The sequence below is a fragment of the Manis pentadactyla genome, chromosome 3 (assembly GCF_030020395.1).
Source record: "Manis pentadactyla isolate mManPen7 chromosome 3, mManPen7.hap1, whole genome shotgun sequence".
Classification (NCBI taxonomy): Eukaryota; Metazoa; Chordata; class Mammalia; order Pholidota; family Manidae; genus Manis; species Manis pentadactyla.
This window is the reverse complement of record NC_080021.1, coordinates 202877673-203016079: the sequence shown is the minus strand read 5'-3', so window position 1 is coordinate 203016079 and position 138407 is coordinate 202877673. Positions and strand designations below refer to the sequence as shown.

At 42.7% G+C, this 138407-nt stretch overlaps 1 protein-coding gene across 1 annotated transcript; it reads left to right on the top strand.

The window, feature by feature from the left end:
* The first annotated feature begins 47434 nt into the window (after window positions 1-47434).
* On the top strand, window positions 47435-75737 carry TNFSF8 (TNF superfamily member 8). The gene is made up of 4 exons (XM_036915522.2): window positions 47435-47924; window positions 57502-57544; window positions 69948-70019; window positions 71471-75737. Exons 1-4 carry the CDS (start codon window positions 47733-47735, stop codon window positions 71863-71865), a joined length of 702 nt encoding a protein of 233 aa, XP_036771417.1. The 5' UTR covers window positions 47435-47732; the 3' UTR covers window positions 71866-75737.
* The last annotated feature ends 62670 nt before the right edge of the window (window positions 75738-138407 follow it).

Genomic DNA, 138407 nt, shown 5'->3' with positions numbered 1-138407 from the left:
CCTGCAGTGAACAAAGTCCTATAGATGGAGAATGATTTGAAATCTCATCATCCAACCTGTACATAACACCCAGAATCCTAGATTGCAGGGTTTGGAAAGAGTCCTTGGCAGAAACTTCTGATTGTTCTGCAATATCCATTCTCTTAGAGTGAAGGAACCCCAGTTTTTAGCTGGCATCATAACAGCTGGGAATAAAAACTATTCCCCGGTCTATCTACTTTGCAGCTAGGTGAGGCCATATGACAGAGTTCTAGCCAAGGGGGTGTGAGCTGAAATGCTACGTGCAGCTTTCAGGTTGTGTATTTAATCCTTAGAGGTGGTATGTTCTCGGCTCTTTAATACTTTCCTGCTTTCTAGAAAAACAAATGGATTCCGGGTTCTCAAGGATTTCACAGAGTAGAGACATGTATAGCCTATCGTGAGACCTCTACACAAGGAAGGATATTCTATCCTATTTAAATTACTGTTTAATACAACTAATTTAGTCTTAGCACAGATGCTGAAGACCATTCATGCTTCACAATCCTTTATCAAAGGATGATTATATATCAGAGAGAGCTAGGAAGTATCCAAATTCACACAGCAACTTAACATGAGAGTGGGTCTTGAACCCAGGGCTTCTGTTTACCTTCCCATACCATGCACTGCACTCAGTGAGCTCATCCAATTACAGCCTATAAAAAATACATTCTAGACAATAGGGTATGTAAATGAACTATTCTCCATTGGATCTTGGAGATAACAATCTCCATTACTCATATAATTGGTGTTTAAACTGCTCCCTTAAAACCTCAATGATTTGTGTAAATTACCAGTGATGCAATAGCAAGCATACTTGAGCAAGAGACAGACAGCCATAAAATAAACTTAAAAAAATAAAATAAAATAAACCAATGACATCTTACTGGAGGCACCAAAACAGTGAAATGTAATCCTGATGTCACTTGCTTCCTGCCTGCCCTTTAAAATTCAGTTAAAGTTGGCTCAAATCATTAACCTCATGCTCCATGGAAAAGCAAAACCTGTAAGATTTCTGCAAATTTCAGGAGCAGGGTGGGGAGGAGACTGCCTCTGATGTGTCCAGATCTGGGCTCCTGATTCTCGAAGTGCTGTTTATACTACATCACTACAACCAGACAAGAGACCCTGCCTTACCTCAAATTCTACACACACACACACACACACACACACACACACAAGCATGGTGACTTGCCCAAAGAACTGATACATTTACGTGAAGATTTACGTAGGAGATAAGCAGGGGCTACATTCCAACAGCTTCAAATTGAACATTAGACATCTCCCTTGTGAAACCTTCCTTTGTCCACCCTGCCACAAGGGAATTCCCATGAGGTGCATTTCCCAGGGTCACCACCAAGCCCTAGAGGCACCCCCTGCATGTGCTCATTGACCAAGAAAGGATGGGTTAGAGAGCAGAACACTGGTTTCATCAAGGCCCCAGTCTGCCCCACAGCCAGCCGGCCTGAGCAGCAGCAACCTGCAGAACCACTGCCTATGGTGGTTCTGGCTTTACGCCCAGGGGTTCTCGGCCACACACCATCCCAGCCCCTCCTTCCCCACTCCCTTGTACGCCCCTGATCTTTCCTCTTCTCCATTGATATATAGATAGAGATATGTCTTTTCTCCCCTACTGATTTGCTTATCATGCCTCTCACCTTTGTATATATTGCTCTTTCTGTCTGGAATTCTCTATCACCTTTCTAAGACTGGAAAAATGCTATCAGTCCTTAAAATCCACTGCACTTTCCCCAGGCAGTGTCGTTCCTTTGCTCATTGTTTGCCTGGAGATCCCCTGCATATCTTTATTCTATAGCACATACCAGACCATGCTGGAATGCTCCATTAAACTTTCCATCTTCCCCTGTTATATACGAGAAACTTCATCACCTATCTGAGCTTTTAGTACCGGCCTAGAGCATACCGCATGACATGTGCTAGAGTTGAATTATTACACAACTGTGTCCCCTCCTCTCCATGACAGACCCTTCAAATGCATGAAGACAATGACCTTACCCACCTCTAGTCACCTCTCCTCCCAGCTAGACTCCTAGAATCTTCCATTAATCCTTTACCATGGACCCCGGTCCCCTCTCCATCCTTGTCCCTCTCTCTTGGATATGCTCCCACTTCCCAAGGTCATTCTGGCAACTGAGAGTCAATGTCATACTCCAAGGAGAGCTCTGCAGGGTCCCAGGAATCTGTACATAGATGAAGTGATTGCACATATGTAACCGTTCAGGACCTCACTCCTCTGCCAGAGCAGGGCGGGGCCCCTGGGGTCAAGTGGGCGAGGCCCCTAGATCTACCTCAGCAGAAGATGGGAACTTTGGGTATACCTTCCACACAACTGACCTCCTCTGGAGTCCTCACAGCTCTGAGCCCTGGCCTGTGCTCCTTCCTTGCACAACTGCTAACTTTTAGATTCTTTTTGGCCTAAGTAGAAAGATACATTTTTTTCTCATAAAATGTTATCATCTCATGCATGCCGTTTTATAAAAACTGATTTTTCATGCAAAAATTATGCCGTTTTCCAAGCTTAACTATCAGCAGAACCATCAGGATGTGTACAAACATCTTTTCAGGTTATTAGAAAACATTAGGATTCTTAACAAGTGTCTGGTGGACTGGCTTCAGGAAAACTGATGAGCCTACTGAAATTGCAAGTTGGAATTTGTGCTTATGTCTATCTATGGCTTTTTCTGGGGCGAGATGTATGGTGCTTGGAGTCTTGTAAGAGACCACAGCCCAAAAGCTAAATGCAACCCATCCTTATTTTTATTGGATACACAATATTCCATTAAATAATTGTGCCATGCTTTATTTCTCCAATCTCCTATTGTTGGGCATTTAGGTTGCTTTCACTCATTAATATTACATTCTATTATGACCAGTCTAATGGATATATGTGTGCATAACTGCTAAACTCTCCTTCAGATTAACATCAAGAAGAGGAATTGCTTGCCTAAAGGACATGAACCTTTTTAAGGCACCTCTCTACTTTTTAGTTAGAGGTTCTAGCCCTCAGTTTTCCAAGCCTAGCTCAGGACCATCTCACACTCTGCTCTGAAGCTCCTCTTACTCTCAAGTCTGCCTTTATCCTATCACCCTTCACTCTAGGTATGTGACTTCAAAGCAGGCTCCTCTGGCTTCTTTCAGCCATAAGCAGCCTCCTTGAAGGGTCTGAGAGCACTGGAGTTTGTCCCAAAAGACTTGGGTTCAAGCTATACTCGTCACATACTATCTACATGACCTTTGTCAATTCACTCCACTCTTCCGGGTGACTGGGGAAGATAATTCTTGCCCTGCCTAAGCATAAGTGCCCCATTTTGCAAGGGAAGAATTTGACTCTGGCTTGCTATGACTTAATCAAACAATGATATCTCCACCCAAGGCCCCATGGGGACAGGTGAGGACTTCAAACAGAGGCACCCCTGTCATGAACATTTCCATACTTTCCACCAGAGGGATAATGAAAAGCTCCAAGTTTCCAAAGAGAAATTAAATGACGTGAAATGATTTGAGTGAGTCACACACCCACAAAGTTGTTCAATTCTGGATTTATGGGTTGAGAGATCACTTCAAACTTTCTTTAAAAAGTAAAAAAAAGACCAATCATTTTTAAACTGAAACCTTCAAGGTAAAACCTCCACATGCTTGCTCTTTTTCATCCTCTTCTCCATGATGAATTGTATCTGCCAAGCCTCCAGGCAAAATCCGCGAGCTGAGCTCTGAGCCACAGGAGTGCATCTGCAGAGACATGTAAACGCAGAGGAGACAGAGAAGCTACGACTGTCTGGGCAGAGCTTCACTCACAAAGGCAAGGCTCTGGCCTCAGCCCGGTCTCCTCCAAGCAATCCTCGGCGTCCTGAGGTGACAACAACGTTACCTGACTTGGGACTGCCCTAAAAGGACTCTAGTTCTGGCTGATGTAACACAGATCTAAACTAGCAACAGTTCAAACAAGTGAATGTGTTAGTTCTCTTTCCAGGGCTAGGATGGTGCCTCCATAATCATCAGGGACCCAGATTCTACCTTGTTGCTCTTTTGTTCTTAAGACATAGTTTCCATCTTGTGGCCAAAGATGGCTGCTCCAAGTCCCACTAATACTTCTGCATTTCAGTTTAGCAGGGAGTGCAAATAGAGAGGGCATGCCTTCTCCTATAAAGGGCTCAATTTGGGGAGGCGGAGCCAAGATGGTGGCATGAGTAGAGCAGCGGAAATCTCCTCCCAAAACCACATATATCTATGAAAATATAACAAAGACAACTCTTCCTAGAATAAAGACCAGAGGACACAGGACAATATCCAGACCACATCCACACCTGAGAGAACCCAGCGCCTCGCGAAGGGGGTAAGATACAAGCCCCGGCCCCGCGGGACCCAAGCGCCCCTCCCCCCAGCTCCCTGAGGGAGGAGAGGAGTCCCAGCAGGAGGGAGAGGGAGCCCAGGACTGCTGAACACCCAGCCCCAGCCATCCGGACCAGAGTGCAGACACAGTGCATGCATGGGGTCCTGGATACTAGGGAAACAGGGCAGCAAGACCGGTGAGCGGGGACCGGAGGCTGGCGCCGGAAGATAAAAGAAAAGTGAGTGGCCATTTTTGTTGTTGTTGTTGTTTTGTTTTGGTGAGTGCTTTTTGGAAGTCTTAAAGGGACAGGGACCCCAATACTAGGGAAACAGTGCAACAAGAGCGGTGAGCGGGTGCCTGAGGCTGGTGCTGGAGAATAAAGAAAAACAAGCGGCCATTTTTTTTATTGTTGTTGTTGTTGTCGTTTTGTTTTGGCGGGTGCTTTTTGGAAGTCTTAAAGGGGCAGGGTGGGACACTTAGTCCAAAGGTAGGGAATCCGGGGATCTCTGGACATCTCACTTCCTGGGCAGCAGGGAGCAGGGAGGCCCCTTACTGAGATAAATAGCCTTCCGGCCACTCCCCCTCCAACGTGACTCCACCATTTTGGAGTAGCTGCCCGAGCCAGGCCACGCCCACAGCAACAGCGGAGATAAACTCCATAGCAGCCGGGAAGGAAGCAGAAGCCCTGTCTGCGCGCAGCTGCGCAGCACAAGCCACTAGAGGTCGCTGTTCTCCCAGGAGAGGAGGGCCACAAACCAACAAGAAAGGAAGTCCTTCCAGCCGTCACTCGTCCCAGTTCTGCAGACTATTCCTATCACCATGAAAAGGCAAAGCTACAGGCAGACAAAGATCACAGAGACAACACCAAAGAAGGAGACAGACCTAACCAGTCTTCCTGAAAAAGAATTCAAAATAAGAATCATAAACATGCTGACAGAGATGCAGAGAAATACGCAAGAGAAATGGGATGAAGTCCGGAGGGAGATCACAGATGCCAGGAAGGAGATCGCAGAAATGAAACAAACTCTGGAAGGGTTTATAAGCAGAATGGATAAGATGCAAGAGGCCATTGATGGAATAGAAACAAGAGAACAGGAACTCATAGAAGCTGACATACAGAGAGATAAAAGGATCTCCAGGAATGAAACAATATTAAGAGAACTGTGTGACCAATCCAAAAGGAACAATATCCGTATTATAGGGCTACCAGAAGAAGAAGAGAGAGGAAAAGGGATGGAAAGTATCTTGGAAGAAATAATTGCTGAAAACTTCCCCAAACTGGGGGAGGAAATAATCGAACAGACCACGGAAATACACAGAACCCCCAACAGAAAGGATCCAAGGAGGACAACACCAAGACACATAAAATTAAAATGGAAAAGATCAAGGATAAGGAAAGAGTTTTAAAGGCAGCTAGAGAGAAAAAGGTCACCTATAAAGGAAAACCCATCAGGCTAACATCAGACTTCTCAACAGAAACCCTACAGGCCAGAAGAGAATGGCATGATATATAAAATGCAATGAAACAGAAGGGCCTTGAACCAAGGATACTGTATCCAGCATGACTATCATTAAAATATGATGGCAGGATTAAACAATTCCCAGACAAGCAAAAGCTGAGGGAATTTGCTTCCCACAAACCACCTCTACAGGACATCTTACAGGGACTGCTCTAGATGGGAGCACTCCTAGAAAGAGCACAGAACAAAACACCCAACATATGAAGAATGGAGGAGGAGGAATAAGAAGGGAGAGAAGAAAAGAATCTCCAGACAGTGTATATAACAGCTCAATAAGCGAGCTAAGTTAGGCAGTAAGATACTAAAGAGGCTAACCTTGAACCTTTGGTAACCACGAATTTAAAGCCTGCAATGGCAATAAGTACACATCTTTCAATACTCACCCTAAATGTAAATGGACTTAATGCACCAATCAAAGGACACAGAGTAATAGAATGGATAAAAAAGCAAGACCCATCTACATGCTGCTTACAAGAAATTCACCTCAAACCCAAAGACATGTACAGACTAAAAGTCAAGGGATGGAAAAACAAATTTCAAGCAAACAACAGTGAGAAGAAAGCAGGGGTTGCAGTACTAATATCAGACAAAATAGACTTCAAAACAAAGAAAGTAACAAGAGATAAAGAAGGACACTACATGATGATAAAGGGCTCAGTCCAACAAGAGGATATAACCATTCTAAATATATATGTACCCAACACAGGAGCACCAGCATATGTGAAACAAATACTAACAGAACAAAAGGGGGAAATAGACTGCAATGCATTCATTTTAGGAGACTTCAACACACCACTTACCACAAAGGATAGATCCACCTGGCAGAAAATAAGTAAGGACACGGAAGCACTGAACAACACAGTAGAGCAGATGGATCTAATAGACATCTATAGAACTCTACATCCAAAAGCAACAGGATATACATTCTTCTCAAGTGCACATGGAACATTCTCCAGAATAGACCACATACTAGCCCACAAAAAGAGCCTCAGTAAAATCCAAAATATTGAAATTCTACCAACCAATTTTTCAGACCACAAAGGTATAAAACTAGAAATAAATTCTACAAAGAAAACAAAAAGGCTCACAAACACATGGAGGCTTAACAACATGCTCCTAAATAATCAATGGATCAATGAACAAATTAAAATAGAGATCAAGGAATATATAGAAACAAATGAAAACAACAACACAAAGCCCCAACTTCTGTGGGATGCAGCAAAAGCAGTCTTAAAAGGAAAGTATATAGTGATCCAGGCACACTTGAAGAAAGAAGAACAATCCCAAATGAATAGTCTAACATCACAATTATTGAAATTGGAAAAAGAAGAACAAATGAGGCCTAAAGTCAGCAGACGGAGGGACATAATAAAGATCAGAGAAGAAATAAACAAAATTGAGAAGAATAAAACAATAGAAAAAATCAATGAAACCAAGAGCTGGTTCTTTGAGAAAATAAATAAAATAGATAAGCCTCTAGCCAAACTTATTAAGAGAAAAAAGAGAATCAACACAAATCAACAGAATCAGAAATGAGAACGGAAAAATCACGACAGACTCCACAGAAATACAAAGAATTATTAAAGACTACTATGAAAATCTAAATGCCAACAAGCTGTTAAACCTAGGAGAAATGGACAACTTCCTAGAAAAATACAACCTTCCAAGACTGACCAAGAAAGAAACAGAAAATCTAAAAAGACCAATTATTGGCAACGAAATTGAAGCGGTAATCAAAGAACTACCAAAGTACAAAACCCCTAGGCCAGAAGTATTTACCTCGGAATTTTATCAGACATACAGGGAAGACGTAATATCCATTCTCCTTAGAGTTTTCCAAAAAATAGAGGAAGAGGGGATACTCCCAAACTCATTCTATGAAGCTAACATCACCCTAATACCAAAACCAGGCAAAGACCCCACCAAAAAGGAAAACTACAGACCAATATCCCTGATGAACGTAGATGCAAAAATACTCAACAAAATATTAGCAAACCGAATTCAAAAATACATCAAAAGGATCATACACCATGACCAAGTGGGATTCATCCCAGGGATGTAAGGATGGTACAACATTCGAAAGTCCATCAACATCATCCACCACATCAACAAAAAGAAAGACAAAAACCACATGATCATCTCCATAGATGCTGAAAAAGCATTTGACAAAGTGCAACATCCATTCATGATAAAAACTCTCAGCAAAATAGGAATAAAGGGCAAGTACCTCAACATAATAAAGGCCATCTATGATAAACCCACAGCCAACATTATATTGAACAGCGAGAAGCTGAAAGCATTTCCTCTGAGATCGGGAACTAGACAGGGATGCCCACTCTCCCCACTGTTATTTAACATAGTACTGGAGGTCCTAGCCACGGCAATCAGACAAAATAAAGAAATACAAGGAATCCAGATTGGTAAAGAAGAAGTTAAACTGTCACTATTTGCAGATGACATGATACTGTACATAAAAAACCCTAAAGACTCCACCCCAAAACTACTAGAACTGATATCGGAATACAGCAAAGTTGCAGGATACAAAATTAACACACAGAAATCTGTAGCTCTCCTATACACTAACAATGAACCAATAGAAAGAGAAATCAGGAAAACAATTCCATTCACAATTGCATCAAAAAGAATAAAATACCTAGGAATAAATCTAATCAAAGAAGTGAAAGACCTATACTCTGAAAACTACAAGTCACTCTTAAGAGAAATTAAAGGGGATACTAACAAATGGAAACTCATCCCATGCTCATGGCTAGGAAGAATTAATATCATCAAAATGGCCATCCTGCCCAAAGCAATATACAGATTTGATGCAATCCCTGTCAAATTACCAGCAACATTCTTCAATGAACTGGAACAAATAATTCAAAAATTCATATGGAAACACCAAAGACCCCGAATAGCTAAAGCAATCCTGAGAAAGAAGAATAAAGTAGGGGGGATCTCACTCCCCAACTTCAAGCTCTACTATAAAGCCATAGTAATCAAGACAATTTGGTACTGGCACAAGAACAGAGCCACAGACCAATGGAACAGACTAGAGAATCCAGACATTAACGCAGACATATATGATCAATTAATATTTTATAAAGGAGCCATGGACATACAATGGCTAAATGACAGTTTCTTCAACAGAAGGTGCTGGCAAAACTGGACAGCTACATGTAGGAGAATGAAACTGGACCATTGTCTAACCCCATATACAAAAGTAAACTCAAAATGGATGAAAGACCTGAATGTAAGCCATGAAACCATTAAACTCTTGGAAAAAAACATAGGCAAAAACCTCTTAGACATAAACATGAGTGACCTCTTCTTGAACATATCTCCCGGGGCAAGGAAAACAACAGCAAAAATGAACAAGTGGGACTATATTAAGCTGAAAAGCTTCTGTACAGCAAAAGGCACCATCAATAGAACAAAAAGGAACCCTACAGTATGGGAGAATATATTTGTAAATGACAGATCCGATAAAGGCTTGACGTCCAAAATATATAAAGAGCTCACATGCCTCAACAAACAAAAAACAAATAATCCAATTAAAAAATGGGCAGAGGAACTGAACAGACAGTTCTCCAAAAAAGAAACACAGATGGCCAACAGACACATGAAAAGATGCTCCACATCACTAATTATCAGAGAAATGCAAATTAAAACTACAATGAGGTATCACCTCACACCAGTAACGATGGCTGCCATCCAAAAGACAAACAACAACAAATGTTGGCGAGGCTGTGGAAAAAGGGGAACCCTCCTACACTGCTGGTGGGAATGTAAACTAGTTCAACCATTGTGGAAAGCAGTATGGAGGTTCATCAAAATGCTCAAAACATACTTACCATTTGACCCAGGAATTCCACTCCTAGGAATTTACCCTAAGAATGCAGCAATCAAGTTTGAGAAAGACAGATGCACCCCTATGTTTATCGCAGCACTGTTTACAATAGCCAAGAATTGGAAGCAACCTAAATGTCCATCGATAGATGAATGGATAAAGAAGATGTGGTACATATACACAATGGAATACTACTCAGCCATAAGAAGAGGGCAAATCCTACCATTTGCAGCAACATGGATGGAGCTGGAGGGTATTATGCTCAGTGAAATAAGCCAAGCAGAGAAAGAGAAATACCAAATGATTTCACTCATCTGTGGAGTATAAGAACAAAGGAAAAACTGAAGGAACAAAACAGCAGCGGAATCACAGAACCCATGAATGGACTAACAGGTACCAAAGGGAAAGGGACTGGGGACGATGGGTGGGTAGGGATGGATAAGGGGGGGGAAGAAGAAGGCAGGTATTAAGATTAGCATGCATGGGGGGGTGGGAGAAAGGGGAGGGCTGTACAACACAGAGAAGACAAGTAGTGATTCTACAACATTTTGCTATGCTGATGGACAGTGACTGTAAAGTGGTTTATAGGGGGGACCTGGTATAGGGGAGAGCCTAGTAAACATAATATTCTTCATGTAAGTGTAGATTAATGATAACAAAAAAAAACAAGAAAGAAAGAAAAGGGGGATTACTCCCTGATAGGATCAAACTAACTAAATCAACGATTAATGCATGCTTTAAATATCCTTAATTTTGATCACTTAAAGGGTGTTAGATGATTGGCTATGGAGGTACATTTTTCTGATAATATTACTTTCTCTTAAAAAAAAAAGCAGTTCCTGTGTGGTGACCTCCAATAAGTTCTACACAATGGTATAAAGGGCATATCAAAGTGTGGGCAAAGGGTCTGTTGTGTTTATACAGAGAATCAAAGCCTAATTTGGCTACCCAGAAAATGAACTAAGATATGATATGAAGAATGACTTCCAACATCAGTACTCTCTGGAAGAGTCATACCAGAAGATGATCATCAAAAAACCTCAACAAAGATCCAGGCGATGCTGCAGTTGTAGCTGCATTCATCCCACGGTTCCTGGACTTGCCATGGGAATAAAGAAGGAGATATCTAAGCTGGCCTGTGCATACAGTAAAACAACAAATTTGGCTGGATCTATACTGTTGGAACTCAACCAAGAATTAGGAGAAGTGCAAGTTTTAGCTCTCCAAAATCTTACAACTACAGACTATCTACTGTTAAAAGAACATATGGGATGTGAACAGTTCCCAGGAATGGATTGTTTTAACTTGTCTGATTTCTCTCAGACTGTTCAAGTTCACTTGGACAATATCCACCATATCATAGATAAATTTTCACAAATGCCTAGGGTGCCTAACTGGTTTTCTTGGTTTCACTGGAGATGGCTGGTAATTATAGGTCTGCTTTGGTTATGTAACTGTACTCCTATTTTGTTAATGTGTGTGCGCAATTTAATTTGTAGTTTAAAACCTATACATGCTTAAGTTACTCTGCAAGAAGATATGTCAAAGAAATAATCAATCTTCCCATGTTTTCTTCTGTCTGATACTCCTATAGCTTTTCTTCTTCCTTCCTAATTACAACCCTTAAATAGAATTCGTTCCTCAAATCGAATATACCGAGTATCATAATTCTTCCAAGTGGTAAAAATACCTCAAGACAAATGCTGGGCATAAAAGCCACAGGGCATAAATATGCAAAGAAGTAAAAAGCTAACCTTTTCAAACAATATTGCCCCTCTCTCACTTACCAACTTCACATTTCCCTGTATGGCCCCGGAAGATGACTGGTTAGCCAGAGACGGGTAAGATTCCTCAAGGGAGGAACAACCTAAGACAGGCACAGTTGCAGGGGGGCCATCAGGTGAGAAATTGGGGATCAACAGAGGTAAGGCTTAGAACCTCTCCCCCGCTGTTTTGAGAGAAATCTTCTGCATCCGTGGATGTTTTGTTGCCCTTGTCTAGCTTGGATTAACACTTAGTCTACAGGCACATACCCGATCATCTACATTTGCCCTCTTACAACACTAAACTATGTTTTCTACCTTTATCTTGCATCTACCTACCACTTCAGCATTTTATTTAAATAATAATAATAATAATAATAATAAGGGAGAAATGTGGGATTCACATATAAATCAAGTATAAAAATCAAACGAATATTCATATTTGACCTGATTGTTTATAGTTCATAATGCGTGATCAAAACCGAAAGTTTCTGTGATGACTGCCCTTGCACTGTTCACCATGTAAGAATTTATTCACCATGTAAGAACTTATTCACTATGTAAGAACTTGTTCGTTATGCTTCAGAAGATTGGAGACTGATGAGAGTTGGGCTTGGGGTGGATTAATGATTGTGCATTGAGCATTGAGTCCCCTGTACAGAATTTTATTGTTGTTAACAACCATTTGATCAATAAATGTGAGAGATGCCCTCTCAAAAAAATTAATTAATTAAGGGCTCAATTTGGAAGTTAACACACAGCTCTTTCGCTCAACGTCATTAGCCAGTCCTCAGATATATGACTACATCTACCTGCAAGAAGGCTGAGTAATGTGGTTTTATTCTGGGCAACCATATGCGTAGCTAGCATTCCTACCTACATTTATTTGTATCTAATAATATATGAAATTAAGCTTTGCAAGTATTTAATGTATGAGCATTCTCACTGAGCCCTTATGCCAGAGAGTTGTGTGTTACTTATATCTATACATCGTAAGTTTTGACGTACATATGGATCAGCTGGGGTTCTTGCTAAAATGCAAATATTCAGTCAGTAGTATTGGGATAGGGCCTGAGATTCTACATTCGATAAAAATTTCTAGGAAATGCCACTGTTGCTGGTGTTCATATACCATTTTGAATAGCAAGAGGTCTTAGAAAAATGTGAGGGGTCTAGAGTGAGGTGGGGGCTCCCCAGAGCAGAGGGAACGCAGCCATATCCTCCCAGCTCTACTCACTTTCAGTGTAGTAACAGAAGGAAACTGTCAGAATCGATGTTTTCCGCAACTCCAAGTGCAAGTTCTTTGTTAGCTACAAGATAAAAAATTGTGACCTAATCAGGCTGGAAAATAAGTTAAGGAAAACACTGAAATTATCAAGATGATTTGCAATAAAGCTTCCTCAATCTTTACCAAAGAAACTAAGAGAAAGTACATTTTGTTCCTTAAATTTAGTATTGAAAATATGTCAAGTAAATTATTCATATAAAATGATCCTTTATAATGGGATACATTAAAAAATGTTCTTTTTTATGTTTCTAAGATTCTTCTCTTTTACATTCAGCAGTTTTAATCTGATATTTATATTTTTATGTATGTTTAATATATATAGTTTTCTTATATTTAGTTTGCTGGAATTCATAGCACTTCTTGAATCTGTTAATTTATCTCACCAGTTTTGGAAAATTCTCAGCCATTATCTCTAATTGTTGATTCTGACCCATTCTCTCTTTTCCCCTTTGAAGATGCTGACTGTAAATATATATATCAGACCTTCTCACTATGTCTATATACCTCTTTATGCTCCTTTTGATATTTTTCATCCTTGTTGACCTCCATATTTGAGACTGAATATTTTCTACAAAACTAGTTTACTGATTTTCTCTTCTGCCATGTCCAATCTTCTGTCACATTTTTTAGTTCTAAAATTTTGATTTCTCTCTTTTATATGAAGTCTAATTCTCAGGTGAGAACCCTCATCTTGCAATTATTGTCTTAAAGCTCTTAATCACAATTATTTCAGTCTGTGACCAACCAATCAAACAGCTGGGTGATTTGTTATTCCTATTGATTGTTTTCCTTTAGATCAGGTTTCTTGATATGTTTGATAATTTTTTTTTAAAGTCACTGGGCAAAAAACTGTAGTCCCTGGATGATGTAATTTTCTTCCAGAGAGGGTTTTCTTGGTCATAAGCAGCTAAATGGGTTCACATCCCATCAGTCTGTGATTGAGGGGACTGAGCTAACAAAGTTGCTGTTGAAGGTCTCATTTCCCACAAAGAAGACTTTGAGACACAAATTATCATGAAGGAAGCTCATTAGAAAGTGGTCTTGGGTGAATATCTATGGAAGGCAGGGACTCAGGACTGAACAGAGAATGACCCTTCAGAGGCATCTGGCATTGCAGCAAATGCCTGGCATTTAGGCTCCCACCTTGACCAGCCCTTGAGTGCAGTCTGCCCCTGGGAAGGATATACGGTTTGGGGTGAGGCAGCTTTCTTCCTACTGAGCCCATCTCTGGAGAGGGCTGACAGCTGAGTTCTGTCTTCCAGCAGGATTCCTAGCTTCTGAGGAAATAACTCTTCCTGTCCTAAAAGGACATCTGGGCAGCCTGTCACAGCACCCACTAAGGATGCAGAGACTGTTTCTGCTGCTTGGGCGCACTTCTTCAAAGGAGTTCTGAGAAATTCCTTCAGGAATCTAAAGGTTTGTGGAACAACTACTGCCCTGATCACACTGCAGTTTATTTTAGGGCTCAAGTGAGATTCATTTCCTGCTCCACTCTTTATTCTAGATTCCCCTCACTCTCAGCTAGAACCCCTGCTAGTCTTGATGGCTTACCTGATGGCATGACCCATTCATTCCAGAAGGGTCTGAGGCCATGGACACTATGCCCTTCTTAGATTGCAGCTGCTGCATTTGTCCATTTGCTATCAAGACAGAGCGAAAGAGCACCAAGGGAATGCCAAAGTGGATTACCTTGAGACCAAACATTCCCTCTTACCCCCACTGAGCAACTCTTCCTCCGTGTGCTGAGGATAATTACCCCTATCAGATGGTGACTCCCCTTCTTGCCTGATGTTCCCTTGGCACAAGGAGCCCAAAGCACCCTGGGAACAGTTGTAACTTAATGTCAATGGCCTCTCCCTGTGTTCCCTTGGAAGTATTCTCCTTTGGAAACCAAGACCTCTAAACTCAGAATTCTGATATGCCATAAGGGATGCACAAATTCTCCAGGGGAGGATATTCTTGCAGGTACCCACTTGGTTACCAAACCATTTGTTCCACCTTTGGTGAACACAGTAACATAGAAGGGTCATTGATTTAGAGTATGTAGATGGTATGATTTTGCTTTCATTAATTGAATAGCTTTACAGAAATTTAATAAACCTAACACATATTATTTTATATTTACCATTTATAGAGCTTTTCATTCCTTTCTGTAGACCCAGATTCTCATCCATTACTATTTTCCTTCCATCAAAAGAACTTATTTTTTAACATTTCTTATTATCCATTAGTTACAAACTATGTTTTTTTCCCTGAAAAATTGTTTATTTTGTCCTCAATTTTGAAGGACAGTTTTGTCACATAGAGAATTCTAGGCTTTTGATTCATTTTTTCTTTCAGCACTTTAAAGATGTTTTCCATTCTTCTGGCATGTGTAGGTTTTCATGAGAAACTGGATTTCTGTATTTGCTCCCCTATATATATATATACTTTTTCTGGCTGTTAATATTTTTCTCTCATCACTTGTTTTCAGAAATTTAATTAATATGATCCTTTGTGTGGTTTTCTATGTTTTTCTATCTTATTTGTTGAGTATCTTGGATCTATGGATTATATCAAATTTATAAATTCCTAGCCATTATGTTTCAAATGTTTATTCACAGTAATTAAACATATGATAATTACGTTTTTTAAAATCAGTGGCAAAGAATATATTCTGTGAAATAAATGGTTTGGAACAATTGGCCATCCCTTCATTTTTTTTCTCTACTTCACTCCACTCACAAAAGATAAGTTGCTTTTATATTAACAACTTCATTTAAAGAATAAAAATATAAGATTTTTCAGTGAAAATGAAAGAATTAGTTTAGAAACTTAGTGTAAAATATTCAAGTTATTGCCCTAATAAAACTTGTACATATTTATAAAAAAATCATTGTCACTCATAAAAATTAACTATGGGGCAGGCATCCCCTGGCTATCCCCCAAATCAGATCTGCCATATATGATTGTGAAGTTTATGGCAACCACGCTCACAGTATTTTTTATCAATTCTTCTTTGAAAGAAAAATTATGAAGGTCATTTTTTTTTTTTAATGTTCTCTGGTATTTGGTTCAGCTACAACAAATAATAAGCCAAAATCAATCATTTAAAAAAAAAAACTATTTTTTTCTCATGCTTATGTTAACATAGCCCATTCAAGGATTATATAGTGGTTTGAAAATAATCAGATGAACAGACTCCATCCCTCTTACTGCTCAGCTATTCTCAACATGTAGCTCCAAGCTCCAAAAATCTTATCCATTTATTTATTTTATCTTAGTCAGCCAGAAGGAGAAATAGGGAGGAGAAAATCATGTTCCTCCCTTGAAGGGTATTTCCTAAAAAAATGTGAAGAGTAGTTTCATTTATGTCCCATTGGTTGGAATTAGTAACATGGCCACATCCAGCTACAAGGAATGAGGTTTGGTCCTGGGCTACTGTTTCCAGGTAACTTTTGTGTGTTGCATTATGGAGGAACACGAGATGGACAGATATTAGGACAAGTAGCCCTCCTGCTTTGCTCATTCTTTCCTTCAACAAAATAGTTTGGCCACCCATATATAAGGCACTAGCGGCAGAACCAAAGATGTAGGATGGACGAGCGCCCAGTCCCTCTTATGTGAATCGCACAGTCTAGTGGCTATGTAAGAGTTAACAAAGAACATTATCTTCTATATCCTTCCTGCAGCCTATTTTCAACCACTTCCGTGTGTCATGCTATTGATTTGATTCCTACAAATCACCAAAACTATTATTAAGCCCTGCCTGGAACTCAGCACCGCATTAGGCACTCTGAGGGATCCTTGAGTTAGAATTAAAGAAAACTTCAGAGAGCATTTAATCCTTTGTGGTTAAGGAAACGGAGGTCCAGAGAGAAAGGGACTTACCCACAGCCCCTCCTTCAGTTTCTTTGTTGACAAGGACTCAGATCTCTATCTGCAACTGGTACAACATCTATCCAAACTCTGAAACTGAAGAAGTATAAACTGAGCTTCCCTCAGGATTCCCTTGCTGTGTATGAGTCACAGGGAAAATCCCCTAGGGATAGCCAGCAACTAATGCTGCCGCTGTGAGATCGTTGCTTGTAAGCACTTGAACTTCTCACTATTAAATGGAAACAGATCCCATCTAAACTGTTCAAATATGTTTCAAACCAACCTCTGTGCCTGGAAAGAAACCAATTAGTTGAACATGCTGAATTTAACTCCTACACCAGCACTTATGAGCTGTGTGTCCTTGAGCACATTACGTAACCCCACTGAATTGCACATTTTTTATCTGTGACTTGGGGGTGATTACCACTATACTATTAGTATGAAAAAGATCCAGTGAAATACCATAGATATTACATTTAGCACAATACCTGTGTGAGGGAAAATTCTGAAATGTCCTAAACTAAAGTGACAAAAGGGCCAGAGAATGGGGAGAGAAAGGGAAGGTCATCAGTCAACAGCTGTGAGCTGTACTGTAACTAACCAGAAGTCCATGTTCCTGGATGAAATCATTTCAACAATCATCTAGAAGGTCCCCAGAACCACTGCAGCCCTCGTATGTGTGAGCAGTGCCTGACCATCATCAACAACCAATCCACGAGCCTGCTCTGCGGCCTAACCACTTAGCCTGGGACTTCCCCCACTTGGCATTAGCCCACCTTCCTTATCTGTAGCCAGTACAAATTTAAAGAACTGTCTTTTGAGATTCCTTATAAATGTCCCCTGTTTCTTGAGTCTGAAAGACAAATTATTTCTGTTAACTGGCCTTGCTGCTGGTGAAGCAGAAACTTTCTGTCCCAGGACTCAGTCCTCTTTTTGGCTAGCGTCTGTAATGCTCAATAAACCCTTTTATTTCAGAGATCTTTTGGTCTGTAGAATTTTTTATTTGTCACCTGGAATTTGAAAAATGTCATTTTAATTCACTTACATGTATGCATTATTGCATCTAGGGAGAACTTCCTCTGCCAAAATTATTTTGGATGATTCTGCCCCTTCAAAGCCTACAGTGGCTCCCACTCACTTACAGAAGAAACCCTTTGGCATGATTTTCAAGGTTTCCTTTTTTAAAAAAGGGGACGTTTTGTCAAGTCAACATAAGTCAGCTGACCTCAGTTCTAATACTCCCTGAACAAATGACTGTACTATATCATTATTTACAAAGAGTTATTGAAGAAATAACAATAGTAAAATGTAGAAAATCCTACAAGAGAGATTAATACAGCACACTGGGGTGGAAAGGGGGGCCATTTGTCATAACGATGTTGTATCTTCTCGGCCGTCTCTTCCAGGGATTGGAATACATCCTAGAAGATTAACTGCAGTCATTTCTAGGTGGCAGAGCTGTAGGTGATTTTTAATAATTCTGTTATCAGTTTGAGTATTTCCCAATCCTCAAGAACAAAACATTTTTCATCTGTGAAATAAAAGTAAAATGATAATAATGATGATAGTAATAGGCTGTGCCTCTAACTGAAGATCGGGCAGGTGAAGTGATGAAGGAGGGTATTTATGAGAGAAGTCAGGCAGTAGGAGACTTAATGATGAGGTGACCCCAGGGGTCCTCTGGGTCTTAAACAAGTTCATGTCATCCAGAGGATCACTACCAGTTTATTCTGTCTCAAGCCTCAAAGTCACCTTTCTGTTTCTGAGACTCCATGGCTACACCTTGAGGCAGGACTTGCAATTGAAGGGCATTCTCAGCTCTAATAATAAGCACCTTACAAGAGATTAATATCTAAAATACATTAAAAATCATGCAAATCAATCAGAAACAGACAGCTGCCCCAATAGCCATGTAGTAACAGAGTATGAGCAGGCAATGCACAGAAGAGGAAGCCTCAACAACTAACAAGCTTATGAAGAGATGTTTAAAATCATCAGTAATTAGAGAAACGCAATTGTCATTTTGGACTCAGGAAAAATGATAAACATTTCACACTAGCAAAAACAATACAACTGCATTTTTAAAAAACTTTGTTGGCGAGGATGTAGGGAAACTGGAATTCTGTACACTGCTGGTGGTGCGGACGTAAAATGGTACTGCCACTGTGGGAAACAGTATTGAAACTTCCTCAAAAAATTGAAAATAGAATTATCCTATGACCAGCAATTTTACTTCAGGGTATACAACCTAAAGAAATGAAATCAGGATCTCAAAGAAATAGCTGCACTACCCTGTTCATTGCAGCATGTGAATCCCATACTCACAAAATCCAAGGCATGGAAGCTACCTAAACATGCACTGATGAATAGATGGATAAAGAAAATGTGGTTTCTACATATGATGAAATATTATTTAGCCTTTAAAAAGAAGGAAATCCTGCCATATGCAACAACAGGGAGGAACTTAGAGGACAGTATGCCAGTGAAGTAAGCCAGATGCAGAAGGACAAATACGGCATGATTCAACTTATACATGAAGAATGTAAAATAGTCAAACCCACAGATGCAGAGACTGGAATGATGACTGCCAGTGGCAGGGCGGGGGAAAGGCGGGGAATGAAGAGATGTCGTTCAATGGAGATCAAGTTTAAGTTAAGCAAGAGATCATAAATTATAGACATCTACTATCCAGTGTTGTGCTTATAGTTCATAAGGCTGTGTGGTACACTTAAAAATTTGTTAAGAGGGTAGATCCCATGTTAAGTGTTCTTACAATAATAAAAATAATAATAATAAACAATCAAAGAGGCATAAGGAAACTTTGGGAGGTGAAAATAAACAATGACAACAAAAAAACTGGATTCGCATAAATGTGGAAATGTAATGATCATCATGTCCCAGTGGTGAGACGTTCTAGGGGACAAACTATTAATACTTAGGCCCATTACATATACACGTACACAGCCATCTCTCTCCAGGGTATAAAGCACAGGAAATTTTCACATGGGTTCATCAGAGGACATGCCTGGGGATGTTTATTGCTATATTTCTTTTGTGGAGCAAGTGGGAGGAGGGGATGAAAAAAATTTGATGTCCATCCCTGGGAGAATGGGAAAGTGAAAGAAGGTAGATACACACCATAAATACCATGAAATATCAGGCAAGAGTTGAAAGGAATGGCTTAGATCATTGTCATAACAACACAAATGGATCTTAAACATATTGTCTGTGATGGGGAAAAAAACAGAATGGATGCATTTATGTAAATTCAAAATACATGCCTTTAAAAGAATATGCATTTGCACGAACTTGTGCAAAGAGGGCCATAAACCCACAAGCATCTCTGTGGCCTCCCCTCCTCCCACGCTCCCTGGGCATCTCCACTGTCTATGACACCAATCGCAGTTCCACAAACCCAGCGTGCTGTTTCACTGCTGTCTGCCCCTGCACATGCCGTTCCTTCCCCCAACCTTCCTGTCTAGTTCACTGAAGGATGGGCACCCTCACTCTTACTCACTATTGACTCATTGGAGCTTACAGCTTGCCATTTGGGGCAGAGTAGATGCTCAATAAATGTTGGTTTAAACTAGGTCTGGACACACTCTGCAGGCCTCTCCTGCCCCACAAACTCCCTACATCCTCTTCCAGTCTTTTTATGTAATAGCTACAGGTCACTGAAAACATTCTCAATGCTAACACTATACTACCATCTGGAAGGCACACCCTTGAAGGTCAAGATTCTGGGAGTTCAGTATGAGAAGAGGACTAGGGGTATAAAAGATCCATTTGTTGACTTTCATTTAATCTCTCCACCTATCCATTTTCCATAAGTTACCCCTTCTTCCAACTGTACCTGGTACCCACCAGCCCAGAGCTCCTCTGATTCATTCCGAGAGTGAACCTCCAGCTATATGCCAGGGAATAGAAGAAACCACCTGATGTGCTTGCTTGGGGTGATCTAGGGGTCCCTTTCCTTACAGATTTTTAACCAGCCCTCCTCTTTTAAGGCCCAACTTCAGGCTGTTCAGAGGTTCCAAAATCCAGAACCTTTCTGGGATGTGAGGGTGTCAACCTCTTTGCTCTTCTGCTTCTGTCAGCTTACAAATCAGACTTTTCAGGTCTGCTAAAGCCAACTAGGCCAGCAGTCCATCTGCTTTCCAGCTTTCAATATTCTTAACATTCTTTCTTCCTGTCTTTCTCTCCTTGAAAGCATATACCATGTATTGTACTGAAAGCCCAGTCACTGCTGGGTTTTTGGTGTTTCAGGAGAGACCAGAGGTCACTGAGTGTGCACGATCTATCATCTCTGACCCAAAGCTGCCCGTTTTCAAACAATTCAAATGGTTAAAGATGTCTTGCTTAGTTTGAGGCAAAATAGGCAATTTGGTAAAATCCACCTCTCACTCTGGTTTTGACACAACAGACCTTCAGATGTTAGAGAACACCTTGATTTCCTCCTTAACACTTTGATTCCCCTCTTCAGGATAGAGACAAGCCCCCATTCCAGTAATCATTAAAATTATTTTATCTGTGAGCCATAGATATGCCCAACAAGCACACAAAACAGAGGGGAGATGGGTGCATTGGAAGAAAGGAGGCTGAAATGGTTTGGTTACCAGCTCCCAAGTGGGTGGGTGTCAGCGTGTCCTCTCAAACCAGCAGCGTCAGCAGACCTAGGAACTTTCCGAAATGCAAGTTTTGAGCCGCACCCTAGACCTACTGGGTCAGAAACTCTGGGGCTGGGACCCAGCAACCCACATCTTGACTAGGAGATTGTGAGGCACCACTCAGATTTGAGAACAATGGCCCTAGGAACAGCTCTGGCCACCGGAGCAGGGAAATAAGCACGCAGGCTACTGTGTTGCAAGTTACTATGTCGCCTGAGAAGATACGATTTTAAACTGGAGACCCATTCAGTTGATATCAATTACACTTCAATCTCCCAGTAACAAAGAGTACTCTGGTGGAAGAGGCAGCTAGCGAACTTCAAGTGGGTCTGTGTTGAACATGCCTCCCTTCCATTCATGTTTTAGTCGCACGGATTTACGCGCTTCCTCTCATCGTGTACATGAGGCTATTTTAGGAGAGCGCGCCCAGATCTACAGCATCCTCTCCATTGGGTGTTCTTGGTGCTACTTATAATTACACAGGCTTGAAAACAGCTTTGCACTGAAAGTGTGTCCTGTGGCCTTCAGAAGAACTTTGCTCTCCGGAGATGATGCTTCAAAGTACTTTCACCAAGACTCACTCTACAACAAAGACAGTGCACCACTCTTGTGTGAATTCATTCCAGCCTTAGAAAATACAGAGGGAGACATACTCCAAATGAAGGGCTAACACTGATGCCTGAGTTACTGTGATCTGAAGAGTTTCTGAGAAGTTTCAAGAGGACAGTTGAAAAGTCATGAAGAAAACACAATCTATTTTTTTCCAAGAGACATTGTTTCTCGCCCCAGACCCAACTTGCTCAGGGTGTCACTAAGATTCTATTACACAAAAGATCCAACATATTGAAATGAAAACAATGGTTTCAATTTGAGGGTCTCTTGTGGAAACTTTTGTGTATCTGCGTAAAGCCTGTGTAATGTGTAAAGCTTTCACATGTAATATGAAAATTCACTTAAAGTTTACAATGTTCCTGAGTTTCATCTTCTTTTTAAATACGAAGAAGCTAAGGCTCAGAAAGGATGAATAGCTTAACCAGGGCCACGCAGCTAGTAAATCAGGATTAAACCTGTATGTACATGCCTGCAACATCCGTGCGCTTAGCCACCTACCGCACGGACTCCATGACCACACAGAGCTATGTTTCAGATAAACCAGTTCCCAGTCTAGGCAGGACTGGGTCATTGCAAAAGCTTCAGAGTTTCTCTCTGCCCAGAGCACACTCCTCATCTCCCCATGCTGCACCCCACAATCTTGTCTGCCTAACCAAACTGCTGCATTTCCTTCCAGCCCCAATATAGGATCGTCACCTTTGGGAAGTCTTACCCACCACCCCAATCTGAGTCATCACTTAATTGTATTCTGCTGCTGTTTGTTTACCTGTATGTCTCTCTTGCAAAATTGTGAGCTCTTGGAAGCCCTGGTCTCCCCAGCATCTAGAGCCAGGCTAAACACACAGGATAGATTTAGTAGTTGTTTGTTGATTCAGATGGTAAAGAAGGGATGGCTGGATGGGTTTCAAGGGAAATGATAGCCACAAATACGTGACTCTAATATCAGTAACTCAAAGGTTAATTAGGGCAAACCCAAAGCCACTGCTGTTTAAGCCCAGTGAATCATGCCCTTGCTGTGTCTTTTATATTTCTGCCAATTTCCCTGTCTGCTATCTCGCCCTTTTTCCCCGTCTCTGCCTTCTCCTTCCCCCACCCTCCCTCCCTGTTCTTTCTCTCTCTCTCCTTTAAATGTCTAATATAAAACTGAAACCATACAGGTAATATTTTCATTTGTTGTAACATATGATTCAGATATAAATAATGTGCCCCATTCTTAATTTTAAAACCCAGTGGATGGAAAATCTTTGTAATGTCTAAAAATAGTACCCAAAACACAAACACCCACAACTCTCTCCCCTGAATTAACGGCATGCAGTAAATCAATTTTTTTTTTAATTTTTATTTTTGGTAAGTCAGTGACTATTAACAGGAAAAAAATTATTCAACTTGACCCTGTTCAATGGTAAGAATTAACACAGTTTTAGCACCTACTAAAATACCAATAATGCATTACTCATATACATAATATATATTAGTCATTAATTATAGATTAAGCATGATACATATATATAAATTTATGGATACACACAAATATATGTGTCTCTGTGTATATATACATATATATGTACACAATGGCATTCTCCTTAAAAAAGACTTCCTTAATCCTCTGTGTTTGCTTTTAGATGGTTTTATAATATATATAAATTCTCCATCTTATTTGCATTTGTAGGAAGACAACTGAGGTGTTGGGGGAGGTTAAGTGACCATCCCAATATTATCCAGTAAGGAGGAGCAGAAGGTGAGATTCAAACTCAAAACCCATGTTTTCTTACTGGACTAAACGTGCCCTCACATGGAATCAAAGAGGCATACTAGTTGAAGAAAGGAAGAAGAAAATGTCCCATCTAAAAGCAAACACGGAGGATTAAGGAAGTCTATTTTAAGGAGAATGCCAAGGTTAATGGGCTGAGGTTTTGTAACAACGGGTGCAGAGCTTGCATGCTGACACTTCCCATGATTCAGCTCTGCCGTCTTACTCAGCTCTTTACGAAATTAAACCACATTTCAGAAAAGGAAACAATATCAGACTGATAATAATTTCTGTTTAAAATCTGATAATTTCAAACAAAGGAAGCCAATGGAATGACATAGATTTTTATCTCCCCTTCTAGTCACAGAAATATTGAGAAACGTTGAATTCCAAATTCTAAAAACTAAACTGTCTTTGCTGGTTCTGGAGGTTTTTCATATTGTTTCACAACCTACATGCCCCACGCCCCCATGGTCACAGCTGGCGACTGCTTCCCCTTCCTCCCTCAGCCCATGCCCTGAACCTGGAGGCATGCCACGGGAGGGGGCCCAGCAGAGAGAAGCTCGGGAGTCCTTCCTTGCATGTGGCACTTCTGAAAACCTCTTGACACCACCGCCCTATGACTCTCTCAGGCAGCTCCGGGCTGAGCAAGGGCGAGGAGGAAACCAGGCAGGATGTCAGCCCTGCTGAGGTTCTCAGAATCGCTACTTGGCAGTAGTTTTCTCTTGCGTGCACCGCAGCACCAGGCAGGGGGGAAAGTGTAAGTAAAGAAAAGTGCAATTGATGCTCTTGGGGCCATCATCAGAGTGAAAGCTGGTGGGGTCTGCAGAGACCTCAGCTCCGGCCAAGGCCGAGTGAGCCCTCCAAAGCTGCCAGGTGCTGCCCTCCTGTCCAGGAGTCTCATAGCAACAGCGTTCTTCTCTCCCACCTCACTAGCTTTCTACTGCATTTTGCACCTTCACTGTGAAGAAGTCACATGTCCCAGTAAATTGAGTCTCTCCCAAAGGCAGCCCTAAGTCTCTGCTCTCCTAGACTGCATCTTAACAAAGTTTTAGAGTTAGTGCACTAACATCAAATTCTGGGTCTGTCTATTGCCATCTGTGTGTCTTTGAACATGTAACAATCTTCGTGTCCTCTCCTTTGCTTCTCTGTGAGAATACGCCCTAATCTGTTTTCATTCCCTAGTCCATGTTTTCATTCCCTAGTCCATGTTTTCATTCCCTAGTCTATGTTTTCATTCCCCACCTGGCTGCTAAACATTTCTGCTTGGATGTTTTTTTAGTGCCTCAAATACCAACAAACAAGAACCACTATCTACTCTTGCCCATCATCCCAAAACCCTTAGTACTGTTCTTTCTTTCTGCTAAGGGAGCCCCAGTTATTGAGAATCATTTTTAACTCCCTATATCAGATCAGAGCATGAACCCCACTGACCCTTCCTCCATAGGTCTCTCCGTCCAGCTCTTCCTTTCTCACAGGTCATGTCAGCTGCGACATTTTATTCCTCTACATGTGTACCCTTTTAAGACTGGCCTTTATACCACAGCCAGAACTTTTTTTTCTGAAATCACCTTGGCCAAAATACCCTTCTGTCACCACCTCCACGACCACTGAAAACCATCAGCCACCTTCCGACCTGGTGCTCAAAGGCTCTCCGTAATGTGGGCTCAGTCTCTTCCCCCATCATCTCCCAGGGCTCCCTGCCTAAGACCTCTGCTCCCATCAAATCATTTCACTCAACACATACTCATTCCACTAATATTTGCAGACTGCCCACATTGAACCAGGTGTTTAGGGGTATGGTGGGTGAATAAACAAACCCAGCCTCTCTGTAGTGGAACAGACAGGCTTTAGCTGGGTAACACATGTATAGTGACAAATTGTGAACACCTGATTAAACATAACAGACTGACCACAGCACGTATAGCTTTTCCTTCCCCCAGTGAAATGAACCAAAACAAATGTTTAAGGTATAAATAGAAAACGAATGATAGTGAAATTCTGGAAGATAGGACACAGACAGATGAGCAATGATCAACTTAAAGAAAACGTCAACTTAAAGCCTGTTGGGAGAGGTGTGCTTGGAGTATCATCAGTCACGCATCCTGCAGAACACCTGGAAGGCCAGGCTCTTGAACACCCACAGCACCACAGAAACAAGGGGCAACACAGGGGGCTGCACATCTGGACTCAGGAAACTGTAAACCCTTAAGTTCCCCTTGGCCCCCCAGGGCCTGAGGGCCTCCTTGCAGGCAGAAGGCAGGAGGGCGAGTGTCTGGAGAAACTTAAGAAGCTCCAGACTCATGTACATCAGGCATGGAGCAGAACAGAGATGAGGCATGGGGCACCCTGACATTTCAGAAGTCCATGGTTCTAACAGCTCCCAGCTATGGGGGAGAGGGAGGGAGGGAAGAAGATCATATGCAAACAAACAGGAATCAGAACTGCCATCAGGTTTCTACCAGCAAGGCTAGAAGCTGGAAAGTAACTGGAAAAAGTCTTCAGAGTTCTGCAGAGATTTTTAATCTAGAATGCATGACTTAACTACACAACCAACAAAAATAGGGGAAGCATATAGATATTTGCAGACATAGGACAACTCAGAAAATTCACCTCCCATACACACCCTCTTTTTTAAGAAGTTGCTTGAGAACATCCTTCAGCAAAGCAAAGGAATAAAGCAAGAAAGAGGAAGATGCAGAGACCCAAGGAATGAGTCCCAAACAGGAAAGCAGTGATGGGAAATTCCAGGATGCCAGCAGGGCAGGACCCAAAGAGAACAGCCCTACAGACAGCAGCAGGAAAATTAAAAACAACACACATTAGTATTGGATACATCTCATCATTGAGAACAGGGGATGGCAACCTCCAGCCCCTGGACCAAATCCTGCCTGCTGCTTGTTCTTGTAAATACAGGTTTTTGAGGAATGCAGCCATGCCCATTCATTTACTTACTGTCTGTGGCTAGGTTACTATTGTCTTGGTGGAAGTTCCCTCTCTGACAGCTGGGTTGAGCAATTGCAACAGACTGTCTAGATGGAAAAGTGTAACATTTTTACTATATGATCATTTACAGAAAGTTTATAAACTCCTGATTTAAAAGGGAAAAAAGTTACTGATCTGATGGACTGGGTGAAAAAGATAAGAAGAAATACAGAAAAAAAACCCACACCAAGCTGGGGTAAAGAGACAGTTGCTAATTCAAGAAATACAAAGTTGTGCAAGAATAGAAATGATCGTAGCATACTACTTGGATTCTGCAGTGAACGATAATTGCATAATCATAAAAACATAAATATTGATTCTGATTGATCCAAAACCTGTGATAGAAATAGTAAGGGAAGAGGAGGGGAGAAGTGAGATGCAGGAAAGGCCTAAATTTTCATCTACTATAGCAGGAAGTCAATAGAAGTCTGCCACTGATAAATCAATAGATAATACTATAATATTAGCATACTTGCTAAAATATAGAGGCACCTGCCCTAAGAAATCATTGAAAGAGTTTAAAAAAATATCTGTCTGGTGAGATAGGGACTAGTGAGCAGGGCACTGCTGTTATCATTATAACCTTTCAACACTTTTTAAAAATTGTGTATTCATATTATTTGATAAAGTGGCATTAATTTTAAAAAATACACTATCTTGAAATTACAAAAGATAGTAGGAGTTATGAGGCCCCAAAACAAAATGCCAGGAGAAAGAATAATGGGAGTGGATAAACTATAAATTTACTTTAGTCTTTAGAGAAGTTGGTATTAAGGAGATGATACTTAAACTGAGAACTTGAAAGCTAGCCAGCCAGCCAGTTTAGGGGAAGGAGCCTCCCAGCAGAAGGACTAGCATGTGCAAAGGCCCCGGGTTGATATCAAGCACTATGATTTAAAGGATTTAAAGTGGGTGGGATTGGCTGAAGGGAGCATGAATATCAAAAAGTTCAGGAACAAACTAGCAAAGACAGCAAGAAAGAGACAGTGATGCCACCGTGAAGCATCCCAAGGGCATTGCTGACTCACTAACTGAGGATGTCATCAACGGATTCGCAAGAATGTGACGAACATTTGCAATATGTGTTCCTTCCTTTCATAACTTTTGCATTAGAAAAACAGATTCAAATCCACAAGGTCACAAAAGCAGTTACTGTACAATCAGAAATTGAGCCAGACAGTATCTGTTCCCTTCAAGATGACAAAACAAATTTATCCATAAGCAGCAAGGGGACTGCACAATGTCCCTGCTGCCTTGGAAGTGACCTGCCTTTCTCAAGTGAACTGTTGCTCACACACCTGCCTACTCATCCCCTTAATCCTCCCGGGCATTTGGATGCAGGGCTCCCTCAATCTCTTCTCGGGCTCCCTCTTGTCTTTCCTGAACCAACCCCAAATTCTCGGTTTTTGCCATAACTTGAATGACATCCCCCCTACCCTGTTCTCCACTCTCTCATCATTCAGTTCCAGGTGTCTCAAAACAGACTTGGATCTTCCCAGGAAGGACCTAAGAGTTCTCCCTCCCTACCTCCATGAGGAAAATGAGCCCAGGGAAAGAAATGATTTCCCCCAACATCACGCAGCAGGCAGATGACAGAATCAGGGTCACAATGCAGATAAAACCACTTTTGATTCGTGAGGTCCTCCCTTCAAGACTCTTTGTTAAAAAACAAAAACGAAACAAACGAAACAAAAACTACTACATGCCTGTGATCAGGAGTCTGAGACTGAGAAATTCCCAGAGGTGAATTCCCTCTTTTAATAGGGTTTCCTTATATTCATAGAGGATTTTCCTCTATTAAAGAAATAGAGATTACAGAGAAGACAAGTAGTGACCCTATAGCATTTTACTATGCTGATGGACAGTGACTGTAATGGGTTATGTGGGGGGTACTTGATAATAGGGGGAGTCTAGTAACCATAATGTTGTTCATATAATTGTATATTAATGATAGCAAAAAAAAAAAAAGAAAAAGAAATAGTGATTAATATTTGGGAAAATGAGTTCTAGTTACATTTTACAATTCACGCCCTTGGGTTGAAGTGTACCCCGATGTAATTATTTTTGTGAAATAGCACTGAAGTCTCAGCATATTACTTGCTTCCTTTTGAAGTAGCAGGAAACCTCCACATGACCACTGCTGGCATTTTCTGGTAGGAATCGCTAGGATTAATCACAAATAATTTTTATTGTACTGGGTTGAGGCAGCCTTGAATGAATAATGTGTCCTTAACATTAACTTAGTCGATGGCTTTCAATCATTTTGGTCTCAAAACTGTTTGACCTTTTAAAAACCAAGGATCCATTAACACTTGTATTTGTATAAGTTTATCTATAAATAGTATTAGAAATGAAAACTGAAAAACTTTAAGAATGTTTATCTATTAATTCACTTAAAAATACTAATAATAACCCATGACATGTTCACATAAGTGACATTTTTATTTTGTAAAAAAAAAACCCAAAAACCCTGTTTTCAAAAAAATACTAAGAAGAGAACATGGCTTTATATTTTTTGCAAATCTCTTTCATGTCTGGCGTAACAGGAGACAGCTGGATTCTCACATCTGCTTCTTTGTTCAGTTTTTTTCAAGATATCACACATCATGCAGCCTCTGGAAAACCACTTACAGTCATGACAAATGAACTAGAAAAGGCCAAAAAGCCTGTCAGGGTCGAGAAAATTGTGTTTACCTCATGGACACCTTAAAAGGGCTCCAGAATCCTTGGGGGTCCCTGGAACACATTTTGAGAATTGCTGGCTTAATTAAAATAAAAAAGCAAACTGTATTTATTCAAACATTAACATTTGAATACACATAAGGGTTTTCACTTATTCTTTCCAACCAAGCAGGGAGGAGACTAGTTTATATTCCACTGCATATAAGAAAGTGTTTGTAAGGACAATGGTGAATTTGCTTTTAAACATTTGGGTGCATAAGCCATGACTCAGGGTCTGTGGGACACTCTGGCCAAAGTGATGTCACGCAAAGGTGATGGATTTACTTAGTAAATAGTTTACCCTATCCTTGAATATTCACTGTGGGCAATTCATTTGGGTCCATCGTTCATTCAATAGCTTATATCAAGCCTATTTCATCAGTCTAGAGTGTAGACTCTTTTTCAGAAAGCAGGGTGTCTTGTGGTGGTGCATCCTATTTTTTTGTTTATATCACTTTAGCTGGGGAGGCAATGCCCTGAACCTGGCCTCTGCTGAGCAGAACAGCAATCACAGCAATAATCAACTGAGCAAATATTGATTTGCACTTTGCTGGGTGCTGGCGCTGAGGAAGAAGAAGAGCATCACATCACGAAGCCGTGTGTATGGTGTGAGGACTCAGACTGTGTGTGCGGTTAGATGGAACTGGTTTCCAATCACTTTCTGCCACTGACTTTGCCAAGTCAGGGGACTCTGTAAGCCTCAGTATCTTCAGTGGTAAAACAGCGACAACAATGCCAGTCGCCCAGGGTCGTAGGGAAGGTCCCTACAGCATAAAGCACGGAAAGCGCCCACAACTGTGCCTGATATACAGTGAGAGCTCCACAAATGGCAGGTGTGATGATGCAGATCATAGTAATGACGGTGCAGCAGCGTTCCTGGTGCTGCTGATTCGAGGACCCACCAAGGGGCTTCTGTACAGAAGCTACAACCTTCCTCCTCTCTGTATTCCAGCCACAGAGCCATCTTACAGATCCTCAGTTATGCCAGCTTCCTCCCAGCCTCAGGGCTTTCCTAAATGCTGTTCCCTCTGCTGGAGCCCCTCCGTACTCACGGTCACCCAATCTGTCATATGTGTTCCCCAGGGAAACTCCAGGTTTGTCATAAAAAACCTGCATGGTTTTCTCTGACCCTAGCCGGCCTCCCCAAGGATAAGGTCCACACTGAACTATTCACTTGCCGCCAGCTAGTCAGCTTCCCAGAAAATGTGCACATGAGAATCACTCTTTCCAGACTTCCTGTGCTTGTTTTTATTTTTTCCCCTCCCTTCTCCCTCCTTTCTCATCTATAATTCCTATTCAAGACCTTTGCTAATTAAATGATTGATCTCTTTTATCAACAAATAAACAGTGTGCTGATAATTCACCAAGCTTTTCTGAATAATTCTTTGACATTACTTTGCAAGTGACGGGCCCAACTAAAATTCTGAAATCTGCCCAAGTTCACAAAGGTTACAAAATAGATAATTCTCCCCTTTCCCCCAGATCAACAAGCTGAAAATTAACAGACCGCCTTTCACTTCTGTTTTATTTCATTGAAGACTTCTGGCTTTGTTCCAGAATACCAAAGATTAACATGGAAAAGGGAGCAGGTTAATAACAGCACATTTTAGACCACAGGCATCATTTCAAAGATGAAATAGCTCCTGTTAAATCAATGAAACCATGAGAGTAAGAACTGCATCTTCACAGGGGCTCCCACGGTGATTTTCTGATCACTACTCCACACTTCCCTCCTTGGACCTACCCAGCTCTCTCCTACTTGATTATGTTTCTAAATTTGCCATTCTTCTCAAAATTGTCCAGTGTCACACCCTTGCCCACAGCCTGAAATCTGAACTCCTTACCCTGCTATTTGCCTCCTTCTGTATCTGGCTGCATCCTACTTTACCAACTTCTCTTTTTCTCTATTCTACCTCCTACCTACAAGTGCCTGCTGGCCCATTGTAAGTCTCTCGTGATGAAGGGAACAATGAGTTGCTTTACATTCAGACACAAGTTTTTTATCTCAGTGGTATGCAAACCAGCTACTTTGAATAGCACTGCCCAATACAGTTCTCTTTCCCCGGAATGCCTTTCCATTATCAATATCTAAGATCTATCTGTCTTTTAAAGCCCCATTCAAATGCTACCACTGCCAGGAAGTCTTCCCTATTCATCTCCACTGAAAACTATCTGTTATTGGTGGTCCCTTTTATACTACTTTATGGAAGGGCCATGCCTCATATGCCTCTATATCTGGCTTCCCCCCCCAAATCTGTACATGTCCTAGCATACAGTAAGTGTCAACTAATGGCCTTAAGCAAATTAAGAGGTAAATAGATTCAAACTGATCGTGATACTCTCCTGCCTAAACTCCTCTGATAGTCTCCATTGCACTCAAATTAAATCCATACTACCTAAGAGCAGCTATAAAACCAGGTATAATTGTCTCTGTTCTCATCTCCAACAGCTGGCCCCATCTCTCCTTTGTCCCTACATACATGTCCCTTCACACATAAAATTATTTCTGTCATTGGGGCCTTTGCACATGCTCTTCCCTCTGTCTAAAATCCACTTTCTCCCATTACTTTCCTGGTCCACAATTTCTGACATTTCAGGTTTCAACCAAAAGCTACATCTTCAAAAAGACCCTCTTGGATATTTATCAGTCAGAGCCCTGGCAGGGAACAAGTGTCACATACCAAGTGGGATGAAATGTAAATGAAGGAGCCCTACACACAGGTGTGCACAGGGTTTAGGGATGCCAACAAGAAATATTACAGTACTGCGCAGCTAGATACAGCAGGGGAGCGGTTACCTGGCCCAGGTCTGAAGTGGCAGCATGTGTCAGCACCTTGAGAGAGCAGATGTAAGAGGAAGGCTGCCTTAAAGAGCTGAGGTGGCCTTCAGCAGAAGGTCACAGCTAAGCAGGGAGATCTGGTAGAGAAGGAACCAGAGAAGTAAGTACCCCAACCACGTTCTGCTCCCATTGTCCCAGTGGCCAAGCTCCAGCTGGGCATATAGAAGCATCTTCAGGCGGTCCACCCAGGCTAGCCTCATAGAAGGGGTGGAGCAAAGAAAAATGAAAGCTGGACAGAAGCTGACCAGCACGCCATCCATTCTCACACAGACCCTCTCATTATTCTGCCTCCTAGCAACCCGTTCATTTTCTTGTTAGTCTTCATAAAGTTTTCACTTATGTAATTTTGCTGAATGTCTATAAGCGCCTTTGCATCATAAGTTCCATGTCCGTGAGGGCATGAACCTTCTTGGATGTGCTCACTGCAGCATTCCCAGGATCTAGCATATAGTAGATGAAGGAGTGTGAGTGCATGAACACATGGGTCAGTCAGAGCCATAGGAACACATATAATTACACACGTACACAGTTCAATTTCAAAGAGAGAAACCCCTCTACAGAATGGAGAAATTCTAGGAAATTTCACATCAAAGTCAATTCACTGAAAACAAAATGCTGCCTAGTATAGAAAATCAAACTCTAACTTCAAAAAAAAAGAGCTTATCATTTTCTAAGAAGAGAAGAAAAAAATAGTCTTTCTTATTAACCTGCTGCAAAAACACTCTGAACCAGACTAGATAAACTGTCACTGTATTGTGCAAAATGATCTTCCCCAATCCACCCTGAAGATTTAAATAAGGTCAAGTGGAAATATTCTTCCTTGAACTCTTTGTTCTGCACAAAACCTCAGTAGCCCCCATACCCAACTCTGTGGTTTCAAAAGAAGGAAAGTACAAGCAAACCCTAAATTCCCTCCTCCTGCTCTTGGGGTTTTATGAATCTTCCAGAAACATACACTTCTCTGAGCTCTTAGGGTAACATTTATGAGCGATACAGACATAAAACTTTTAAATCAAATTCTATGTAAGTTCATATTATGTGATAAGTGTATTTTATAAACAGCTGAATTTGATACCCAAACACAAACTTCCACATTTGCTTCTCTCTTCTGTGTCCCAAAACATTCACACTTAGATGAGAAGGCAGGGTGCTTTTTCCTTATTGCATTTTATACAATAATTCCAAATACTTAATCTGTCTTTCAGTTCCTCAAATGTGTCCTGTGTCATGCTCTCCCCGGCCACAGGACTTTTGGATTTGCTGCCCCCTTTCCCTGGAAGATGCACCCCATTTCCCCAACTAATTCTGTAAAAATGGGCTAATATTAAGAACCAGATCATAGAGTGCTGATGAGGAATAATGGAGACGATAAGATTAATTGAGAGAGTGCATGTACGACACAGAACACAGCACCAGTCACATGATAAGATCTTAAGAAGTGCTATCATCACCATCAATGATTACTTCCAAATTATCCTTTAGCTCTCCAATCAAATATTACTTGCTCCAGGAAGATTTTACGTCTCCCAAATTAGATTGGGTGTCCCCATTATGCTCATTCATGTGATTAGGTACTTTTCCTTCACAGCACTAATTACAATCCATAATTAGGTATGATTCCAATAATCATAAAAGTAACATACATGTCCTCACCTAGGCAAAAAGAAAACAAAATCTGGGAGGATTTGTGCAGCAAGCAAATTTGTTGTTCGCCATGGTATCTGTCATTTCTAGAAAAATGCTTCATACTCAATGCTCAAAACAGATGTTAAATGAAGAGATGAACAGACAACCTCTCCTCCTCTGACTTTAATGCAATAATTACCACTCCCCTGTATATTTCCTTCACAGTCATTATTTCAAGAGCTCTAAAGATAAGTATTTGAGGAAACAGATGCATCAAGAAACCTCATGATCAGAAAATCCAGTTTTCAGAGCCACAGGTGAGCCAGAATGCAAGTATCCCTATCCAATCACATATGGTATGGATATAATCAGACAATGGCAGGAGGTCTCTGTTATGGATTGAAGGTTTGTGCCTTCCCAAAATTCATATGTTGATTCCCTAACACCCAACTCAATGGCATTTGGAAATGGGGCCTCTGGTGGTAATTAAGTTTAGATGAGGTTACAAGGGTGGAGTCCTCATAAGGGAATTAGTGCTCTTAAAAGAAGAAACCAAAATTTGACTGGATCTATACTGTTGGAACTCAACCAAGAATTAGGAGAAGTGCAAATTGTAGCGCTCCAAAATCTTACAACTACAGACTATTTACTGTTAAAAGAACATATGGGATGTGAACATTCCCCAGGAATGGGTTGTTTTAATTTGTCTGATTTCTCTCAGACTGTTCAAGTTCAGTTGGACAATATCCACCATATCATAAATAAGTTTTCAGAAATGCCTAAGGTGCCTAACTGGTTTTCTTGGTTTCACTGAAGATGGCTGGTAATTACAGGTCTGCTTTGGTTATGTAACTGTACTCCTATTATGTTAATGTGTGTGCGCAATTTAATTAGTAGTTTAAAACCTATACATGCTGAAGTTACTCTACAAGAAGATATGTCAAAGAAATAATCAATCTTTCCATGTTTTCTTCCACCTGCTACTTCTATAGCTTTTCTTCTTCCTTCCTAATTACAACCCTTAAATAGAATTCGTGCCTCAAATCGAATTTATCAAGTATCATAATTCTTCCAAGTGGTAAAGATACCTCAAGACAAATGCTGGGCATAGAAGCCACAGGGCATAAATCTGCAAAGAAGTAAAAAGCTAACCTTTTCAAACAATAAGGCTTCTCTCTCACCTACCAACTTTACATCTCCCTGTATGGCCCCGGAAGATGACTGGTTAGCCAGAGACGGGTAAGATTCCTCAAGGGAGGAACAACCTAAGACAGGCACAGTCGCAGGGGGGCCATCAGGTGAGAAATTGGGGATCAGCAGAGGTGAGGCTTAGAACCTCACCCCCCCTGTTCTGAGAGAAATCTTCTGCATACGTGGATGTTTTATTGCCCTTGTCTAGCTTGGATTAACACATAGTCTACAGGCACACACCTGATCATCTACATTTGCTCTCTTACAACACTAAACTATGTTTTCTACTTTTATCTTGTATCTACCTACCACTTCAGCATTTTATTAAAAATAATAATAATAAAGAGAGAAATGTGGTATCCACATATAAATCAAGTATAAAAATCAAATGAATATTCATATTTGAACTGACTGTTTATAGTTCATAATGCATGAGCAAAACCAAAAGTTTCTGTGATGACTGCCCTTGTACTGTTCACTATGTAACTTATTCATTATGTAAGAATTTGTTCTCCATGTAAGAACTTGTTTGTTATGCCTCAGAAGATTGGAGACTGACGAAAATTAGGCTTGGGGTGGATTAATGATTGTGCATTGAGCATTGACTCCCCTATACAGAATTTTATTGTTGTTAACAACCATTTGATCAATAAATATGAGAGATGCCCTCACAAAAAAAAAAAAAGTACACACTTCCAATGGTAAAATAAATAAGTAACCGGGATGTAATGTATAGCATAAGGAATATAGTCAAAATATTGTAACAACTTGGTATGGTGATAGCTGGTACCTAGAATTATCATGTATATAAATGTTGAATCACTGTGTTGTACACCTGAAACTAATGTAATACTGTGTGTCAACTACCCTCCAATAAAAAATAATTATCTACAAAAAAAAAAAAAAAAAGAAACCAGACAACTTGCTCTCTCTCTGTCTGCCATGTGAGGAACAGCAAGAAGCAGTCTCATGTAACATGGGAAGGGAGCTCTCACCAGAACCCAACCATAGTGGCTGCCTAATCTTGGCCTTCCCAGCCTCCAGAGCTGTGAGAAATCAATGTCTGATGTTTAGGTCACCCAGTCTATGGTACTTTGTTACAGCAGCCTGAACTGACTAATACAATCTCCTATCTTCTATGGAGGACAGGAGTGGAGGTGGGGGATTCTCTGCTGCATTCATGAGGCCTTCAGTCTTATTAATATAGCTTCCTATGCAGTTGTTAAAGCCAATTATTAAAACATAGTTCTGAGACAGTGTGTGAAGAAAATGCTTTATGTTCACCACACCATTTCTTCTTCCTGAGCACAAAGAAACACTACATTTCCCAGCCTCCCCTGTACTTATACTGGGGTCATTTGACTAAGTTCTGGGCAATAGAATGCAGGCAGCAGTGATATAAGCCACTCCCAGTCCTGACCCATAGAGTATTCCATGTGCAATCTTCCCCACCATTGTCCCTCTCCACAGCCATCTTGGAGACTGTAAGGGTTACCTGTCACCCACTAGACTTTGTGTAAGTGAGAAATAAACTTTTATTTTAATAAGTCTCTGATCTTTCAGGGCTAACTAGTTACTGCTGCATATCCTAGTAGTATCCTGACTAATACAAAGAGGCAGAGTATAACACTGGGGGGAAAAAAAGAGGAAATCAAGAGTTTAAGACCCAACTCTGTCATCAGCTTATGATGTGGCACTGAAAGTCAACTCTCTGGCTCTGAACTGTGTCATCCATTTTACTCAAAAATGAATGGATCATTATGGATGATGGTCCTTGATTTTGCATATTACCTGGAAAGCAGATGCAGTACATCATTATATCCATCTCTCCCACTCATATACATGGCTCTAAAAGCAATGGTAAATCACATTGTTTTACTAAAGAATTTGTTAGGTGATAACAAAAATGGATTATATCTAGACTGACCATATGTGCTATGGTTTGGTTAGGACAGTGTCCATTTAGACCTATTGTCCCAGTGTAATTCAGTATAATTTTAATAAAAAATTCCCTTAACCTCTTGGAATCCTGGTTTAAGTAATAACTTACAGGGTTAACTAGTTATATCACACACAACATATAGCAACTCTTACCAGGTCTCTCTCTGCCTGTACTGTTGTTCACCCTCCACCTTTAGACTCCACTATCCCCCACATGTCTTCCCTGGAGCCCAGTACTGGACCCTCTGCACCTAGCTCAGTAGCTGAGAAGGAGCTCAGAGAAAGATACCAACTGATAAATCCTTTTCACATTTCATTTCTTCAAACTAGTCATGTGGCTCCACCCTAACTGCAAAGGAGAGAGATCACTGTAGATTTCAAGGTGATCTAGTATGCCTAGAAACAAAAAACAAGTGAGTGAGTGTAAGTTCAAAAAATTGTCTTTGTCTTCTCAATGGGAAAATGACTATGGGTCAGCCTCAGAGCACTATTCTCTGAGAGTGGAATGACACTATTAAGGGGGGAACTGACCCCTGAGTGATAAACTGCACATGAGTGAACTATGAATACTTAGTAGGAAGCCATAGATTTGGGCTTCTCATGGTATGGGGCCTGGAAGCTGTGAAATTATATATTATTGTCAAAGGAGCTTGGGGCTTTTACACCGGAGTGGCTCCTATACCCAGCTGTGTAGTCTCATACAAGGACAACAACTGTGTTGTGCAGAGGGGAAACTGGCACTTGGACTGCCAGGAAGACTCCTACTAAAGACAGACTCACTCAGTGCCCTCTGGTCTGCTCCACTTATTCTGTTATGCTCTCCTAAGGGAAGTGGACCACTGTTGATTATCGATCCTTGCTATTTATAAAGTATGGCCATTGGAGGGACAACATCAGAATTACCCAGAACTGGTTAGAAATGCACTCAGCCCCATCCTAGACCTACTGAATTAGAATCAACATGTCAACAGATGCCCAGGCAATTCCTATGCATAAATAAAATTTGAGAAGCAGTGGTATAGAGGAACTCAGGACCAGAACCAGTGGACACACAGAATGGGCATAGCAGTGGACTAGCCAATTTCTGCCACTCTTAAGAAGCTCTTACTCATTCTTAGGTCAAATCAATATGCATATATGTTTTCTTCTAGTTGTTTCTAGTTTTTACATACAAAATCTTTTTCTAATTGAAGATTAATTGACATACAATATTGTGTTAGCTTCAAGTGTACAGCAAAATTATTCCATATCTATAGACATTATGAAATATTCACCACAATACATCTAGTTCTCATCTGTCACCATACAAAGCTATTACAATATTATTGACTATATTCCTTATTCTGTACATTACATCCCCGTCTTATTTAGTTTATAACTGGAAGATTGTACTTCTTAATCATCTTCACCTATATATCCTTGTAAATCTTTAATCACAACATTACTGATGCTCTCCAGAGGACTTTGTAAGAAATATTAGGCCCTTTTATTTTAACCTGCAGTTAATCAATTAGCCCTCAATCCCAATGCAACAGGCGCAATAACTGCCACAATGTTTTAAACGTATTAACTTTTGGGCTTGACTTCCTCTCCCCCCAAATTCTCATCAAGCTCCATCACATCAAAGCAAGAGAAAGAGGAAAGAGAAGCAAACTATGTGGCCTCAGGAGTGGGGGTCCTATGGCCCCATGAAGTCCAGGAGAGCTGGGCCAGTTCTGTTCAGCCTGGATCCTCCAAGGGGCATTCACAATGAAACCAAGGGCAGGACCTCACGGGAGGAGCTTGCCACCAGAACACCTTGCCTTGCCATGCCTGGGCTCCAATCCTCTAGGACGGGGGTTCATTTCCTAAGGTTTTGCCAAACTGGCAGGTGAGCCCCTTGGACTTCTACCTTATTCTCTCTCCGTTCCCATGGAGTGTTTTCAGCCTGTCCAAACATCCTTCAGCTGCATTAATGTTCACTAACGTGAGGGCAGAATGGGATGCCCCAGAAAGGAACTTTACAGTGCAAGAAGCAAAGGGCACACTGGACCGGGTCAACCACTCTGTGGAAAGGTTTCAAAGTGAATTTAACTGCATTTCTTATTATGTCACATTCCCTGAAAGAGATAGTGAGAAGTAGTACATGGTGTTCAGACAAGGAAATAACAGATTTTACTGTGACCTCTCGGAAACTACATACATTAAAAAAGAAAACAGTATCATATATATTCAGTATGACCCCAAATAACACTTGTCATCTCCCCTATGGGTTCAGATTATGGGTCATTTCTAGTATCTTCTGTACAAAAAGCAGTACATACTCATTATAAACAATTTGGGACAAACAAAAAATATATGACATGCAAAAAAAGAGATCAATATATTTGGTAAATATGCAGCTGAAAAGTCAGCAGGAGGGAATAGAAGAACCAAAAAAAGGAACAAGTGCTGATGAAGAAAGAAAGAGGGAAAGAGCTTGAGAGGGAAGAAAGGAGGGGATGGACAGATGTCTTTGCTAATTTGCCCAGGGGTGATGGGGGAGGAGTTTGTTGCCTGGATATGTGTCTTGTAGTTTATCTAGCTAGATTAGAGCCTAATACTTTAAGTCAACAAAAGAAAACACTAGATCCTTTCAGAACATAAATGAAGTGCCCACTATGTACCCAGGGATGTCCTAAGGTGTTTTCAATGTAGTATCAATTGTCAGCCATCCTAAAAGTGAAAATGACATATTGCCAATGAAAACAGCTGACTTGGGGGTGATGAAGTAGACCCCCTTCCAAAGGTTTCAAGCATGTCCTTTATTATGAGTGCACAACAGATGTTTGTTTTGAGCACAAGGGAGTTGGAGGGGATTTGAAGTACGTCTGTATTTCCAGGACATTTCTCTGATCCCTTCTCCAAACATCCTCGCTCCGCTCTGGCTTTGCTGAAGAAGCATTTGCAGAGAGATGCTCCACTTCATGTTTTTCCATTTTGTAACCCTGTGAGTTCCCCTCATTGATGATCCCTCTGCGGATGCTCACACTTCGGTCTGCCAATACCCCCTGTGCTGGCGCAGCTCCAAGTGCGATGTTCAGAAGGCAGAGTTGGGTTGGGACTTTTTTGTTCTCCTTCCCAGAAAAAACAACCACAAAAAATGAATCGGTGTATTCTGTTGTGGTTCATGTTTTCTTCTCTGCTTGTCCCCTCACACCTGAAAATACGTGGCACTGTAGAGTGAAAGCACCTCCTCAACTTGAAATAGTTTACTCCAGGGATAAACTGAGTTTTACTTCAAAACCAAGACCCACTGAGTTTCAAAATTCGCAGAAATTGGGGGGAAAAAATGTTAGCCCACTTTATAGAGAAAAGAAAAGGTCATTTCCTGATTTGGCTAACATGGGGAAATAACACTGTAGGACATCTTTCACTGTCAAACTACACCCTCAGTAAAGTCCTTAAATCTAGCATAGCCAGAACACAGAGGCTGTATTCTACTTGAAAAAAGTGACTAACTTAGAAATGAGCCATTTCTCTCTTCAAGCAGAGCAGATCCTGTACTTCTGAAACGTTTCCAAATTTCAGTCTCTCCCTCCTCGCCTGCCGCCTCTCCTTCTTTTTCCTTTCTTCCAGTGAACATTTGTTCAGCTAACTTTTTGCCCACCAGTTATGGCCCAGGCATTGATCCAAGAAGACACCAGCGTCCTCAGACATCTATGTGTCACAGTTTCTGTCTGCTTCTATTTTAAGACACATGTGTGTGCATCTACATAGAGGCAAAGGCTAGTAGGGAGAGAGATGGGGATCTGGAGGATGGAAGGCAGCAAGGGGGGAAGGGCTTGTGGAGGGCCCAGGTCTGTGATTGCTTTCTGGAAACAGGCTTCTGCTTTGACCTCATTTATAAAAATGTAAAAGCAAACAAACAAAGCACTCTTAAAACAAATGGTGTTTTCCCCAATATGTATTTAAAAAGGATTTTTTAGGTAAATGCACAGCTTAAACACCTTATTGGGAGCCTGGTAGGTGTAGACACATGTAAGTTGTTTGCTGCAGGGACATGCTGTGTTCCCAAGGCAATGACAGTGTAGCTGGGGAGACGGGCTGGTAGATACCTACCTAGAATATAGGTATTATAATTATACTGTGTTCATAGCAGCATGCCTCGCAGCCAGGCAGACCAGTGTCACACTGCCAGCTCCATCACTGAATAACAGTGAGACCTTGGAAAAGCCATTTGGCAGCCCCGAACCTTAGTTTTCTTATCTGCCAAAGGGCAATAACAACACTCATGGGATAAGTAAAAAATTAAGAGAAATCATGAATGTAATGTGCTTGGCATACAGTATGAGCTCACTAAAAGTGATCTGTAATGTGGCTGTAATCTTAAAACTCTTATCCTCATCATTACTGACCAGAGGTAGGAGAGGACTATGAAACCCTACAGAGAAAAGAGGGATATATTTCTTGCTGAAAGTTGGGGATGGAAGCTCAGAGCAGAGACAGTGCTGAATAGCAACTTACAAAAATGCGTTGAATTGTTGGAGCAGGAGCTGTAAGGAGGGCCTTCAGTGCTGTGAGGAGGATGGTGTCTGCCCAAAACGGGAGCCAGGCAAGGGATGAGCAGGCTCAGGCATCAGAATGAACGGTGTCCCTGTCGGGGAGGGACGGGCTAGTGCGATCAGAGGCTGTAAATAAAGCTTAGGAGAAGGCCAGGGGGCCCTGCATGCAAACGTGACCAGGATTCCTCAATCAGGGCAGAGGCTCAAAGATTTTTAACTGGAAGCAGAAGGGAGCAAACTGACACAGTAGAGTTCGGGTGGATTTTTACTCATTAAACCAGTGTAGACGGCAAAGGAGTTGCCTTAAAGAGGCTCCTGTGAGAATGACAGATGAGTTTGAGCTTCCCCACTGTGCACCCAGAAAGCCCTGAATCATCTGTTATTAAAATCAATCCCATTGTATTAGAATTACTTATTTAATTGCCCATCTCACTCACCCGATTGTAAATCTCACAAGGTCAGGGGTGATGTGTGTTGTGTTCATGTTGTATTGACAGCGCCTCATGCGTAGTAAGCTCTCAAGCATGTAGTGGTTGATGCACCATAGACCATGTCACCCTGTCTCTCCCCATATGTCTTTCATTGATATGGAAGGACCTTCCTCAGCTTTGTAAAAAGCTCAGACTCACCTCTCTTTTTTGAGCAACAATGGAGCTGTAAGAACCATCTAAAAGAAGAGTTTTCTAGTCCTTCAACTCTACTGGGAGCATCTAGAAGCAGAAAAGTGAAGCTCTTTTTTTTTTTCCTTGAATCTCCCACTTCCCTAGTATTTGTTCATCATGAGCTCTGCATCATTGAAAATCATAAAACTACATTTCTTTTTTAATTATTCCAATGTTTTCACCTGTTAAGATCAGCTCTTATTCTAATTCAGTATGATGCCATGCTGTAAATTCATAGATTACTACCATCTACCATTTCAGAATATGTTCTACATTTCAAAGCGCCTATGCAAGCAGCAAAGGGTCCACGTCTCCTTTTGAGCTCGTCTGCTTTTCATGATCAAAGAGAGTCATACACCCCAATATGTTTTCTTCTTTGCCCTGGTGATTAGGAAGCTCAGAAGAACACAAGGTGTGTTCAACTACCGAAACTCTCAGCAGCCAGAGTGTCTTAATCCATTCACGTCACTTTCTACCTTTTTATCTTGGCTCCTACCTTTGTCTTGTTTAGTGGCTTCTGTTCTTATAAATCTGTGCATTTTTTTAAAGTTGCCTCAAAACTTCCAAGTAGGCAGGAATAACATATAATGTGCATGTGCGTGTGTATTTGTGTATATATTTTTTTCAAGCACATACACACATATACCCAGTACTGAAAGCCTCTCTATCTGTTTTTCCCAGATGCCTTCTGCCACGCCACTCTCACAGCTCCCGTGCCCTCTCTGGTAATGTATTTTTCATGCCCCAAATCAGGGCATCCAGTTCCTCTACCATTCATGAATCCCAGGAAACTTCTCACCTAAAAGCACAAGTTAGCAGTGTAAACATGAGTGGTGTTATAGAAGAGTCTTAGGAAACACATTTCTGTTCTTTTCTCTAAATAACTGCCTTGAGTTTCTTTTAATACTTTAAACCAGGGGTTGGCAAACTTTTCCAGTTAAGGGCTAAACAGTAATATTTTAGACATTGTGGGCTGGGAGGTCTCTGTCACAACTACCAAAGTCTACCACTGTAATGCAAATGAAGCCAGAGAGTAAGTGGAAGTGAATGGGCATGGCCGTGTTTCAATAAAACTTTACTTATAAAAATAGGTGCCAGGCCAGATTGGGCCCATGACGGTACTTGGTTGACCTTGCTTTAAACCCTCCCCACACAGTATCTGTCAGCACTGGATCCTCTCAGTGAAGTGTCCCTATGGACAACTCCAATTCCAATCTATCCGGTTAGCCCCAGCAAAACAGAGGGAGCCCTCCGGGTAATGGGACAGGACCCCCACCCCCCCACCTCTGACAAGGAGGAAGTTTCATCGCTCTTTTTATTGCTTGAAAAAACTCTTTGCTCCTTTTATCACATACGTCAATTGTTTTTAAAGATATTTCTTTCTACCCCATATGGTGATCAACACAAGAGAACTTTACAAATTACAAACATCTCTATCTGCATAAGCAATAGTATTTTTACAACCTACAGCTGTAATTGAGGTTAGAAAGAAGGCACAATCAAGGGACAGAAAAACAAGCCTTCATGCCAACATTTCTATCTACATGACCCTGGACACTAATCTTTCTATGCCTCAATTTTCTCATCTGCACAATGGGGGTAAGTATTTACCTGCCCAAAGGCCAGAGTCTGGACCAGATGTTCTTTCTGGAAGTTAGGTTATTTCCCTAAACCAGTGATTTCCAAATGGTTTCAGGAATCAGAATTCCCTGGGGTGCTTATTAAAACACAGATTGCTGGACCCCAGCCTGAGTTTCTGTTTTCAGTAGGTCTTGCGGGGAGGGGCCGGGGGGGATGCTGAGGATTAACAGTGTCACCAAGTTCTGCTGCTGCTGGTCCAGCAACCGCACTTTGGGAAGCACTTGTCTGCCTGCATGTTTCAGACCTCACAGTCCCTTATGTGGGGAAGCCATGGTGGTGGGGAGGGGGTCCCACAGCTGGTTCCACTTCTGTTTTTCAAAATGGGGTTTCTTCTTAAAGGGATGAGAGATTAGTTCTGTTTGTCCACTGAGTCTCAGACACGGCAGCCACACCCCAGCAACTAATTAGAGGCTGACAGGAGGCTGCTGGTGACACCCATGGGGCCATGCTGGAACGTAAAGGCCAATAGGGGGCCAAGAGGACAGGGAAATGGGGGACCACTGAGAAGCGAGACAAATATGCCATCACCCAATTCCTTTGTTTAAGCCTATCTTCTAGAACTTTCGCTTTCCATAAACACAAAGTCAACACAAGCATTGGCTGAGAGTTGATCCTGTGGAGGCCCAGCCCCCAGTAGTGAAGGGTGGGAGGCAAGGACTCGGCGGGAGGCTGGGAAAGTGTGACTGCCCTCAGGAACTCTCCATCTTATGGGGAGGCGTGTGAGCACAGGGGACTTTTAAGCCTGTTTCCACCCCTCCCCATGTGAGCTCTCTCAAGCTATTTCTATTCTTTTGTGTCTCAGTTTCCTGATTTGAGGAATGAGAGTTTTGAGCTAAGTCACAAGTTTTCAAATTTTGTTTCATCCTGGAGAGGCCCCAGGCCATTAAAAGGTAAGTGTGTAGGCAGGACTCGGCCCTTCTCTTTGTCCCGCCTCTGCTCAGACCGAGAAGCTCTGCTTTCTTACATTTTTACACTCACTGTATAGTTTTGCTTCCAGGAAGGATTTGAAAATCACTCAACAAGAGACCCTGTCAAGGCTTTTTCCATTTGGACATTGGGTGGCTGGATCAGGGGGAGAAAGAGGCCAGTTAGCTCTAGGAGTGGGGCCGCTAGGTTGGATGGTCCAGATTCAGAAGCAGCTCGACAGCAGAGAGTTTAGGCCAACCGGAATGGGAATGGGGAGCCACTGAAAGTTTGAGCGTGGGGGAGTGCCACAGGGAGAGGAGGGGAACAGGGCCCACGAGCTGCGCGAGAGGCAAACTGATCTGAAAATCTCAACTGCTCAGAATGTTCTGAGTAAAAACAAGGGGTGATTTTTCCCCCATGTCAGCCTTCCTTCCCAGGACATTGTACTGTATGCAAAACGTGTAACTGTAAGACAAACATTTTTTTCCACTGCCCTTCTCAGCCCCACAGGCCTTCAGGAAGACCTGCACTTGAAGCAAAGCCTTTTTATTTTTCAACACCCACAGCTTCCATTCCACAATCAGAAGTTTTCCACTTTCATCAAAGAGACCAAAGAAAGAAGCAGAGGGAGCAGCCTGTTCTCAGCAGCTCTGGGCAGATGACAGAGCCCCAAGCTACCCACTCACTGCCCGAGCCACAACAGGACACAGCCTTCTCCCCATATCAGCGAGGCACATGCCCCGAGAACCGCTGGCTTGCTTCATTCCCACCTCAATTACCAGATCAAATGAATGTGTGCACCCGCTTCTCCCAAAACCAAGTCCGACTTGGGGTCAAGGAGGCCTGGCTTCCTTGACTGTGAAACGGGTATACTTGTTACCACTCTATTTAGCCCAAGAAAACAGTTGACCTCTCGATAGCTCTTCCATCTCCAGGATCTATGATTTTATGGACTCACTGGGAAGGAACATCCAGACCACTTCCTAGACTCTGACCCACCTCGGTTGATACTCAGCAGTTTGGGATCTCCGCAAAGGGGGCAGTGGTAATAATCCAACCTTGGCTTTGGACACAGGACATTTCCTTAGGGGCATCCGGGACTTCCACTGGCTCTCAGACATACAATGCAGCCAAAAAGTGAGCATACAGTGGGGTGGGGTGTGCTACAAAGATTTGGGTACTTCCAAATGAAGTTTTCGAAGAGCTACATCCAGAGGCACCAGCTATGCAATGATTCACATTGTAAATGGTATTTTGAAATGGAGACGATTCGTAACCACAGATGTGACCGGCTCTGTCTCCCAGGGAATCGTCTATTATATCTATGTAAATTCCAGGCTCTGCCCAAGGGACCGCTTGGGGTGTTTAACCGGAATGGTCCTGCACTACCGCCAAGTCTATTCCCATTCATGAAGTGCTCTTGCATCACTATCATTTAATCTTCATGGTGGCTGTCAAGGCAGCAAGAGAAAAGGAGGGGCAGAAAGGATTTGTCCCAGGACTCACGGCCATTAAGGGGTAGGCTGAGACGGGACCTCAGGCTTTCAGCGTTCACTGCATCCATGAACAACATGGCTTTGAACTGCATGAGTCCACTTAAAAGCAGACTTTTTCTATAAATACTATGCAGTATTGTGAATATATTTCTCTTCCTTATGATTTCCTTAATAACATTTTCTTTTCTGCAGCTTACTTTATTGTAAGAATACAGTATATAATACCTATAACCTAGAAAATCTGTGCTAATCAATAGCTTATATTGTCAGTAAAGCTTCCAGCCAACTGTAAGCTATTTGTAGTTAAGTTTTTGGGGAGTCAGAGTTGTCTGTGGATTTTCAGCTGCACCAGGGATGCGTGCCTGTAGCTCCTGCATTGTTCAAGGGTCAACTGTATTTCATTGATCAATATTTGTGACTTTGGTTGAGACAGTTTTATTCTCTCTGATCCTCAATTTTCCCAAATGTGAAATATAAATAGTACTGTCTCAGAGGGCTGAGGCGAGGGGGAAGTGAGGCAATGTGTAAAGCTCCTAGCACAGTGCCTGACAAGCAGAGGTTCAACTGCAGAGGTGGATGAATTGTGCATGCACCACAATTCACAAATACACGCTAAGCACATACACATACCACTCACCTGCCAGGCACAGCCAGCACGGGCACATGCCACGCAGAATGCCCCCACTCGGCCCGCCCCACGTTGTGCACCGTACCACTTCCCCACCCCACCCCCACTGCCCATCCCTTCCCCTTTTCGTGAGTTTTATGGCAGGCCCAAGTTTATCTGCAAGTTTAACAGATCCCAATGTACTCTGTGGGAATTTTTTGTTCAAAAGAGCAGTGTTTCTGGGTCCAGCTCACCCACAGTATCTTGGAGCCTGTCCCCAAATTTCATACTGCCGTAAACTTATCCCCCTTTGAACAAATCACCACACGTGTGCTTTTCCTTCCCAGATGTCTGGTAGCATTTCCATTTTTCAATAGACGCCAATATCAAACTGAATCCGTTTGAGTCACCCCACAGCAGTCTAAGGAATCCAGCCTCCCAGAGGCCCCACAAAGACGTTTTCTGATGAGGTCTTCCAAGACACAGGCCTGCTTAGGAGAATGTGCAGCTTCTAGAGCAGGAAGGCGTTTTGTGGCTGAATCTAAACAAAACAGAAGTCGCTCTGTGCACGCCGCGCACACACACACACACACACACACACACACACACACACCCCAGAACAGGGAAACCGTCATTTTCCTACTCGCCCTCTGACATCAACCACCTTCTCTGTAGCTAGTTTCTCTGCACTCAGATTAATCCCTGGCGATGAAAAATGAGCCTCTCCCCCACCCTTGCTGCCGCCTTTCGCCTTACGCCCCCAGAGAAGAGTTTCTTCGTGTGGCAGCCGGTGAAGGTTTTTTTCCAAGTCACATGATCCAGGATGCAGGGGGAGAATCCTTCTTGGAACAGAGATGGGCCCAGAACCGAATCAGATGAGGAGAGATAAGGTGTGATGTGGGGAAGACTATATAAGAATGGACCCAGGGCTGCAGCAAACACTCAACCGAGTGGCCCCTTCTCAGGACGCCATGCATGTGCCAGCTGGCTCCGTGGCCAGCCACTTGGGAACCACCAGCCGCAGTTACTTCTGTTTCACCACGGCCACGTTGGCTCTGTGTCTCGTCTTTGCTGTGGCAACCATCATGGTGTTGGTAGTTCAGAGGACGGTAAGTGGGTGTCTGTTTCTCGCCTTTCCTTTCTGATTTATATTCCGTTCTCCCCAGAGAGATAGCGTTGGGAATCAACTAATAAATTAGTGGAGAGGAGGGGAAAGGGCATATATCATGCAGAGAAAGGGAAAAAACAAATAGGAACTTAACTCTGAAATAATCTGGCTTCTGGAGAGAAAAGCTTGTTGAGCCATCATCTCAAAACTTCCCAGACTCACGTGAGCCATAGGAAAGCAGACAGCTATTAACCATGAGAAACTAACATCTCAATCTCACTGAGCCAGAGATTCGTCTTAAGAAGGGAAGCAATAAGGAAACTTGAGAACAGATTTTCACAACCTGTCTTCAAAACCTTCAGACCAGCTTCCAAGGTTCTGTATTCTCAGTCCAAATGTTCCTGAGATTTCTGAGGCCTCACCCATTGCCAAGAGCCCGTTGCAGAGGCCCAGGTCTTCAGGGGCAAGGGGCAGGAGAGAAAACCAGGGCTCCTCAGACCCTGGGCATTTCAGTGTTAAAACCCACAAGACAAATTGAAAGCTTTGAAAACTACCTCCCCAGCCACTGCTTTGAAGAGCTTAGGGGTGTCAAAAGAAACAGAGCCCAGAGGCAGAACACAGAAACATTTTTAACACCTGTTCCCTTTGAGGCCGCTCAGAACACCAAAACTACGGGCAACTATGGGTTCACACTGTAGACTCAGACCGTCTCGGGAAATCTACTTTGTTTGAAGTAAATGATAAGATTTGTTGCAAAAAAAATGAATTGATGAAGGAGGATGCCTCTTCGTATTTTAGGAAATTGGTGTTTATAGAGAATCGACTCAATATGTATTTTATGGAAAAGATTGTATTAAAAGTATATAATGCTTGTGAATTATTAAATGAAGTAAGTTATTAATTATTAAGTAATTATTAATGTTAAATAAATGAATTATTTAATGAAGTTATTATTCATTTTGATAATTCATACACTGTACCCCCGACCCCTGCCTAAGTGAGAGCATTTCTGTTTATTACTTCCTACCTCCCATTTTTCATGGTATTACAATCCCGCAGAATTTGTTCTGGTTTTCCTTCTGCTGTCTTAGGCTGGATGCTCTGTCACTTACAGGTTGGTTAAAAGAACTAGGCTTTAGAAGACTTTGGTATCTGTTTCTCGAGTGTCATCAAGCTTTGAAATTTACAGGCAGCTTTGAGGCTCACAGGTTCCATAAACTTGAAAGAACACAGCATTGCTAACATTTGATTTATATAGCAGAATTTATGAAACTCGTCATTTAATGGGCTCATCTACGTCTTCTAAGAATAATACTCCTGAAAACATTCTAGGGCACTTTCTTTTCTGTAAAGTCTCTGTAATTTTTGTAATTCTAATTTGAAGGAAACCAAAGCTATGTCATTCTATAGCACAGGCCAAAAAGAAGAAATTGAAGTGGATTTAAGAAGTTCTTAAGTTATAAGGTTGCAGCTAGAACTGCAAAGAAAGAAAGATGGGTGATGGGGTGGGGAGGGTAGATACATAAAGCTAGAGAGAGTAGGGTAATACTACCAGGGTAGTCCCTATGCAAATCTCACTTTCACTGAATGGATCTTTTCCATGAAAGAACTGGAGTGGATCTTTCTGCCTTGTGTTTATAAATGTGGAAAATGAGGAACAGAAAGGGGATAGGACTTGAACTAAATCATCCTGAGAAAGTGGTAGAGTCATGCCTGCTTGGTTCGTTAATGAGCAAAGCATTCCCTTTGCCAGTACAGACAGCCTTAGAAGCACTAAGAAGCTTTGTCTTCTTGTGCATCCATTTCTTTGACTTGCCCATCATGTCTGGGTATGAAGAGATTCACTTCACAATCTGATTGTATGGTTTGGTGTGCTGTGATTCCTTAGCCTGAGAAATACTAGCTACTTGCTTAAAAGCTAAGGCCTGTGACATTAAGTGTTAAGTGTTTTACACATATCATGTCCAACAAATTAGTCAGATAGTAACTGTCGTGAGAGCTAACAAGAACTTGAGTTATCAAGGAAGGCTTCCTGCAGGAAGAAAGAATATGGGCTGACTTCAGGACAGGTAGAACTTAGACAACTGAAGGGACCCCAACAGGACCCCTGGTAAATAAATCAATGGGAGAGACACAAGGAACTTAAATGCACATTCCAAATATTAAAACATGGGATGAACTGATGGCTACATAGCACTCTAGGCATGAGTTTGGATGGGGGCGGTAGTGGAGAGCCGAGAGAATGCTTCCACTGGCCTCAGGAGTCCCAGTTCTAGGTAAGAAGGCACATGTACAGACAAAACTTGAAACATAAATGACAAGACATATAGTAAGTGATGGTGGGTAAGCCCGTGGGGCTACCATGAGACTGTAAGTTAAGCAGACAGAGTATTTTCCCAGGTTTACGAAAAACTCCAAGAGACTGGAGTCTCCTATTTGCTGGACAGATGTGTACCACTCAAAACAGGCGGCGAGGAGGAGTCAGAGGAGAGGGCACCCCTGGCCAGGGGAATATGGAAAAGAGAAGATGCAGGGCTTGAAGGAAAATCAACAAAGATTGCTTGGAGATTTGGCCTGAAGGTCAAACAACTCTAAGGTCAAACTCCTTAGGAGAGACAAAGAAGGACTTCGGGTTTCAATCTCAAATATTTATTGAGCATCTACTGCGTGCAGGACTTTGTTCTAAGTGATGGGGGTATAGCCTTAAACAAAGTCAGCAAAATTCCTGCTCTCGTGCTGCTGATGGAACTTAGTGTCTCGTGATTTCTTTAAAGACTCTGTGGTGCTTATATTTTGTATTATTTACATTGAAACCAGTAGGTTCATTGTAAATTACTCACATGGTTGAAGAAAAGTAAACAGTAAACAAAGGAAAAGAAAGGGTGAAAATGTCTCATACCCTCCCCCCTTAACCACCAATCCCTCTTCCCTGGGATAACCACCATTAACAGATTCTTCTGTATCCTTCCAAAAATCTGTGCAACTCAAATATGTAGTGCACACATGTCATTTGTCTTAGAGATCTTTCCATGCCAATGTGTGGAAGTTCATCCCATTCTTTTGAATTTCTTTGTCTTCTATTATATGCATATTACAATAACATAATATTCTACTGTACTACTATTTCACAATTTATTTTAGCTGTGCCTCATGCAGGACATTTGTGGTTTTCTCTAGAAGTTTTGCCTGCTGTGCACATCTGCAAGTATATCTGTGGGATATATTCCTAGTGGTGGGAATAGAATGCATAATAGCACTTTAGTAAATATTGTCAATCAGCATCCAAAAAGATTGTGGCAATAGACTCTTGAGGAATTGAAAGTCCTATCAACAAAGAGACACTTCTTCACATCCATGCAGAAGGAAAGAAACTTGACTTATTTTTGAATAAGCACAACAGAGGACACACATATACATCAGGACGAAATTTACACAATTTATATAGCAAAGCAATAACATTTCCCTCATCTCCTCCAGAGACAAAAAAAGAAATCATATAAGGAGATAGGCTGCAAGCTTGACACCAGAAGTGTTTTATTTTCATTCCAAAAGATTAGAGCAAAGGCCCAGAGTCATTAGCTTTTCAAGGAGACCCTTTCTAGACAGAAGAGAAAGCAGCTGCCTACTTTCCCTCTATAAGAAAAGAAAATTCCTAAAACATTTTTTTCCTTGCAGTGCCACTCTATCTCCCCACCAAGAGTGTAGCTGAGCACCTGTTTGGAGAACAGTAATTGCAGGTGGTGGTATGGTTTTTCTGGTTTGCTTTTAAGCGCAGATAAAATATAGAGCTGAGTTGAGCTGCCCTGTGATGCTTCCTTCTACCCAAGTTATTCTCTCTAATGCATTTGATTTATCAATCCAAAAAAAAATCCACTGATAATCATCTTAGAGGTAAGCCCTGTGCTGGGCTGGGCTGGGAAGACCCAGTGAGTGGGCTTGTAGGAAAATCAACAAAGATTGCCTGAGCAGGATTTCTGTTTTCTGGTAGTTCTCTAACTTGGGGAGATGGGGCCCCAACTCCCCGAGATTGAGCTTGGGGCAGAATGGCACATACTGCCATAGACCAGGGGAGAGGAAGATAATTTCTGCTTGGAATGGAGTTGGTGGGGGCTGCAGGTTGCAGAAGAGCTAGAATGGAAGCCGAGCCACAAATTAGGAGGATCATGTCTCATGCCCAAAGCTTTATTTTGAAAAATTGCAAACCTACAGAAAAGTAGAATGGTAAATGCCCATATAACCTTTCACCTAACTCCACCAAGTGTTAACGTTTTGCCTATTTGTGCTCTTTCTTTATATATATAAAAGTAAGCTGCCAACAGCGTGACCTTCTTCCACCTGCATGTTTCACCACCATCTCCTACATAACAGCAATGCCACTGTCATAGCCGAAAGTTCATGTGAATTCAGTAATACCGTCTAATGATAAAATAAGGCCCATATTTCAATATTCCCATTTGTCCAAAAATATCCGCTAAGCTGTTGTGCTTTGGTTTGTCATGGAATCCAGAATCCACTCAGGTCACACCCCGATTTGGTTCTGTCTACTTTAATCTAGGCTATTACTACTTTCAACACCCAGGGCGGTCTTGGGAATTAGTTAGGAAGGCAGAATCTCAGGCCCCCTTCTAGACCCACCGAATCAAAATCTGCATTTTAACAGGTTTCCCAGGTGATTGTTAAGCACACTGAAGTTTGAGAAGCAATAATGAGCCATCTCCCCTGCCCTTTGTTGTTTGGGTTCCATGGCACTTCTCCTAAGGGTTCAGGGCAGCTCCGTGGTAGTATGTGACTCATGTGCTGGATTCGTCTTAGTGTTCACTCGTGATCATATTCAGATGAAACTTTTGTGGCAAGCAGAGTACATAGGTAATGTCACGTTGGCCCATTGCTGGGGAGATGTTGAGTCACCTGATTCAGGTGGTGGCCACCGGCTCTCTCTTCTGTAAAAACACTTTTTCTCTCTTATTAGTAAGTCATCTATGGGGTACTACTCCGAAAACACACACATGTCCTTCCCCCCCCCGCCCCGGTCTTGGCATTCATTCCTTGATGGTCCTTGTCTGAGTCAGCTGACACGCTGAGGGTGGAAAAATGATGCTTACCTAATTCTACCATCCCTTCCGCATTCGTTAACTGGCTTTCTTCAGTGGAGAAGAGCTCCCCATTGGAAGGATGGTGATGGGCAGTGGTGGGCAGGGCATGCCAGGCGAGGCAAAAGAGGGAGCAGAGGCACAGTGCAGAGGAAGTTCAGTCCAGGTGTGAGAGAGAACAGGCGAGGCCGGGACAGAAGTCAGTCCAGACTCCACAGGGAGCAGCAGGAAGAAGAGCAAGGAGGCAAGAAGCATCTGTAGAGGAAGGTGAGAGGGTAGAATGCCACCCCAGAGGCTGACTGGGAGGAAGATTTCCTCAGCGCATATATGAGCGCAGCTGCACAGTCAGCCTCCTGTAACCACTCCCCGTTCCCGGGCGTTCTGACTGCTTGTTGACTAATGTTCTTTAAGCCCTTACTATTCAAAGTGTGGTCCATGGTCCAGGAGCCCTGGCATCATTCGAAAGTTTATTAGAAATGCAAAACCTAAGGACCCATCCCAGACCTACTGAGTCAGAACCAGCAGTTTCACAAGGTCCCCAGAGGATGAAGCACTGCTTTGAGCCACTCCTGTCCAGTTCCCACCACCACTAACCACACCAAAAGCAAGGCTGTCCATACAGATAATCTTTCCCCTGAGGATTTTCTATGACCTCCATCCACTTTCTCATGGAGTCTCAGGAGAAAGTTCTGCCCTGCCCTGGAGAGGCAGCACAGATGGCATTGAAGAGCTTTGCCCTCCCAATCAACACACCTGATTTTGAATCCTTTCCCTGCTATTTGCCGCCTGTAGAACCCTCTGTAATCATTAAGCCATTATCCTAAGTCTTAGTCAAATGCTAACTCTTGGAGGAAAGAGCAAATAAAATAATGCTTATAAAGCATTTTTAGCCCTGGGGTATTAAGCACCCCCATTAAGTTAGCTTGAAAATAAGAGAGACATTTCTGACGGAGATCTCTGTAGCCTGCCTTACAAGATAATGTGAGGCCAGCAAGAAAGGAGATATAGAATCTCGCTGGCATGTTCCCAACATTAATTGCCTTTTCAGTCAGAGAGGGCATCTTTTGTTAAAAGCAAATTTGGTCACTGAATGCCCTTGCACAGCATTGCTCTGTGAAAGGAAACAAGCCTTTCAAGGAATGGGATAAATTAAACACAACATTATGATCAGGAGAATAACCAAATAGTTACCATTTTCAAGCACTTGCCGACACATTATATACAATATCTTATTATTTCCACAATAACCCAGTAGAGGGAAGGATTACTAGCCCTCTCATGATGGTGATTAAAGGAAACAAGAAAACAGCTTCCTAGGCACAGGCTGGGATCACAACTGGGTTCAGGTCATTGGGGACAAACAGGTTAAATGTGACAGTTCCCCTCTCCATGCACAGAAACATTGCTGGGGGGATACCCATTGGACACCTAGGGTCTGAAACAAAGGAGGTACACTGCAGGGAATGTAGCTGGTTGGTGACCACGGAGATGAAGTTTCCTGAGCTACGCACTGGAGGCAAGTATGACAGCCTGGGAGGGTCCCTTTGCTCATGACTGGCTAGCCTATGTACTATTTACCGTGAAGCCAAGTCACTGAGCAAGATGGTTCACATTTCCCTGGCCAGGACCCAAGTCCCCAGGCAAGATCTGGGAGAGAACTCTAGGATGGGGAGGCACCTCCCCAAACAGGAGTTAATGGGCACAACCTAGATACTGCCTAGGGCATAAACAGTCCTCAGCAAATTCAAACATCATTGTCTTTTTGTTGTTGTTGTTGTTATCATTAATCTACAATTACATGAAGAACATTATGTTTACTAGGCTCCCCCCTTCACCAAGTCCCCCCCACATACCCCTTCACAGTCACTGTCCATCAGCGTAGTAAGACATCATCATCTTTTTATACCATTTTTCTACCTCCAAATGCAAGAACTGCTAATGGAAGGAGAGAGGAGCAAGAATGAGTGTTTCTCTCCTTGGCTTCTGGAGATCACATCTCTCCTGTGTCACCAGAAAGACACCAGGGACATTCGGTCCAGGATCTGTCACCAACTCAGGAGTGCCTTAGTTTCCTCTTCTGTAAAATTAGCTTGACAGACTGAAAGACATTTAGGGTCCCCTCTGGCTTGTGTTCTCTGATCTTGCCTACTGGGGGTAGCCAGGAGAGCTATGGAGACCTCATCCCTGGAGCTCTTCAAAATAGGGACAGTCACACTTTGTAGGTTTAAGCAACAGGATTCCTTCCTGTACCAAGCTGCTGTGTTTTTGACATCCTCCAGGCTGAAGTCAGGAAACAGAAAACTTCCCAGTCACAGACACAGGCCTCCCCTGACATCTGGATAAATTAGGTCCTCTTCCAAGATGGTGTCTCCTATGACCTTACAACTCACAGAGGGTTCTCTGGGCCTGGAGCCTCTGCATTGCCTGGGAGCTTGTCCGAAGTACAGATTCCCAGGCTCCTCCAAAACTTGCTGAATCACACCTTGCATTTTAACAAGCTCCCCAGGTGATGTGTACATACATCAAAGTTCAAGAAGTACTATCTTGAAACACTGTGACTCCTTTCCTTCATAGATCTCGCAACAACTTGTAATTCTAATGATATATTTGTACTTGTATTTTAAGTGGCTGCTTTAATGACTGAGCCATAAGATCCACAGGATGTCTTCTAATGACTAACACAGTGGCTGGCACATACCTGGTGTCCATTCAACATGTGTTGAATGTAGGATTCTATGGAATTTCCCTGACTTTCAGTGGCCACTGGGATGGCTCCCCTGCTTCTGCTGTTCTAGCATTCTCTCACTGTCCCTGGATACTTTCCCAGGCAGCCAATGAATTCAAGGCTCTTGGCACCACATTTAAACATAGATCTATTTCTTTGCACATTTGTACATCACACTCATCAATGGTGATGCTTGGCAGTAAATTAGGTGTTCACTAAATTTTGAAATGCTGTTTGATATCTCACAGAGGCAATATGGAGGCGAATTCGGTGATGTCAGGTTTTCCTATGAACTGCGTGCATAATTAAGAGACCACAAATGTACGGCATCCTGAGTTAGGCTAAAAGCTTTCAACTAAAACAATAAAACTGTAGAATATTAGAGTGAAGATGCAAGGGCCTTCCAAGCTAAGTTCCCTACTTTTCCCCTGAAAAGCTGCAGCCCAGAAGTTCTTACTTCCACCATCTCCAGAGCAGAGCTACACCAGGGTTCTGCTTCAGGAGACTTTGGCCATTACCACCCACTCAGGTTGGAGAAGAGAGCCATTCATCAGAAAATGAATCTTCAGGGAAGGCAGGGACAGAGCTCCTATGGAAATGGTAGAATAAAAGAAGAACTCCAGATGGTTCTAGGTGTTTGTACAGAGCACTTAAGAAGATAAGATGTGGGCATCTGCTAACTGCTGGCTGTGGTAAAGGAAAGGAAATTGTCCTCATCCATGTAAACGCTCACACTAGGTCTTCACTAATATTTCAGCCCAATGCACTACAGGAGACCCCAACCTGGACAGGTCAAAAGGTGAATGAGACACATCATTCCTTGCTGGCAGGATGTCTGAGGGGTGTTGCCCTGGCTGAGGTGGGGAGAAGGGGAAGGGAGACTAGGTGGGTGGGAGTTAGTCTCTGAGGAATTTGTGAGGCTTGAAGAACTGTGCCATCAGTTTCTGTGGCCTACTTGCTCAGACCATCTCAACAAGACCCCCCAACCCCTCCAAGCCCCCAGCCTTGGTGTCCCCCCTTGAGAACACAGTCTGCTTCTAACAACCTTTTACTTATTTGTGTAAATATTTACATTTATCTATGTTCATTATAGAATAAATAATATAAACTATAATGTGAGTATATAAATATATGTGTGTGTTTATTTAGGTTAAATATTTATAAATGTTTGAATATCATATTCAAATATAAACTTGTAATAAGTCCCGCAGGCAAGGATCCCTGCTAATTACTTACATGCTTGGCATGTAAACATTCATTTAGTTCAGACTTTCCGACCACAAGAGAGAGAGAAATGCACCTTCCCAAGTATGTTTACAACATACTTTCACAGTCTGATGAATCAAACGTGGAAAAAAAAGCCACATGTCTTTATTAACATTACACTTGATTGTTCTTACATGGACCAAAGACGGGGGAGGGATAACACACGAGGAGGCGGAGAAAAAGGCGCTGGGCGGGTAGCTCAGAGCTGCAGATTCTGGTCCCTGAGCTGCCCTGATCTTTCCTTCTTACTCTCAGCTCCTGGTTCCTCACCTGGGAAATGTGGGTGGTGATCCTCCAGTTGCATTTCTGAGAAGCAGGTCATCTGTCAAGCAAATGGATGAGAAAACCTGCCGTAAACTAAGTCAGGGAGTCAACTTTGTAAAGTTTAAGACTCAGATGGAATATGAATTCTGAATTGAACATTAAATTGGAAAAGAAAAAGATTGTTTCCATTGGAAGTCATCCTCACACTGCTTTTTCTCTTTCTTCTCTTCCAGGACTCCATTCCCAACCCGCCGGGCAAATTTCCCCTTAAAGGAGGTAAGACCTTGGAATTCGGAGCAAATTGTCATGAATCATCCATGTCACGTCATAGTTGCTTAACAGCCAGAACCCTCAGTGCCCAACAGAAGAATGGGTTGAGGCAGAGGTGGGGGCTGCTCAGGGCTGAGCTGATGCGTCTTGAGTCATCTGAACAGCCTGTGATCCACTCTCAACTCTCCTGTTAATGAGAATTCTACCCCCACATAAGCTGTCTTATGGACAAAGACAGGCAGAGCAGTGTTGTGTTAAGAGCTTGAAATATGCAGTCAGGCAAATGTGGGTATGAATCTTAGCTCTACATCTCACCTGGGAGCCTCAGTTCCTCATCTATAAAATGGGAATAATGATATTGGCCTCATGAAGGTATTGGAGGAGCCAGGCAGACTGCATCTGTCAATTGCTTGGCATGGTGACCAGCACATAGCCATCATTAAATAATTGGTAGTAGTCAAAATGCATGATGAAGCCAAGGGCTTGTGCAAACAGACCTTCTTACCCCCCCCCCCACATTTCCTACCACTGAAGTCATGAATTAATGCATTGTCTCTCCCAGTCCCAGAGGGTGGGTGTCCAAAGTTAAGTTAACATTGAAGATGAAAGTTTGAGAACATCTGGTGAATGTGTTCATTGCCCAGAGGAGGAAAAGAAAGACACAGGGAAATGTCATGTCCACAGTCACATGGAGCTGAACCTAGAATCCAGTTGCCCTCATCTCTTATCCAATGTTCTTTCCACCTAAGAACATTAACCTTACATACCCTGTAACCTTCAGAACTTAAGATAGCAAGCACAACTAGATAACCAAAGAACTCAGAAAAAAAGTAAAAGAGAAGGGGTGGGTCATCATAGACACCCAGGAAGATACAGCAGGGCATCCCAGGGACCAGAGGACACAAGTATCCGGACACAGCCCTCACCCCAACAGCATCACACTTGGTGCTTCCTTCAGGATGCCCTTGGCCATGCCTTTCCTGCCCTCTGTCACCTACAGACTTAGAAAGTAAGGGCAAAAGGCCCCAAGCAGACAAGGATTCTGGATCTTTCAAGGCAGACTAATAACTACAGCTTTGGCAATAATATCTTAACCTTGGCTGGAATTACTTAGCATGTGACCTCATTTCCAATAATGCCTCTGTAAACAGTCAATGTTAATGTAAAGAGGAGCATGGTATAACTTTCCTATAAAGGGCCAGATAGTAAACAGTCAGGCTTTGCAGGCCATGAGGTCTCTTGTTGCCAGTCAACTTTGCTGTTGTAGTGCAGAAGCAGCCATAGACGGTGCAAATGAGCGGGCATGGCTGTGGGTCTCTCAGACATTATTTGCAGAATGAGGCTGGGGACAGAGTTTGCGTATTCCTGTCATGAAGCAGGACAGGCTTTGAAGTCAGAACATGTAACACATGTTCTCATGGAACCTTGCAAAAAACCAAACACACGGAGCAAATGTCATTTTCCTTTCCCCACTTTTCCCCATTCCACCACTACATCCACCCAGATTTTCCAAGTAAGACCAGAAGTTTTCATTTTTTGAGAGGAGGAGATGACCATCCACAGGAACACTATCTCAATGACCAGGACGGTTGTGATTAGGCAAAGTGATCTCTGACGTTCTGGATTCTAGTTTCTGTGTCTATAGAGCTCCTCCATTGTCAGTCACCAAGCACAGGGGCTCCAACTAGTGGCTGTGTCCCTATAACAGATTTTCACCCATCCAGAGCAGCATAGAAAAATGGACAAGGTGGCCCCTGTTCTCCATAGCTACTTTTTTTTATTGAAGTATCACTGATATACCATCTTATTTTGGTATCAGATGTACAACACAGTGGTTGAACAGTGACCCACATTGTTAAATCCTCACCCCCTCTGGTGCGATTACTATCAACATAGAAAGAAGTTACAGCATCACTGACTATATTCTACAGGCTGTAGTACCTTCCCCATGACCAGCTTATATGATGATTGGGAATTATTGTGCCCCTTTATCCCCTCCCCACCCCCACCCTCTCAATCCCTCCCCCTTGGTAACCACCAGTCCCTTCTCAGTGTCTATGAGTCTACTGCTGTTTTGTTCCTTGTTTCACTTTGTTCTTATACTCCCCAAATAAGTGAACTCATATGATTTATCTACCACCACCTGCATAGCCAGCTATTTTTAATGCACTCCTTTCCTCTAACAATACGCCCTTTCCTAAAAAAAAAAAAGTCCGTTCTTTTATAACGTGAGGTCGGCAGTTAAGTTGGTTTGCGTTCAGTCTGAGTTATTTTGTTTGAGTTGCCCCAATAGGCAAAAAATCAAAAACTGCCCACTCTATATGGGTCACTGAACTTTCATCTTGTGGTAAAGTTATTTGGCCCATGAAATCCAAAATTGTGGGAGCCATGGACCAGATCACTCATCCAACCCCTTCTTATCTTGGCCATCACTGTGAACACCAGAACATAAACTAATCCAAGACAGCCCCAGTTTACAATCCAATGATTCTGCAAACAGATTTTAAAATGCTAATAATAATACCCACTAGGGCTATGAAACTCTTGTTAAAGACCTTCCCAGACCTTCCTGGGGTTGATCTTAGCCTCAATCCTGTGATGAGCAATGTGGGAATTAAAGCATTCCCGTTATTGCAGAGGAGAAGCTAAGGCCTAAGCAATCAAGGTGACTCGCCTAAGGTCATCCAAGGAGATGATGGCAGAGCAAGGATGAGAATCCAGGACTCCTCTCTATCCGCCTGGGTGATGGGCTTCAGACATGAAATGTTAGTGACCTGCCGTATGTGGTCCCTGGCTCTCTCCTACTTTTAATGCGAGTCTACGCTTTTCTTGACTTGGCAAACGGCAGGCACAGTCGTAGGGTGAAGTGGAAAGAATATTACCTTGGAGCAAGACCTGGGGTCCAGAGCTGCCCTTTACCCCAGCAGCAGGCTGTTTCTCTGGGCAAGTCTTACCCCCTCTCTGAGCTTCATCTGTAACAGAACAGCAATTTTTACTAAATGACCTGGAAGTGTCCTTCCACTTTGATACTTTACGATACTCTAATTCTCTTGTTCAAACTATAAATACAGAAGAAAAGAGCCTCTAACAATAATCTTGAGGAAATCTATAGCCACCACTTCCTTCCCCAAGCCCCCCTTCACCTGGCACAAGCAGCAAATTGGCCCTTTTGAGAAGCCATTGCAAGACATTCTGGACACATGGGAACCATCTCCCAGAAACTCCTAGAAGGAAGCTCCAGGGGCCGATGTGGCTTGTCACTGGGGCAGACCAAGGAGGGAGCCAGGCGCTTTCCAGAGAGCCCTCTGCCACCAGCTGATGGAAACCGTCCAGCACCAGCAGGAAGCCAGCCGCAGCCCAGAGCCTGGGAAGCAGGGCCATGTACCCACATTAAAGCAGCTCAACACAGGATGGTCCTTAGCTGCAGGGAACCTGCAGACCATCAAGCCTTTTTTGGGATGAAAGGAGTTCTGAGCCCCCAGTACAAGCTTCCTGTTCCCTCCCAGGGGACAGGTCAAAGCAGACCGCCACCTCACGCTCCCTCCATTGAGCTTGGGACTCGGTGGGCCATTTGGGAGTTCAGCCGGGACTGTGGGCTGGGAGAAGCCTGGGGAGTAGCACCTTTCACCATGCCCTTCTCCTCTCATCTAGAAAATGGAGTTAATAAGAACTCAAGCACAGAGCCACTACAAGGGTGAAATGGGACAGCAAGTACTGCCCCTGCCAGCCACCGGGCTGAGCCCGTGCCCTTCGGACACAGGCTTCACTCTGTTCTTCCACCCCATCCCATCCCACAAGCAGCAAGGAACCAAGGAGGGATCTGGGGAGAGCAAGGCTTGGGTGTCTTCTCCTCACTTCTTGATCCAATTTCCTGTTTCCACCACATTTTGAGTCTCACGTGTGCTTCCATTACGTGGCCTTATTTGCCCAAACCACAGGGTACAGACCCCTTCACCTTGACTTCCCGAGTTCAAACAGCAACCTGCCTTGGTGGACAGCAAAGTTGACAGCAGGATTTTAGGCTACGTCAGGAGGCTGGCAGGGCAGTCACTCCACCATGGAGGATGCTGCAAATTGGGGGTTGACCTCTCTGTTCCTGGAAGGCTTCTGCAGCTCCAGCCACTGGGGATTTCTTGAGGGATAGGTCTCCTCACTGGGGTTCAGCCCTCTGCCACGTGTACTCACGCCCTCTCCCTCCTACCTGTGCTTACATCCATCTTTCCCCGTTTTCACCCCCTGCACACACACTTTCTTTCACAAACTGCAGAGATTCAAATTCTGCTGCTTGCATTTTGCAGACTGATTTTGATCACCTTGGTCTCAGCCCCAGGCCTTCCCAACATCCCAGCACTGGAAGGATTCTGTAGACAAGTTTTAAATCCATTTTCCCTTATTCCCTCACTATATATGTATGAGGATCTGGCAGAAGGGAAATAATGAACATTGACGGGGCATTCACCATGTGCCAAACCCTGGGCTGAGTGCATCCTCACAACAAGCCTCAAGGATAACTATCGTTCCTATTCTACAGGGATGGAAATGGAGCACAGAGAGATTTATTGACTTGCCTAAGATTGCACAGGAGTGGGCAAGACCTCAAAATCTGAACTGACCACTTTGGAGCCCTTTTGCTTAACCAGGATGGTATCACCAGATGCTTAGTAAAACATGGCTGGGCTCCCATTCGGTGCTCCTACCGCCTCTCCAGGCTAGGAACCCTTCCAGAGCTCTCTGGTGCTCCTCAGCACCTGCTCCTGCAGCTGCTCGTTTTGCTGCTGAGGCATGCTCTCTGTTTATCGAGACCTGGGGCAGAGAGAGCCACTAGGGTGAGCACAGCACCCTCCAGGTCTGCATTTAAGGCAGAGCGGTGGGGAGCATGAACAGCCCACGGCAGATCTAAAGGCCAAATTAAGCCGTAGCTTTGCAGCTAAGGAGGCATGATCCTGGCTGACTCCTGGCCTCCCGACAGCCTCCACTTAGAAGATGTATGTCTTCCCTGTGAATGTCATGTGGCCTCTAACATCCAGAGATTCGTGGAAGCCCTGAGGAAGTTGAATTAGTGGAAGGACCACGTGTGGGTTCTGATAATGCTCTCAGCGCATTCCCTGTCCTCGCCTGAATTCAGTCTCCAGCTGAAGGCGAGGCACAAAAGGCAGAGAGCTGGGCTGCATTTGGGAATACCTACATTCCAGCCCTGGGACTTGAAGCAGCTCGCTTTCCCTCCCAGGGAGCAGCGTTTCCTGTTTTCTGAAATAATCAGGAGTTAAGGGGGCAAGACAGATGACCTGACCCTAGCATGAATTCTGCTTTGTGTATAACATTCCAGGAGTCAGACAAATACCTTAGCATTCTCTGACCATTTTATTGCTCTAACAGTTTACAAGTTGACATGGCTTGGCAGACTACCCTCTTCTCCACTCCCCTTGCTAAGAAGAAAATGTAGGCATGAGAAGAGGTCAAGGTTGGCTCTCTAACTGTCCCTAGTGAACCTACCCACAGAGAAACAATAAAAACTGCCCATCGAAAGCAATGAAAGTAAACCACAGAGGCTGGCTCCTAACCAATGCCCAGCAGTCCCTGGTATCACATGGCTGCGCTCCGGATGGCCACAGCCCCGCCAGAACACTTCACTGGCAGCAGCAGGAGCAGGGGCCTCCTCCCCTAGAAAGACCGCAAACAGCAGGCAGAGACCTCGTTTCTGCCAGATGAACCGATCGAGACCTAGATTGCCCAGTTCACCAGCTGTGCTGACTTTTTTTCTCCCCAACAGCAAGAGGGGATACTTCCCACTCAGGGGATCAGTTGCTTTTCAAATAGATAGTCACAGGCCTCAGAGAACCTATTTGCCTCTCCATTTACTTTAATCACACTTAAAACCCACTCTTACACACTTTTTCTTAACGCAGAGCTAACAGGGATCAGGAAACTATAAGAAATAAACTAGAAAATGGGTCCCTCAGAAAAAAAAGTGTAACAGGGTCCTGGGGAGGCCATCCAGAGAACTACAGCAATCCCTGCCTAATCCCCACCTCCCTGCCACTAAGAGGAGAGAGGAGGGAGACCTGCAGGGGAGGAAAGGAGAGGGCAGGGCGGGGGAGGTGGAGGGAGGTGGGACAAGAGAGGAAAGGGCAAAACATTCAGATCGCTGAGCAACATGCTACAATTTATGCTTGAATTCAGCACATACAAATCACTCCCTAAATGCAGAGAATACTTTGGGGAAGGAGAAAGGAAAGGAAAAAAATAGAAATTGGGGAGAGAAGGAGGGACAGAGGGAGAGAGGGAAGCAGGCAGGGACATCAGCCCCATTCCTCGAACCAGCCCATCATGTATTTCATTCAAGGTCTCTGGACACCACTTCAGTGTCTACAAGCCAAGCAGAGCAAGCCCTTGACTAGGGGATGGGAAGCAGCCATGACACACTTCGGGTGGTGGACTCGGGCTCCTTGCCACGCATTACCTTCCTGAATTCTCCCACCAGCTCTTCAAAGGAGGTTATTATTATCCTCACTTTTGGGAGAATTCAAAGGTGCTGAGTGACTTGTGCAAAGTCACACAACTCAGTAAGTAGCAGAGGTAGAATCTGAGCCCAAGCCTGTTTAATCCAAAACCGTATTTTCTAAGTGTGCTGCATCTGGAACAGCCGGGCGGTGCATTAAAAAAAGTCACTTAAAATATCAGCAGATTTTGCCATATGACTCCAGACTCACCTTGCCTTTTAAATTACAGACTTTAAAGGTGCTTCTTAAATACCCCCGATAAAATCAATTCAACCTGCATCTACATTAAGTGAATTCCGAAGAAATAACCATAGGGTCAGATAGGTGTATCTTACATATTGCAACAGGTCGCGGTTGAAAAGACCCTACATTCCTAAGGAATCTACAAGGGATTCAAATGAATTCCAGCTTGATCTCAATTTGTATTTGCTGATCACTTTCCATGGGTTTACCACTGAGCATGCAGGGATGGCTATTCCCCAAACGCTGTTTGTAAATCCAGGGTCACCTGGTTGTCCTTTGCTAAACAAGTAACCCATCCTGGAGTTTTTCCATCACTAGTTGGCCTGGTGGCATCAAAGGATTCATTAAGTTGAAGCCAGTGGAAATGTCCTTAGGTTAAGGATTCACTTTGATTCCTAGTTCTAGTGATAATGGAGAGCCTTTAGATGTCACTGTTGGGACTGTGCTGGCTATTCGACCAGAGGGATGGGACTAAGAAGACAGGGCATGGTAGGCTCAGGGTCATTAGGATAATTCCTCTCCTTGGAAGGATTAAAATGTTTTCAACAGATGGAAGGAGGATTCTGTACACTTTCCTGGAAGCATCAGCTGTCCTCAAACACTCATATACATAACTGAGGAACTCCAATCTCTCAGATAATGAGCATTTCATCAGCCAAATCACTCTGCTAAATGTCATTGCTAAGCTGGCCACTATAACAACTAGGAAAAGAGGAGCAGCAGGGAGGACTACCATTTCCTGGTGTCTTCTTCCCAGGAGCCCACACTGGACACTTGACATCCATAATCCTATTGCACCTTTGCAACAATCATACATTTAGATTGATTGTTACCATCCCCACTTTAAAGATGTGGTAACTGAGGTCGGTAAGGGAAAATGACAGGTCTGAAGCTAAAAAGCCTTGACTAGAACCCAGGTGTTCGTTTTACATGCACTGTGTCTGCCTTGTCCTGTTACCAACCTGGAAGATGCCTGGCACTCAGACCACATACCATCTGGCCTGAACGGTCAGCATGGTTTGTTTGCCACCCTGGGCACTGTTGCATCATAATGGAAGCCCGATGGCTTCTGACTAATGACGTGGCAGGGCTCAGCACATGAGCCCAGAGTTACCCGCTGGTACTCTTCTGCAAGAGGGAGCCCACAGGGCTCAATGGTGCTTGTTTTCCCACCCCTCTAGCTGTCTTGCCAGTTTTCAGTCCAGTGCCTCTGGTGGTTGCAGACCCACTCTTCCCTACATTTAACCCTCTCTGCTCCACGGGAAGACTACCAGACAGGGGACAGAGCCCTGGATGGGGAGTCAGGAGCCCTGTGCTCTGAACTCAGCGATGCCACTAATGCCTACAGGGTCTTGGGCCAGACCCTCAGTACCTCTAGGTTCAGTCTCCCCACTCATAAAACTAGGGTCCTGGTTAACTTGGCATCTCATGGCCCTTTCAGGTCTAATGTTTTAGATCTCAAGGCGGGGTCCAGTCTTCAGGTAGCCATTATCCTTTCAGCCTCCTTACCCAACTTCTCTAACTCTCTCTTCTGTGCAACTGGCCAGGAGGGTTTCATTGACACACACATACTTCTCTCCAGGCTCCCAAACAAAGCCCAGGAAAGTTCCATGATCCTTCTAGAGGAGGCCAAAACTAGGGAAAACAGCATACAAATCTTGCCCTTCTGAAGGTCTAGGTCCACAGAAGAATGCACAGAGTACTCGAGTGTCCAAAAGATGGAATGCTCCACGGAAATGAGTCCTGGACTCTGGTTGGCCTCTGTCACTAACCCATGGGGTGACCTAAGACAAGTCTGCTGTGTGGGTAATGTATGTGTGGGAGGGGGCACATGTGTTATATGGTTACCAAGCCTGGACCAGGTGACCTCTCAGGGAACGTCCATTCCTACAAACCATGCAAATCCTTACAGAATCTGGCTGTTCATAACTTTGATTGTCCCCAGACTTAAAATGTTCTGTTCCATCACTGCAAGTGTCTGGAAATCTTTGTATGGAGAAGGTCTCCTAGCTGGGGTAGAGCCATATGCCACAAAGACAGAAAGCCAGGGCTGGGACTGATCCCCCCACCCTGCTACCCCCTGCCCACAGCAGGCTTGGCAGAGAACAGCTGAGTCTACACAGAGGGCTAGGAGAAGCTAGAAGGGCCCTTCTGGATCATGAGATACACACTGCTCTTCATCCAGTTAGGGGCAGGGGAGCCCAGAGAGGGAGAATTCCTTGGTTCTAACTCCTGGCCAACAGCTCAGCCATGCCTTACAGACAATTCTCCTTCACCCCACCCAGGTGTGTTCAGTTCTTTAACCCAAACCCCTCCTAACATCACCAGCAGCTGGGAAGTGAATGAAACAGGTGTGTTTGGTACCCAGGCTTCCAGCTCTCAGAAGTCCTGGGACCTTACAGGATTCCAGCACATGTAGTACCACCTTTTATTAAGTCACTCCTTCCATCTCCATTACAAAAAAAAAATGAGTCATATTTGGACTCAGGAAGAGAGCCCATGAAATGGTCCTCCAGCTTTTGACAAGAGCCTCAGGACCCTCAAAGCAGGCTGCATCTTTGAACTGGGCTAACTGGTCAAATATCTGAGCCGCCAGCCCCGTGAAGCTCTTCCCACTGCCTCATCTGAGAAGCAGGGTAAGAGTGTGGTAGCCACTAGCTGATGTGTGTGATCGCCTTAAACTTCCTCTCGGAGCCTTGGTGCCTGGGCCCCGCAGGGCAGGCTGCGCTGCCCCTCCTGCCATGAGTGTGCCCTCCTCTGCGCTCCTCTCCAGGTTCAGCGGCCCATTCCACCAGCAGCCCCTCCGCCATCCTGTTCCCTGAGCCAGCTCTAGCAATGTCATTCTTACAGGGGGTTGCCCGTGTTTTTCCTTTGGCTTGAAACCATCTAAAAGAGCCTCTCAGAAAACCTAACGTACACCACGCCATTTGACTTCAGGAAATGCAAATGTTTCAAAACAAAGTTTTTTCCACCCTTGGGTTTCTCAGAATTACAACTGAGGTCAAGACGCCAAGCATGCGGAGACCAAAGGGGAAAGGCAAAAAGAATGTGCTTGTATGTGAGGCCAGCACAGGCGTGTCCACCTACAGCCACCTGTTCACAGAGCTCACCTGAGAGGTGCCAGGGCCAGTGGTGTGCTGGGAGGGGCTCCGGCCAGTGAGCACAGCTGCTCTGGGCCTGATGTGCTGGCCTCAGCCCAGGGCATGATTCTTACCCTCCTGTTTAATCTAACCTAACCGGCAGAGCTGCTGCGAGAAGGAGGCTAGGGATCATCCCAGCAGGGAGTGGAAAGACAAGCTAAGCATCCCCACTCCTCGTTGGGCCATAAGAACTTACCTGACATCCACAGAGGGAAGTAAGGGACACGGACGAGAAGACTCAGTTCAGCAAACATTTACAGAGCCCCTCCTGGGCTGCGCCGAGGGGATATATATACCCAGTAGTCTCTGCCCTGAGGGTTCCCAGTCCAATGGAGGGAGCCAATAGGTAAACAGAGGAAAGAAAGGAGATGGCTGTGCTGTACTTACCTGGTGAAGGCAGGATTCCAGGTGGAATGTGGCAAATCAAGATGGTACTGGTGTGTGGGGAGGGGGAAGGGGCGCACCACAAGCCCCCCAAACTCCAGTAGAGGGTCAGCAATCCACTCAGGCACTGGAGTCCCACGGCCTAGGTTTGAATCTCCACCTCACCACTGACTAGCTGTGTGAATGGGAAGAAGTCATTGAACCTCTTAAAACCTGGTTTCCTGGTGTACAAAACAGAAATCACGGTAGTATTTTTTCATGGGGTGTTTGTGAGAAGTATGTGAAGGAAGGCAGGTAACACGTTTAGCAGAGTGCCTAGGAAACAGCCACCCCGCAGTATGTACTAGCTGTTCCCACCACGACCGGCACTGACACTGCTACAGCAGGGCTGCTGCTGTTGTTGTTGGGACAGAGAATGCAAGGCAAAGAGGGGAGGGGAGAGGCGGGACTGCAGAGCTCAGCAGAGTCAGATCGCAGGGGAACATGCATGCCAAGCGGCGGAACTTAGCCGCGATCCCACAGGCACAATAGGGTCAGAAAGGGATTGCAAGCAGAGAAGAGATGCAACCAGACGTGCCTCTCTGCGCAGTCTTCTGACCTGATGTTCTGCGCCCGGAAAGGGGAGGCTGGGCCCGGGGGCTCTCTAACAGCACTCATAGCACATTAGAGCAGAAACAGCCCCCAAGTCCTGGTGCTCATTCTACACGCCCCCAGAGGATGGGCTGCAGGCTGACACAGACAGGACAAGAACGCCGGCTGAAGGAGGAGTGACAGATGGGATCAAAGAATGGCAGTTGGCCCCCCACCCTCCTCACCAAAGACACCTTTGGACCAGAGCCTCCTTATGGTTGGAAGGCAGATAAGGATGAAAACAGCCCCGGCCTTCACAGGGGGTGCCGGAGCAGTGAGCCTGTTCCGACAGCAGAGGGACCTCTTCACTTAACTTTCAACCACTCCAGGGCCCCTATGGGGCTGTGAGGAAAGCTAGGAGAGATTTTCTCCGGCCTGGGCAGAGAGGGCAATGGGGAAGATTGTGAGCCCCATAGATACCACTCAGAGATCCAGTGAGCAAGCACAGCAGGGTGTAGCCACTTCGACTGAATGAGGCCACGGCTGCCTGGTCTCTGATGGGTGGACTGAACGGTCATCTACGGTGACATCATCTCAGATGTCAACGTCAGGTCATAGATCTCCCAGTTTTAAAGCCCAAAGCAGAGAAGGAATTTGCCTGAATAAGTTGAATTCATGAGTCATTGCAGGAAATGTATAACTTGGTTCTTTGCATACCAAATAGTTACTATAATAAGAAGCTAAACCACCATCACCAGTGAATATATAAATATTATTTTTATTTCTTAAACATCAGAATGATATAAACATTGTCTTTCTTCCCTACCCAGGAAACTGCAGATAGCAGACTCCCCACTTAGACTTCTTTAATCCAAGTCCTTTTTAAATTGAGCATAAGGATATGTTTATGTCCACTGTCTAGCAAAATGGCCTCAAGGAGGAAACCTGGCCTCTGGAATCATACAGACGTGGGGATGAATCTCAGCGTTAGCACCATCTTGCTTGACCATGTATCATTGACCATGCCTGGGTGTCAGGATCAACCTTGCAGAGTTATCCTAATAATCAGATTAGCTGAAATACGTAAAAGTACACAGACTAGTTATCTGATCCACTCTCAAATGAAGGATGGCAATAATTGCTATGAGTGTTATTAATATGACTACCATTCCCTGGTTGAGTGACAGGGGACAAAGTACTTAACCTGCCTGGTCCCCAGGTTTTCTTCCATCTGTCAAAAGGACTTAATAATACCTCTGTTGTAGAGATGCAACAAAGATTAAATGAGGTGAACTATGTACAATGACAAGAATATACCTGGTACAGGTGGGAACTCAGGTGATATTTGTTTCCTTCCCCCAGTCTTTTGTAAAAGCCCAAGTGGAAGCAATCAATATTTTAAAAACCCTAAGGTACTCAATTGCAAAATGAGAAATGAACAGGTTTTCCTTTTGTCCCCCAAACGGAAGCACAATAGGAATTTTCTCCATCAAAAGGACATGGAAAACGATCTGGTGTCCCTAGTTCCCAGAGCAGAGAAAGACCTTTAATGAGTGATCTCCTTATTTGTAGGAAATTGCTCAGAGGACATGCTATGTATCCTGGAAAGGGCTCCATTCAAGAAGTCATGGGCCTACCTCCAAGGTCAGTAACTGGATCCAGGAACCCTAACCATGTGAGGGCCACTTCTGTGGCCTTTCTGAAGCATCTAAGCCAGTAGAAGTCTATGGCCGAATGTGACCTGCTGATGTGTTCTGTTTAGCCCACATGGTACTTTTTATAGTTGGAATTGAAAGGCCTTAGGGTGAAAGGGGGAGATTGTTACTCTCTAAAAAGACAAGGCTCTTCTTTCCTTGCCCCATAAGGCACTCCTTCATGTTGTCTACCTGGCCTCTGATGGCATTTGTGTCCCACCCCCATCACCCATCTCTATTCAGACACCTACAAGTTATGGGCCAAGTGTACAGTACTTTTCTTCATGCAAGGGAAGCAGGGTCTTCATTACTGCCTCTACCAAGTTGTTCACAAAGGAACCACAAAATTGCTTTGTCCCCAGATTGACAGCTTAATGAACATGTTGGCACAGGGCCATACTGCAGCATGCTTCAGGTCAGAGGCCCCTTACGAATGAAGTTGTGAGAGGCATTTATACTGGGAGAGATGAGAAAATGGAGAAGATAGCTAAGACACTCTGAATAACCATTCTATCCATTTTAAAAATTCAATTTTACAGTTAGATTTGTTCTCATTCTTCAGTGCAATTGCAATGAGATTTAAAGGGAAAAGATGGAGGCAATTAAAACTAACACACCAGCTTCCCAGGTCTGAAAGCCACCATAGCCAATCACTTTAGGACACAGAAAGATGTGGCTTTCACTATAAATGTGTCGGTGTAGAGGGTCTGCTTTCCTATAAATCCCAGCTGGGAAGAGCCCCTTAATGTATACTTGAGGTGTCTACACGATTATATTTGTCTGCCCTTTTTGAAAGAGAGGAAGACATTCAAAAATTCAGACAATGAATTATTAAGGGATGCATCTGATGGTAAAAGCTAGACTGAAATTCTTCTGGACACCTTGATGCCTAAACTGGTTACTAATTGAACAAAATTGAATGCCTTATCTCTGATACTTTGGACAATGTCTACCAAAGAGTGGTCTCCCATTAACTGAATGTTCATTGATCAATTGAATAAATAACATGATAGTCCAGAACTTGTGGAGAATATAGTCCAGGAACTTATAGCCTGAAAAGGGAAAGATTATAATTATCATAATAACAGAATGACACAATATAATCATTCAAAGGAAAACAATTCCTTAGAAGGTGGTGGTCCAATGCCATGTGACCCTCCAGCTTTTAGCATTAGAAAAAAGGAAGAGGGGTGGTTTTGTACCTCTGCCTGGAATAGCAAACAGCATGTAGAAGGAGTAACAGGGAAGATATTCCATATGGTTGGAATAGCAGGCAACAGTATAGAAAACATGGGTCTTGAATGGGGACACTTGAAAAAAGACTTCAAATTTTCCAACCTGCATCTGAAATGTGCTCAATAATCCTGTTTTGTTTTTTGTTTTTTGTCATTCACTTTGCAGTGTCAAAGCATATAAACAAAAGCAAGTTGTCTTGGAATAAAGACGGCATTGTCCATGGAGTCAGATATCAGGATGGGAATCTGGTCATCCAGTTCCCAGGTTGGTACTTCATCGTTTGCCAACTGCAATTTCATGTGAAATGTCCAGAACATTCTGTTGACCTGAAGTTGGAGCTTCTCATCAACAAAGATGTCAAAAAGCAGACATTGGTGACAGTGTGTGAGTCTGGAGTGCAAACCAAAAACATATATCAGAATCTCTCTCAATTTTTGCTGGAGCACCTCCAGATCAACACCACCATATCAGTCAAGGTGGATAAATTCCAGTATGTGGATACAAACACCTTTCCTCTTGAGAATGTGTTGTCCATCTTCTTATACAGTAGTTCAGACTGAACCATTTCTCCTGATTTTTAAGAAAAAAGCAACTCTGCACTATACAGTACTTCATCCAACTTAATACTTGGGCAAAAAGAAAACTTTAGAACAAGACTAAAACCACCAAGGGTATTAAATTGTATGTTTCTCCTTCTGTCTCTTGGGAAGATGAGAGTTTTGAACAAAATATCTTTCAGATAGAAGGCAGGGAAGCAACGAGATGTGTGGACAGAACCCCATCTGGGTATCAGAAGGGATGGATTTACGCCCCAGCCCACCAGGTAACTCACTATATGACCTGGAGCCATTCCTTTCCCCTCCATGGAATTCAGGATCCACAACTGACAAATGAAGTGGCTGGATTTGAATTTCTCCAAAGTCTCCTCCATCTCAGAAGCCCAGGCTCTCTCATCACAGACCTATGAACTAAGATTCCAGACAGCGTTCTGGAAGCCCCCAACCAAAAGAAAGATCCCCACGCCAGCAGCAAACCAATGGTACTGGCGATATTGGGCTGCATGTCACCTCAGCAGAATTTGAGGGCAAGGTTCAGGGTACCTTGCCAAATGGTGTGAATTGTAGGACACCTAAAATGTGTAAAAGAAAGGACTACCCAACTGAGCATCCTGAATCTAAGGGGCCTTCTGGGGAAGACCATCTGACCAGGCTCGACTCCATTCAAGTTAAGATTGGCAATATTTCAATGACACCTTTTGTTTCCTGGCATGAAAGTGTTGTGCAGTCAACAAACACTCGATCAGCATGCAGTGCTCAAGGTGACGTGGTCTTCTGGTCAAGGAATAGCTGCTGCCCTCTTCCACACAATCTCTTTCCATTCCCTCCTCAAACACCTCTCAGGACACCATTTCTACGGAGAGCTTTTAAGGCCCCACAAAGTTCCTGATAGACAATGATGGTCCTGAAAATGGTGAGGATGTTTGGGCAATGGTAACCTCCTCTCCTGATTTGGATAGCCAGATTTCTCCAGCCAAGCCCGCCTACCTTTACATCTGTCCATCATCCACGCAGGAATACCTTACTGTGTGAAAAAAGGGCCATTTGACTTGTAACCCCTGAGTTTTTGCTTCAGAAGGAAAAGGGACCCTTAAATGCTCTGCAAAAGAATGGAGCAAAATTTGCATTTTTCTCAAAAAGAAGAAGAGAAAAAAAGGGGTTAGACATTCAGGAAAGTTTGTCAGAGAAAAACTAGCAAAGCTTTAAAAGAAGCAAAAATAACCAGCTGTGGTAGCACAGATGAAGGGACTTGGGAGAACAAGTGGCCAAGGGAAAAACGGAAGTCATTTGCCGAACAGTGTCAATGTCAATCTCTTCCTAGGTCCCCTCAGAAATATTCAGTGAAGTCTACATTTCTCTTTAATGCTCTCTGTGAGTAGATTCTTTGGGAGGAGAGGGCATTCTAAGAGCTGTGGAATTCACCTAGCCAAGTGGTATGTGGTAAAAGGAGAGACAGGTTTACAGGATCCAAAACTACAGAATAAGGGGGACAGAATCTGGTATCCGTTATACTTTAATTCTGAAGGACAAGAGAATCTTGCAGAAACCAACTCACTCCATCTTGAAAAGGTATCTGTGACCTAAGCATGTGTAAACTAAGCAAATTTTCTACTGTCTTATATTCTAACTTGAGAAAGATCCCATTTTCATTTATCACCCACCATCCTCTGAGCAGAGGGGCCTGGCTTTTATACTGTGATTGCTTCCTAATCTCAATCTCTGAAAGCAACAGCTTTCAGACAAGGGAGCCCAGCATTTAAAGGAATCCTGTAGCAAGATGAAAAAGTAAGATAGAATAATCATTAATAAGTCAATTGATTATATACAGGGAATGGACAACCTAGGAAGTTTAAAGTGTAATTCTGTTATTCCCTGGAGGTCAATCTGGGAATGTTATGAGCAAATGATACCATCTATGCAAGTAAAATAAAAATTTTTCTAACTTGGAACCCCAGCTACTCTAAACATATGGCTTTTCAGTAAAAATCCAACTGGAGCTCACAGACTCTGCTTGCTCTCTCTCTCTCTCTCTCTCTCTCTCTCTCTCTCTCTCTCTCACACACACACACACACACACACACACACACACACACACACAGAGTATACTTGTAGAACTTGTAGAGGAGGGTGGGGAGTGAGTTGATGAACAAGTCAGTGTAGACTAAATTTGTTCCTGCCTTTGCAAAAATTCATAGGATTTTCATTCTCCATAGCCAGTAAATTTTCCTCCGCCCAGTCTCTCCATCACCCACTGATGCCTCTGGTAACACCCTTATCCAATTCCTTCTCAGGATCCTCCAGTCACATAAAAGTGGCTCAGAGAAAGCCCCCCAGGAGGGTTGTTATGAACAGGCTCTAAAAGAGGAAGTACTGAGGGAAACTGGGCAAAACATAGCAAACAGGGGAGCCTTCCAGAACCCCTGGCATACACTGATTATTCTGGCACTGGGAGACAAAGCCCTTACGAGGATAAAGAAGTCAGTCGATGTCATCTCTGGAAAGATCCCAAGACATCAGCTAAGCCCATGTTTGAATAGAAGCCCAAGATGGGGCAGACACTTGTCAAGTCCTTACATGTGGGTTGTAGCCGAGCTGGGATTTGAGCCCAGGTTCCTGACTCCTAACTCCATTATTTCCCCCCAGGCTTTATTGGTCTCCCTCTGTAGCCTTTCTGTAATTCCTCAGGTCACATCTTTCCAGCCCCACATTGGAACAGTCCCTAGCGCTCAGGGATTTCCTCTGTTCTTCCTTGCTCCCACCCAAATCCCTTCAGGATCGTCATTCTACTGGGAGACCCAGACGGCCTGTAGATTCAGCACATGGTCACATCACAGAAAAAGGTTAGGGTCTCATGACCTAAAAGTCCTAGCTCTCAGAAACTGCAGAAATATATGGAAGCCCAACATTTTTTCCAATAAAAAAAATTAAAAGCTTGATGTTTAATTTGAAGTTACGCACATACGTGTGTATAATTATGTCTTATGCATGTACAATTATGTAAGTGTATGGGTGAATGTGCATGTGTGTACATGTGTGTGCATATATGCATATTATATGAGTTCGCATTATATATACACATATGTATACATGTTTGTGTGTGTACACTTTCCCTTAGTAATTGTTTTACAAATCATCTACTTAAACTGGGGTCGGGAGGAACTCTGATTCTTGCTGCTCTGAGCATTGCAAAATTTATATATGCTTGTATTTATTTTTAATTATGAAAAGAACTGAAAATAATGCTGCTCCTATGCCCCACTAGCTTATTTAATAACTATTATATTTGGTTATATTTGCTTCTGCTTCTTTTGAAAAATAAAATAATGCAGATAGAGCTGACATCTCAGTCCTCCGTCCATTTCCCTACACCCTCCCTAGAGATAACCACTGCTCGGAAGTTTGCGTGTCCCCTTCTCTCACATAATTTTATACTTGTTTTCCCATAAGGAAATATAATACAATTTTGTATGGCTCTAAAAATTTCAATAAATGATATCATACTTTATATAACATTCTGTGACTTTAAATTTTTCATGTAACATTTACATTTTGAGATTTAATCCAGACTGATACATGTCTAGCTCATTTATTTGACTGCTATGTACTATTTCATCATTCGAATATACCAGAGTTTGTCCATTAACCTAAGAATGAAGTTAGTTTGCCTCCCAATTTTACTTCAATAAGCACATCGTTCTGTACAGTTCCCACCCCTTGTTGCCATTTTCTATACAATGAAAATACTCCTTAAAAACTATAAATAGCACCCTAAACCTACTGAGTCAACCTTGGCTAGTGAGGTTAGACCCCTCTGTGGTCAAAGCTCATGAGCTGGAGCTTCAGAATCTAAACAGCTCTTCCCTCCTTCCCAAGAACTTCCCTGCCCTGCACATCCATTCCACACTCACATCCTGAGAGCCCGTGTGGTGCCAGGCCCCCATGCCAGCACAGGGCTCTGCCAGGCTGCTACAGAATCAGCTCTAGGACCACATGCTCGGAACACACCTTTCCAAAGCACTCTGGGGCTTCCCCCAATCCAGCTCTCTTTCTGCAGAATAAATGAAATGTACCAGAGCACAAGAAGGACAAGCACAACCCCAGAAGGAAATTTCTCCCCTAAGACCAAATGCCTAAGGTCCTTGGGGTCTATTCCAGACCTCCTTCTCTTTGAACTCTCCCCTGTCTCCCTGGGTGACACTCCTGGGTAAACTCTCATGGTTTTTAATGACATATTCTTGCCAGTGACTGCATAATCTGTATCTCTGGCTTTGATTTCCACCTGAAATCCAGCCCCATATATTCAGTAACACTGGGCTCCACACAGTTCTCTCGGGGACCTTGCAGTGGAAGATTGGTGCTCAATGTCTAGTGCAGTGACTTTCATGTTTATTTTTTTACCATGATCCAGAGAAAGAAATGTTCTATTTTTTTAACATGCACACACACACACACCCAAGACAAAAGTTTCATTAAGTATTGCTTAGCTTTACTATTTGTGACTAAGAAAACAATCTTGTTGGAACCACCTGAATTGCTTTTATGATGTTCTCATGAGTCACAACCCACAGTTTACAAAACATTGTTCTAGTATGACTTTTCCTGCTCCAGAAATTGGAAAGCTCATTTCCGAAATACACTTGCCTTATTTTTTTTGCAGCTTGGGACCTAGCATGGTTTAGTCTGAGATGGACAAGATTTTGGAATGTTTGTCCACTAAGCCGGCAAGCCCAGCTGTGGAGGTGTTTTATTTTTCTGCAGCTGAATTTGCAGAGGTTCCAGTGTTCAGGTACTAGATGAGTAGGTGTGGTGAGTCTGGGTGCAGGGAGAAGGGCATCCATTCTGCTGACACGGTCGGCTGCAGATTCACATTGGTTCTAGAACCGCCAGCAGTTGCGACTTCTGACTGTGGTGGTTTCCTGTTTGGAACAGAGGTGGTGTGGCTCTAGAAGGGGCAGCTTCCTGATCTCAAGAGTATTGAAGAGACAACAGCTACCACGGCAGCACCATTGTTAGGCGTGGCATTAGAGGTTGCTCCAGAAAGCTCCACCTGGATTCTGTGTCCTCAGCCTCTTGACAATTCTGCAAGTCAGTTAATACCCTGTGATAAATAAATGCCTCCCTGTTCACAGCTAGAATGAAGTCTGTCCTCTGAAACAGATCTCTGATGGTTACCTTCTCAACCTGCACAGAACTGGCCTCACGATAGTCACCCCAAACTTGCCGAGATTCTTATATTCTAAATCTCAAGGAGTAAGTCCCTTGTGACCCTTCTTTCTGATTTGCCATCCAACCAACATCTGTCCAACCCATCCAGGTCTCTATCCCAGCCACCACCACCATCTCCTTTGCACACCATCACCGCCTAACTCACATCGTTGTCTGCTGTCTTACTCCTTACAAACCCATTCCAGACAGCAGTAACAGTTCTCCACTGCTCTTGAGATTGACAGTAATAAGGATCCTCTATCAGGCTCTTACACATCATGTACTTTTCATGCACTCACTCATTTAATCCTCAAAAGAGCCTGAGGAGATAAGCATTATATAATCCACCCACTGAAGACAATGACGCTGGGACTCCGAGACACTGAGTAGCATGGCCAACATCACACAGCCAGTGGCGGGTAGAGCTGGGGTTCAAGCCCTGGCTCGTCACCTTCCACACACTAACATCCCATGCTACAAATAATATGAATCCTGCCTTCTTAAATTCTAAGCTCTCCAAACCAGGTTTCTCTCCATCTAGATCCTGCCTTTCTCTCTAGCTTTATGCCTTCTCCACCTCCTTGTGCTCTATGCTCAAATCACATTGAATTTCCTGAAATTCCTCAACCCTCCCATGCTCAGCCTTGCTACCAGGGCTTTGAAGATGCTTCTCCTTTGGCCTGGTGTACTCGCTTCACTCTCATTTGCCTGGCTGACTCATGCTGACATTCTGATCTCCTCAAAGAAATCTTGGTGACTTTTTTGGCCATACCTGATCCCCTGCTATCTTCTCCAACACTTGTCCCATCCGGAAAGGCATGACACTTGGCTGTTCACCCCTAGTTCTCTCTGCAGCTCCTCTCAAACTCTTGGACATCAGGAACCCTATCAGTCTTATTCAGCACGAGGTGTTTACAGCCCAGCACAACCCCTGGAACATAATAGACAGCCTTTTGATGACTATTTCTTAAATGAATAATAAAAAAAAATACCTTTAAATATAAGCCTCAATCTAGGGAGAAGATAATAAGCCACCCCCTTCCCTCCAAAACAGGGATAAATACAAACTATAAAATATGGAAATGTGAATTGGAAGCCACCATTTTTCTTAGAAATGTTTTTCAGCACTCAGGAGAATAAGAATGCTGATGAGAGAAAGGAGAAATTTTCAGTAAACAGAATCTACTTGTTCTGTCTGAGAATCTAGAAGGGGAAAAAGACAAATCTTCACTTAGTTTATTGAACCCCTTTTATGAGCTAGTTGTAGCATATTCACTATATAATCCATCTTCCTTCCTACTCCTATGTGATAGCTATATTCTATTCTAATTATTTTGAAAGTGGGTATACCCACCACAGAGAGTTTAAATCAAATTTTAGTATACCTTGGAATCAACTGAAAGACTGTTTAATACCCAATGCCCAGCCCACATCCCAGACCAACTAAATTAGAATCTCTGGGGTTAGAACCCAGGCATCAGGACCATTTTCAGTTCTCAAACTTGAAGCTGGATCTGAGAGTCGGTGGTTTAAATCCTTGCCATCCACATTGCATCCTAGACCAACAACCCTGGCATGACCAGACAGCTTGTTAAAAATGCAGATTCGCACAGCCCCACCCAGACCTACTGGGATAAAACCTGCATTTTAATAAGATCCATGAAAGATTCAGGGCACCTAACAGTTCTAGGAATGCTGATGTCAATGACCTCCCCTGATAAGTGGAGAAGATTGCTCTGAGTCCATTATGCTTCCCTGTTTTCCCCAAGCCAACTTTGGGAAATGAATTCTCCCTCCCCTTCTGCTGCTTATGCAAATGTGAGGGTCTAGACACTACCAAAAGCATCATTATGTCACCACGATGGCATTTTTTTGACATTATCATCATTGAGTTTTAAAAAATTGCCCCGGTCCGTTCTCTCCCTTGGGAATCTTGAGCAAGAGCTGGGGAAAGGTTCAGGCCAATATGTTGAAAGCTTGGGATACAGTCCTGAGTGGGGGATGTACTTTCCCTATTCCTCCCTTTCCCTGCCAAGGAAAGAGAGAAAACAAGTCTATGGGCAGCAGATAGGAAAGGACAATTTGGAAACCTGGGTTTGAATCCCAGCTCAGGTAATGATTAACATTAGGATCTTGATGACTCATAGATATTCTCTAAACTTAAATTTCCTCAGTGGTAAAAGGAGAAGCATAATCCTTCCCAAAGCTGTGGGAAAAAGAAACATGCAGTAAGCTTGACAAGGGTACAAAATGTGAGGCTTTGTATTATATTCAGTTTACACAAAGGAACAGAAGAGTAATCAAGGGTGAGTTTGAGAGGAGTGAAGTTACCTGAAACTCACTGAAGCTGGCTCCCATCTGTACCTGGAAAAACCAGGTACTGGACCAATAAAGGTGCCCATGAGGCAAACGCCCAAGGGATCTTTCCTATTTTAGGGAAAACCGGTCTGGATTAGCCAATTGAATATTTAGGCAAGGGACTAGTGGGAGGTCCCCTCCATGTTCCCCCTAATGGCTGCACTGGTCACAACGGGTGTTGGTGTCTGTGTGCCTTTTTTCCCTGCTTAGAACTGAGTATCCAGAAAGTAAGAATCCACTGCTGAGCCCCCGCACCTACACTGATATTTAGTGCTCACGAAGTGTGCAGATTTCACTTGCAGCAAGAAAGGGAATTACCAGAAAAGAGCATCATCTCATCTAGTTAAGAACATGCTGAATTGAAGTCTAATCCACCTTTCCCAACAGAAGGCTCCAAGTGGAAACCAGATGAAGTATGTCATCCGTCCATTCCCATTGCTGGGGCCCAGATAACGTAACTGCCCTGACCTTCTGGCTCTGTCTTCTGTTTTCACAGCTAGTTTCATTTTAACAGCTGGCCCAGTGCACATAGCATCAAGCACAAAAGTAGTCAGGGGGAAAAGCTCACCAGCTGGCATGGGATGGGCACAATAAGACGAGGGAAAAGCAAGAAAACACTTAAGGAGACTCCATCCCTACTGCCAACGTGACATTTGTACACTCAAATACATAGCCCTCCATTGAGTCTGATCTTTTCAAGCTCCTCCTCCATTAACTATGGCATGTTTATTTAAATAGCTTTATATTACATCAATCTATAGAATTGCTAATACTGAATGCTTGCTTACCAGGTTCCAGGCATTATAATGAAGCTTTCAAATATTGTAGTCTATTACATTCTCCTAACATGAAATGAGGTAGAGATTGCCATTCCTGTGTTACAGATCAGGAAACAGAGGCTCAAGAAATGCATAAACATGTCCAAGCTGAGGAACAAGGTTGTAAATGTCCCAAGTCTGACTCCAGAGCTGTGCCCCTAACAATAATGCACTGCTCTTTCTGAGGTCACCTGACTTGGCACATGCTATCTCGTTTGTCCACACAGTCCTTGCCCTCCCTTCTCAGTTTGGGTTAACTTGACCTCATTCATAAAATCTCAACTCAGACATTATTTCCCAAGAACTATTCCCAGGCTAAGTTAGGGATCCAACCTAGGTTTTGACTTCTCAATTCTAAATATTCATCACCCGGTACTAATTGATTATGTGTTTGACTCCCTTGCTAGACTGTGGACTGCTTAGTAAGAACAACATTCAGGCATAGTTCACTTCTCCTGCCAGTGTCCACAAAATAAAGTGATTCTTGCTTCCACATTATTTTGGCATGATCCCATACCATTCATACCCTACTCTGGACTCCAGAAGGGACTTCGTTACTTTGAGGCCAGTGACTGTAGAGGCCTGAGTCTTCATGCTGGCTGATCCAGAAATGCTGGCTGATCCAGAAATGCTGGCTGCTTCTCCTCTGGGTCACTGCTAAATGGAAAATCCTGAACTTGATGACACCAGTCACTCTAGTCCTAACTCCACATAGGCCAGAAAATAACTCATTCTCCACAGCTGGGATTACCTACGCTTTTCATAATTTAGAATCTTGGCCTAACTCATCCTGCCCCCAAAGAGAGAAAGAAGTGTGACCACCCCCAACCCAAAGTGCCAACTCATTTCCTGCCCAGAATTAACCACTTCCCAAAATAAGTGACTGTGCAAACTTCAAGTCCCTTCAGGGGAAAATCCCACCCCCACCTACCAGGCTGTCATCCTACCCTATGACCCCAACCTGACAGTCACCCAAGAGCCCCATATTGATTGGTTTCCTTCCCAAGGTTTATGTGACTCATCCTTATCTTATACCATCTTGTTGTTCTAGGACCTTCTGGCCCATAGTGGGCATTTGATATATAGTTTAATAAATGAATACCATCTTAGATGTCTGCATAGTATTTCAGAGTTTACAAAACTATTCTTTCAAGTGACAGATGAGAGAACTAAGCTGTGCACTCAGCTGGTAAAGGGCAGAGCTGTCAGCCCCTGGTATTCTGATTTCTTGTCCAGAATATTATATTTGGGGGTCAGCAAACTACAGCCTCTGGAGTGTCTGTGTGTTTTTGTAAATAAAGATTTATTGGAACACAGCTGCTTTTGTGCTACAATGACCACAAGTTGAGTAGTTGCGCCAGCTTGCAAGAGAGACCCTATACCCTGCAAAGCCTAAAAGTTTACTATTCGGCCCTCAATAGAAAATGTTTGCCAACTCTACTATATTGGGACTCCATATACATTCAGATATACATACTTATATACCCACCATTCACCACTAAATTCACCCACAAAAAGAACCATCTAGCTACTGACTTTATCTGAACTTCTCAATATTGCCAGCTCTGAGAGGGGACTATCAAGTGTGTTGGAGTCACATACAGACTAGGTCTGGGTGCTGAGGAAGAGGTTCAGTGGGTGAAATCATGGGCTTTGCCTATGGTATGATCTATCCTAACAACAGGGAGAAGTAACAAACTAAAAGAAGGCCTCAGAGTCAAGTCCACCAGAAGCAGTGAGAAGAGACAGCTTCCAAGAAAAAAAGGGACAGAGCCACAAAAAACAGAATCATTTTAAATCACAACTTGGACTCCTTAGCTCAGCATAGAAAGCCCTGCACACCCAATTCAGCCCACTCATAATATGATAGCTGACACTCAACCGCATCCTATTATTATTATTATTATTATTTAATATTGATGACTTGAGTTAGCAGAAAACCTACCAGGAGCTTTCTGACATCAGAAGCTTAAATTAACCTTTGAGGACAAAGAGCTGTTTTTGTTTTTGTTTGTTTTTGGACAACACCCTAAAGGACCTTTTTAGTTACACAAAAATAAGGCCAAGATCACATTCTAAATAAAAGAGGTTTGAGATATGAGGAATGGTACTTCTTTACAATAATAAAAAAGGTTTTAGAGGAAATGCCTCTTTCTGAAATACCAATTCAGAATATGCGACTCCTTAACTAGAGGGATACGAAAATGCATCTTCCATTTATACTGGCAAAGGAGACATAAGCAAATTGTGTAGGAATTATGGAACCCTACGTATATATAGGCTATTTTCTAGACTGAATGATCCAGACTTCCAGAAATACACTATCAGACATGGGGTCCTACTCAAACATGGGGTGAAACCCAGCACTGGGGGGTGGCAGAATATTATATACAGACAAGCTATCATTATTATTATTCCTCTTTGAAGCATCTGGCAGATACTTAGGAAATGTTTATTGATTTGAATAGATGCCAGAATCACCTTTAAAAAAAAAAGAAACTTTATTGATTTTTTTTTAGTTCAATCTCTTTCCAACAGAAAATATTCTATCCAAATACTCATTAAATGAGCTATATATGCATACATTTTAAAAGTAATTAACTCAAGGCTCCTTTTAAATAAAGGATTAGCAATAATAGCATTCTATTTGAGAAAACGTGGTGTAGGGAAAAGCCTGTGAAGGACAGAAATTTAGGGGGAGTACTGACAAGCTCATGAATTTGGATTATTTCAGGGTTCATTGTCTCTGAGACTTTTTATAACCTTGAAAGTTGTGGAAAATAGATAGGAATGCAAATCATTCTTGTCCATAAAAATGTAAATTGTGCCCAAGCATTGCAACTCATTATCACTCTCTGGCTAGTGGCCAGTTTTACAAGTTGTTCATCTATATATAGCCCCCTTCTCAGGATCATCTACTATCATCTACTATTAGCATCTCCAGAGAACCTTGTTTGTTAAACACTGGCCTATACCTTTTATCCATTGTTAACTCAACAGTGCCATACACACACACACACACTGATTGCAGTAGAAATTTACAGTATTCTGGTGGTCCAGCTATTTTTAAATAGTATTTTCATTGAAGAAATAGGATTTTGATGTTTTAATCTGAGTATCAAAATACACAAGAAAGCTAAATGCCACACTTAAAAAGAGCCATTATTGTTCTCATTTTATTTATGTAGAGAAACTGAGAATCAGAGATGAAAATCACCTACCTAATGGAAAAACCAGGACTCCAACCCCAATTTTCAACAGCCGAATTAATTTGCATTCTATTTCTTGAGAAAAGCCTTTTCATCTCTTTTTCCAAACACTTAAAAGAAAATCTCTGCATAACAGAGACACATCCATTATTCCCAAAATATCACCACCTCAAAAAGGATAAGGCTAATGGTATTTCTGAAATACAGATGAAAAAAACAAAACAAAACAACCCTGAAGTTCCAATATTATCATTTTGCTGTGCTATTATAGACAGTAAATTTGACTAGCACAAAGGAAATGCAAGAAAAGTACAAGTCCCAGATGTGCTTTTAGAGAGCTTAAAAACTAATTTGGAAAATAAATTATATGCACCCAAAACATCCCAATGAAAGCATAAAATGATATATTAAAAAGCCCAGCAAATGCAATAATATCTGCTAATAGTAATAGCTGACTGTGGGTAAAATTGTAATATTTCCAGAATATCTCGCCTGGCTTTGGTACATCTGCATATCAACAGGCTCTCAGAGGTGTAAAGAAGAAGGCTTTAGTGCATTTGTATCTTCATCTCCATATCAATGGGTAATTACCTGGGTAACAGAGGGCTTATCCGTACCGGAGAGGTGAGGCGGAGGGCCGGTGGTTGCTACTTGAGCAGGAGAAAGAGAGAAAGGGGCCGGAGGGCAGTTTTGTAAGACCCTTTCACCCCAAAGAGTGTTTTGCGGTCAATTTCTTTGGTCACACTGAATCCATAGCGAACTTGCCCGGGCTGAACCCCATTATCAAGACACCGACATGTAATAACAGCTTATTATGAGCAGGCCAAAGTATCAGTGCTTTCACATCCAAATAGCAATTTTAATCTTCACAGATATCGTATGAGGTTGGTCCTACTACTATCTCCAATTTAAACATACAGAAATGAGGCCCTGAGAGGTTAACTTAACTTCAGGGCCTCTCTGGGAACGTCTGAGTGGAACTTCTGCAATAGCTGTGAGATTTGGCTTGAAGGACTCCCCCTCAGCCCATCAGGGAAGGAAAGACATCCATAGGACAAATTAGCGGTGCAGATGTGTGGGGCTGAGGGAAAAGCCAAGTCCTTCAAGAAAGGAAGGGTAATGGGCAGGTTCTGGTTGGTCGAAGAATCCTGGCCAAGGCACAACAGGGTGATCATGGAGAAGGAAAGGTTAATTGAAAGACAGCTGGGATAAGCAAACTAAGGAAGATGCTAAAATACCCATGAAGATCATACCTTGAAAAAATCTTGCCTTAACAGATTTTTAAAATTTCCTTTGTGACAAATTTGTTTTACTTAAAAATAATGCAACAAAAAAGTAAAAGTGTCCATTGATACCACTGTTGAAGTTTCAGGGATAGGGGAAGACAATAAATAGCAAGCCCTTCCTTTCTGCCTTCAGGCTCTGGAACAAATCAGAAACTGAAACAAAGAGCAAGACAGATGGGAAATTAAATATCAACTTTGTGATTGTGAAAGGCCAAGTTGGAAGACACAGCTTAGTTTAAGAGGCAAATGGGCCACCCCTTCCACCCAAACCCCAGATCTACACAGACTTGACTGTCGTAGCATTCCTGAATCCTGGGTAAGAACAGCATTCCCTAAGAAAAAGATAAAGAGAGCAAATGAGAGGAACATGCCCACTGCAGTCTTTCCAGATTTACCAACCAGATAAACTACTCCTACAAAACCCTGTGACGGAGTGAACAAAAGAGCGAAGAGAGACACAAAGTTATACACTAACTAGTCTTCCTTCATGTGAAAGAAACATCTGGAAAAGAGAAGCGTTCCTCACTAACACCCATCTTCCTTTTAAATATGTCATACTAAGGAACAAAAGAGTTCTATTTACAAAAGCCTACAATCCGTGGTGAAATATTGAATGTTTGTCCACTATTTGGTAACAAAACAAAGATGTCCATTATTGCCACTTCTATGCAACATTGAACTGGATAGGTCCTAGCCAGACAGAGCAGTAAGGGAAGAAAACGAAATGAATTGGACAAAGATCAGAAAAGACATGAAGCTGTCTTTATTAATAGATGATACAAACATTATAATTTGAAGATTGTGGAGTCTACAAATGAATGAATTGAACAAAGTTACTCAGTGCAAAGTCAATATATAAAAATCAATTCTATTTCTGCATACCATCAACAATTAGAAAACACAATTCAGAAAAATATACCACATATATAGCACCCCAAAATACCAAATACCTAGAAACAAATATAATGAAAGATGTAAAAGACCTCTACTATGAAAATTATAAAATATTGCTAAAAGAAATTAAAGACCTAAAAGAAGGGATATTTCAGTTACATGAATTGGGGGACTCAATATGCTATAATGTAAATTCTTCCCAAATTTGCCTAGAGAATGAGTGCTATCCTAATTAAAATCCCTGTAGGTATTTTATGTGTGGATATTGCTAAACTGATTGTGAAATCTATTTGGAAGTTCAAAGACCCTAGAATAGACAAGACAACCTTAAAGAAAATGAGTGAGTTGCAAGATTTACATTATCAGATTTCAAATTACAATTAAGATAGTCAAAGCAGTAGAGTTTTACAACAGATTGATATATATATGATCATTTGAATTGTAACAAAAGGCTCAGTGGAGAAACAATGTTTTTTAATAAAAGATGCTGGAACAAATGGCATGAAAAATAAATATTTCCCCCTACCTTGCACCTTACATAAAAATTCATTTGAGATGGCTCATGGACCTAAATGTAAATAGTAAAATGTATTAAAGCTTTTGTATTAAAACATATGAGAATATTTTCATCATCTTGAGGCAGGCAAAAATGCCTTTCATAGGATATGAAAGACATAACCACAAAACAATGATAAAATGGTATTCATTTAAATTATGAACTTCTCTGTTCATCAAAAGAGACCATTATGAAAGGGAATAAAAAAGCCACAGATACATGGGAAGATGTTTGCTACATACATGTGACAAAGGAGTCACATCCACAATATGTAAAAACTCCTATATATCAATTGAAAAGACAAACCAATCTGATTTTTAAATGGGCCAAAGAACTGAACAGGACTCCAAAAAACAGAATTTGTATGTGGCCAATAAGGATGCAAAAGGTGTTTTGGTATCCTTACTAGTCCAGGAAATGGACATTAAAACCACAATGAGATGCCACTACACATGCACCAGAATTACTAAAACTAAGATGACTGATAATATCAAGTATTGGTGATGGTGTGAAGCAAGTGAAAACTGCTGGAGGGAGCAAAAATGGAAACTTTGGAAAACTATTGGGCAATATTTACTAAAGCTAAACATATGCTTACCGTGTGACCCAAATGATTCTAACCCTAGGTGTATTCCAAAGAGAACTGAGGTCACATGTTCACAGAAGGCCAGGTAGAAGAATGTGGCAGCTTTATTAATAATAGTCCCAAAGTGAAAATAATTCAAATGTCCATCAGCAGCAAAACGGATGAATAATAGTGGTATAATCAAACAGTATAACCCCAGGCAACAACAAAAGAGAAAAAAAAAACTACTGCCACACAGAAGAATATGATTGACTCTCAAAGGCATTTTGTTAAACAAAAGAATGCAGACACAAAAGAGCACATTCTATTTGATTCCATTTGATGAATGGAATACATTCATGTATGATTGCACTTATATAATGTTCAGAAAGAGTGAACTAATCTGTGTTGACAGAAGTCAAAACAGAGTTTACTGGAGGAGGGGTGAGAATTGATTGGGTGTGAAGGTAACTTCAGGGGTGAATGGAAATTCTAAATCTATTCTGAGTGATGGTTATACAAGTTATATACATCCATGAAAATTCTTCAAACTGTTCACTTTAATATTTGGGCCGTTCTACCTCAGTTGAAAAATTTAATTAAATTTAGAAATATTTTAAAGAAGGAAAACCTACTGCCTTTGTCATTTCAATCCTAAAGACAACCTCTAGTTGTGTATTCGATGAGTATCCTTTTTCCTATGCCTATACATTTTTATCTTTCTCTTTTTCTACTCATTCTCTTTAACATATTTCATCACACCTCTCTGTCAATTGTAAAATGCACCATTAATTTCTATATCACCAAGAAAGAAAAAAATACTACTATCAATTAAATTGTAACACATCACACATTGTAAGATATATCCCTAGAATTGGTAAAATATATAAATATACACACCCACACATACAGAATATACATTTTATTTTACAAAATATACATTCATTGGATTATGCATATTGGCCTGCAATTTACTTTTTTTTTTTGCTTGACAATATAGCATAGACATCCTTTCATATCAGTGCTTACAGATCTTTATTGTTCTTCATTCTTTTTAATGACTATCTTGTATTGTTTGTAGAAAGGTAATTTTCAACCCATTTCTCATTGACAAACATATTGTTTGCAGCTTTTTGTTATTTCAACAGTACTGCCATCAACATCCCTGAAAAACACATCTTTAGGCATCTGAACTACAGTGAGAATTTCTTAAATTCCTGGAAGTGGAATTTGATGTCAATGGATATGGGCATTTAAGATTTTAACAGGTAACAAATTATCAGTCTCAAAGTTTGAACCATCTCATCAACCGTCCAAGGAGCTTAGAGTGGTGCCCATCTCCCACACTTCCACCATGCATGGGTACTACCAGTCTTAACTATTTTTGCTAACCTAATGGGGATTCAATGATCTTTCATTGACATTATATTTGGCATTTCAAAAATAAATTAATCACATGTATCTATGCTGGAAATTGCCAATACTGATATGAAGTAGACTCTAGAAATATTACCATAATTACTAAGCATATTTAAACATAAGCTATCAACCAAACTATAAAGAAGACTTCTATTTTGAAAAAAGGTTGGAATTGGATAATATTTTGTATGGGAATTCATTGCACCAAGAGTGCTGGCCCTGTCCTCAGCCTTTGCTGAAGGAAATAGTTCTAGGTAGTTTCTTAAGCACAGGAAGCCACATTCTGTACCCGAGTCAGCACCATTTGGTTTTAGGAGGTTTGACCAGGGTTAGGTTACCCCTGATGGAGCCTACAGAATGGTTGGTTACCTATGCATTAGTCCAGTTTGCAGACTTGGCTCTACAGGGACAACAGGAAGTGAGTGGGTGCGCATCTCCATGCTGCTTTGTAAGCCCCAAGTTTAACCAAGTGCCTCCCCCAACAAACCCCTCCACTGCAGCCCTCTGGAAATCCTACTCTGGAGTAAGCAAACATCCATAAATCATCAGCTTTTCTTGGTAAGTTCTTTTTACCTTTTTGCCTTAGTTGAAACATGGCTCTTCTCCAGTGGCCCTGCCAGGGGGAAGGTGCCTTGTTCCCTCATTCCCCACCCCATCAAGGTCTTGAGATGTGGTAGGTGTCCTTCTTGATCCCCCTTTCTTTCCCCACACCCTTCTGCCCCCTTACTCTTTTACACTCAGGCTCCTATGAACTCACCTCCTACTTGTTGCTATTATCTACTGACCTCCTGACCAATCCCTTACCTTTAAAGACCTGAGCTCCTGCCTAAGTTACCTGCATCACGCCAACTCACTGGTCATTCTCATTGACCTCAACACCCCCACACTGAGCCCTCCAGGGCCCTGGTCTCTCAGCTCCTTCACCTTTTCCTCAACTCCATCTCAGCTACCCATTCCCATAGTCACATCCGGGACTTGCCCACCAGCAGAAACGATGAGATAGCAACCTGAACACCCCACACCCTGAGTGCCACCCTGAGTGCCATTCCAAATCGCATGCTCCACAACAGCCCCACCCTTCCCAATTCCACAATTCTTTGACCTTACCCTTCAATCCCTACCATTGTCTCACCATTCCTTAGTCTCTCCTGCCTTCACTTTCCTTCTTCCCATCCTAGATTTTATGCACATTCATTTTAACTACTTCATGGCAAATCCCCTCAAATTCCTTGCCCATAGGCCCCTCCATCACTCTTGCCCATACACACCACTGGAGGACATTGCCCTCAAGCAACTTTATGTTGCTGGAGAAAACAACCACACAGCTGAGCTGACGGGGTTCACGTTAATATAATGGCCCCAAGTATCCATGGACTCTCACAGCTGCCCAGACAGCTGACCATCTTTCTCTCCCAGGCTCATTTTCCCACTCACCAAGATTAATTATTTCTCTCTCTTTGTACTTCCCACACCTCCTCATCCATCCACAGTTTCAGCTAATGACCTTACCTCATACTTAGCTGGGGAAAGTACAAGTCACCAGAAGCAAACTCCCTCAGCTCCTCACCGTCCATGCTCAAGCCCAGCGTGTGTATTCATTTTCTCCTTTTAACCCACCACGATGGAGGGACTGAAAGCCGACCCTCCTGTTGGGCTCTGAATCGCATCCCATGGAGTCACCTTTGCCTTCGAAAGCACCTCACTTTGTTAGCTATGCCCTTTCCGGGTACACGGTCAGTCTCCCCCTCTGTCTGCCAAGTTATTCCCATCAACAAAGAAACACGCTCTGGTGTCCACCCTTATCAAAAAGGCAAATCTCGATTCCTCCAGTGACTGCACCATTCCTGTCTCCTATTCACAGCCAAACTTGCCAATGGTTATCTACACACAGTACTGCCAAGTTCTTTACTGCCCCTTATTGCTCCTTGTAATTTACTGTATTTTTCTATAAATTAAAAAAAATACAGAGAAAGAATTGGGTAGTTATCTGCACGTGTATATTTTAAATGAGTTAAAAGGCTACACACAATATCCACCACAGAGGCTGCTACTGTGGTGGGGACAGCAGGACGGGACAATGGGGACTTGAGATTCAAACTTTTCCACTCAATACTCTCTACTCTGGCTTCTGCCCCCACCACTCGACAGAACCACTGTTAAGGTCATTAATAAAAAACCTCTGTGTTTCTAAATCCAGTGGACATCACTTTGTCCCCATCTCCCTCAGCCTCTCCGCATGTGTCACAGTTGACTACTCCCTCTCTGACACGCTTCTCTTGGTTTCCGTGACACCAGAATCCACAGTCACCTGGTTTTTTGCTCTCACCTCGCTGGGACATTTTCCTCATTTGCTTAGCTCGCTCCTCCTCACCTCCCTGAACTTAGGGTTCTTTGGGGGGGTCTTTCTCATCTTCTATAATCTTTTCCTCCATTGTCTCTTCCATGGCCGTGGCTACAAATGCCATCTATACGCTACAACTACCAGATTGATGTCTCCACTCCAGGTGACCTCTGAGATCCACCCCTACAAATTCAACTGCCTCCTGAACATGTTCTCCTTGGTATTTCAAATATAAAGTCCCAAACTTCTTAACATCTTCTGTTCTCCACGCCACTCCCCCTTTCCTTAGACTCCCTTGGTGTTCTCCCATCAGCCTGACGGCTCAAACCAGAAATCACCCTCTCGCTACCACCCAACAGCCAAAGAACCAGTAAGCGGCTTGCGCCGTCCCTGATAAGCTCTCACGTTTTTCTTTTCTTCTTCTCTACTATCAGCACTGTAGTCAAAACTAGCACCCTTCTCCAGATCACTAGAATAGGGTCCCGCCTGTTCTCACCTCTTCCCTGCTGCCTCCCTCCCGCTCCTGATGCATTCTCCTTCCATAAAAAGGGGTCTCCTTAAAATAAAAATGGGATCACGTTGGTTTATTACTCTCTTTCTCTGTATGTCTCTCTCTCTCTCACACACACACATACTTTGGGACCCACACTCTTTCATTAGGTTTGGAATCCCCAGAACACAGCTCAACATTAGTACATAACAGGAGCACCACAGATATTGGTTAGATGCACCAATGAAGTGGCATCCTATGATGGTTTGAAACCCAGGCACACTGAGCTCAGAAATTAATAACAGATCCAGAAACTAAAGCGCACATGGAAAGGAAGGCAAAAAAAAAAAAAAAATAACAGCCAAGAAGTAGTAGGCAATATAAAGCAGAGAAAAATCATTAGAACTGGAAAGTGTTTGGCATAGTGTGTGACCCTTAAAAGGCATGGTTATTATTAAAAAGAAAATGTATTGGTGGTAACTGAAACAGTGGCAGTAGTCAAGTAGTGTTCTGGGAAGGTCCTGAACTTTCCAGTACCCCCATGATGAGCCAGTTTTGGGGAGTCTAGCTGTGTGACCATGATTCTGTCTTTCCTTCCTCCTATGTGTATGCTACAGCAGACTGAAGAATCTCCTGAGTTCCCTGGGGTTTGGATCGTATATCCAGTAGTACTTTAATATTGAGTGTCTCCCGAGTAGACCCAGGCTGTCTCTGTTCTCACAGCTGGAAAACTAGAGCCTGTCTGGTACCTCCTGGGGTTAGTGTTCTGTTTTGTTCACAGCTCTGTCCCTGGTGCCTGCACATAGTAGGAGCCTGCAAAATGTATGTTGAGATGGATTCAGCTGGCCAGAATGCTCCAAGGAACTGAGTAATTCTGGATTTTCTGTGATTTTCCCCTTTCTCTTAAAAATAAAAGAGGTAATAAATTATTGTGAAGTATATTTTGCAGCTAATGAAGCCTTAGTTGCAATGTGTCCAAACGTGAAGTCAGTATTAGAGTATCACTTGGATGGACAACCCAATCTCCAGGGAACTCTTAATGGACACGTGTCAGGAGTGCTCCATACATGTGACTGCGTGATATACCATCACGGGAGGCCTTTTTAGCAGAAAACAGTCATACCCATCACAGACTGGGAAAGCTGACCCGCCCAAAGCACCTTTCAGGGCTACCTTCTGAAAGGGACCTTCCAAGGTCTCCTATTGTTGGCTTATAAAGGAGGAAACCAGCGTTCCTAAAGCTAAACCAGGGGATTCCAACCAAATCCAGGAAAATGTAATGGTTTGGATTTTCAATTCTCTCCCCTGCCAATTTCCCTCTCCAGATTTATAACCCATGGTCTCTCAGTCATGTAGCTAAACATTTTACGGAACCGGTGTGATGAACTGGCAATAGCAATGAGCCTTAGAGCCAGGATTCCAACCACAGATTCTGCTATTTTGTCTTGAGGCCTTGGACAAATTACTTTACCTCTGAGTTTGTTTGGTTGTCTGAGAAACGAGTGCAATTATGCCAACCTTGTAGTGTGTTTGAAAGGATTAGAGATAATGTAGGTGCTCCCTGGCTGCTTTACTCATAGTAGACACTCAATACTGAGAGCAACTAGATAACCACTGTACACTGGCAGATTTCTTTCTCCACTTGACCGACCATAAGGCCTCCTGGACATTAAAAAATGAAGTTTTTATTGGCCTAATTTCTTTATTTTCAACATTTTAAGTACTCAATAGCCAGATGTGAATCATGACTACCATATTGGACAGCTCAGGTTAAATAGTACTTCCCTTCAGAGAAATTTTTAGGGTATTTTTAGGCTTACATATGGTAAAGTTTTGTTTCACAGGTGCTTTAGAAAAGGTTTATTCTTTGTTTGTAGAGTTCAATGTATTTCCACTAGAAATATCTTGTAATTAATATTCACGCCTTCTTTTATCTTACTCTGCATTCACTGGATCTGCCAAAGTTCCAAAGAGGCATAATAAATTATTTCACTACAAATTCATTTCTATCAGGGTTTTCCTTTTGTGTTTTCTGAAGATTTTGCTTCCTATATTTTAGTGTCATGTTCATTGGTGCACAATCATTTGTGACAGTATATTCCATCATGGATCACACACTCCATCATTATTAAAGGTTCCCTTTTGACCTGTTTGACACCTTTTGCCTTGAATTCCACTTTCCTGATAGTAATACTGAGATCCTTCTGTACTCTTTTCAGTTGCGTTGGCCTGTATACCTCTGCTCAGTCTTCAAATTTCAATCCTCCTTGTCTCGTTATTTCAAATCTTTTCCGTGAGTCACGTTGGTGAGCTCAGTAGTGAATCTGTAAGCCAAGAGACTCTGACTAAAGAATCTTCTCTCTCCTACAGCCACAGCATCTACTGAGGTCTTGGAGAACCATGAAGTTGCTTAGCATAGTCTTCTTAATAGCAGTAATTCCCTATATACTGATAGCACCCTCAGCCTGAACATCAGTTTCTTATCTGTTATCCACTTAATCTTCACAACCACCTTTGAAGTAGAAAGGGCAGATATTGTCACTCATGGTGATTGTGAACATGAGTAGTGCAAGCTGCTCCAGTATTATAGTCGGGGGTACAAATTAGCTCAGGTTCCAGGACAAACACACTAACTCAGTGGGAGGAAGAGAGGCCAGACAAACATGCAGATTGGGGAAACAGGGCGATTCCTGGAAAGTTGTACCTTCTCTCTTTTTTTGTTAAATGTATACATTTGGCCTGTTATTCATTCAAAAAACACTACTGACTACACTGTATACTAGGAACCGTGTTAGGCAGTGGGAATATGAGTTTGTATAAGACATAATCCCTGCTGCATGGCACTCACAGTATAATTTAGTGGTTCTCAGATTTGGCTGATTGTTAAAAATGACTAGAATTTTTTTTTAATTATACAGTCCATCGGTCACCCTCTAGGCACCCTCAATAATAATAGGGCTGGAACCCATGATATGTATGTTTTAAAGCTCTACAGTCCCAGACAGAGTTGGGAACACTGTACATTTAGGTAAAATAAGGAACTATTGGCACACGTAGCAGTTCATTTATTTCTGCTTATACCATCTCATTTAAGTCTCACGGCAACACAGCAAGGCTGGCATTGGTTATGTTCCGTTTATAAATTTGAAACTTGAGAACCAGAGTGGTTTTCCAAATCCACAGCCAGTGAACAACAAAGTTGAGCTTGGAACTAAAAGTCATTTCAGGGGCCTTGGGTCAGGAGCAGTGACACAAAAACAACTCATCTTTGTTTCTGACAGGGAGGTCTGAATCTGTGTGCTTTTAATAACAGGCCCTCAGGGACTCCTGATGTTTAGAACCGCATATCCATTCCAACCTGCCCGTTCCCGGGGCGGATACTCAGTGAGGCTGACGGGGCAAGAGACCCACCCAAGGACCCAGGGAGGAGACGGGGCTGAAGAACCAGGACTAGACCCCCAGGCTGGACTTGGCCTGACACAGGGGAGCTGCGGTGCGGCTGTGGGCTCCTCACCGTCACTGCTCCTTTCCAAATGGGCTGGAAGGTGAGAGGTGGAAGAAGGGAAGGTTGACGGTTCCCTGCCTCAGAGAGAACCCATATGCCCTTTGATTCACGCCATGGTTTGCACAGAAAGTTCTTCGTCAGGAAATGATGGTCATAGAGCATAATGCTGGGGTAACCCCCTCATCCAGAGACTTGCTCCCCTCCCAAATCTTGGGCTCTACTTCTGCCTCTGTTTAAAAGAAGGAAATGCTGGTCATTTGTCACCTGCTTTGATTCTTACTATTGAGGTATGTTATTTGTTCTTCAAAATGTGACTCCATTAAGAATGTTTCCTTTTTTCGTTCCCTTAGGTGAACCAGGCAAAATAGTAATAGACTAGAAAGGTAATAAAGGTGCATTAACAAAACTAAGCAAAACAATATGAAGGGACACATCAAGGAAAGGAGGAAACACCCACTGAGACCAAAATTACAAAGGCAAAAATTGATAACTGATTTTTATTGAAATCTTAAGTACACTATTTTATTTTATGAATGAAGAAAATGCCCATAGAGCATAATCCACAAGCCCAAGGCCATACAACCAAACAGGGCATTGAATCAAGGTCAAACCTCAGATCCTTCCTTTATTCAGAACATCCCATGTTTTCCTGAATGCTAAGACTGTTTTTTTAAGTCTCTGACAGGAGTCTGTTCAATTTAACAAGTTGGTCACATAATAGGTATAGTTCTTTCTAGATGCAGTTCAATCTTTAGCCTCTATAAACCAGATGCCCTTTATCTAGGAAGGTGCCAGTGCAATATCATGATAAAGCCTTACATTTTTGCAAATTTCCAGCTGGAAGAGCTCAACAAATCAAAGCATGCTTTTCTTTGAACTTATAGGGAAGCTGAGGCCCAGAGAGGGCAAGGGGCTTGCCCAAGATCACACAGCAAGCAAGTGCCAGGAACAGCTCAAAGTCCACATCTCCTAGTACCCAGGTCAGGTTATATGAGAAGGAGCAGAGAGAGTGAGCAGTAGAGCCAAGTGGCTTCTCAAATGTCTTCTGGCTCTGTGACCTCCAAAACCTTGGAGTCCATGATTTCATAAATGGGAAAATACAAACACTTTCCCCAGTAAAAACAGAACTGGTTTTCCTGTGGGATGAAACAGTACATACTGCACATTTACTCCAACAGTTCTCAGGAACAAGGAGAGTCCTGGTGTGATTTTATTTCTCTGCTTCCCTCAAAGTTTCCAGTTAAGCAGAGTCAAGAGGATTATTTTTCCCACGTGGCTTCAGTGGGCTGCTCTTAACATTTACTGTGACTTATACAGAACCCGGGAGCCCAAAGCAACCATACATGTTCTTTGCATTTTCCCCAAAGCAGTCTGTCATTTCCCCACTTCCACTACCAACAGTCATACCCCTTGTTCTCAATGCAGTATTCTTGGCATCTTGAAACTAGAAAAATGCTAGAAATGGAGCCAGATGTGCTTTTCCTAGTTGATTCCGGGACTGCGGAGAACATGGCACCCCTAAAGGAACAATTAGGGACCGAACACTTACATAATTCAATGCTAGTTATTATTAGTTTACCTTCACTTTTACCATTTTGTTGTTACCAAATTAGGTCACTGTGAGTAAGGCCTGAGCAGTAGTTTGGTTTTCTGTTTCTTTAACTTTCCCAGTGTGCAGTCTCAGGGTTGAAACCACTAGCAATGAGTTGAATTATGTTTCCCAAACTTACCTATAATTTTTTAAAAAGGAGAAAATCACCTGCCATGCCTGATAGAGGTGCAGAATCGCAGGCCCCTCCCCCCAGATCAGTGCAATGTGGCTGGAGCCCTGGAATCTGTGTTCTTAATAAATATTTCCAGAAAATTCTTGCTACTTGGGAAAGTTTAGGATCTGGCAAGTTTGGGAAACACTGAATGATGGCATAGACTTTTAATCACACCCAAGAGAGACATTTGCTGACCAGAAGCTTAGAAAATGTAAGGAGGCTGCCATCAGCTACGGAAGAAACCCCAGTCTTGGGCCACTTCCCCTCCATAAGCCCCCCTCTCCTTTCAGGCAGATGCCTGCCCTTCCCCGCATCCCTTCTCAATGAGCAAGGACTCTTACCTCCACAAGCCTGCTCATCTCTTTCTCCTTCCAGCCTGGCCCCTTCCACTCAACTCAGCTCTCTTAAGCCTGCTGGTCCTTCGGCATTTAAGTCCACCCCCAGAATCCCTTATTGTACAGTCCAGGCTGATTACTCCCTTCTCTGAGCTTCTGTATCATGAGAACTGCTGACGATGATATCTCCACTGTTAATGGTATTCACCCTGATTTGCTTAAAGATTCCACACAGGTGTCTTGCCTCCCTAGGTTATAAACTCCTTGGGCACTGGGCTCAGCTAGCGTAGACCCTCAGTATAGTTGCTGCAGGGAAAGCTGAATGAATGAATGCCAAGGTTAAGCTATATATGAATAAATTAATTAATACATTTCAAGCTATAAAAACCTCAGCACATATACAGAGTTGAAATTATGATCCTAGAAGCGAACCTCAATGTAACTCAGGACTTGCATCTGTTGTAGTCACTCTACCCTGGCAGGTATCACACCCTTTGTCCCAGAATCCCTTTGCACTCTTAAAAAGTTATTGAGGATCTTAAAGAGATTTTGTTTATGTGGGTTATACTTACTGATGTGGACTGTATTAAGAATTAACACTGATCACTTAAGAATATTTATTTATTTTAAAATACAATCATAAACCCATTCCATGGTAATGGGTTAACCCAAATAATGTGTTTTCATGAAAAATAACTCTTCTTCCATTAGAAATAATTTAATGAGAAGAATGACAGTTTCACCTTTCACAAAGCTCTTTAATGTATGACTTAATAGAGGTCAACTGGATTCTTGGGTCTGCTTCTGCCTTCAACCTGTTGCCTCTGGAAAATTCCACTGTGCATACATAAGAGAATGAGAACGAAAAAGGAAAATAATATCTTGGCATCACTAGGAAAATAATCTTGGCTTCGTCGACTCCATGAAAGGGGGACCCTCCTCAGGGATCCCCAGACCACACTTTGAGAATCACTGCCCTATAAGTTTCATAATACAAGTTCTACACACAGTAGGAAAAACTAGTCAAAGGTTCTGTTTTCCTGATTTGAAAGAGATATAAGGGTTTATTCCACTAGGATAAACCCTTATGTACTAGGGTATTCCAGCAGAGAAATTCAAATGCATATTCTCATTAAATGATTGAACTATCACACATGATAAAGTTCACATAAACTTGTCTTCATGAAACAATATTCATAGCAGCAGCAAAAAAACACAGATTCTGTAATGTTCCTCCTAACTAATATTGTATCATCTTTCTGTATCTTTGACTCTGTCTTCCAGGTCAGCAGGTATTCTAGCAAGAAAACCAAGAATGGCATTAGATGGCATATGAATACAGTTTTTAATTCTCATAACCAAAATGTTCCCCATCTAACTCTTGCCTTTTTGTTCTCTTGTCCCTAAAAGCTTACAGTTGTTGAAAAAGTGATATATATTGAATGGCTTCAAACTGACTACTTATCTCCTCAGTGGGCAGTAAAAACATAAGTTAATGTTCATTTTGGGGTCCAAGTCCAGAAATCCAACTATCTGAATTTAAATCCTGGTTTTTCCACTACCGAGCTGTGTGATTAAAGCAAATTACTGAAACTCTCTTGCCTCAGTTTCCCCATATCTAAGATAAAAATGATCACTGTGCCTATCAAAAGTATCATGAAGATTAAATCAGTTGATAAATGCAGAGTGCTCAGAATAGTTGTTTGACACACAGCCAATTGCCAATAATCATTGGCTATTACATTTCTAAAGTTTCTTTAAAAGAACTAGAAAAATTAATTTCTGCAGTTGACCTCATTCTCCATAATTTAGCATGACTTACAAAGATTTGTCTGTAGTACTAATTTTAAGGCTGCATTCACTTAAAGTAGCTTTACCCTGAAAGAATTCATTAACCGATGTACAGTTATGGAGTCACTTGCTAACACATCAAAAATGAGGCTTGAAAATTTATACTATTACAGACTGTGGAAAACACCTATCCCAAAAGCATGTGTGCATATAGTGGTAATGAGCCATGCTCTAGCTAGTACAAAATGGCCATTAGGTTCAAGTTGACCCCCTGGATTAATCGTACACCAAAAGGAATTGCTAATGTCAAGCATTTACTGAGCACTAATAGATTCAACAAGCCCACACTGAACATCACTCCACACACACCCTAGGAGATCACGAGGACACAACCTTAGACAGAGTCCTGCCCTCAGGGACTGGTGGAGGGGCTCTGCTTGTATACAACAGTGACACAGGCAAGATGTCCTAAATTCTTGAACATAGGCCATAAAAATGCTGATGAAAGAGGAGAGAGAAGAATATTCTGACTTGAGGAATCTGGAAAGACTTTGCCAGGGTGGTAGTTTCTGAGGTGGACACTGAAAAATGGGTGAGATTCCACCAAAAAGACATGAGGGAAAGGGAAACAACACTGGCAAAAAGTAGGACTGGGCGTGGTAGACTATAAAAGATCATAAAGCAATGGTGGGAAGGGCTGTTTGGACTTGAATGGAGCAGGTCTTCCATGCCAGGCTAAGAAGTATAGACTTTACTCAACAAGCAAAAGCACAGGCTATAAAGCTGTGTCATCTACAGCTTGGTGCTTTTTCACTGATACACTCAGGATGGATGGGAAGGAGGGTACTAGAGGGGAGGAAGCCAGTGATGAGGCCATGGCAATAGTCCACATGGAGAAGTGGTTGGGGAATTTGCAATGGAAAGGGGAAAAGAGGATATGATACTCATTTTTTAAAAAAGCATCCAGAAGATTGAAGACTAACTAGATGTTCTTGGGAAATTAGTCTCTCCTAGACCAGTGTTACAAAAGAAAGATTTCTTGAGACACCTCCAAGAAAGTAAATTTGGACAGTATATTGGACTGAAGAAAGGAAAGAATTCAGGATTACCTGTTCAGGGGAAAGGAAAGGGAAAGGAAATAATAACCCCACTAGAAAAATAATAAGCAAAGAACTCTAAGATATCAATAAGAAAAATGAATATACCAATAGAAAAATAAGCCAATAGAAAATATATATATACCAATAGAAAAATATACCAATAGAAAAATGGATATGAACAATTATGGAAAAATAAATAAAAATGGCAAAGAAATACAGAAGTAAACACCTAGCTGAGTTAAAAAGGAAACATAAACAAAAATGTGAGATATCCCTTTTTGCCTCTAAGATTAGCAAAAAATGTAAGATTGGGAAGGCAAAACTGTTGGTTGCCTACCTAACAGCATCCTTCCTTATCAATAGAACTCTGGGTTTTTCTTTCAATTACCCGGGTTTTTCCAGTTGGCTTTATTTTTCTAGGTCTCATCCCAGCCCCACCTCAGTAGGGAAGCACTTTGTTTAGTCTAAGCCAAAACTGATCATTCCATTTTCTTTATCAGTGATTATCTTGGGAAGGGACCTATGTTCCAGTTCTGTCTAGTGATATATGACAGAAACACACTGAGAAAGATGAGGAAGGTTTTAGGAACAGTCTCTTTGATCTTCGTAACAGAGAGCTCAAGCCATTTCAATACCCACTCTGTTTGTCCCTAGATGCTTGAAGATGCAATGTCTGGGGCTGGTGCAGCTGTACCGAGAAAATGAGGAGACCCGACGAAAATGCTGGGGATGACACAGAGGAAAAGCAGGAAGACCTGGTATTTGATGCCATTCAGCAGCTGAATTAAACTATTTTGGAATCTTCTTATTTGGGGATATCTTGTATAAGATTTTTCTTAAGTATTATTTAAGCCACTTTTATTTGGGGTCTTCGTTTCTTGAAGAGCTTTCAATACCATTTGAGCTAGTTGTGAGAACAATTTCTACCTACACAGTGGCTGCTTACTAAAGATTTTCTGAATAAATGAGTGAATGAAGCCTATGAGAATGACAATGGGAAGTACCTAGGAGGATCATAATAAAGAATCTTGGAGATCCTGTGGAATTTGATGTGTTCAATTTACCCAGTCAGTGAGAAAATGGAAACTAGAACAGATTTTGGACTTCCCCAGACTAGCCACCATTTAACTCACCACTTTGCCCCAAGACTGTTGCTCCTGAGGTCCTAGTTTCCATTTGATACTGGCTGAACCAAATAAGGTTATGGAGTGAAGATCTGCCCTCATGGATCCCAGGACTAGCTACTGGTCAAAGGCCCCAAAGACATTAACTCTGAGAGGCGATGGATCTCCACCCAGGAAAATTGAGAAAGGCCTGAACCTGATACACATGGGAGAATCCCTTCCTTCATTCTTCCGTGTGTTACAGAAGAACACGGTGGCAGAAATCCAACTGGGAGAGTGCTGGGAGAGGCCCTGTGGGTTCCTCTTTCATCATCTAAGTTTATTCAAAGCAGTTGTATTAAAAGTGTGGATTCCACTGGTGAGGTCATGGGTGTATTCACTTTCTTTCACAGCAGCAATTCTTTCTTGTGATAGCCTCAGCATTCCCTCCAGATAAGGCATCTTTTCTCTGTATCGCCACATAATTAATTCTTCTGGATTCTGCAATGGGACATGAAATATACTCTGTCTTCTCTGCAAACTTAAAATTCAAATGTTAGTTACCTACTCAAAAAAAAAAAAAACACCTTTATTTTGTGCCACAGGTCAAAATAAATTCCACGGGATTAAAGATTGAGATCTTAAAAACCCATAAAAGCAGTAAGAAAACTCTCAGTGAATATTCATAACATCTTGTGGTAGTGATATACTTTCTAAATATGGCACAAAAGGTAGAAGCCACAAAAGACAAGATGGGTGGATTTGGCTATAATTTTTTTTTTAACTTCTGGAGTAGAAAACTGAATCCTGGGCACCAGGAGAGGGATGGTAACTAACTTGCTATTGTGCTGCGTTTATGCCTATAGATTAGCTTTCCTAATAATAATGCAAAGATTTAAACTTACATAGTCAAAAAAACTACAGACAAATAATATACTAAAATGGAAACGTATTTGCAACATCTACCATAGACACAGGTAATGTGTGAAGAGCTACTCAATATTAATAATGCCAAGTAGCCTTTGTTCAGAAATGGGCTTTGCAGACCAAGTCAGTTTCAGGGCTACCTTTTGCCATATGTATGACTGGCCATTTTATCTTTCTCTTCAGTGTTCTTTTCTGCAAAATAAGGATAATTCCCTCCTGTAGTATAATAATAAAAAAAATTGGTCTTTGTCCCCAGTTACTGGCATGGAGTTTTAAGGAACCCTCAGAATTCCTTGAGTGTTAAGGCTGACAGAAGTATCTTTTGGTCTAATGAGGTGACTCCTTGGTGGGCCCCTAGATAGCTTCAGGACAGAAGCTGGTCACTAGAAAGACCAGTCCTTGATTAGAAGCTTGGGCCTTTCAGCCCAACTCCCAATCTCCAGGGGTGGGGAAGGGGCTGGAGATTGAGTTAATCATCAATGGCCAATGAGTTCATCAATCATTCCTATGTAATGCAATGTCCATAAAACCCTATGTGACAGAATTCTGGGAGCTTCAGATTGGTGAACACATCGTGGTGTTGGGAGGATAAAACACCTAACTCTATAGGAACAAAAGCTCCTACACTCCAGACCCTTCTGGACCCCACCTTATGTGCCTCTTCATCTGGCTGTTCACTGGCATCCCTCACAATAAACCAGGAATGTAAGTAACGTGCTTTCCTGAGTTCTGTGAGCAGTTCCAGCAAACTTTCAACCCTCAGGAGAGGGTTGCAGGAACCGCCAGCTGATAGCCAGCCTATCTGTGACCTGACACTTGTGACCGGGGTCTGAAGAGAAGGCAGTCTTGTAGAGCTCAGCCTGTGGAGTGTGATGCTGACTCCGGGTGGTGTCAGAATTGAACTGAATTGTAGGACACCTAGTTGGTCCAGAGGTGAGAGAAGTAGTGTAGGAGAAGGTACCACATAGTTGGTATCAGGGGGGACAAATAATCTCTTACCTCCTCAAAAGGTACTGTGAGAACTCAATGACAGAACTGATGCAAAGACATCTAGCAAATAGTGGGCCTCAAAAAAATATTAGTATTATCACTGCTACTAGACAAAAAAAAGATAAACACAGCAGTTGGAAAATGGATAAAGATCATTATTAACAGGTAATTCACAAAAGAAGAAAAGCAAGTGTTCAAACAACAGATGGGATGTTGGACCTCATTAATCATCAAAAAAATGCATCTTAAAATATCATTTTCTATTCACTTAATCATCAAATAATAAAATAATGGCAATGCCCAGTGTTGGCAAGGGGTCGTGTCAATGGAAGAGTAAATGGTATGAATTTCCTCAATGGCAAAGAGGCAATATGTGTCAAAATTCTTAAAAATTATATGCATGCTTTTTGACCCCACTGTTTTATTTGTGCAAATGTATCCTAAAGAGGGAAAAATAAACATACAAGTACACAAATATTTAGTTGGAAAATGCTCATTATAGCACTTGTAATCGCAAAAAAGGAAAAATAAAGATGCCATCTAAAAGGTGTATGTCCAGGGAATCACTAAATAAATTATGATTCATCTTTAGTAGAATATCATGCAGCTATTACAACAAAAATATATAATGGCAGGGAAGATCTTCATGATATAGAAAGAGATGAAAAAGAGGGTATAGAACAGTTTATATAGTATTTGAAATTATATAAGTCATATTTGATAAAATACAAAGGTATATATAACAATATTCTAAGTGGTAAAATTATAGGAGATTGTACTTTGCTCCTAAATTATTTATAGTAAACAATTACTTTCAAAATGATTCTTAAACAAGCTTTCAATGCAATTTTTAGTAAGCTATTATAAAGAGTGAAAAACCTATCAAGAATATTGTCTTGAAAGTGCTCAAAGAAACTAAGAAAAAAATTATTCTAGAGGATCCTCTCTGCCTACTCTCAGTTAATTTTTTTTTTTTTTTACTAATTCATTTCAATCCTCATACACCCATGGTGATTGCTGGGCTTCTAACATCACTTCAGTGGGACCCCTGACCTCAAATGAGCTTCCAATTTAGTGCTGATCTGGGAACTCAGGACTATAGAAGGAGGCTGAATAAAGTCATCCACTGAGCACAGGAAGGTGAATGTATACATGGAGGACTTTGAAGAGAAGAGCCTTGCCGCGCCTGATTACAAGATACAGGAGCTCTTCTGATCAAGAAGAGCGTGTGGCAAAGGGCTGTCTTGGTGGAGCCCATGGCTGGGCACAAGCAAGAAAGGAGGAGAAAGCAGGCACATGTAAGCTGACATAGCCAGGAAGCGGGGTGACTGTAGGGGAGCAGCTGGAGACTGGGGAGGGCAAGTTTGGTCAAGAGCTGATTTGGCATTTTTCTTAATTTATAAAGAAAAATAATGAAGCTGTCTACCGAGTCCCTGATATCCTATTCGTATTTGTGAATATTAATAGATATTAATAGATCTGCACCTAGTGGACTGATCCCAGTGCTCTGACTTGATGGCCCCAAGCACCATCAAAGAGCCCCGGAGGCCTCAGTGGTCTGAATCTAAGTGGGCACTGGCCACGGATAGGCAGTGTCTTAGCCTGGGCTGCTATAATGAAATACTATATAACAACAGGTATTTATTCTCATAGTTTTGGAGGCTAGAAGTCCAAGCTCAGAGTGCCAGCATAGTCAAATTCTGATGAGAATCCTCTTCTGGGTTGCAGATTTATTGTATCTTCCCGTGGCAGAAAGAAGGCAAATACTCACTGGGGTCCCTGTGATAAGAGCACTAGTCCCATTCATGAGGATTCCACCCTCATGACCTAATTGTTCCCCGAATGCCCACCTCCTAATACCATCGTATTAGGGGCTAGGATTTTGACATACGAATTTGGGGGGAGGGACACAAACCTTAAGTCCCCTGCAGGCAGCTTCCCTCCACAGGTCCCCGATCTCTTGTAAATTAAAGGCATATCGTTTCCTGTCTTGTCAAACGTTCTACACACCCAGAGTCGGCCGCTCAGCTGAAAAGATGAAAACTGCAAGCAGAAGTCTGGGCAGAGTAGGACCTCACCAAACGGAAAAATGCTGCACGACCCTGCTTCCTACCACCATCACCTCAACACACACATTTTTATTTCAGGGGGTAAAAAGTAGGACAGAAGGGATGGAAATTTGTATAAAAACCAAGAGTGGCCTTCAAGGTGACATGTCTGTCTTCACCTCTCAGTCCAGGTGAGGAATATCTCCCGGCGGAGCCTTCCAGTTGATTTCACTTGAACCTGGGTAGGGCTGAGGCTCAGCGCCCTGTGGTTAACCCAAAGAATCACCTCCCTTTACCTCTAGCCTAGCCCCTGATGGCCAGCAGTGTGCCAGGCACTGTGCCCAGCCAAGGCCCTCTCCAACAAGCACTCTGGAGAAACAGAGAATTTCGGATACCTCCAGCTACAAAGACTGGTTACTGATCAGCACACTAACAAGTCAAAGGTGATGAAAGATAACCTGATCTGCCCCTTTCTGAGCTCCCTGTGTGCCAAGCACTGTGCTAAGCTTATCTCATTTAAGCCTCATAACAATACTGTACAGCAGGGGCTATTACTAGGCTGTTGTTATCCCCACTTTGAGGTGAAAAAACTGAGGCTCAGAGATGTCAACTAACTCATTCAAGATCTCAAGGCCAGTGAGGAGCAGACCTGGGATTCTTTTCATCTCCCCACCGCCCCTTTCTCTGTACCCTCCTGCCCTCAATCTATCTTCTGGTGTAGCTGAGCTATTGCTGGTTTCCTGAAGGCACCAGGCCTTTCCCTTCCTCTGTGCCTTTGCTAAGACTGTAGCCCCTTTGCTTGGCTCACCATCTCCTACCCATCACTGAAGACCAGCTCAGAGTTACTGCATCCAGGAAACCCTCCTAAACCTCAAACTCCTCAGATTAACTTAGACACAGAGATATTCTTGTATTCTTGCCCTTCTCTGAATGTGTCACAACCACGCTTATCACTGGTTTTGTGGAGGTGATTTTCTACCCACATAAAAAGTCTTTATTCACATGCATGCATGCACACACACACGTACATGTTCACACACATACACAAATGCCCCTAATCCTACTCATCTTTCAGGTATCCTAACAGTCCATGACTCTGAAAAACTGCCCTGAACCCAGGCCCCTGTCCAGAGGGAGATGCCTCTGCCTTGTAGCCCCGTATATGGAGTTCCTTCATATCACCCTCTCCCACTGGGTTATCATTGATTTGATTGTTTCCACATCAAGACTGAACTCATTCAGGGCAGCAACCATCTCACTGTCCTCTGGGTCAGAGCCAGGCACATAAGAGGTGTTCAATAAACACTTGTTCAATCAGTGAACGCTCACCCAGCCTGCTTCCTTCTTGTCTGTGGCCCTAGACTGTGGAAGCAGAGAATTATGGGTCCAATGCCTTGCTTCCCTTTGGCTGATAATGCCATTGAAACCAGAGGCCCCATGCTTTTATGGCAAGAAATAAAGAATCCTGAAAGAATAAAGAGAAAATCTTGACAGGAGTGCTTTTTAGAATGATACATAGTGGGGTAGACAGCATCATTTTTCTAAAGAACAGAAGTAAATTGGGGGAATCATAAGGAGAGAGAACTAACAAGAGGAGAAAGAAAGATCTTACTGAAAAATAGATCTCTGGTCCTATATCCAGTCACCATGGCAAGGAATTGTTTACAGGAAACTCTCACATGAGATACTCCTTCACCTGGTATATAGTAACATAATCTTCACCTTGACACCAAAACTCTATTTTCTTGAGTTGTCTGCTTTGGGAAATTGTATTTACTCATCTTCTATTTGCTATGAGAAATTAAACTTATTTATCATGCTTGTAAGAGGTATACCTTTGACTTAAGATCTCACACATCTTGTCATATGTAATCCAAGTGGTAGTCAAACTGGTATAGAGTCTCTTGGAATTAGGAAAAAACATTTATAAGCACAGTTTATGTAATTAAAAGTAAATTGTTATCTAAGATTCATTTTTAAAACAATGCAGATTAATATCCACAGGGATAAGTGATATTGATACCATGTACCATCGATGTGATGTGGTGAAGATGGCTACACTCAGTGGTCTTCCACCCCAAAACTCACACCTCTGGTCTAATCATGATAAAAACATCAGACAAACTCTGATTGAGGGGATTCTATAAAACATCTAACCAATACACCTCAAATCCGTCAAAACCATCAAAAACAAGAAAAGTCTGAAAACCTGTCACAGCCAGGAGGAGCCTAAGGGGACATACTAAATGTAATGTGACACCCTGGATAGGGTCCTGGGACAGAAAAACAATACCAGGTAAAAACTTAGGAAATCCAAATAAGATACAGACTTTGCTCATAATACTGCATCAATATTGGTTGGTTAATTATGACAAAGGTACCATACTAAAGATGCTAATATAACATGTATATGGTAACTGTCTGTACTACATTTATAATTTTTTTGTAAATCTAAAGCCACTCTAAAATTTCTAAAATAAAAGGTTTTTTTAAACTCAATGCAGAATAACTTTTTCCTACAATACATCCTTTCTTTCTCCCCACTCCAAAAGGAATGCTGTCCTATTTCTTTTTCTCCACACTTCTTTTCCTTTCCTTGCTTTAATAAGCACAGTCCTCAAGCAACTCCTTCAAGTGATCATGTAAATGGCTTGTAGCAGTAGGAAGAGAGCAGATAAATATATGTGGTAGACCAGTTGCATTAACGATCCAACTCTTCAGGCATTCATATATCATGCCTTTGTCATGTGCTTCTTAGTTTATTTCTCCACCCCTTGAATCTGGGCTGGCGTAGTTACATGCTTTGGCTAATGAGATATTAGCAAACAAGAGGCAGTCAGAGGCTTGAGAAAGGGCTTGAGCATTTCAACTTGCTTTTTTTACTTCCACCATTGTCATGTGACCTGGCCTGAGGGAGCCTGCTGGAGGATGAAAGTCATGTGGAACAAAGCAGAGGCACCCCAGCCGAGATCAACCAACAGTCAGCCTCCTCCCAGACACGTGAGTAAAGTTATCCAAGATCAGCAGAGCTACCTAACTGACTCACAGCTGACCACAAATACATGAGCAATCCCAACCAAGATCAGGTCTAACCCAGATCATCTGAATCCCACTGACTCCTGAGCTAAATAAATATTTTGTGGCTGGTTGTTACACAGCATTTTTGTGGCAATAGACAACTTATGCAACACCAACTAACAAACAAGTTGGTCCATTTCAACTAGAAAGAGATTCCTTAGTAGAGCAGAGAGATGAGAAAGGAGAATTCCAGAAGCCCCTTCCCCCAGAAGAAAAAAGCAATAGCACTCCATGACCTGGCCTTTGATTACCTACTCCAGCTTCATCTCTGATGACTTCCAGCGTTTATCCTTACACTCAGCAATACCAAACCCCCTAAATGTCCCTTGCAATATGGGAGTCACTTGCATAGTGATTAAGCTTGTCAGGCTCTGATGTCAGACTGTCTGAGTTCAACTCACCACCACGCACATGGTTATGTGACTCTGGGCAAGTCATCTGATTAGCTCTTTCATGTAAAATGGTGACAATAATAGTACATATTTCACAGGGTTGTGAGGTTCAAATGAGGTGTAAATTACTTGAAACAGAGCCCGCCCGGTATGTATAATACGTACTCAATAAACACTCACTAACAGTTGTAATAGTAGTAGTAATAGTAGTAGCATTTTCAGACTAATTTGTCTATCCAGAATGTTCTTTCCACTCTAATTCACCTGGATAATTTCTAATTCTCCTTTAAGACTCTTGTTATCTCCTCCAAGAAGGCTTTCTTGGCCCTAGCACAACCAATCCTTGCAACTTTCCTTTGAATTCATAGGACCCAGTAGATCTTCCCTTCCCCCAGATCTTGGGACATGATTTTGAAATGATCTCTTTGAACAACTGCCTTTCCCTCTAGACTGTAAGTTTCTTGAGGACAGAATCTACACCTTACCATGTTCTCTGAGTTACTCAAATATCAGCTGCACAGCTACAGACCCTGGGCCTCCTACGATCTAGATGAGATTGTCTTGAACGTCCATCACTCATCTTGGGGAAAGCTGGGGACCTCCCCAAGCTTTCTGACAATTCCCAGAGAACTGACACTTTCATGAACCCTTTGAGTCCCAGCTTCTAACTGAATTAGTTAGTTCACTCTACACACTGTCCTGCTTTTGATCATGTACTTTCTCTCTTCCTTTAAAGTTGATGCAGATTTAGAATTTGACTCATTTCCTTGTTAGCAGTAATTGAGTTCACAGGACCTTGATATGTACAGCAGAGGTTTATGGAGATTGTAGGAGGAAAGGTGGTGTTCCATTACAACATCCCAAGCATGTTAAAATTCTATGGTAGACAACTCTGGTCTTCAAAAAATCCCTCAGCTGTGGCTTCCCTACCAATGTCAGTCTCCTCTTCTTACATCTCCACCCCCAAATTCCTACTAATTTCTTATGTAAAAAGTTTTAGTACCATTTTTTCCTGTCCCTAACCAGACCCCTTGGGAAGGGCTCACTCACAGCCACAGGGGATACTTAACAGAGAGAAGCCCCTCTATACAAGGGATTCTGGGGCTTATTTCCAATTCTCCTTTTACATTATTACACACCACAGTACCCAGCTCATGCTAGGTACCCATAAGTATCAATTCAAGTCAAATTTTCAAGACACATCCAGACAGACTCAGGTAAGAAGGGACCCACATAAGAGATATGGAGAAAGGCAGTAAAAGCCAAACTATAGACTGAGAGTTACTTATGATTCTTATTAAACTTTTTATCATCAAAAAGGAAGAAATCTCATTCATACCAAGCTATATGCAATGTAGGGCAGTAGTTAAAAACTCTCTTTGGAGTCCAGATGACCTAGGATCAAATTCTAGCTCTCTAACTAACCATCACCACCACCAAGTTATTTAACTTCTTGGAGCCCCAGTCTTCAATTTAAAAAAAGAAAAAAATTGCCAAGCTGAATATATAACCTTTTAGGGATACACAAGAAATAGTCTATTTCTATTCACAATATTTAGTATGGCAATTAAGTGATATAAACACATCTAAAATAACCACATATAAAATTACATTGATGTGAAAAGACTGCTTTCTCTCATGCATATTGTAATAACTTTATTCAAAGTCTTACATCTTTGTATCTTCAACATCAGTGCCTTTGTTATCACTTGCAATCATTTTGTGAGTTATCTAACTCAGTTTTTCAGAGCGTATCATCTAGACTTCTGCTAAGGGGCTATGAGTTAACCCACAAATTGTACTCACTCATGCAGCAAACGTAATCTCAAGCAAAAAATACCCATTCTCAGAGCATTTGGAGATTTTATTTTCATTTGTCTTCTGTTGTATAGTTGTGATAATTCAAAGTATAACCCCTTAATTGTACTGTTTTATGAAGCTATCTCATTTACACATTCACCCATCACATACATTTGGGAAGGCAGAATCCATGAAAACTTATTGAATCTGGGTTAGATTCATTTGCCTCATTCTAACTACATCAGGCTATCTCAGTAGCTGCTAAAATTTGCATTGCTTGAGATCATTTCAGAGAATTGTGTTCCTCCAACACTCTCATTGATTGGAAACAAATATACTGTGAATGCATCGCATAATCTACAATACTCCACAAGGACTTAACTATGAAGAAATTCCCTTTTCTCAAGGGTAGCTAGGGGGTGGATAAAGACTTGCCTTATGTTTGAACATACAGAGTAATATATATACTTTTTATAAAGTTTGCTGCATCCTATGCAATTACAAATATATTGAAGTATATTTTGGCGTTACCTGTTCTAAGTTGTTAAATGTTCACATTTAAAATAACACATGGAAATTCTAAGTTCCTGGGGATTTTTTAATCTTTACTTAAACTGTAAGGCCCTTTACATGTAAACAAAGCCTGCCTACATCAGTCCCTCTCCCCATATACAAAGGTCTCCGTCCTTCTTGTCTTGCCCTTTTGCTGCCTCACTCATTCATGCACTCAAGGAACACTTTATAAGCCCCTGCAACCATATCTTATTAGCTCATGAACATCAAAAGACAGACTGACCTTGTGTTGCCTCAAGTCACTGGCATGGGATGCAAGTTCATTTCACAATATTTGTCATTTTCATTAAACTTACAGGGTTTTTTGCTCTAAGTAGAATTGGGTAATTTCTCTTGCTCTCTAAACAGTGCTTACATCAGGTTCCTTTATCAGTCTCTTGACTTTTCAGATAGCTCTCAGCATGACCCAAACAGGAAAAACTGGAATGGGCCAAGAATTGAAGGGGAGTTCAGAGTCCTAGCCTGGCCGGAGTAGCAAGTTCATTTCAGAAACAGTGAGAGGAAATGTGCAAAAAGACGACCTGACTAGGGATTTGGACATTACTGGTTAAGGCAATGGGAAGCCACTGAATGTTTTTTTAGCTGATAACAGAAACTTTCTTTAAAAATCTACAAGCCATTTAGTGGTGGTTAAGAACACAGTTTTTGGAAACAGAGAAAACATTACACTCAAATCTGCTCACTAAAGAACTATAAGATCTTGGACATTTCACTTCCCATAAGCTTCTGTTATTTAGGTGAACGTAATAATATGCGCCTCAATGAGATATTGAGTGGATTTTAAAAGACAATGAATATAAAATGCTTAGCAGAAAACCCTGGCATATTATAGGTGCTCAATAAATGGTGGCTGTCAAGTCACATTATGAAGCCATGTTTGGAGAAAATGAATCTATTAGAAGTGGTCATATGTGATGGATTAAAGCAGGGAGATGATTATAACAGACAGGAAAGTTGGGACAATGACTTGAAATCCTGTAAGATTTGGTAATGAAGAGAACAAATGGGACAAGATGGAGGGAGACTAAAGATGACCAGATAGATACTCAGCCAGTCTAACCATCAAACCAGGGAATATTAGTGCCTTCCAGAAGGAAGGTTGGGACAGAGAGAAAAAAAAATAAAATCCCTAAAGATGACGCAGATAGTCCAGCTAAACAGCTGTGCATAGGAACTTCAGCATTATTCAGAAGGAATGTCAGCACAGAGATAAGAAAAGGATAAACTTGCTTTTAGCCACACTGAGTTTAAAATGATGGTGATACAGCCAAGAAATGTTCACTAGGAAGTGGAAAACAGGACCCTCTCAGGAGATAAATCCCAGTGAGAAAAAAGAAAAGACTGCAGAAAGGCTTCCAAGAAAGCGGAGTTAGGATGGTAGAAACAGAATTCTCCAGAAGGTGGGACACCTGAAGCTTAGGGAGTCAATGAGGCAGGCTCTTTCATATGCCGGCTTTATTCTGGTTTGATTTCCTGCCTTGCGCAACACGAAGCTCCAGGACAACAGAGAGCCTATGAACAGGGATGCTTATCAAGATAGCTGCAAAGCCAAGCTCAGGGTCAGGCACAGGGTAGGCTTTGTTTTTTCTGATCCATCACATGTGAAAGAATCAGAGAGACCCCAGCAAGTTCAGGCTTGACGCTAAGCATTTTGTATTCATTGTCTTTCAAAATCCACTCAACAACTCTTCGAGGTGGTATTATTATCCTGTTATTATGTTCACCTAAATAACAGCAGCTTCTGTGAAATGAGAAACCCGAGAACTTGCAGTTATTAAGTAAATGAGCTTGCTGTGGTCTCCCTGATTACTTCATGCAGTTTGCAAGCTCTAATCCTCCTTTCCTACATCTTTTGATTCTTATAAATTAAGAAGACATCTTTCAAAACAGTTTCATTGGGCAGCAGAAATTCACACTAGTCCAACTGTCCCTGATGAGGAAGAGCTGGGAGCTGCTTGTGGGCAGGCATTTCAGAAGAGAGAGGGTGGACACAGTCAGAAGCAACGACGACAAGGTCAAGGACTCTGGAGAATGGCAACGCTGCCACTCCCTGCATGTGATTCCAGCCTGTCCCCATTTGCCTGGATGACTAAAAGAAGACCCTACTTGTGGGGCTCCAGCAGAAAGGACCCTGCCATGTCCCTGACAGAAGGGAGAGGAGATTCACCAGTTCGGCTCGTACCTCATCAGCTCCGCAGGGTGCTTTCCTCGGTTTCATTTCCAGACTTGCAGCCTGCCACTTCCTATGCCGGTGTGCCACTCCCAGCATCCCACTGGGACAAGTGCCACCTCCTAGGCATACTTTTCAAGTAGAATCAATAAGCACCCCTTTGACGAATGGCAAGAGGGGAGAGAAGATGGCCATGGAAAGTCCAAATCTTTAGATAATTGAAAAACAATCACATTTGATTGAAGCTGTGGCCAAATACACTTAATAATCAGGTTTCCTGAGTTTCATGCATTCAAGGAGCACTTTATAAGCCCCTGCAACCATATCTTATTATCTTGCCTTGTCAGGTTTCCAGGCTTTTCAAGCGGTTTTCTACCACCATCACCATAGGGGGGCTAACTCCAGCTAGCCCGAGGAAATCGACATTACACAGGCCAAAATGATTGTACTGCTTCTACCTACAAAAGAGGTCTATCTGTTTCCCAGTCAAAATATAGGCTTCAGGGAATTTTGCAGTTAGGTAACCCGAGTGTGGTTGCAGTAAAGCATTCTAGAATAGTCTGACCTTGCCCTTGAAGGAGAAACAAGAAGCAAAAAACATCCCATAGCTAGTAAGCTTGGCTTCCCTTTCCCCAAAAGAAGGATGAAATCATTATAAATCAGACACCTCCCGTCTCACATTAAAATCTATCCCCTGGGGTGTAGAGCAGGCCTACTTCAGTGACTGGCTGTTCTGCCGCAGAGGTGCCTGCCAAAAATAGGGATTTAAACCACAAACCCAAATGGGAAACCACAATTTGAGGAAACCACCTATACACCTCTCATCCAATTCCCCTGCCCTGGAAGGGAACACAATCTGTACACAGTGTCCAAGGCCATTTTACCTTCTCTGCAGCAGTAGTAGATTGACAACTGGGGACAATCTTGTTTTGAAATAAGGGAGAGACAGTGAGTTTTGTTGATGCTAGAGGCAGAGATTATCGGGCCTGGGCAAGGCCTAGTTACTGCAGGACAGCACAAGATTGACACCCAGTTTTCTGAACATAATAACCTCAAATATGCTCTGGTGATGGAGTAGCCAGATCTGGTCTCATGAGGCCTAAAATCAGGTCCCCCTGGTCCATAAGCTCCCCACAAGTGGGATCTTGTCTGTCTTGCCCACCGCCAGATCCCTAGCACCTAAGATCAAGCCTGGCACATGATATACACCCAACACATTGCTTAACTAGATGAATAGATGCCTCAAACTTGGCCTCCATTTGGAATTGGTGATTCATTTGAACAAAAGACACCTGACATATTATTGATACACAGAAGCAACAAAAGAGCTTCTAAGAGGGGAGACCAGATGGACAGGGTGCTCCATAAGTCCCCATGACTTCCCTTCCCACTAGCATTTCTGAAAAAGCACCAACCTGGGATCAGACAGACCTAGCTTCAATGCCTGGCCCTGCCACTTCCTCTCCAGGTAAATACGGGCAAGTCATTTCACTTCCCTGAACTTCAGGTTTTCATATGTCAGATGAGGACAGTAATACTTGAAATGGCTTTTGTGAGAATTAAGCAGAACAGGTCTTGTCAAATGCCTAACAGGGAACCAGGCCCAGAGCAGGTGTCCAGTGTCATACACCATTGCTGGTGTTACCATCACCACCAAGGTGGAGGAGAGGGGGGCAGAGAGTGAGTGACCTCCTAATGTTTATGATCTCCAGTCCTCTCTGAACACTATTCTTCTTCTGCCCAAACGTGTGCTGGCCAGGAGGAGGAACAAACTGGGTATTCAGGATTTCAGAGGCCCAACTACCACAGACCTTTGTCTACCTTGGCCAGTGCTGGGCTGGGAAACGTTTAACAACCAGTTCTCTGTGGAAGAAAAAGGGTCTTGATTTGTAGCTTTTGCCAATTTCCATGGTGTAAATATTTCCACTCATGAACAATTTCAAGCTGCCAGTGTGAGGACACTGAACACAAGTGTGTAAGAGATGAGTAAAAATACATCATTATATAGCATTTTCATCATGTAGGTACAATAGACGTAAATGACCTCAAGAGTATATAGTCATTAGAGTAACAGTAAAATGTAGTAAAAAAAAGTGATGGCTTGACAAAACTGAAGGAACAAAATGGCAGCAGACTCAGAGACTCCAAGAATGAACTAGTGGTTACCAAAGGGGAGGGGTGTGGGAGGGCGGGTGGGGAGGGAGGGAGGGAGAAGGGGACTGGGGGTATTGTGTTTAGTACACATGGTGTGGGGGATCATGGGGAGAACAGTGTATCAAGGAGAAGGGACATAGTGGATCTCTGGCAACTTGCTGCACTGATGGACAGTGACTGCATTGGGGTATGGGCGGGGACTTGATAATATGGGTAAATGTAGTAACCACACTGTTTTTTCATGTGAAACCTTCATAAGAGTGTATTTAATCATAGCTTAATAAAAAAAATTTTTTTTAAGTGATGGCTTGAATATTCCTTAGCCTTGTTTTCATTATAATTCATTTGATCATAAGTTTATATAATTTTCAACAATGGCTGCATTTCACAACCATCTCACAAAATTCCTGAAGATTTACCAAACCAGCCAGCATTTGCTGGCCCCAGCACACTGCTGATTCGAGCCCACTGTTGCCCACGGTATCATCAGAATGGAGTTGGGGCATCTGCAGTGGGCTTAGAACATGAAAAGACTCCAGTGACTTCAAATGGGACTTCCCCAGGAGTCAAGACAACTTTCAGGGAGATGAATTCTCCTTTGATCCTCTCTAAAAATCCCTCCAGGAAAAAATAGCCACCTTTGGGAGTCTTAAATGAGGAGATCATTCAGTTACCTACATTCAGGGAAAATCCAGGGCAAGTCGCCACACTGGAATACCAGAGACTTAATGTGTAAAGGTGGAGTGACGGAGTGATGTCTGGAGAAATGAGCAGGGGTCCCCACCTGCCTCTGACACCCTGCAGCCATGTGGCTTTGAGCAAGTGACTTCATGTGCCTTAGCCTCATTCTCATCATAAGCAGAATGGGGACAGCACCTACCTGTAAAGGTGGTTGTGAGGTTGATGAGATCATGTATCCCAACTGGCTTTGTGATCTGTGCAGCATCATTACATGTCAGGCATTGCTTCTATGTGGGGAATGAGACAGAAGCCTGGAGTGAGAAAGAGCTGGGTGGGGAAGGAAGGAGGGAGCTAATTTTGATAGACGACAATGGAAGAAACGGGGAAGAAGAGGTTTGGGGTAGGCGGAGGATCAGAGAAGCGGGGGTGAGAGGGCAGTAAGCAGCGCATTGCATTTGTAGTCATTGCCTCAACGTTTTTCCAGCCCTCTAGTCACACTCGCTGCTGCTGCTTCTTCCTTATTTCTTGCCAGTGCCGGTGTTCATCCTTGGACAAGCGTTTTACATCATCCTTACCAGCGCGAATGGATTCTGGCTTTCTCAGCCTGTACCCTACGCCCTTCCTGCCCATACAGATGCCTCGTCACAGACGGAAGTGTCTCACTACATTGTTGGCATTAGAATGATCTGGCTCCCAGAGCGCTATTTTGACAAAAATCCTTCTTGAGCTCAATGCTGTTTCTGTCTCCGACTGACATAGAGCTTGAAATACTGCTGAGCCTCAAATGAGAAAAAAATGAAAATCAATTTCAATCTAGGTAACGGCTTTCTTTTGTAATGCCTTCATTAATCAGGCATTTTTGTGCAAGGATTCTTATGACAGTCTCTTTCAGACACTCCCTTCTCTGGTACAGGTGGGGTAGAAATGGGACAGATGGGTTGATGTTCGGTACTGAGACTTTCCAGCAATGGAACAGCCTATGCAGAAAGGGAATGTTTTCTCATTACAGGAGGAACCAAGGAAAGACTGAGCAACCGCTGAGCACGTCGCGCAGGTGGCTGTGGAGAGCGTTCAACATCGGCTTCTCAAGGTTCCTGCAATTCTAAGACTCTCTTGCCATCATTCAAAAATACCCTTCTTCAGATCCCAACCTTCAGGTTTCCCAGGAGACTAGAAAACACTCCCTCCCCACCGAATACACTCAGCCAACAAAATTATAGGGAGTCTACAGAATGGCATCCCTCAGGAGGCCACTCCAGTCCCAGGGCGTCTCCAAATCCTGGCCATAGTTACTCTCCATATTAATCTCTGAGACCATCATAGAAACGTGGGTTCAGACATACATAATTTTATTTAACAGTATAGGTGGGGAATCTGAAGCTCTGATGATTACAGTGCTTAAATTTATTTTTATCTCTGCACCTAGCCCATCTCACCAGCCCCTGCCTCTCACCTACAGCAGGCTTCCACTGCTGCCAGCCTCTATCACCTCCCATTCCTCCTCCTCCACACAGCACTGGAATGATTGTTCTGAAATGCAGATGTGATTGTTTTCCTCCTCTGCCTACATTTTTTTTTCCATGGCTTATCACTGTTCACAGTACAAAAGTCCCAGCGAGCCTCATTTACTGGGTCTGCATGATCTGGGCCTGCCCTTCCTCCCTGCTTCCTTCTTCACAGAGCCTATGCTAGAGCTCTGCCAGGTCACAATTCATTGCCCAGAGACACCATGCCACCTCCTGCCTCCACGCTCCATGCAAGTTACTCTCTCCTTTGAGAGCAGTGCCACCTGGCCACCATCACTACTATTCCACCTAGTAAGGGTCTCACCTTCTCTTAGTGCCCATCTCAAACCCCACCTCCTCTTTAGTACCTTCCCAGAACCACTTGAGCAGATTCAGTCTCCTCCTCTTTTGCATTGACACCTAACCTCATGCACCCATTTCAGCAATAACTCCTCTCAAAGGCATCTTTGTTTTACCTATCTGCTTCTCCCAGAGCTGTGAGGGTTGAGACTGCTCTCAACCCTCTCTGTTCCTCAGAAGGCCCAAAACAATGCTTAGTTCTTCCAGAAATGACTTGTCCAAAGTCACACAACTAGAAGAGGTCAAGCATGAACTACCTCCTGATAAACTTGTTTCTTCACTGGCTTTCTCTCAATCCCTCAGGCCTTATTTTTTTTTTACATTTCCTTATTTTTCTTTCCAGCCTCACGAACACAAGTCTGACCTGGACAATCTTAATTTTCAACTTTCAGCTTTCCTGATTTGTTCATCCAATAGAGGACAACTAATATCTGTGCTGCCCTCTCTGCCTCTATCTGGTGGCCCGCGATGGACAACCAGAAACAAACATAACTGCAGATTTTTCCAACGAGAGATTTCTATGCAAGGAAAACGATGAAAGCATAGCACTTTTTTCCAAAATGCTTTCATATCCATTATTGAATTCTACCCTCTTCACATCCATGCATCCTGCTCACTTCACTTTACAGATGAGCCAGCAATCCGGAGAGGACAGGATGCTTGCCCAAGACTGCACAGCTGGTCATAAGCAAGACGACAGATGGCTTCAGGTTTCCCAGGCCCAGTCCCAAGGTTCCTTTCCATTCTCTAAGAACAGTGGTTCATTCATTCATTTGTTGAGTTCCTGCTATAAATACGGCACTCCTAAGGATACAGTAGCAACAAAACAAAGTCCCTGCCATCATGAATCTTACATTCTAGGTCCTCGTCTAATTTTTTATGGACCCATGTGGATCATAGAAAAGATTCATTTTTTCAAAGAAATCATGAGCAGAAGGACACAATGAGTTTAGCATTGGAAAACAAAAGAGAATTTGATTCCAATTATTGTTGTAGGCCACACAACATACTTGGATGCTTTGTAAGGCTGGACTCTGGTTCCCATGGAGAATGCCTCCACGGACCACAAAACTAGCTGGTTTGGCACAACTTTGAGAAAGAAAAGAGGCAGCCTGGCTGTAAAACTCCACATGGTAAAAATCTAGATACACAATGTAAAAATAACCAAGACTCTCCTTCCTCCCAAATCACAAGCTTGATTTAGGCATGCACTGAATCTCAGCCCAAAGAAACCCGCACATGAAGGGATTACTCTGCAGGTGCTTATGCCCTTGACCGCTTCAATTCCTTTTGGTCTCTGGTTGGCTCAGCTCCTGCCAACCCCTGAGGGGCAAGAGACTTGGTCTAGATCCAGTTCTGACTGGCCAATGCCAAGCCAGTCTTTGTCAACCAAAAGCTATGTCTGTCCCAGGTTACAGAAAATCTTATATACCAGGAAAACTAAAATACCTGCCGCTGAGTCCCTGTGTGGAACTGGGCAGTCCTTCCCCTTTTCTAGGCCTCAGTTTCTCTTTCTGAGACTAGATGGGCATCAGTTCAAATGAGCTCTATGGACTCTGATAAGTTAAATATTCCTGGGCCCCACATTCATCTATCCAGTAGGCATTTGTTGAACACTGGCTATCACCTGTTACTGCGCCAAACGATAGAGCTATAGTTGTGGTTGAGGCAGACCTGACCCTTACCTTTACCAACTGATTCTCATGCATTTCTTGGAGTACTACAGATGTCTCTTTCTCCCATAGGTTGTTCATTCTGTTTCTTAATGCAACTACAATTTATTAATCACTTCCATACAAATCACGGCCCTGGTATACCGGGAATTCAAAGTTAAGTCTGTTATGAGGCCCCTCTTCAAGCAGCTCAGAATTGTAGGAGAACATATATACACACCCAGTTCAACAAAACCAAAGTAGACAGTATTAAGTGGCTTGAAGAGATAGAGCAAAAATATCATGACAGATCAGATCAGAAAAAAGCAATTTATGGTTCCACTGTGACTTGGCAAACATCTGCTAACCCCAAACTCAGCAGTGCTAAGTGCTTTCACAGACACAGCCTCCTTGGGGCTTCACAAGCACAGAGCTGCACCCAGTTTACTGATAAGGAAACTAAGATTCAGGATAACTTACCCAAGAACCAGAAATTCACACTCAGGGGATTCACACTCAGGTCTGTCTGCCTCCAGAGCTCCTGCTTTTCTGCCTACAAAGTTTCCTGTTTTATCACCAGGTATTTACGAGTGCCTCCAGTTTCTGGCACCATGCTGAGCTCCTACAGATAAAGAATGAAGAGAAAATTGACTTCCAGTCTCATCATTTTGGTCTGAAAAAAATGTGACTCTGGCCCTACACAAGTTTTTCACTTGCAGGCATGGCTTTGGAGAAAAGAAAAAAAAATTGAATTAAATGAAGCAGGGCTGTGCAGAGAAGAGGAACAGGGGGTTAAGAGGTTAAAAGAGCTCAGAGGGTCCAGGAAGCTGTAAGTCATAGGGGGGTGCTCAGGGAGGAGGGGCTGGCTGGGGGCTTTGGGTGCAGACCATGAAGTTTTAATTAGTTCTCACTGTAATTAGGCTGAAGATAGTCTGAGGTCCCTGAGGCTTCCATACCCAGCAGGATGGAAGAGCAATGGATATGAGCCTCAATTAGAATTTCATCAGGGGTAAGTGAGAATTGACTCCACTGTCCTCAAGGCTTAATAGAACTCAGATGGTGCTCAAGGAACTAAGCTCCAGAACAGAAAGAGATCTACTAAGATGAAAATTTGGTTTAACTTAAGACTCAAAAGGGGAAAAGCATGCCAAGGCGATGACTTGGGGCATCTAAGATTTTCTGAAGCTCACTTGTGGCTCTGAGTACTTACAAGGGTGGGCATAGCCTAGGAGTCAGCCAGGCATCATGCAAATCTTGACTCTGCCATTTTCTTACTGTTTGAACTCCACAGTCTCAACTCTCTGTGCCTCAACTTCTCCATGGGAATACGGGGGAGGTAATACTGACCTCCCGCCCATAGCTTTTGTGAAATTACATATGTAGAGACATCTAGCAGTTTATCCACACCGAGTTAGAACTCAATAAATCAAAACTGACATTAAACTACCATGAGAAACTTGCACTGTAAGATGACTAAGCATCTACTAGACACTCAGTGGTACCAAGTACTACAGGTATTATCTTGTTTCACCCTCATTGCAGTTCCCCTCAGGTTTTATTATCCCAATTTACAGAAGTTATTCTATGCCTAATCTTTTTAAAAATCTCATTTTAGTTATTTGTAATCTAGAGCCCAATTGCCTTGGATTCACTATCTAGCTCTACTACTTTGACTTTTGCTACCTAATGTATTTTTGTATCTCACACTCTTTGAGACTCGGTTTTCTCATCCATAAACAGTAGACCCTTCTTCCCAGAGCTGTTGTAAGAATTAAAAACACAATATATGTAACGTGACCAGCCCACAGTAGTCATTCAGAAATGGTGTTATCCTTGTGGTAAATTCACACAGCTATGAAGTGGTGGAACTGGAATTTGAACCTATGTCCAAAGCCCAGGTTCTTTCCTCTAAATCACATGGTGGGAAACAACCCCAGTGTGCAACTCCACATACGATAGTAGACTACATGGCCTCCAAAGATGGGGAATTTCCCAAAAGGATCTAGCTGCTCCAAAAGTCTTTCTAAACCTAGCTCAGTGCCTCACATTCCCTCTATTAGTTTCATTTTGTTGGGTTAAAGCTCAATAAAAGCCTAATGTTTCACTTGGGAGGTAAACACATTATTTCTTGCTAACGTGTTAGGAGCCTACTTTTCCATTAGATGGCTTTCACCAACAGAAAGCAGGATATAGGAAGTATAAAACCAAATACCTAAATTTCAATGAAATAAGAAATGTCAGGACAAGTTTACAATAAAGACTTCAAAACCAAGGATTGAACTGACATGGGGGACAGGCTTCTAGATTTAGGCAGCACAAGGTAGAAGAAAGGTTACCAGACTCTGAACCAAAGAACTGGGGTCATAACTGAAACCTATCAATAAATTCCGGAGATCTACTATCTAGAATAGTGCCTATAGCTAACAATACGGACTTGCATATATACACTTAAAATTTGCTAAGAAGGTAGATCTTATGTTAAGTATTCCTAACATAATTATTATTATTATTGATATTATTATAATAATAAAGGGTCTGGGAGAAAATTTTGAGAGGTGGTGGAGTTTATGATCTTGACGGTGGTGATAGTTTCACAGGTGTATACTTTATCCCCAAACTCATCAAGTTATATACATTAAATATGTACAGCTTTTTACATGTCAGTCATACCTCAACAAAGTGGTGAAAAAGAAACAAACTTGGGTCAATACTCTAACTCACCATGTGACCTTGGCTAAGTCTCTTCCCTCCTCTAAGCCTCAGTTTCTCCTTCTGTAACAAAGGGCTCACACCAAATGTTTCCAAGCACTTTCCAGCTCTGACAGTCAAGCTACTGGAGCACAGCCAAGAGGTGACTGCATGAAGAGGTGACTGGGGTATCTTAAGAAGCCCAAGGGAAAGAGCTGAGTTGGCCTGTGGAGACAAGGTATCCTGAGCAAGCAGGGGCCTGAATCTCATTGCCTGACTATAGCTGCCAGCCCACAGATCCCCATCGTGAGGTCTGAGCTGACCCCATTTCCCAGATCACTCCTCAGACAAAAATTGAACTTGGAAGTAGCCAAAACATTTTGGACTTGCACAATCTATTACTTTGGATGAGAAGGCTGGTCAAGCTGATCCCCCAAAGTCAAACATCCTCATCTTAAATTTGTATCAAAGTTACACAAATCATCTTCAGTAAATGGCAGAGTTGGCAATGAATGAGGAGCACGTTTATCCAGTATTCCTTTGGCCCCATCAAATGGACTCCAGTTCTAATCCCTCCAGAGCAGTGGTTCTCAACCAGGGCCAGTTTTGTTCCTCTAGCAAACATCTGGCAGTACCTGAAGACATTTTTAGTTGTCACAGTTGGGGTGAAGGTAATACTAATAGCATCTAGAGAGGAGAGGCCAGGGACACTGCTAAAATTCCTATAATGCACAGAGTAGCCCCTGCCCACAACAAAGAATTATCTGGCTAAAATGTCAATAGTGCCACAGTTGATAAATCCTGCTCTAAAGCGTATCAAAAGCTCATCTGGTTTGGCAAGTTCCATCATGAGAGAGACTCGTTAAAAACTTCTTTAATGGCTAAACGAAAAGTGAATCATAGGTCATACAGCTCCTGGCTCTTTGACCTTCTCCGTCTGATATTTCTACCACAAAAAGCAACATAGTCTCCTTATCAGGTAGGAGGATGAGTGATTTATCTTAGTGTCACAGAAAGTTACCTTGAGTCACATTTCCACTGAATAGGATGGTTTACCTGTTGAATTCCTGCAGATTTCAAGATGGAAAGAGGAGCTTCTGAGCCAGTTTCCCAACTGGTCATCGATCAGTGGCCTTGGTTTCTTCCTTCCTTTTCAGAGCCACTCTTTAACTTATGCAACACCGTGCGTCATTCACCTATGCTACAAACAACTATGGTAACTGGGCCGGTGTGGCCAGAGAAACCACAGTCCAGTGGAGAGGTAGACCTGCCCACAGGTGGTTACAGCAGAGGAATTGCCTTAGTGGGGAAGCCCTGAGGGGGTGCTTGGCCAGGTTTAGGGATCAGAAAGGTTCCTACTGGAAAGTGAACGCTAAGCTGAGACTTGGTGGGTTAGTTATCTAGGCCAAAGCACTAGTGGCAGGAAAAGGTTCCAAACTAGGTTAAAACATGTTCAGATGGCTCAAGACAAGGAAGGGCAGGGTGAATGCCCTCGAGAAATTGTAAGTGGGTCAGTATGGCTGAGACTAAGAAAAAGAAGGAGAGAGAAGCCCAAGGTGAGGACGAAGAGAAGAGGGAGGCAGGTTGAAAAGAGCACCAGCTCCAGTTAAGGAACTGAGTTTTACCCTGAGTGTAAGGAGGCAGATGCCTGGTCAAAGGCACAGCTGGGAAGGGGCATTCTGGCCACACTGTTGGGATGGATTGTGAGGCAAGAGTGGAAGCAGAAAGACAGATTCAAGAGCATGTTCAGCATCCAGGTGCAAGGTACAGTGGCCTGGCCCAGGAAAATGCAGAGGGGCTGAGAGATAGGGCAGATGCAAGGGGGTCTCAGCAAGTACCATGGACAGTGCTTGGTTACTGTTTGACTCTGGAAGTGAGGAGTTGGGCAAAGTCAAGAATGGCTCCCAGAGTCCTGGTTTGGGTGGCTGGGGTCACTAAGAAAGGGTACATAATGTAGGACCAGACTGGGGGCACCATGACTATTCAGTTTCGGTTATATTGAGTATGGATTTTCCCACAGACCACTGTCTATGCTGGTCTGGAGCTTAGAAGAAATTCCTAGACACCCAAGAGAAGGTGGGCCCAGAAATGAGGTACGACAGGAAGGCATGAGGTTTTCATCCACCCAGGAGCAATGACACCACACCCAGGGCTGCAGGGAAGGAATGACAGCTATGTCACCAGGGTTCTTCACTGGTGTCGAGCATATAATTTAGCTGGAGAAAGACCTGGTGTGCCACATGTCTCCCTCCCTCATTTTTAATCCCAACAACCTACAAGGCTGGTACTACCTTCAATATAACAAGGCCAGAAATGGTGGTCAGTGAGGAGGTAATGATCAGCTCATCAGTGTAGAGCTGATATTCCAGATCAAGTCTGCCTGTTTCCAAAGCCTGTGTTTTTACTAAATAAACCATACTGTCTTGCTCTTCAAAAGATTGCCCTGTATTTCTAAACGTTTAAAGTGGTGATGTATTGCAGGTTCTGATGTTGGGAAAACATGTGCTCAAATCCCAGCTTCATCATTTATCAGGAGCTCAACACCCTCTTTTGCAAATCAGAGGATATTAACACCCACTTCACAAGGAGTTTATGAGGACAGAGTAAGATTCTGGCATGGAAATCTCTTAGCACTGTGGCTGGCATAAAGCAGTACTCCATAAAGGTGATACCATGTTTATGTTCAGGTGCTCTTAAATCCATGGTTCTCAAACAGGGTGATTTTGCTATCCCACTCCCACCCCCAGGACATTTGGCAACGTCTGGAGGCATTTAGGGTTGTCACAACTTGGAGGAGGGGTGCTCCTGTCATCTAGTGGGAAGAGGCCAGGGCTGCTGCCAAACACCCTATAATGCATAGGGCAACAGAGATTTATCTGTTCTTTAATGTCAATAATACAAGGTTGAGAAATCCTGTTTTTAACTTAATCCCAAATATCTAAATTGGGGTGAGATGAAATACATTCGATTAGAGATTATCTAATGTAACATTCATTTCACAGAAGAAAAAGTGGAATCCAGCAGGGGAAAGGGACTTGTGTCCTGAGGACGGGTTGAGTGGAGAGGAACAGGACCCTGCCGACTGAGAACTGTCTGCAGGCTTCATTATAAGGATGTTTCTGGGCTCTTCCTGCTGTCCCGTTTTGGGAGAATGGCTGGGGCAATTCTTTTCTGACCTCTTTGAAAGAGAGAAAAGAAGGTCTGGTGCCTGACTGAGGGTATCGTAGTTCAGTTCCCCTAGGGGTCCATTCAAGAATATGGTTATATTCTATAGCAATCAAAAATAAAGTGTGCCCAGAACTTTAGGAACATTATGTCATTTATTCTTCATAACACATGGTTCTATTGTCATCCCACTGTGGCCAGTGAGGACACTGAGGCCAAAGGAACCAACATGGTTTGCCTAAGGTTCCAAAATTTATAGGGACTGGAATCCAGGTGGCAGAGCCCCCAGGTTCACTCTGACCCACCTCTCAAGACCGTCTGCGGCAAGACACCAGCCTTGGCCTCTAGACCCACCATTTATTCCATGTTTATGGCAAGCAAAGTAGCTTCCTCTGAATATATGGTTTGGGTGTCACTGAAATCCCACTCCATCAAACTACACGTCACTGGAGCAGCCCACTATTTTGTACACAGATGAGAACCAAGTATCTGGGTGGGCTCTCAACCTATTTCTTTTCCTTGGGACCAGAGAGGGGGTGCAAAAGACCAGAGGTCACACAGCAAGTTTGTGACTAGTCTCCTGACCTCTCATCTGTTTCATATTTGGAAACAGAAAAACACCAACTGAATGTTGCTCAGGAGTGGGCAGAGGTCTAACCTCCAGGCAGTTTCCTTCTGAGACGAAGATATTTGCATGAAGTGATTCCCCAAAAACCTTGGAAGAAGGGTTTTCTTCTCTCCTTCCTCTGCCTGCTAAAGCAAATGGGACTCTGGGTTGCTAAAATAGCAACTTAAAAGGGGTAAGTAAAACTACAGAACAAAAAAGAAAAGCTATTTGTAGATCCCAAGCCCAAACAACAGTTTCAGTTCTGTAAAATTTCAAGCCAGGACCCAAAGCTCCACTTTCCTTTTTAAAGAAGGAAAAGGACAGTTACTGGTTCCCCAGTTTCCCTTTAATTTCAGCCATCTCCTGGCAAGAATGCTTTGATTCATTCATTTACTCTGGAGCTCACCTCATCCCCAAAGGTATTTTAAGGCAACAAACAAAGGCACATACAATATGTAAGGGTGGGAATGGGGGGAGTGGTAAGGCGAGAAGAAATCAAAGTTATGGGCAAATGAGGACCAAATAGGAAGATGACCCAAGGGACCTAAGTAATCAGTAAAGAATAGTTGTTATAATGAGCTTCCTAGTAGCCACATCAATGATGAAAATCAACCTATTACCAGGTTCACAATGCCCATAAGAGAAAAAAAAATATTAGGAGGAAAAGATTTTCCATGACATGATATGAAAAATAAACCTTTATCGTTTAAGACACTGAAATTTGGGGAGGTTGTGTATTGCAACTAGCATTAATTACCCTTACAGATTCTCACCCCTCCACCACCACTTCCTGCCACCCCTCTCTTCGCAAGCAGCCAATTAAGTGTTGAATGAAGGAATGAGCACCAACCAGATCGATGTCAGGCTCTTTGATGTCCGGGTGATGTCCTGTCATCTTGCTATTAGGTCAGGGTGTTGCACCTTTTGTTCCCTAGACCAGAGTTTCCCAACCTTGGTAATACTGGCATTCTAGACTGGACAACTCTCTGTTGTAGGGCTGTCCTGTGCATTGCAGATGCTCAGCAGTATCCCTGGCCTCTACCCCATAGATGCCCATAGCACCACCATCTGCAGCTGTGACAACCCAAAATGCCTCCAGCTATTGCCAACTGTTCCCCAGTTGAGAATTGTTACCCTAGATGTATGATCTAAAAGGACAAATTATATATTCTTCTCTCCCAGAAACCCCTTCCCCAACCCCAACACACACACACACACACACACACACACACACACACACACACACCGCATCCAAGATACAATGAACAGGGACAGGATGACCACAAAAGCATGGGAAACATACAAGAGTCGCTGATCTGAAGGAGGAGCTGTTCTGAAATCCTGCAGGGAGAGTTTGGGAAGTCTTCCGTTCTGGGTAAGGGACTCTGAATCTCCACCCAGGGCAGCTCATTCCTACCCACTGTTCTCCTGACCCCTGCGCTCCCTCTTTGGGAGCTATGGCCCTTTTACATATGAAGCAAGTATCTGAGAGCATGCCCTCCTTGAGCATAATTTTCTTAGTCAACTTTCTGTTCCTGGAAGGGTTGATTCCATGGAAGTGTTCACCCAAGGGTTGATTTAAGCTTCAAAGACTTTCTAGACCAGACTCGTGGTGTTTTTGGCTTTGCATTTCAATCATAACAGGTTTCTAATCTATTTGTAATGACCATAGCCAAATTTCTTTTTAAGATATAGATCTCAAAGCTGCCCTTTCCCTTGCTTTTTTACTTCTTTGCTTGTCTCTCTTAGGCTAACAGTGGCTACCTTGGAGGCTATGTGAAAACATTGATAAGGAGGCTACTCTTTTCATTCCATCTACGCCCTGGGTCGTTTTTCTAACTGAGGTGTCTTACTGGGCCTTTACACTTAAATCCTTTTTGAATCCATCTCCCATATCGTGTGGCATCCAAAGCAGTCCGCTATTCCAACTTCAAGGCCTCACACTTACGGACTCTTCTTAATTTCTGCTTACAATCCATCTAAAAATTTCCTGAGCTCCATCTCATACTGTAATACCTTACCAAATGCAGCCATAGACCTCTTTTCCCAACTTTCCCCCCGGAATGAGAAATCCCATAAATATAGGGTCAGGGTCTGCCTTTCAAGTCATCACAGGCTACAACTTTACAAATGCCTGGCGGCTACATACCCAACCTCTATCTTTTCAGGCTCTAATTCAGTTTCTCATTACCTGTCCCCAGATCACCAAGCTAACATCATATATTCATGTTTTCATGTTTTTGTTATCATGTGGTTCCCTTCTTATACCAATCTCTGCACAAAAATAATTCAGTAGCTGTCAAAATGGACACATCTTAAATTTCAGTGGATTAACACAATACAAGTTCATTTCTCACTCATTCAAAGTTCACTGAAGATACGCTGCCCTTCTGCACTTTGGAGCTACAGAAGAGCTGTCTGTTACTAGAGCCCAAGCAATAAAAGATGAGCTTTCTAAAAGGCATTGAAGGATAAGACCCAATAAAATTGGGGTAGAAAGATCAAATTAAAGTGTGCCTCCTCTCCCTCTTCTGTGGCCTTGGCAAACTTAGTGGACACAGATTCTCTATGTAGCTATAATATAAGATGGAGAAGGTCATTCCTGCTATGACCACCTGCTGCCCCCATGAACATCATCTCTCTGCAAGTTTCTTGTCTAGTCCTGGCTCTCAAACACGATGAAGAACATTAATAAATTGGGGAGCCTCGATAAACAAGGCTTAGAGAACTGGAAACTGTAGTGTAGGAGAGGCTAGCTGTGGTAGACTGTATTATTGTTCATAAATGTTCAAAAATATCCATTGCCCCTTCTTGGGTGCAGAGTTCCCTCTCCCACCTCACTGACGTCAGGCTCTGGCCAATGCAGCATGATTGAAGATGATGTGTGTCACTTTGGGGGGAAACTTTCAGGACCAGGGTATGGAGACTCATGTCCTCTTTTTCTTTAACCACTCTGATGGGCAATGTTTTATATAGAGGCTGCTTGATCCGCCTGGGTCCTGGAATGAGTATGAGTCACAGCAGTTAGTGTGAGCCAGGGACAACGATTCCCTCCTTGGCCAAACTTTACTCAGGCTCCTGTGAACTCTCTTCTCAACCAGGCACTGACTTTGGAGCTTTGGTGTTCATCTCTGCATTATCGCATTTTAGCAAGAATCCTGCCAAATCAGTTTAGCCACAATCCTCTATCTTCCATATTTGATCACTCTTGATACCTATCCAGGTTCCTCATTTTCCACCATCCCCCAGGTGCTGTGTGATCCTGGCCTGTTTTCTGTAAGAATCCTGTTGGGTCAGGGTAGCTAGAATCCCCTTGCTCCTGGTATTTCCTCTTAGTAATTTTTTATCCCCACCCTACTTAGCGATAAATTTCCACTTGCCCGTACTGTATCTGGAGTTGAATCCAATCTCTGCAAGACCCCATTGAAGTGGTCCCTACACCCATCACAACAGAACTCTTGAATAAAAATCTGCCTTTCTGTGTGTTAATAAGTGTCTTGAATAATTTTTTCCTTAACAGAATGTTATTTTTTCATTAACACAAGAAATACACCTGGGTTCCCATGAGCCCCTGAGATCTTGGAGTTGTTTGTTACAACAACATAACTTAGCCCATCCTGACTGATGGGCAGAGAAGGAACTGTAGATGATGGTCCTAAAGAAGAGAGAACATAGTGGAAATACAGTCATTGTCATCAACGACCTGAAGAGCCAAGTGTTTGGAAAAGCAGCACTAGATGTGCTCATGTGCTGCTCTCAAACTGGAAGTCCCAGAGAGGAAGCTCAGCTTAAGAAAGAATGTTCTCAGAGGTAGTACTGAGCGATGGCTCGTTGCAGGCAATGGCAGAGGTGCGAGCAGAGGTCTGATGTGGGAGGATGGGAGATGGTACTAAACCTCTTCAAGAGCTGAGATGCTGTGATTACAAGAATAGTCAGTATTGCCTGTGGCCTGTTCACCTGGAGTTTCCACCTGTCAATGAGGAAAGCACAGTCTCAGGACCAACCAGCACCTCAGCCAAGCCAAAGAAGCCATCCCTCAGGGAAGCCCAAAGAGCCAGGATATAGTCCTTCTCAGGAAGTTCATAGGCATTTTCTCCATTAAACACAGCTATTCATTAGGTGTTTGTATCACTCACTCCTTCCTCCCTGTCTCTGTCCCTATCTCTCTGTCTCCCTGCCTCTCTGATTCTCTCTCCCACTGCCCTGGTTCCCATGTGCCCCCTGGATCTCCAGATTGTTCTCTCTGTGTCTCATATATTTCTTTATCTTCGTGTATATTTCTGCCTCCATCTCAGTCAGTCTCTGTTTCTGAGTGTGTTTCCTCCTCTTTCCCAGCCTTCCCTCTGTCTCTCCCACACACATGGCTTCCATCAATATATCAGATTTTTTTTCAAAAATGGTCCCCATGAAACAGTCCTTGGCTTCTTTCTCACAAGAGCTGGTGCTAAAACTGTTTACTTGTTCACTTACATCTTCAGTCTCTGAATCTTTTTTTTTAATCACTTCTTTTTCATGCCTAGAATAGAGCTCTTTCCCTAACCAGATATTATTCATCTCCAGTCCTAACAGCTGAAACTCTGTGCTCAATCTCTCCCTTCTAAATTCTGGTCCTGGTTCCAGGACAGAGCCTTGCCCTTCTTCCTTGTCTGATATTTCTGTCCAGTTTCAGAAACATTCCCTGGAAAGGCCATGACAAGGGTGTGGCCACTGTGATCCTTCTTGGGTACGAAAGGTGGAGGTTTACAGAATCTAGGTGAATGTCCCTGTCCACAGACACCCACCCCGGCCTAAGGAGTTGCTCAGCCCTCGGCCACAGGCTCACTCCTTCTCCTCCCCTGGATGCATCCGCTGCTCCCCACCTCACCCCTGGCTCTTGTCCTGACCTCTACTGGCCACGCCCTCTGTGTATGGCAGTGTGACAGTATGACAGAGAAAAGAGAGCATGGGTCTAGGGACTTGGGGGTCTGGGTTCACCTTCTTCTCCAGCTCTACGCCTCACTTTCTGGGTAATTCTGAGCAAGCTGTACCACTTCTGTTGCCTAATTCCTACTCTTTCCTACCAGCCAAGGTTGTTGAGATTCAAGATAATGCACAGAAAACTCCAGAGGCAGTGCTGGAATGAAGACGGTGACAGTGAAACACTTATTCCCAGTCTCCCTCTTCACCACTCAACCCCCAGGCCTCTCCTTATCTTCCTGGGTGACCAGCCGCTGGTATGCACGGGGCACACACTGACTTACTAGCAGTGGCTAGCCTGATGAATCAGCAGGCATGCTGTTATCTACTTCTTTGAATATCATCAACCCCCACTAGTGCTCCTCCCGAGCCCTCCCCTCCATCTCCGACCATGAAATCTACTTCAAACCCCAAACTAAACCACCCCTTCCTCTCTGGGCTCCCCAGACCCCTCCTAATAGTGAAAATCTGTCCCCACTTAGAGGTCCCATTCACTGGGTGCTGATACCAAGGTGTTCCCCAAACATTTATTTAGGACCAACACTATCCCCTGAACATAGGAGACTTGGCAATGAAAATGATAGTCTCTGCCCTTGAGCTGTGTACAGGTGAGTGGGCAGGAGAGCTGTGTAAATAAACCATGGCAATGCAGTGTGATAGGCCTTCAGTAATTGAGGTGTGGGCTGGACAAAATGCAAAGAGTGGGCTCTACCTGCCTGGGGCTGCCTGTGCAGCCCTACAGCTCAGCCCTCTGCTCCTTTATGGCAAGAACCACTCGACTCAATTCAGCACTAAGAGCCAGTATTGTCCATGTTGAGAGGTAGGGCTACAACCCTGGATGAAATAATAATGATCTCAACCTCAGATCTGGTTCACATCTGTACCTCCAGTTTCTGGTTGAGTCTGGGCCACGGAGTAGGTACCCGAGGAATGAGTGGATGCCTACACCCACAGTCAGGCCTCACAACTTAGAAGTATTCTTGGCTGAAACGGAAGAATGACATAAAGGCCAGAGAAGGGAGAAAAAGTCCAAGGAAACAGTCTGGTTGCCTGGCCAACATTTCCAGGGCTCCAGCTTGCTTGCTCCAACCTGAAGATACTCTGGTACACCTCCCAGCCTCTGCACTCCCTTCCTTCACTCCTGGACCTCTGCCAACCTCTCTCTATCTACTCACACTCCCCCTAACCAGAGCATGTCAGCTATCCAGAGACAAGCTCCCCCTATATTCTTACCAGAACCAAATGGTCAACAAATACGCAATCTTCACTCAAGGCCCTTTTAAGGCAATGTTCATTAGCTTCAATAATGGGACCAGGTTCAGAAAGACCTCATTTTTCTGGCAATATCAGCTGCCTGGGCCAGAATCAAAAACTAAGAAGAAAATAAAAATGTTCCCCTGTGAAGCCAAAACAGACACTGGAAATCTATGTACTAGCACCCATCCCCATGATTCACTGGAATATTTATCGGTGCCACACAGAGTTCACACTGACTCTTATTTCTTGTTTATATTTGGATCTCAGAAAGACAGAATTGGAATTGTCCTAATCCCTGGATCATGCCACACTGTTACCATGGTTCATGCTTGGACCGCTTTTTATGTAGTCAGTTAATTAAGTCATTCTAACATTGTAAGTACTTATGAACCCACAATGTACAATGAAAGCCAGGACCTTGAGGGGTCATAGGACACCACACACCATCCCTTGCAACCACTCCTAATGCCCCAGCTACGGGCACCCATCATCCTGAGACCCATGATCATCACTGCTCTACTTTCCTTTTTAATTAGTCATATCTACATGTGTGTGTGTATGTGTGTGCTCACGCACGCATTTTTGACTTTATGTAATCTTTGCTACATATAGTCTTTGGGAATCTTCTCTTTTCACTTTATATCATTTTGCTCAGCTTCATCCGTATTGAGGCATTTGGATGACTGTACAATGCCCCACTGGGTGGCTTCACCACACTTTATTCACCACTTTTCCTGGTGACACACATCTGGTGTGCATCCAGAATTTTGCTGCCATGACAACTGCCACAGTGGAGATGCTTATACATACCTCCTGCTGAACTTGTGCAAGAGTTTCTCTTGGGCGTGTGCCTAGAAGTGGACTAGTTGGTTCAAACCTGCTTCAGAATTGTGATAAATCTGAAGGGCAGCTAGATCTAAGCAAAGCAGAGAGAAAGAGGATGATTAGGAAGAGAGGATTCTATAAGCCTAACTTGGGCTTATACTCAGCATAGGAGCACAACCTTGCTGTTTGTGACTTGAGGCCACACACTTAGCGATATTCATTGTAGAGACCAAAATTATCCAGGCACAGTTGCATCTGCTATGGTATCTCACTAAGTGATATAAATGATGCTGTTACAGAGAAATACCCAATCCTGGTAAAAACGGGGTGGTACGTGGTACGTGGTACCTCCACTACGTGTTCATATGCTCTGTCCTAGAGATGTTCCTCCTGGGACTCTGTGCAAGATCCAAAATACAAGGAAAAAGGATTTTTACTTTATTTATAAGTGAATAAGAAACCATCTGAATGCACTTTAAGTAGGTGTCATTTAAGTGAACTATGTCACTTCCATGTGAGAGATTTATGCCGTCCTTAGTACTTTATTCATGAAATGCTGCTATTTAGTGAGATAAAAGCAGAGATCCAAGTGGGATTTACAAGCTGATCCCTTGTATAAAAAAAAGCATAGAAAATTAGATTGGAAAGAAACACTTTTAAACGTTAACACCAGTTTCTAGATAGTTTAGGGAAGAGGTCAGAAAACTACTGCCTGTAGGCTAAACCCAACCAGCTTCATTCTTGTGTGGCCTGCAAACGAAAAACGGTTTTACCTGTTTAAATGGTTATACAAACACTTTTGTCCCCCATGGCTCACAAATTCTAAAAACTCACCATCTGACCCTTTAAAGAAAAAGTTTGCCAACTCCCAGTTTAGAGAGTGTAAGTGTTTTCCTCCCTCTTTTTCAATTTCCTAAAGTCAAAATGTTACTTTTTAGTCAGAAAAAAAATGAAATGTTTTGATGATGTACATTAGGTTTCAGAAAGCTTTCTATTCAAAATGGTTGCATTTTTTAGGTTGTCCCTTAGAGGGCTGTGGGTTACTCACTGAAAAATTCTTCTTTTGACTAGCTCATTTCCCAAGAGCACCAGAAAGAGGCGGCCCTGCAACCACCAAGAAGGTGGAGCTGCCTTGTACACGCCCTCTTGCAGGAAGCCGGTTACACAAGTCAAAACACGCTTAGATGTCAAGAAGTAATTACTGAAAAATAACCATTTTTCCCAATTCAGGAAGCACCAGGGAAAATGTCTGCCTCCCAATCCCAGCTGCTCACGCTAACCTCTCATTGCACATCATGAGGAAATTGCCACAGTACAGTCTGGAAAAAGGGTTACTCAGCCAGCAAGCATGTGCAGAGATGGCTTTGGGGCCAACCAGTAGGCAAAGGGAAGACACAGAGAAGCAGAGAGACCCTGGAAACATTAATGTCCGAAGCATTCTTAGCAACCACAAAGTTCAAGTCCTTGGCCCTGTTTTACAGATGGAGAGACTGTGGTGTGAAGATAGAAATGATTTAGAATCATCCTGTCTCAGATCAAGGCCTGAACAACCACTGACTGGGGATATTTTAGAGATTAAGAGCTGCGAAAGATATCAACTGCAGTCTTCTCTCCAACAACTGAATTTCTCCTAACATATCCCCAGTCAGTGGTTGTTCGGGTCCTGTATTTACTCATGGGACCGCTGCCCACTTTGGAAGCAGCATGCTTTATCATTGAATAGCACTGACATAGTCTTATTAAAATTCAGCCAAAGCATGCCTCTTACTACATTCCACTCATTGGCCCATTCAACTCTCAGAGGCCACATGGAATGGCAAAATAATAATAACAATGATAATAATCCAAGTCCACAATCCAAAATGCCAAAACTATAAAAATCTGAAAGCTGTTCTGACGCATTTGGCAGCAGAAGCCGACCTGAAAGGGTGCGTGTGTGGCCCTTATCTATCCCACTCAAGTATCTTGGACTGCAGATATATTTCTGTGTTTGATTATAGGGTGCTTTTCCAAACCCCATAGAAAGTGTTATATAACATAAGGCATATGGAGTCTATTATAAGGGTGATCCATATGAAATTATTACTACTATGGGTACTAAAAATGGTCAGACAATAGTGATTTCTTATAGTTCAACTTCATGCTTTGTTAAAACCTGACCCCAAGGATTTTGGATTCAGAAATTGAGGACCTGTAATCAAGAGCAACTCCTCTTGGGAGCAGTAATGTGAATTTCTTCTAAAATGTCCCCAGTCTGTGATTGCTCTGGTCCTGTATTTCCTCTTGGGACAAGGAGCTCCCAATTTTGGAAGGAGTGTGCTTTATCACTGAATAGCAGTGACATGGTCTTTAAATCGACCTGAAACCCCTATGTGATAGATGCTGTGCCAAACAAGATCCTCAAGTTAGTATCATCCCTCAGCCTCTCCCTGGGACCCTTTGCCTCATCCTGCCATCTCCACTTGGCTGTCTAAGTCACCTTAAATGGGGACATGTCGATCTGAGCTCTCAGGCTTCCGTCTGTTTCCACTAATGGCATCTGCACCCTTCCGTGGCTCCAGTCAGGAACCGTGGACCCAGACTCTTCCCTTCTCTTCCTCACTGCACATCCAACTGGATAAGAAATTGTGTCTGCTCTACTTCAAAATATATCCTGTTACACCATTTCTTGTGACCCTCACTGTCACCACCCTATCCAGTCCCCCATCATGCCTCGCCTGGGTCACCGCAGGCATTTCCAAACTGGTCTCCCTGATGCCACCCTTGTCCCCTCGGGCTGCTCTCAAGGCAGCAGCCTGGATGGCCCTTTGGAAGTGAGATCTGAACCTGCCACCCTTCTGCCCTCACCTTCCAGAGGCTCCTCACCTCACTGAAGGAGAAGCTGAGTCCTACCCATGCCCAGAGGCCCTGCATGGTCAGCCTCCTCCCATACCACTCTGACCTCATCACCTCAGCCTCCTCACTCCCCACTCTAGCCATCCTGGCGACCTTGATGCCTTCTGAACACACCGGCTTCAGGGCCAAGAGCATCGTCTACCAGACACCCGTAGGACTTCCCCTCATTTCAGGTCTTGGCTCAAAAAGGTGGCCTTGAAATCCTGCTGTTTGCAGCTGAACATGGATGGATCTAGAGGGCATTATGCTCAATGAAATAAGCCAGGCAGAGAAAGACAAACACCGCATGATTTCTTGTGGAATATAAAAATAAAGCAAAACAGAAAGAACAAAACAGCAGCAGACTCATAAACACTGAGAAGTGATTAGTGGTTACCAAGGGGGGAGTTGGCATGCATGGGGCAAGGGGAGGGAGATAAAGGGTTACAATAATTCACCATCACAATATAAGTTGGTCACAGGGATGCTAGTACAGCATGGAGAGTATAGTCAATGATTCTGTAACATCTTTCTATGTTGATAGATAGTAACCACACTAGAGGGTGTGAGGATATGATAATATGGGTGACTGTTGAACTACTGTGTTGTACATTTGAAACCAATATATTATATATCAACAATACTTCAATTAAAAAAAAAAGGTGGACCCTGTTTTAAACTGCAACCAACCTCCAATCGCAAAACCCTATCTTCCTTTCCTGTTTTTTTTTTCTCTAAAGCATTGAGACCATCTAATATGTTATAAATTTAACTTATTAATTTTCTTTACTGGCCATCTTCCCCCAACTAGAATCGAAGCTGCACGAAAGTAGGGATTTTTGTCTGTTCTCTTCACTGCTTTATTCCCAATACTGAGAACATCACCTTGCACATAATTGGCACTCAAGTGCAAAAGTCATCACTTATCTCCACTGAGAATCAAGAAGGCAATGAGAAGTATCTTGTAAAAGCCAAAAGGGATGTCTGTGTCATCAAAAAGAGGCTATTCAGATGGTAAATAAGTTCATGGAAAGATGTCCAACATTCTTAGCCATCAGAGAAATGCAAATCAAAACCACAAAAAATTGAAAACACCTACCAAAGCTGCTAAAATTTTAAAAATTAGTGATAACACCAAGCCCTGGAGAGAGAATGCGGAGAGGATGGCGGCTCTTTTCACATTGCTGGTGAGAAGTAAAATGATACAACCCCTCTGGGAATGAGTGTGGTAGTTACCTACAAAACAGAACATGTGTCTGTCACGTGACTCAGCACCTCCACTCTAGGGCATCAACACCAGAGAAAATGAAGACATGTTCGTACAAATAACCCAAATGTCCTTCAATGGGTGACAAAAACTGTCAAACAAACTGTGGTATATCCATACCATAGAATACCACTGAGCAAATAAAAAGAAATGAACTATAAATCATGCAATGATTTCGATGGGCCTCAAGGAAATGATGCCGAGTGAAAAAAGTCAACCTCCAAAGGAAAACAGCATGATTGCATTTATATAACGGTTGGGAAATAATGTGATTATCAAGTTGGAGAGCAGATTAGTGGTTGCCAAGGGTTCCAGGAGGAGGAAGGAGGAGGGCAATAGCATGACTATGAAATGTAGTTCCTTGTGATGGAGCTTTTTTGTATCTTGACTGTGGTGATGGTCACACAAATCAACGCATGTGATAAGCTGCATAGAACTAAATACACATGCACCAACAAGTACACATAAAATGGGTGGAATCTGAAGATCAATGTCATTTTCAATTTCCTGATTATGGTATTATACTACAGCTATGTGATATACTGCCTTTACGGACCACTGAGTAGAGGGCATATAGGATCGCTCTGTAAACTACATGTAAATCTGTGTCTATACTTATGTCAAACAGATGTCTACAGGATCATGCCTGAAAATTCTTATTCTTTTCCCATAGGACATTCTCCAGGCACAAACTCAGAATCCATCAACCCTTTACTTTAAACAGAAGTGTGACAAGCTTAGTATCATGTTTTACAGATGGCCAGACACATAAGAACAGGAAGAGTCTGCTAGAGCTCTCAAGTCCCATGATAGAGGGACTAAAACCCAGATGCCCAGGACCCCAGCCTGGTATTTTGAGTATTCACCATTTCCTGAGGCTTTCTTATATTATGGGTGAAAATACATACCTCTTCATTTGCACCCATTCACTTACCACTTTTAAGACTCTGGTTTGACCAAGCATCCCAGCTTTGTAAAAAATAAATACCAGGACAAGAACACTTTTGCAAACTCCTTCAAGATAATCCAATATTGTGTGCGATTATGTGTTTAAAAGTTACAATGGCAAAGACTTAGGTTAGTCTCAAAGAAGTTTCCTACTACATCTGTTAAACCAAGGGACATAAAAATCATCCGTTGCTGGGATTCTTTGGAACTATGTTAGGTGCTTATTTCAATGGCTGTTGGTTAAGATAGGGACCATGTTAGAAGCCGCAACCATAGAGAAGGGATGTCACCTGGTAACTGTCTTCCTAGACCTGATAGTTTAATGGGGATGATGCAAAAGTAGTCAATCACAGTCTGGTGTGAAGTACTCAATGATTGGGGAAGAATGGGAAGCTATGAAAACACAGAAGATGAGCATCTCACCCAATCTTGGAGGCAGGCAGATGTAGGGAAGTTTTGCACACAAAGTTTAAAATAGGGGAGCACGGTGATATGAAGGGAAAGGAAGCTGCCACAGTGGAGGGGAGAGCATGTGCATCTAATCCATAAAGCATCTGGGAGAAGTGCAATTCAGGAAAGTAGTAAGAGGAGAGGCTGGACCTTGGAGAGGGGTGATGAAGGACAGGGACCAGATTATGCAAGGCCTTTCCAAGTAGCCTAAAGGGCTACGGCTGTGATATAAGCAGAAGTAGCCTCTGAATGGAAGTGCTAGTCAGACTGGCTCCTACCACATGCCCAGGATGTCCTTAGCTTTCCTATTTCTGTTACTCATCTTTTTGCAGGATCCTCTACTCTCCTCCAATACCACCCTCCTTAGCTTCAAGGCCTAGTTTCAACACCACCTCCTTTCCCAGGAAGCCTCCCCACCCCTCACTGGACCTCCTCCT

Coding starts and splice junctions, on each gene's coding strand:
- TNFSF8 (XM_036915522.2), top strand. CDS start 47,733: ATGGACCCAGGGCTGCAGCAAACACTCAACCGAGTGGCCCCTTCTCAG. Junction 57,545..69,947: donor CAAATTTCCCCTTAAAGGAG/GTAAGACCTTGG, acceptor CCTTATTTGTAG/GAAATTGCTCAGAGGACATG. Junction 70,020..71,470: donor GTCATGGGCCTACCTCCAAG/GTCAGTAACTGG, acceptor TTCACTTTGCAG/TGTCAAAGCATATAAACAAA.